Source organism: Pseudophryne corroboree, chromosome 3, assembly GCF_028390025.1.
Source record: "Pseudophryne corroboree isolate aPseCor3 chromosome 3, aPseCor3.hap2, whole genome shotgun sequence".
NCBI lineage: Eukaryota > Metazoa > Chordata > Amphibia > Anura > Myobatrachidae > Pseudophryne > Pseudophryne corroboree.
In genome coordinates, this window is record NC_086446.1 from 766,057,045 (window position 1) to 766,179,838 (window position 122,794).

Consider the following 122,794-nt stretch of genomic DNA (forward strand, 5'->3'; position numbering starts at 1 on the left):
TTACTACTCAGTAGGAGTACATCTCCCAACATGCTCATACGGGATTTCCTGTTTTGCTGGACCTGTGCAATGAACACACCCCTAGTCATGTTTCCATGTGGTTTTAAAAGGGAACAGGTGTTGGGAGAGGGTGTGTCAGGATTTGCAGCTATGTTGCTGGAAGCTGCCAGAAGCTGATTATGTGTATTTGGCAGCACTAGAGAAATGGAAGGCAGCAGGAGCTGGTTATTTTATCAGCAGATATTCTGAAGGTGCTGAAAGAGGGCTTCTGATATATTCCTGTAAACTGCAGATGATAGAGCATAGTTGCTGGAACCCCACCATGTTGGTGAAGCACAGTGGCCTTGTGAATGGGAGCCTGAAGAGTCTGCTGGAGCTGAGATTCTGGTAGGAATGCCTTTGCACACAATGGGTGGAATTCAATTGTTTGAAAAGTTGGTTGGGTGTCTTTTTTCCCCTGTCTATTAGATAGGAAAAAACAGACACCCAACTGACTTTTCAAACAATTGAATACCGCATATTGACTTGTACATGCACAGTAAGTGTTTCCTAGACATTTTGCGCATACGTAGTAGCAAATAATCGCTCAACTGGGCAAACATCGGCGCTGGCATCCACCTTTGCATCAGGCCCCACAGGCTGTTGGTGGCAATTCTGATTTCCTATTGGATCCACTACTTCAAGTGCAGTAAGTTACCATTTTAAGGGGGGAGATGTACTAAGTAGTGATAAAAGTGGAGAAGTGAGCCAGTGGAGAAGTTGCCCATGGCAACCATTCAGCTGCTCTGTATACTTTTATAGTATGCAAATTATAAATGTTAAGTCAATGCTTATTGGTTGACATGGGCAACTTCTCCACTGGCTCACTTATCCACTTTTATCACTGATTGGCAGAGCCGGCTCCAGGCATTTTCGAATTGAGCGGCCGCGCAGGGTGCCACCATTAATGGGCGCTGCACGCTGGCGCCGCCATATTCGAGACTGGAGCCAGCCTGCTAACAGCCTAAACTGCTCTGTGCGCGCTGTGCAGCACTGGCATCTGACGTCAGACGGCGGCGCCGCACAGCGTGCATAGTGTGCACTGAATAGTTTAGTAACCTGTGTACAAGGCAACAAGGAGAACATAGGGGCTGATTCAGACCTGATCGGTGCTGTGCGAAAACAATCAGGTCTAAACTGCGCCAGCACCGAAGTGCGCTGGCGCATGCCGATGGCTGTCGTAGCCCTGCGATCGCCTCTGCCTGATTGATAGGCAGAGGCGGGAGTGGGCGGGCCGGCTGCATTTGGCTGCCGTTTGGCCTGGACCAGTGGGGGGGCGGGCTGCGGCAGCTGCATGACGTCACACGCAGCCGCTGCGACCCGGGCAGCAACGAGTAGCTCCTTGCCAGCGCGCCGGAGCTGCGCTGGCTGGGAGCTACTCTTCAAGTTTCAAGTACAAAAGCATCACCGCTGTGCGATGCTTTTGTATTTGTGCGACGGGGCAGAGACTGACATGCGGGGCGGAACCCTGTGCTGGGCGTCCCCCCGCATGTCTGAGTGCCTGATCGTAGCTGTGCTAAATTTAGCACATCTACGATCAGGTCTGAATTAGCCCCTTAGTGCAGAAGTGCATTGCCAAGCCACGGATTGGAGCTTAAATGTTCTAACCCCTCCCTTATGTGTCAGCCAGCCGGTAGCCGCAGCCTCTCTTCCTAACCCAGCACATGCTGCTATGTGGGTCCAGAGGCGTAGTGTGGAGACATGACACCCGGAGCAGGGTCATGTTACGGCACCCCCACCCACCACCATACATACATACATACACAGACATACATAAACACACACATATACTCACACATACTGTATACAAAGATATATATATATATATACACACACAAACACACACATACATGTATACACATTAGCACACAGACATATATACACACACATTTACACACAAATACAGACATATACACATATACACACACAGCATACCTCCCAACTGTCCCGATTTTCGCGGGACAGTCCCGTTTTTTGGGGTCTGTCCCGCTGTCCCACCCGCGGGCCGTAGTGTCCCGCGGTGGGGGGGAGCAGTTGGGAGGCTCAGTCTCTCGCTGCCCTGCTTAGCAGAGCAGCGGTGAATAGACGCTGTGCGCATGCGCACAGCGTCTATTCATTGTAGACAGAGGGAGAGGGGGCATGCCAGCGGCTCACGGAGCGCTGGGCATGCCCCCTCAGTGACGAAATTGGGGGCGTGACTCGCGATCGCGGGTCTTCCGCGAAACCACGCCCCCTTTTCATAGGCCACGCCCCTTTTTCGGGAGCGACGCCGCGCGTGTGTCCCTCTTTCAAGGCGGCCAAAGTTGGGAGGTATGACACAGTAATTCTCACCAAGAGGGCAGCAGCAGAGCAGCTCCTCGTTCCAGCCTGGAGAGGCGGAGCTTCTATGTGATTGACAGGCTGGACCTCCGTGGGTAGAAGGAAAGGACTGAGGAAATGGAAGGGGTGGCCACCACACTGCCTGCATGTTCCAGATCACTGAATGCAGATCCCCGACAGCCAGGAAAGGTCTTCTGACAAGCCTTCAAACCTCCCCACTTCCCTAACAACACAACACACTGCACTGCACTGGACGGACTCTCTGCACTGTGCAATCAGTGATATGCAACATGCAGGCAGTGTGGCGGCCACCCGTTCCCTCTCTTCTAGTCATCTCCTCCTACCCCTGCCCGAGATCCCGGCTCTCAGTTGTGCAGTGACTGAGCCGGCGCCTTCAGTCCCCAGCGGCGCCTGGAACTCGAGCTCCACTTATTCCACCCTCCCTACGCCCCTGTGTGGGTCACAGAGTGCAGCAGTCTCCTCTGCCTATAGGGGTGGGGGTAGTAGCAGTCGCACTGATCGTTCCCTTTCCCCTGGACCTGTCCCTGGCTGAGGTGCTCACGGCGCCCACTTCCCTTGTTTAGATCGTCAACGCTCTGCAGCGCAAAAATAGGTTGTATCACAAATTTTTAAGAGGGCGTGGCCACACGTCCATGATTAGGACACGCCCCCCACTTTACCGGGGCCCGGGCAATCTCTCTATGGCTGATAATAATGTCTGCTGCCACCCAATCCATCTGTGCGTCCTACAGGGCCCCATACACTTTGACGATAATGCCCGATTTCATCCGATTTTGGGCATTCGGCCCGATATATCGGATGAAATCGGGCATTTTGGAGGTGTTTCTGATCCGATGCGCGTTCCCGTGAGCATCGGATCGGATCCTCCAGATTGAACGTGCTGCACCTAGCGATCATGTCTGACCCCGCAGGCATGGCTGGGATCGCCCAAAATACATCGTATGCAAAAGGACAGCCCCCCGGGAGGCTGCCGGGGTGATCGCCCGCGACATGTCAAACGGACATGTCGCGGTAGTGTATGGGGCCCTTTACATGCTCTGTACTGTGCTTTATATTTGCTCTGCACCTTGCCTGTTATGTCTGACATATTATGCTGCTTCATGTTTTGGTATTTATGTGTTTCTGCTGCTTGGATGTTTTACATTTTGCCATTGCTTGTTTTTTATTTTGCTTACGGCACATTTATGTTTTATGCATTTTGTGGTGCCGCGCAGATAAACAATAAAAATAGTAAGAGCATTATATCTAATCACTGGATAAAAATAATCTGTTGGGTTGTCCTTTAAACCGTTAAACAGAACATACTGAATCATGTAGCTGGAGTCTGTGTACATTGAATCTCCCATCTTCTTTTTATTTTATCATTTAATTGCTGGTATCATTTTCTCATTTCTGCAAATAGCAGCGTTTTTATGCTTTATCTTGTCAAAACCATCAAACAACACTTCCGTAGCGTTTCCAAGTGTCTATATTTTCCCACGTCAGTCCTCCTTTTCATGTTACCCCCAAATCTTTAATACACATACTTACTTACCCCTATAATGTCACACCATATATATAACTGTGTAACCACATTCTGTAAATGTTACTTTGTTATACAGAAAAGAAAGATAAGGTTGGTTTTATGGCGTTACCTTCATTGGGTGTCTCATGGGTTCATTTACATATAACAGGAGCCCGGTGTTAGCGCCAGCTTTCCATATAACCAAAGCCACAGAACAGTCATACAACATAGTAGGTTGTTAGTCTGTGGCGGAACTACTTCTGGAGCAATCCATGAGTAGGGGGGGGAGGGGGGGCGGCAATGTCGGTCATCCTCGCAGAGGTCCATGTCATCCCTTGTGTGTTCATTAGAGCAAATTGGGGACCCCTAGAGCAGATGAACCAGCATCGCCGCGACCCTAAAACTTTGCTATGGGGATCTGTGATTGGGTGTAGAGACCCAGTTATCAATATAACACAAGTGTTCATCTGCTCTATTCCAGGAGATAAATAAAAATGTATTTGCTGAAATGCTAAGTGAGGAGCTAATCATATCATAACTGCTTCTCTTCTAGTCTATTGCCTCACACAATGACCAGGGCACACAGATGTGACCTCACTCGGCCTTCGCAGGGATTCCGCATCCGCTTCATGGTACTTCCACCACCCAGGCTGAGGCTTCCAGTAACTGTATAGTCTTGTCACTGGGATTACCTGCACCACCACGACCCAGGCTGAGGCTTCCAGTAACTGTATAGTCCTGTCACTGGGATGACCTGCACCGCCGCCACTGCCCGGCTGAGGCTTTCAGTAACTGTGTAGTCCTGCCACTGGGATGACCTGCACCACCACCCAGGCTTAGGCTTCCAGTAACTGTATAGTCCTGTCACTGGGATGACCTGCACCGCCACCACCCAGGCTGTGGCTTCCAGTAACTGTATAGTCCTGTCACTGGGATGACCTGCACCACCACCACCCAGGCTGTGGCTTCCAGTAACTGTATAGTCCTGTCACTGGGATGACCTGCACCACCACCACCCGGGCTGAGACTTCCAGTAACGGTATAGTCCTGTCACTGGGATGACCTGCACCACCACCACCACCACCACCCAGGCTGAGGCTTCCAGTAACTGTATAGTCCTGTCACTGGGATGACCTGCACCTCCACCACCCAGGCTGACGCTTCCAGTAAATGTATCGTTCTGTCACTGGGATGACCTGCATCGCCACCACCACCCAGGCTGAGGATTCCTGTAACTTTATCGTCCTGTCACTGGGATGACCTGCACCACCACCACCCAGGCTGAGGCTTCCAGTAACTGTATAGTCCTGTCCAGTGCTTAAAGTGGTCCTGGAGAGGTGGGGGAACTCACCTCCCCCAAGACCCCGTGCGCCGAAGATGCGCGCGGCGCAGAAATGGGTGTGACCTTACAAGAAAGGGGCGTGTCCACACAAAAGTTGCAGTTGGAAAAAAGCGCAGGAGGTGAGTACCCGGGTGGCATGGGTGTTGCCTGGGGTGCACTGTGACTCACAGTGCACCCCAGGCAACCCCCATGCCACCCGGGTACTCACCTCCTGCGCTTTTTTCCAACTGCAACTTTTGTGTGGCCACGCCCCTTCCTTGTAAGGTCACACCCATTTCTGACACATGAAACATTATAAACATTAAAGTATTCACAGTCAATGGCAGGTGCACTCATACCTTTTTCAGAGGCACTGCCCTAATAGACTGAAGCTGCAGGACACGGACCCCATCCCTGATTAGCAGCTACTAGGTGGTCACCTCCGATAAGCAGCAGCTCCTGCTGGAAAACTGTGCCACCATGTAATACATTAGTAATCCCACGACTTGGCTTACCCTGGCAGGAGAGAGGTGGAGGTGGGACCCCATAGGAGATGCGGTGTTAGTAGCGGCTGGGGGAGGAGATGCGGTGTGACTGAGTGACGGCTGGGGGTGAGATGTGATGTGAGAGGACCGGGCAGGGCTGCTATTGGAGAAAGCGAGGCTGCACTTTGATTGTGCGCCATTCACGGCTCCCAGACCGCCAGCTAATGAGAAGCTGACACTTGGCAGCTTCTCATTGGCTGGCGGTCCGCGAGCCATGATTGGCTCACGCCCGATTTTAAAAATGCCGCCCCTTCTTTTGATTGGTGAAGCAGCCGGTCCGCGAGCCAGGATTGGCTGGCGGCCGCTGCCACCTTTACAATGCAGTGGGGACCAGATGCTGTGGCCGGACGGAGGCGGAACTGGTTCCGCCTGCAATTAGAGGTGACGGAACGCAGTTCCGCCCCGTTCCGGCCCACTTTAACCACTGGTCCTGTCACTGGGATGACCTGCACCACCACCGCCCAGACTGAGGCTTCCAGTAACTGTATAGTCCTGTCACTGGGATAACCTGCACCACCACCACCACCTCCCAGGCTGAGGCTTCCAGTATTCCAGTAGTTTTATAGTCCTGTCACTGAGATGACCTGCACCGCCACCACTACCCGGCTGAGGCTTTTAGTAACTGTATAATCCTGTCTCTGGGATGACCTGCACCGCCACCACTACCCAGCTGAGGCTTTCAGTAACTGTATAGTCCTGTCACTGGGATGACCTGCACCACCACCGCCCAGACTGAGACTTCCAGTAACTGTATCGTCCTATCACTGGGATGACCTGTACTACCACCACCCAGGCTGAGGCTTCCAGTAACTGTATAGTCCTGTCACTGGGATTACCTGCACCACCACCACCCAGACTGAGCCTACCAATAACTGTATATTCCTGTCACTGGGATGACCTGCACCACCGCCACCACCCAGGCTGAGGACTCCTGTAACTGTATCGTCTTGTCACTGGGATGACCTGCACCACCACCACCACCCAGGCTGAGACTTCCAGTAACTGTATAGTCCTGTCACTGGGATGACCTGCACCACCACCGCCCAGGCTGAGGCTTTCAATAACTGTATAGTCCTGTCACTGGGATGACCTGCACCACCGCCACCACCCAGGCTGAAGCTTCCAGTAACTGTATAGTCCTGTCACTGGGATGACCTGCACCACCACCGCCACTGCCTGGCTGAGGCTTTCAGTAACTGTATAGTCCTGTCACTGGGATGACCTGCACCGCTGCCACCACCCAGGCTGAGGCTTCCTGTAACTGTATAGTCTTGTCACTGGGATGACCTGCACCGCCGCCACTGCCTGGCTGAGGCTTCCAATAACTGTATAGTCCTGTCACTGGGATGACCTGCACCACCGCCACCACCCAGGCTGAAGCTTCCAGTAACTGTATAGTCCTGTCACTGGGATGACCTGCACCACCACCGCCACTGCCTGGCTGAGGCTTTCAGTAACTGTATAGTCCTGTCACTGGGATGACCTGCACCGCCACTGCCTGGCTGAGGCTTCCAATAACTGTATAGTCCTGTCACTGGGATGACCTGCACCGCCACCACCCAGGCTGAGGCTTCCTGTAACTGTATAGTCCTGTCACTGGGATGACCTGCACCACCACCACCCAGACTGAGACTTGCAATAACTGTATAGTCCTGTCACTGGGATGACCTGCACCGCCGCCACCACCCAGGCTGAGGACTCCTGTAACTGTATCGTCCTGTCACTGGGATGACCTGCACCACCACCACCCAGGCTGAGGCTTCCAGTAACTGTATAGTCCTGTCACTGGGATGACCTGCACCACCACCGCCACTGCCTGGCTGAGGCTTTCAGTAACTGTATAGTCCTGTCACTGGGATGACCTGCACCGCTGCCACCCAGTCTGAGGCTTCCAGTAACTGTATAGTCCTGTCACTGGGATGACCTGCACCACCACCGCCACTGCCTGGCTGAGGCTTTCAGTAACTGTATAGTCCTGTCACTGGGATGACCTGCACCGCTGCCACCCAGTCTGAGGCTTCCAGTAACTGTATAGTCCTGTCACTGGGATGACCTGCACCACCACCCAGGCTGAGACTTCCAGTAACTGTATAGTCCTGTCACTGGGATGACCTGCACCGCTGCCACCCAGTCTGAGGCTTCCTGTATAGTCCTGCCACTGGGATGACCTGCACCACCACTGCCCAGGGTGAGGCTTCTAGTAACTGTATAGTCCTGCCACTGGGATGACCTGCACCACCACTGCCCAGGGTGAGGCTTCTAGTAACTGTATAGTCCTGCCACTGGGATGACCTGCACCGCCGCCACCTCCCAGGCTGAGGCTTCCAGTAACTGTATAGTCCTGCCATTGGGATGACCTGCACCGCCGCCACCACTGCCCAGGCTGAGGCTTCCAGCTCATCTGTTACATCTATGTAACCGGGTATCTTGCTCATTGCTGTCATTTTAGGGGAGAATTATTGTAACAGATTAGCCGTCAGTGTGTACACATTACATGTACCCCAACCAACTCAGTATCCCAAAACACCCCTATAGCATAGCCAGCTGTATGCCTCTTGTGCTTGTCCACCTGTTGTGGAAGTACAAGTATCAACATGTCTGACCATTCCCACCATGAGTAACGCTGGACCATAGTATGAAGGAGGGCTGACCACACAAACTGAATTGTGGGTTGTTTTCCAGCAGGGCAGTGCTGCAGTGGGCCAGGCCACACCACATTGGGGCATTGCAGCTCCTCTTTGGCAATCCAACACCCTGAACGTCAACCTGAGTCCCACTTTCATCTCCCATGTGTCCTACTCTGTGCTAATTACTGCAAACCGTGCCAAAGGGCGTAAACACCCACCGGCCGGTCATGCTTCATGGCGAAACCTTTGTTCTTTTTTTTTCTTTAAACCCCAGTTGTGCGTCAGCCTATCCCAAGCACGTACTAATGTAAATGACCACATAACAACACCATATACAATTTAACATAAAAAACCCTTTCTAATGCACTACATATTTTTTTGCTATTACTAATAAATGAAACTATCACTTTGAGTTTAATGTAACATATCTTAAAGGACCAATAGATAACAATAGTGAATACTGAAACAATGAACATAAAATGCATTAAGAGGCTGATTCTGAGTCACATGCGTTGCATCTTGAAAATAGATGTGTCTCTACTGCACCCAGCGCTGGCCGGGCCGCACCTACACAACCGCATATGAAATAAGCCGTCATCATTATCAGTTCAAGAGATCTGTCTGACATAAGCCAGATCTCTGCATGTGCTCACCTTTGAACAGCGGGCACTTCCGTCTACACGCGCAATACATACCCGCTGCACACTCGTGTATACTGCATGGAAGCGCCCCATTGCCGCCTTGTTGCATAGATTTAGCCAAAAGTGGAGATGTGCCTGTGACTCTGAATAGCCCGTAGATCTTCAGAGTATGTTCGCCTCGCATGTGGCCACATTATGAACCTGGTAAAGTATTACCTCCACCCTCCATTATAGAAGCACGAATGTCCTCACTTTCAGACAATGAGGGTTATTCGGGGATGGGTCGGCTGCGTTTTCGGGGCGGCTGAGCCGCTCCGATCAAGAAAATGGTGGCGGACCGCCTGCATATGTAGTCTTGCTGCGGCTGCAGGGTGTCGTCCACAGTTGCTGCGACCGCAATTAAATTGCAGTCGCAGCCGCTGGGCAGGCCATTCAGCATTGCTGGGCAGCTTTGCCCTGCAAAGGGCGGTCCCCAGCATGTGAAAAAAAGGATTGCAAATTCTGTCTTGTTACCTCACTTGTTAAAAAACTCTCGTATATCAAATTCAGTTTTTTCCTTGTTCATAAAATACTCCCTGTTGGTACACTTACAACAGGTTAGAAAGCCCTGGCTTATTTATGATTTTGGTTGAATGCGAAGGACACCTTTTGAAAACGTCTGTACCTCCGGAATCACAGCTAATTGCCTCTGGAAGAATATGGACAAGGCCGATATCTGAACTTTGATGGTGCCTAACCGTAGCCTGCTTGCAGGAAGAGCAAGAAACGGCCAAGTTGAAATTCCACAGCAGAAAATTTTCTACCCTCACACCAAGAAACATATCTCTTCCAGATGCGGTGATAATGCTTAGACGTGACCACCTTTCGGGCTTGGACCATAGTTGAGACAACCCTTGAGGGAAGTCCTTTTCTGGCTAGAATCTCCCTTTTAACTTCCATGCCGTCAAACATAGCCGCAGTATGTCTGGATAGACGAACAGCCCTTGCTGAAGAAGATCTTTGAGAAGCGTCGAGAGGCCAGGGCTCATCGAGAGACACGGTTAGGAGGTCCGCATACCAGGCCCTGCGAGGCCAATCCGGGACAATCAGAATTGCTTGAACGCATTCCCGTTTGAGTCTTTTTAGAACTCTGGGAATGAGAGGAATTGGAGGGAATAGATAGATGAACTGGTGAGTCCATGGCGCCGTCAGAGTGTCCACCGCTGCAGCCTACGGATCCCTCATGCTGGAACAGTAGCGACGCAGCTTCTTGTTGAGTCGAGAAGCCATCATATCTATCAGCGAACAGCCCCACCGTTGAACCGGCTGTTAACACCTGAGGGTGAAGGCCCCATTCCCCCGAATGTAGATCATGTCTGCTGTGGAAGTATGCTTCCAATTTGTCTACTCCAAGAATGAATATGGCCGACATGACCCTTGCGTTGTTTATCGCCCAGAGGAGTATCCTTGACACCTCTCGCATTTCGGCCCTGCTTTTTGTTCCTCCCTGTCGGTTTATGTACGCCACCGTCGTGGCGTTGTCCGACTGAACCTGTATGGCCTGATGTTAGAGGAGAGAGGAGGCCTGTAGAAGGGCATTGTAAATCGCCCTGAGTTCCAGAATATTTATCGGAAGAGAAGACTCCTGACGCAACCACCTTCCTTGGAACTGAGCCCCTTGGGTCACAGCACCCCAACCGCGGAGGCTCGCATCCTTTGTCAACAGATTCCGAGACTGGATTTCGAACTGTCGACCTTCCACTAGGTGAGATATCTGCAACCACCATAACAGGAAAATCCTCGCTTTCGGCAAAAGTGATATCCTCTGGTGCATGTGTAGGTGTGACCCCGTCCACTTGTCCAGCAGATCCAGTTGGAATGGCCGGCATGAAACCTTCCATACTGAATTGCCTCGTAGGAGACCACCATCTTGCCTAGTAGGCGGATGCAAAGGTGTACCGAGATCTTGCTTGAGCATGGAGCAGACCATAGCTTGAATTGTCAAGGCTTTGTCCATAGGGAGAAAAACTTTCTGAGACACCGTGTCCAGTATCATCCCCAGGAACTGAAGCCTCTGCGACGGTTCCAGGTGTGATTTTTGTAGATTTAGTATCCACCCGTGGTCCGTAAGAAGTTGCGTAGTCGGGTTGATGCTTTGCAACAGTCGCTCTCTGGACACCGCTTTTATGAGGAGATCGTCAAAGTAAGGGACGATGTTCACTCCCAACATGCAGAGTTGTAGCATCATTTCCGCCATAACTTTGTGAACACCCTCGGTGCCGTGGAGAGGCCAAAAGACAAGGCCGTGCGGTGTATTTACTAAAATTCGTATTTTTCTGAATGAGGTTAAAGTTCAAACACGAATGACATTGAATGCGTGAATTTGCAACTGTTTGAATTTTGTACGCCTCATTTACTATGCTGTCGTATTCTGCATTTTCGTTTTTCCCGATGTCGATGTCATTTGTAATTTCGCCCAGTGTTTTACGTGAGTGATATAGTAAAACACTGCCGAACTTAACACAATGAATCCCGGACGGATCTGTGAGATCCGTGCAGGGCTTCATTGTGTACCTTAAAAACAGTGTTTAAAGAGTTAAAAAACAGCTCCTCGGACCCCGAGGCTCTCCTTGCCGCTATGTTGGACTGACCAGTTTAAATGTCTTGGAATTCAGGTTACAAACGACCCCTCTGACTTCATACCCCTGAATCTAGACCCACTTATGCAGCTGATTATACGCAAGTCAAGCGCGTGGTGCAAGCTTCCTCTGACAGTGACTGTCAGGGTTAGTCTCATTAAGATGATAATTCTGCCCAAGTTACTATATATTGTTTTACAATCCCCGGTCTATATTTTCCCGGCATTCTTTAGGAAATTGAATGGTATATTGTCGTCCCTGATCTGGGCCAACAAGCGGCCTAGAATAGGGCTGAACACTCTCACTAGGCTGAAAGCTGATGGAGGTCTAGCCCTTCCCAACTTCCAAATGTACTATTATGCGTCCCAGCTATCACACCTCAGCACCTGGATACAGGGCGGGGATACCGGCACATTACAATGGGCGTTTCTCCAGTGCTACTATCCGGGCCTCTCTCCGGTGCAGGTCTTGTTGAGTGGGAATGTTTCTCGATATTCTCCCCCTCTTGTCTTCCAGGCCATGAAGATATGGCTCGCTTTGAGAGCCCTGCTTGGGTTTGGTGGATTGGACCCGGACACTCCCCTCTGGCACTCTACTTCTCTACCTGAGCTGGGGGCCCTTGAGGGCGGGGTGGTGTGGGCTCCATACTCCATAGTCTCCATATCCCAATTGTACAGCAATGGTACACTGAAGTCGTTCCAGCAGCTGAAAGAGGAATTTGGTTTACCTAATTCTTACTTTTTTAGGTTCCTACAACTCCGGCATGCCCTGCAATCACAATTCTGGTGCTCCTCCACTTCCCCATAAAGACCTTTTTGAGTTCGCTGGGCCGGGTTAAGGTGATATCTTTTACCTACTCGTACCTATTAAAAACACTTCATGCAGACCGTCTGTCGGGTCTCCGTGGACGTTGGGAGGGTGACTTGGGCCCCATTAGCGAGGAGGATTGGGAACTTGCCCTGGAATACCCAAGTGTGGTGACCAAGTCACTCCGATTTCAACAAATACAGCTCTTTATCTTGCATAGATCCTATATGACACCGGCTCGGTTGGCCAGGTTTGGGGCTGGCAGTGCAGCTAGATGCCCTAAATGCGGGGTTGACAGGGGATCTTTTTGGCACCTGGTGTGGGAGTGTCCGTCCATTCAGGTGTTTTGGTCTGGGGTCGGGTCGATTCTGGAGCACACTGGGTTGCCTGGGAGCATGCTGACTCCGAGATTTTGTATACTGGGAATGGGGGGTCCTGCCTCGTGGTCCAGGTGGGAGGGTCTTTATGCTCGTACTATTTGTGCTTTAGCCAAAGTGTGCATTGCACGGACTTGGATGGCCCCACGTTCCCCTTCTATATCGGCATTTAAAGCCCTGGTCAATGATACTCTCCTTAAAGACCGCTATGTGTACATGAAAAATAACGCCATGTCTAAGTATGAGAAAATATGGTCCCCTTGGATTGATTCTGTGTAATCCTGCCCCGCCCTGGCGATGTGAGAAGCACTGTGCCATGGAAGAGGTGTGTGATATGGGTTCGTGTGATACCAGGCTGTGATATTACTTGCTACTATGTACACCTCACATATTTTCTGCTTTAATGTACTACTGCCTCTTGTGGTCTTTTTTCTTTCTTTTTCTTCTATTGTTTTTATTTTTCTATTAGTGTTATAAGAGTTTCTGTAGGCTATGATACGGTCTACTAGGTGGAGCTGCCACTGTTAGATAACTGGGGTGAAAATTAAAAAAGTCTACTATGCAATGTATAACCTGTTTACTGACATTAGTTTTGGTAACCATACGGGTACGAATCTACATGTGATGTAACATACTCTGTAACTGAGATTCACATATACTCTAAAATGGTGTAATGCGTATCCTGTATTACCTGATTTCTCATGTACAATGATTTGTCGGTATTGCTGATCCTTTTTCGAATAAAAATATTCTATTTAAAAAAAAAAGTTAAAAAACAGAAAAAAATTGCGTGGGGTCCCCCCTCCTAAGCATAACCAGCCTGGGGCTCTTTGAGCCGGTCCTGGTTGTAAAAATATGGGGGGGGGAATGACTGGGGATCCCCCATATTTGAACAACCAGCACCGGGCTCTGCGCCTGGTCCTGGTGCCAAAAATACGGGGGACAAAAGACGTAGGGGTCCCCCGTATTTTTAACACCAGCATCGGGCTCCACTAGTCAGAGAGATAATGCCACAACCGGGGGACACTTTTATATAGGTCCCTGCCGCCCTGGCATTAAATCACTAACTAGTCACCCCTGGCCGGGGTACCCTGGAGGAGTGGGGACCCCTTAAATCAAGGGGTCCCCCCCTCCAGCCACACAAGGGCCAGGGGTGAAGCCCGAGGCTGCTCCCCCCCCCCCCCCCCCCCCCATCCAAGGGCGGCGGATGGGCTGATAGCCAAGTGTAAAAATAAGAATATTGTTTTTTGTAGCAGTACTACAAGTCCCAGCAAGCCTCTCCCGCAAGCTGGTACTTGGAGAACCACAAGTACCAGCATGTGGTGGAAAAACGGGCCCGCTGGTACCTGTAGTACTACTACAAAAAAAATACCCAACAAAAAAACAGAACACACACACCGTGACAGTAAAACTTTATTACATACATGCACACCTACATACACACATACTTACCTATGTTCACACGCGGCTCGGTCCACTTCTCCATGTAGACTCCACGGGGTACCTGTGAAAAAAATTATACTCACATAATCCAGTGTAGCTTCTGTCCTCTTTATAATCCACGAACTTGGCAAAAAAACAAACCGGAAACCCGAACCACGCACTGAAAGGGGTCCCATGTTTACACATGGGACCCCTTTCCCCGACTGCCGGGACCCCCCGTGACTCCTGTCAAAGAGGGTCCCTTCAGCCAATCAGGGAGCGCCACGTCGTGGCACTCTCCTGATTGGCTGTGCGCTCCTGAGCTGTCAGTCAGGCTGCGCACTGAAGATACAATGTAGCGCATAGGCGCTCCATTGTATCCAATGGTGGGAAGTTTGCGGTCAGCGGTTGAGGTTACTCGCGGTCAACCGCTGACCGCAAAGTTCCCACCATTGGATACAATGGTGCGCCTATGCGCTACATTGTATCTTCAGTGCGCAGCCTGACTGACAGCTCAGGAGCGCACAGCCAATCAGGAGAGTGCCACGACATGGCGCTCCCTCATTGGCTGAAGGGACCCTCTTTGACAGGAGTCACGGGGGGTCCCGCCAGTCGGGGAAAGGGGTCCCATGTGTAAACATGGGACCGCTTTCAGTGCGTGGTTCGGGTTTTCCGGATTGTTTTTTTGCTAAGTACGTGGATTACAAAGAGGACAGAAGCTACACTGGATTGTATAATTTTTTTCACAGGTACCCCGTGGATTCTACATGGAGAAGTGGACCGAGCCTCGTGTGAACATAGGTAAGTATGTGTGTATGTAGGTGTGCATGTATGTAATAAAATTTTACTGACACGGTGTGTGTGTTCTGTTTTTTGTTGGGTATTTTTTTTGTAGTAGTACTACAGGTGCCAGCGGGCCCGTTTTTCCACTGCATGCTGGTACTTGTGGTTCTCCAAGTACCAGCTTGCGGGGAGGCTTGCTGGGACTTGTAGTACTGCTACAAAAAACAATATTCTTATTTTTACACTTGGCTATCAGCCCCCCATCCGCCCCCCTTGGATGGAGGGGACAGCCTCGGGCTTCACCCCTGGCCCTTGTGTGGCTGGAGGGGGAGGACCCCTTGATTTAAGGGGTCCCCACTCCTCCAGGGTACCCCGGCCAGGGGTGACTAGTTAGTGATTTAATGCCAGGGCCGCAGGGACCTATATAAAAGTGTCCCCTGGCTGTGGCATTATCTCTCTGACTAGTGGAGCCCGATGCTGGTGTTAAAAATACGGGGGACCCCTACGTCTTTTGTCCCCCGTATTTTTGGCACTAGGACCAGGCGCAGAGCCCGGTGCTGGTTGTTCAAATATGGGGGATTCCCAGTCATTTCCCCCCCCATATTTTTAGAACCAGGGCCGGCTTAAAGAGCCCGAGGCTGGTTATGCTTAGGAGGGGGGACCCCACACAATTTTTTTTTCTGATTTTTAACTCTTTCACACCCCTTCCCACTGTTAGGCATGCACGGATCCGTGCATGTTTATCAGAACACGGTAAAAAAAAAAAAGCAGGTCTATTTTAAAACTGCTTTTTTTTTACGATTTGTATTTTTTCACGGCAGTGTTTGGCTATTGCCGGCAGTGTTTGTGAATTAGAATTTTTTGTAAATTACCGAGTTGTATCAAATAACAGGCGTATTTGACCGATGGTGTATTCATTCGTATTTTTTTTTCTTTGACTTCCAAAAAAATACGAATGCCCTCATCACTGCCGAGATTTTAGTTTAGTAAATTCCCGAGATGACACTTTGACGAAAAAACACCAAATCGGTCAAAATCGGGAGCTTAGTAAATATACCCCCTTGTGTCAGAATCCGTTTGGAATTTCCTCTGTAGGAACATATTCACAGGGACTGATGTTCTCGGTACAATAGCAGGTTTATTTATACAGGGTAAAGCAGTGTACAACTGTAAACAATAAGTAAAAACCAGGAATGATTGGGGAACACAAAATGAAAGGGAGAACTGAAATTGCACTTGCAATCCTGGGAGTCTGGGAATTACTTGGCAGTACTGGATACTTGGGAACACACTTGTGATGCTGGGATTGGAAACTCACTTGTGATGCTGGGAACTGAGGGGATACAGAGACGCTGGAAACTGTGGGTACACGGGGATGCCAGGAGACTGAGTACACGGACACACTGAAGACTGTGATTACATGAAACGCTGTAGATTGTGGAAACACTTGAGACGCTGTGGACTGTGAAGGCAATTGTAACACTGTAGACTGTATAGACACTGTAATAGGATTGTTCTGTAGCAGAATTAGCACCGTAGCAGGATGCACTTGAGCAGAGAATGCGGGGTTGCAGGATTGCACTGTAGAAGGTTAGCACCATAGCAGGATGCACTTGAGCAGAGATGCGGCATTGCAGGATTGCACTGTAGAAGGTTAGCACCGTAGCAGGATGCACTTTAGCAGAGATACCGCATTGCAGGATTGCACTGCAGAAGGTTCACACCGTAGCAGGATAACGGGATTGCACTGTAGCAGGATCACAGGATAGCACTGTAGTAGAGTATGCAACATAGCAGGATAACGGGATTGCACTGTAGCAGGATCATAGGATAGCACTGTGGTAGAGTATGCAACGTAGCAGGATCACAGGATAGCACTGTTGTAGAGTATGCAACGTAGCAGGATCACAGGATAGCACTGGAGTAGAGTATGCAACGTAGCAGGATAACGGGATTGCACTGTAGCAGGATCACAGGATAGCACTGTTGTAGAGTATGCAACGTAGCAGGATCACAGGATAGCACTAGAGTAGAGTATGCAACGTAGCAGGATAACGGGATTGCACTGTGGCAGAGTATACAAACGTAGCAGGATAACAGGATTGCACTGTAGCAGGATCACACTGTAACAGAGTAGCTACACAGGATAACTGTTGGAGCCCGGCAGTACTATGGATGATGTTAGCAGTAGAGACCAGCATAATCAGGAACAGGAACTGAGACAACCTTGACACGATGAACTGGCAACTGGGAGCCTGTGTGGCTGGCCTATATAGTGAGTTCAGGTGCTGCTCACAGCTGTGGTAACAGCTAATTACCAAGCTGCAGAGTGCTGAGCACCAGAGCAGAGAGCGCCACCCCAGGCACGGAGGAGAAACTGCATGGATCATTGCACCTTGTAACGCAAACCTGAGATAAGCCTGATGAGGGGGCCATATCGGGATGTGCAGGTAGGCATCCCTGTTATCCAGGGATACCAGAAATTCCCCTTCTTCCAGTCCAGAAACCACCGCTTTTAGGGATTCCATCTTGAACTTGAACACATGCGGGTACAGGATCAGAGATTTGAGGTTCAAGATCGGCCATACCGAACCATCCGGTTTCTGTACCACAAACAGGTTTGAGTAAAATCCCTTGCTTCGTCCCCATGCAGCCTGGGCCAACCGTCACGCGGACGGCTTCGTGGAGGAAGATCTGGGAGTCTGGTCCATTGATCCAGCTGCCGCTGGTCTGCGAGATTTACCTCGATTTCCTCTAGCTGCATTCAAGGCACCCCTGACCCTGCCTCTAAATCTGTCCACATGAAAGGACTGTAGAGAGGGGCCAGGGTAAGGACGTCTAGCAGGAGGAGCTGCAGACGGCAGATAGGTGGACTTACCTGCCGTTGCTTGTGAAATCCACTTGTTTAGTTCCTCACCAAACAAGGCATCCAGCCTGGAGTCTGATGCAGCAGGAAATGGCGCCACTGAGCCGCTGATCCCGCTCTACGGGAAGCCCCACCCCCTTAATGGTGCACAGTCCCTGTGTATAATTATACTGGCTTTTATCTCCATAATGCAGAAAACGGGGTTAAACCCCTTTCTGCGCCAGAGCCAGTGTGGGTCTCTGCAGCGGGCACCGCAGCCCGTGCTAAGTGCCCGCCGCGCCCTTATGCCGCCACTGTAACAGAGGACCCGCTAACTGGGACCCCCTGGTTTGTGTACTCACCGCACCAGCGTCTTCAGCTCTGTTAGGGGTGGCGGCATGCTGTCGGCGTGCGTGCACACCCTGGGGGTGAGCGAAACAACACCTCAGGAGCTTTGCCCTGTCAGCGGGGATCCGGTCCATTAACCCTGTAAGAGGTTGGTGCCGGTGTCCCCCCCTAAGTCCCACGACGCAGCAGACTGCCTGAAAATAACAAACTGAAATAAAGTTTTGAAGAGAACTCTCTGGAGCTCCAGACAATGCACCCGGCTCCTTGGGCACATTTTTCTAAACTGAGTCTGCAGGAGGGTCATAGAGGGGAGGAGCCAGTACACACTGAAGATTTTTAAAGTGCCAAGGCTCCAATGGACCCAATCTATAACCCACGGTACTAATACCATCCCAGTATTCCCTAGGACATTAGAGAAATAATAGTTAAGAGCTGATTGGTTGTCACCATCTGTCTATACTTTATCTCTCTCCAAGGTTTGATACATCTCCCCCTTTGTATTTAGTTGACACTGAGTTGACCCTTCGTAGAGTAGAAAGTACAAATATAAAACCAAATATTTTATTGAAAGAAATCTCTAATTTACATTACACTCTTTTTCCAGCATTATGTACATCTAATATTCAAATGTTATTACAGTCTTCACTGTTCCAGTAACTTCCGGCAATCATCTTTTCATCAGTCCCATTAAGTTCCGTCCTTTTCATCATTTAGTTTTTTTCCCCTTGGCTCCTCCATCCGTCCCTGTCCGTGCAAACATATAAACGCCTCTCAGTGTGGCGATGAAGACGATGAATGCGATGATGAGGCCGAGGATTCCGGAGGACACCACAGTTTCTGACCAGAGGAAAAGAAATGCTGTATTAATGACAGAGGGCCTAATTCAGATCTGATCGCAGCAGCACATTTGTTAGCTAATGGGTAAAACCATGGCGGTCATTCCGAGTTGTTCGCTCGCTAGCTGCTTTTAGCAGCATTGCACACGCTAGGCCGCCGCCCTCTGGGAGTGTATCTTAGCTTAGCAGAATAGCGAATGAAAGATTAGCAGAACTGCTACTAAATATTTTCTTGCCGTTTCTGAGTAGCTCGAGACTTAAGGCCCATACACATTAGACGATGTCGCTCTGTGAGCGACATCGTCTAACGTTTCCCCCTCCCGGGCCGGCCGGCCGGCCGGTCGGCGGCCGCCTGTACGCACTGAGCGATATGACCGCTCATATCGCTCAGTGACGTCACGCCCCCGCCAGCCCTGCATGAAGGTCGTGGACGACAGTCCACATCCTTCATGCATGCCCTACCGACAGCGACGATCGTTGCCGACCCGCGGGGCCGCGCATCGGTCGTCGCTGGCGGCATACACACTTAACGATAAAATGAGCGACGTCGCTCAAGGAGGAGGAAAATGAGCGACGTCGCTCATTTTATCGTTAAGTCTGTATGGACCTTTACTCCTACACTGCGATCAGCTCAGCCTGTTTCGTTCCTGGTTTGACGTCACACACACGCCCTGCGTTCGGCCAGCCACTCCCCCGTTTCCCCAGCCACTCCTGCGTTTTATGCTGGCATGCCTGCGTTTTTCCGCACACTCCCAGAAAACGGCCAGTTTCCGCCCAGAAACACCCACTTCCTGTCAATCACACTCCGATCACTTCAACGATGAAAAATCTTAGTTCGGTCGTGAGTAAATCTACTAAGTTTTGTGCTAAAATACTTTGTGTATGCGCACTGTGTACCATGCGCATGTGCATTTTTGCCTTAATCGCTCCGTTGCGAAAATCGGCAACGAGCGAACAACTCGGAATGACCTCCCATGTGCGCTGCAGGGGGGGCAGATATAACATTTGCAGAGAGAGTTAGATTTGGGTGGCTTATATTGTTTCTGTGCAGGGTAAATACTGGCTGCTTTATTTTTACACTGCAATTTAGATTTCAGTTTGATCACACCCCACCCAAATCTAACTCTCTCTGCACATGTTACATCTGCCCCCCCTGCAGTGCACATGGTTTTGCCCAATTGCTAACTTTTTTTGTTTGCTGGCCACTCTGAATAACCCCCAGAGTGTGCGCCCTCCGTTGTGTACAGGGCATGATCCCGAGGTGCACGCACGGCGATGTTGGATGCAAGCGGCCGATGTTTTCAGTCTGCGCATGCGTCTAAGTTGCATTACGCATGCGTAATGGTCACTGCTTGGAGATGCAGAATTAATTTGCACGCAGAGAGAGGCATTTTCAGTGGGTGCTGCTGGGAGGTAAAAAGGGGTGGCGAACCAGGTGCTGGCATAACGCTGAAAGTGGCTGTGTCTAGAGGCACAGTAGCGCTGACACTGGACGCCATTTTCAGACCGCGAAATTTCACATGCACAGGGCAGGTACAAGTTTCGCTGCTGTGACTGATGGTGCGTCTAAGAACGTGCCGAGACGGAATAGCGCTGCTGCCATTGTGCGTCTCACTAGGCCCAGAATTGTTAGCGGCGTATAAATACACCGTATAAATACACCGTCTCAGCCATGGCTGTATATCTCCTTGCACCTCAGATTCAGACTTATAGGCTTACTGAGTGCTGAACTGCCTTTACCCTCCCCCATAACTCACCCCCCCACCTGCCTGTCATTGAGCTACCCTGTCACCATACAGCGAGCTACCCTGTCACCATACAGCGAGATACCCTGTCACCGTACAGCGAGCTACCCTGTCACCATACAGCGAGCTACCCTGTCACCATACAGCGAGTTACCCTGTCACCATACAGCGAGCTACCCTGTCACCATACAGCGAGCTACCCTGTCACCATACAGCGAGTTACCCTGTCACCATACAGCGATCTGCCCTATCACCGTACAGCGATCTACCCTGTCACCATACAGCGATCTACCCTGTCACCATACAGCTATCTACCCTGTCACCATACAGCTATCTACCCTGTCACCATACAGCAATCTGCCCTATCACCGTACAGCGAGCTGCCCTGTCACCATACATTGAGTTACCCTGTCACCATCCAGCGAGCTACCCTGTCACCATACAGCGAGCTACCCTGTCACCATACAGCGAGCTACCCTGTGACCATACAGCGATCTACCCTGTCACCATACAGCGATCTACCCTGTCACCGTACAGCGAGTTACCCTGTCACCGTACAGCGATCTACCCTGTCACCATACAGCGAGATACCCTGTCACCATACAGCTATCTACCCTGTCACCATACAGCGAGCTACCCTGTCACCATACAGCGATCTACCCTGTCACCATACAGCTATCTACCCTGTCACCATACAGCTATCTACCCTGTCACCATACAGCGAGCTACCCTGTCACCATACAGCAAGATACCCAGTCACCATACAGCAAGCTGCCCTGTCACCATACAGCAAGATACCCTGTCACCATACAGCGATCTGCCCTGTCACCATACAGCGAGTTACCCTGTCACCATACAGCGATCTACCCTGTCACCGTACAGCGATCTACCCTGTCACCATACAGCGATCTACCCTGTCACCGTACAGCGATCTACCCTGTCACCTTACAGCGATCTACCCTGTCACCATACAGCGAGATACCCTGTCACCGTACAGCGAGATACCCTGTCACCATACAGCGAGATACCCTGTCACCATACAGCGAGTTACCCTGTCACCATACAGCGAGATACCCTGTCACCATACAGCGAGCTGCCCTGTCACCATACAGCGAGTTACCCTGTCACCATACAGCAAGTTGCCCTGTCACCATACAGCGATCTACCCTGTCACCATACAGCTATCTACCCTGTCACCATACAGCGATCTGCCCTGTCACCATACAGCTATCTACCCTGTCACCATACAGCTATCTACCCTGTCACCATACAGCGAGATACCCTGTCACCATACAGCGAGATACCCTGTCACCATACAGCGAGATACCCTTTCACCATACAGCGAGTTACCCTGTCACCATACAGCGATCTACCCTGTCACCATACATTGAGTTACCCTGTCACCATACAGCGAGATACCCGGTCACCATACAGCGATCTACCCTGTCACCATACAGCGAGTTACCCTGTCACCATACAGCGAGATACCCTGTCACCATACAGCGATCTACCCTGTCACCATACAGCGATATACCCTGTCACCATACAGCGAGATACCCTGTCACCATACATTGAGTTACCCTGTCACCATACAGCGAGTTACCCTGTCACCATACAGCGAGATACCCTGTCACCATACAGCGAGCTACCCTGTCACCATACAGCGAGATACCCTGTCACCATACAGCGAGCTACCCTGTCAGCATACATTGAGTTACCCTGTCACCATACAGCGAGCTGCCCTGTCACCATACAGCGAGTTACCCTGTCACCATACAGCGAGATACCCTGTCACCATACAGCGAGATACCCTGTCACCATACAGCGAGTTACCCTGTCACCATACAGTGAGATACCCTGTCATCATACAGCGAGCTGCCCTGTCACCATACAGCGAGATACCCTGTCACCTGTCACCATACAGCGAGATACCCTGTCACCATACAGCGAGATACCCTGTCACCATACAGCGAGATACCCTGTCACCATACAGCGAGATACCCTGTCACCATACAGCGAGATACCCTGTCACCATACAGCGAGTTACCCTGTCACCATACAGCGATCTACCCTGTCACCATACAGCGAGTTACCCTGTCACCATACAGCGAGATACCCTGTCACCATACAGCGAGCTGCCCTGTCACCATACAGCGAGTTACCCTGTCACCATACAGCGAGTTGCCCTGTCACCATACAGCGATCTACCCTGTCACCATACAGCTATCTACCCTGTCACCATACAGCGATCTGCCCTGTCACCATACAGCTATCTACCCTGTCACCATACAGCTATCTACCCTGTCACCATACAGCTATCTACCCTGTCACCATACAGCGAGATACCCTGTCACCATACAGCGAGATACCCTTTCACCATACAGCGAGTTACCCTGTCACCATACAGCGATCTACCCTGTCACCATACAGCGAGTTACCCTGTCACCATACAGCGATCTACCCTGTCACCATACAGCGATCTACCCTGTCACCATACAGCGATCTACCCTGTCACCATACAGCCACCATACAGCGAGATACCCTGTCACCATACAGCGAGCTACCCTGTCACCATACAGCGAGTTGCCCTGTCACCATACAGCGATCTACCCTGTCACCATACAGCTATCTACCCTGTCACCATACAGCGATCTGCCCTGTCACCATACAGCTATCTACCCTGTCACCATACAGCTATCTACCCTGTCACCATACAGCTATCTACCCTGTCACCATACAGCTATCTACCCTGTCACCATACAGCGAGATACCCTTTCACCATACAGCGAGTTACCCTGTCACCATACAGCGATCTACCCTGTCACCATACAGCGAGTTACCCTGTCACCATACAGCGAGTTACCCTGTCACCATACAGCGAGTTACCCTGTCACCATACAGCGATCTACCCTGTCACCATACAGCTATCTACCCTGTCACCATACAGCTATCTACCCTGTCACCATACAGCGAGATACCCTGTCACCATACAGCGAGATACCCTGTCACCATACATTGAGTTACCCTGTCACCATACAGCGAGATACCCTGTCACCATACAGCGATCTACCCTGTCACCATACAGCGAGTTACCCTGTCACCATACAGCGAGATACCCTGTCACCATACAGCGAGCTACCCTGTCACCATACAGCGAGCTACCCTGTCACCATACAGCGAGCTACCCTGTCACCATACAGCGAGCTACCCTGTCACCATACAGCGAGCTGCCCTGTCACTATACAGCGAGATACCCTGTCACCATACAGCGAGATACCCTGTCACCATACAGCGAGATACCCTGTCACCATACAGCGAGTTACCCTGTCACCATACAGCGATCTGCCCTGTCACCATACAGCGAGATACCCTGTCACTATACAGCGAGTTACCCTGTCACCATACAGCGAGATACCCTGTCACCATACAGCGAGTTACCCTGTCACCATACAGCGAGTTACCCTGTCACCATACAGCGAGTTACCCTGTCACCATACAGCGAGTTACCCTGTCACCATACAGCGATCTACCCTGTCACCATACAGCGATCTGCCCTGTCACCGTACAGCGATCTGCCCTGTCACCATACAGCGAGTTACCCTGTCACCATACAGCGAGCTGCCCTGTCACCATACAGCGAGCTACCCTGTCACCATACAGCAAGTTACCCTGTCACCATACAGCGAGATACCCTGTCACCATACAGCGAGCTACCCTGTCACCATACAGCGAGATACCCAGTCACCATACAGCGAGATACCCAGTCACCATACAGCGAGCTACCCTGTCACCATACAGCGAGATACCCTGTCACCATACAGCGAGTTACCCTGTCACCATACAGCGATCTGCCCTGTCACCATACAGCGAGTTACCCTGTCACCATACAGCGAGTTACCCTGTCACCATACAGCGAGTTACCCTGTCACCATACAGCGATCTACCCTGTCACCATACAGCGAGATACCCAGTCACCATACAGCGAGATACCCTGTCACCATACAGCGAGTTACCCTGTCACCATACAGCGAGTTACCCTGTCACCATACAGCGAGTTACCCTGTCACCATACAGCAATATACCCTGTCACCATACAGCGATCTACCCTGTCACCATACAGCGAGATACCCAGTCACCATACAGCGAGATACCCAGTCACCATACAGCGAGTTACCCTGTCACCATACAGCGAGTTACCCTGTCACCATACAGCGATATACCCTGTCACCATATAGCGAGATACCCTGTCACCATACAGCGAGTTACCCGGTCACCATACAGCGATCTACCCTGTCACCATACAGCGAGATACCCAGTCACCATACAGCGAGATACCCTGTCACCATACAGCGAGTTACCCTGTCACCATACAGCGAGTTACCCTGTCACCATACAGCGAGTTACCCTGTCACCATACAGCGATATACCCTGTCACCATACAGCGAGCTGCCCTGTCATCCTTATTGTCTGACAAAAATGTTTCCCAAAAGCATGGGGCTCTCATTTCCAGTCCGACCCTTTTGGAAGATAGCGGATGAGTAAATACAGTAGGCCTGCTCCGCAGAGAGACCTGCAGCGAATCCCTCAGGGATGACTGTGGAGGGAGCCGGTCTACTTTATGAACTATACGGGGTTACCTGCTGTGTTTCTGCCTCCTGTGTGTCACCTGGCCAAGTCTGCAATGACATCCTACCCTGCCCCAATAATGTAACACCTACCCTTTACCACTTGCCCTCACCTCTTACCACTTCCAAGCCATCTTTGTTACATTTCCTCACCCAGAACAAACATATCACCCATAATCCCATAGAAAACATTCAAACTGTATCTTAGAACATATATGTGGAAGCTGTCGATCTACCTTGTGGGAGAACGATAAACTGGATCTTGATTGGATCCTCGATTGACATGTGTGACACAGCACAGGTGTACATGTCAGGCGGGGCTCCAGGTAGTGGCATGGGAACCTGAAGAAGGCTGGTCAGGTTGTAGGTCCCATCCTTGTTTCTGCGATGACTGGACGTCACGGGGGATGCGTGGGTAACCGGCAACCCATTCAGCAACCAGGTCACCTCCACATCCAGCGGATAGTACCGATTAGTGCAGCAAGTCAGGGTGGGGGTTGGGTCTGTGCTCAGGAAAACAGTCACCTGAGGAGGCTCTGAGGACAAAAGAGACACCAGTCAGAAAGCTTGAAAGCAAAGCAGCTGATTGCTACTAACTATCTAGACCCACATCAAGATAACTCAGAAAGAGGTATATATATTTATCACAAGCTGGATGGATGTACAAAATTTATCAAGACATGGCCAATAACAGCTAGATGGTCTACCTAATAGTGCCCTTAGCCATCTGGAAATAGAGGGAATAAGTATATATTGGCTGATGTGCCTGGTTTCAACGGGGCAAAGGTTTGCTGGACGGAACATTTTACCTCTTTTCACCCCTAAGGAGTTGAATTTAAAACAATTCCTGCTTAGTGGGTGGCTGCAAATAACTGTCACAGTTTCCAGACAACCCGGCAGGTCACATGTCCCAAGGTCACCCAGCAGGAGCTCACAATTTCCAGAGCACAATGGTGATGCATTGTAAATGGCAGGCAGACATTTTGCCACTTAAGTCCGAAACAAAGCAACCAATTACTACACAAATATATTCTTGCAAATCTACAGAGCAAGGATCTTATTCAGCTTCAGTTGCAGTTTTGCTAATAAAGCAAAACTGCAACTGCTAGCACTCGCATGCTGGGGGAGGCACAGCACAGGGCAAGGCTGCCCGGCATGTAAAGGACCGCCCCGCATTGCATTCGCATTTATAAATGTGAACGCAACGCAGGCTTCGGGAAATACCGGTAGCCCCCTGCATACTCGACCAGGCTGTGTATGCAGGCGCAGTGGCGCAGTCTTTCCCGTAGCAGCAGTCGCATGTGACATTACGAGAATGCCCCGAAAAAGGTCTGGACCTGTCCGCGTTTTTTGTCGCCACACCCCTTCAACGCCGTGTCACCAGGAAGCGAATGCCTCTGCCTGTCAATCAGGCAGAGGTGTCTGCATCACTCCGATGCGATTACATCTTCCGGCCGCGCAATAGTGGATGGAATCTGATTGGTTGCTATGGCCAACATCTCCACTTCTAAAAACCCACACTTTAGTAAATATAACCCTATGAGTCTCTCCTGGGATATGTCTAAATTCTGACTCCCTCACACTTTATAATTTGTACCAGTCCAAACAAAAAAGTTAGCTTTGTGAATTTTGTTTCTTATAGAGGTCCATTTATGGACCTCACAATCTCAATGCACCAATTGACCGTGAGTTTTTTCCGTGTAAATGACTAGATTACCTCTAATCTGTAGCTGGAGAATTTGCTGCAGCTGGTGCGCTCCAGAAGTCACAGCACAGATGTACGTCCCCTCATCATGAGCACGCAGCTGTCTTATGATCAGAGACAGATCTTCCTTCCCTTCGTTTCTCCCTTGTTTCATAGTGATATGGGAATCCTCCTCAGGGTTCAGCCTGTGTCCTGTGCCATCCTTTTGCAGGTGCCACTCCACATTCACTCCTTCCGTGTCCCCCCAGACCTCGCAATTTAATGTCACTTCTTCAGAGACAGAAGCCTTTTGTAAAGGTGGGTAGGATGATATCAGGAGGCCCACTGATGGAAGAAACGTTGGAAGATGGAGACAATAGTGGAGGAGAGTCTAAGAGGTTACTTGTAGGAGGAGAAAGAAGAATGCAAAAAGTAATGGATGGATCATTAAAGACCATAAAAGTGATATGGTGTGAAGAGTGGAAGAGCCAGATTTTATGAGAATAAACAAGACCATAGAAGCAAAGGATGGAAGAGAGTAGAATGGGTGAGTGATATACAATGAATGAAAACCATAGAAGTGTTGGATGGCAGAGAGGTAACTGATATGAGAATGTAGAAGACAACAGAAGTGAACGGTGGAAGAGGTGAGTGATATATGTGGAAGGAAGACCATAGAAGTGAAGGGTGGAAGAGGTGAGTGAAATATGCTGAATGAAGAAGTGAAGGGTGGAAGAGGTGAGTGATATATGATGAATGAAGACCACAGAAGTGAAGGGTGGAAGAGGTAAGTGATATATGATGAATTAAGATCACAAAAGTTCAGGCTGGAAGAGGTGAGTGATATATGATGAATGAAGACCATAGAAGTGAAGGGTGGAAGAAGTGACTGATATATGATGAATGAAGACCATAGAAGTGAAGGGTGGAAGAGGTGAGTGATATATGTGAAATGAAGACCATAGAAGTGAAGGGTGGAAGAGGTGAGTGATATATGTGGAATGAAGACCATAAAAGTGAAGGGTGGAAGAGGTGAGTGATGCTGTATATGTTGAATGAAGACCATAGAAGTGAAGGGAGGAAGAGGTCAGTGATATATGATAAATGAAGACCATAGAAGTGAAGGGTGAAAAAGGTGAGTGAAATATGATGAATGAAGACCATAGAAGTGAAGGGTGGAAGAGGTGAGTGATATATGATGAATGAAGACCATAGAAGTGAAGAGTGGAAGAGGTCAGTGAAATATGATGAATGAAGACCATAGATGTGGGGTGGAAGAGATGAGTGATATTGTATATGCTGAATGAAGAAGTGAAGGGTGGAAGAGGTGAGTGATATATGATGAATGAAGACCATAGAAGAGAAGGGTGGAAGAGGTGAGTGATATATGTGGAATGAAGACCATAGAAGTGAAGGATGGAAGAGGTGAGTGATGCTATATATGTTGAATGAAGACCATGGAAGTGAAGGGTGGAAGAGGTCAGTGATATATGATGAATGAAGACCATAGAAGTGAAGGGTAGAAGAGGTGAGTTAAATATGATGAATGTAGACCATAGAAGTGAAGGGTGGAAGAGGTGAGTGATATGTGATGAATGAAGACCATAGAAGTGAAGAGTGGAAGAGGTGAGTGATATATGCTGAATGAAGAAGTGAATGATGGAAGATGTGAGTGATATATGATGAATGAAGAAGTAAAGGGTGGAAGAGGTGAGTGATATATGCTGAATGAAGACCATAGAAGTGAAGGGTGGAAGAGGTGAGTGATGTATGGTGAATGAAGACCATAGAAGTGAAGGGTGGAAGAGGTGAGTGATATATGATGAATGAAGACCATAGAAATAAAGGGTGGAAGAGGTGACTGATATATGATGAATGAAGAACATGGAAGTAAAGGGTGGAAGAGGTGAGTGATATATGATGAATGAAGACCATAGAAGTGAAGGGTGGAAGAGGTGAGTGATGTATGGTGAATGAAGACCATAGAAGTGAAGGGTGGAAGAGGTGAGTGATATATGATGAATGAAGACCATAGAAATAAAGGGTGGAAGAGGTGACTGATATATGATGAATGAAGAACATGGAAGTAAAGGGTGGAAGGGGTGAGTGATATATTATGAATGAAGACCATAGAAGTGAAGGGTGGAAAAGGTGAGTGATGTATGGTGAATGAAGACCATAGAAGTGAAGGGTGGAAGAGGTGAGTGATATATGATGAATGAAGACCATAGAAGAGAAGGGTGGAAGAGGTCAGTGATATATGAGGAATGAAGATCATAGAAATAAAGGGTGGAAGAGGTGACTGATATATGATGAATGAAGAACATGGAAGTAAAGGGTGGAAGAGGTGACTGATATATGATGAATGAAGACCATAGAAGTGAAGGGTGGAAGAGGTGAGTGATATATGATGAATGAAGACCATAGAAGTGAAGGGTAGAAGAGGTGACTTAAATATGATGAATGAAGACCATAGAAGTGTCAAAGTCAGAAAAATATCATGATGCACACTGCCATATTTGCACCTCATATGTGTCCTCGCTGCGCATGCGTGCGCTCTCCCGTGCGTGCGCATACCCGCTGTTATGTGCCCCCGCAGGCGCACGGTATGCGCATTTATGGTAGAGTTTATGTGCGCCTAGCGTGCGACTCAATCGTTACATATTTTCACCATATAATGTATTTTGTAGATTATGGTCCCTTTGATAGAATCTGAAAGTTTAGTTAATGTAGCATGTTCATGGACAAAGAGATCCCTCTTTGTTTGATACGAAGGGTCAGACAAGGGTTATACAGTGGTGTTTAGTATCCATCGGAAGAGTATTTAATTAGCAATATTCCGGTTTTGGTTTGAAGCGGATTAATCGCTCGTGCGAATAGTTATGGACATAAGAAGTTTATGGACTTTTACTATATTTGCACTTTATTATCCATGCGGCGGGAAACCTAGTTTCCCACCCACCTGAGCAGTTGGAAATAGTCACAGCCCACCTGTATGAATCAACCTATGACCTTTTGTTATAATGCGAAGAGGAATTCCTGTGTCCAATGAACAATAAGAGTATCGGACCATTGTACTGTATTATGTGTAGGGTATAAAAGGACAAGCCGACCTGATCCAGCTCTCTATTCTCTACAACGGTTCTCATTGCTGATAATCGGGAGCTGGATATCCAGAGGCGCATGCGATTGTTTCCCTTGAGCGTAAGTTTTCTCCGCAATCATATTGTCTTTCTTGTTATTGCGAGCCATATCTCTCTCTCTCTCTCTCTCTCTTCTCTTTCTCTCTCGTTTCTCTTATATAGTTATTGTACTGATATTGTATTTCCTGTGTAGTTATCTGGTTAGGTAGTCTATGTTATATTGGTAGTGTATGACTTTTATTGTATTATTCTTTTTGAACGTTCATTCATTTCCTTAAAAGGCGTTAGACCCTTAGACCGGTATTGTGTGTTCATTATATTGCAGTGAGTAATAGGAGCGTCTCTATCGCTCAAACAGCTTTAGTGTAAACCCGCTTACACAGTGTTGCATTCTCATCTTATCACTACGCAAGGATTTACATTATAAGTACATTGCTTATGGTATAGTTATAAAGGTTTAACATTGTGAGCGTCTGCGCCGCTGGTGATCTCCTCGTGGTCCCGAGCGTCCGCTACGCTAATAGCGAACCATTACGTTAGTCGGCAGCCAATAGCGTGCCTGCCTGTGATCTCTTGGCCGTGAGCGAACGTGACGCTTGAGCGTCTCGACTACGGCTAAGCGATTGCTACGCAACATGCGTACCCTTACGGTATTCCATACGTCAATAGCGTACAGTGTTCTTAGACCTCTTAAAGGGTTTTAAGTAAGATAAATATTCTGCTTTAACAATTGGCGGCTCGTCCGTCCTTCACATATCTGCACTAGGTAATTTCAGCAGACATTATCCATCAGCAAAGGGCGGGAGGTCATATTCCACGTAGTGCTGTCTGGATAAGCGTCTGCTTCGCTTAGTAAAGGGTGCTGAAGGAATCCGGAACCGGAGGTAAGAACAACACGCTAGTGTCTTTTAAAACTGTTTATTTCTGTCTTGCGTACGCACGCACGCACGCACGCACGCATATATCTGCATTTCTTTTCATTTGTGTATTTTCATATCACTCTCCTGTTTGCCATTTCACAATTGTTAACGGGCTAAGAAAGATTTGTTGCTATCAGTAGTTAAAAAGTAAAGGTAATACATTTAAGGGGAAATTTGTAAAGCACGCACACTCGGTAGATGATCGAGGATCACCTACATTGATAAACGTGTTAATTGTGTTACGGTGGATACCTGCCTTGCGTACACGTGTCTCTAACAAAAGACTGAGACTCGCGCACGCAACCCAAAGGCCGACGCACGCAGCGTATATTACGCAACGGAGCGTCTGGGTACGCCCACGTAACAAATCACACGATAGTGTTATTTTTAACAGGCGAAAAGGTGGCAACGCGATAAATAGCGCAAGTCAATTTTAGTGTCTGAAATTTAATTTAATAGATCCTTCTCTAAATTTACGACTCATCTGGTCTAAAGGAAAGAAATTTCTGCGCAGAAATAGAAATAGAAACAAAAGTGTACATGTGGTGAGTGAGTGTTTGCATATATAAGTTTATACAATTTTTTTGAGGTTGAACCACAAGAAGTCGAGTTCTCGCAGGGTACATACATGTAAGTGACGTGCATGGTGGCTAGGGAGGCATCCCTTGTTAAACATAAAATCTGAGCATTAGAGTATAGCAGACCAGGAGGTCATACTGTAGCACAGACCAGGAGGTCCAGAACAGACCAGGAGGTCCAGGTACAGCAGACAAGGAAGTCCACTATAAATAGAGAAAAGAGCACAACCCAGGGGGTTGGTGCAGAACCCATATAGGCCATTAAAGCTCATGCTGAAGGAATTCGCAGCCGCAATTTTCGATTCCACTGGTCGCTCCGCACATAAGATTAGTTGCTTATGTGCAGACTGATTGTACCGCACGTAATTGTGTGCATTAGTTAGTAATTTGACCCAGTACCATTTGCGTACGAAAAGGGATCATAAACGCTATTTGTACATTCTAACGTGATTTGTGTAATTTTTTTTATTTTAAGGGAAGTTCGTTGGTCACTCAGGAACTATCCAGCAACCAATAGTTACTGGAAAGAGTAAGTGTTCTGCGGATCACCCTCACATGTTCCAGTAAATAGCGGTTCAGGTCGCAGGGGCCCTGTGTCGAGTACGCCAGCACTAGGGCAGTGTGTAGGTCGTATTGGTCGGCGTGGGCGAGTGAGTGGGGTACTCGGTAAACCGCCACCGTCGGCCTATCTTGAACATCTTGGTTTTTGTTAGGGTTCGCTGAAGCTAAAGCAACACCTGCAAGTTATGGGGGCCAGTTGTTCAGGTAGGGGGCGATCAACCTCGGTTCGGGTTGATTCAGTAAACCGACCAATCGGGTCGGCAAGGTATGTAATGTGTGAAAAATACGGTTCACACACAGAGGTTTTATGTGATGAATGGGAAAATAAGAATTTACTTACCGATAATTCTATTTCTCGTAGTCCGTAGTGGATGCTGGGGACTCCGTAAGGACCATGGGGAATAGCGGCTCCGCAGGAGACTGGGCACATCTAAAGAAAGCTTTAGGATTATCTGGTGTGCACTGGCTCCTCCCCCTATGACCCTCCTCCAAGCCTCAGTTAGGATACTGTGCCCGGACGAGCGTACACAATAAGGAAGGATTTTGAATCCCGGGTAAGACTCATACCAGCCACACCAATCACACCGTACAACTTGTGATCTGAACCCAGTTAACAGCATGATAACAGAGGAGCCTCTAGAAAAGATGGCTCACTACAGCAATAACCCGATTTTTTGGTAACAATAACTATGTACCAGTATTGCAGACAATCCGCACTTGGGATGGGCGCCCAGCATCCACTACGGACTACGAGAAATAGAATTATCGGTAAGTAAATTCTTATTTTCTCTAACGTCCTAAGTGGATGCTGGGGACTCCGTAAGGACCATGGGGATTATACCAAAGCTCCCAAACGGGCGGGAGAGTGCGGATGACTCTGCAGCACCAAATGAGAGAACTCCAGGTCCTCCTCAGCCAGGGTATCAATTTTGTAGAATTTTACAAACGTATTTGCTCCTGACCAAGTAGCTGCTCGGCAAAGTTGTAAAGCCGAGACCCCTCGGGCAGCCGCCCAAGATGAGCCCACCTTCCTTGTGGAGTGGGCATTTACAGATTTTTGGCTGTGGCAGGCCTGCCACAGAATGTGCAAGCTGAATTGTACTACAAATCCAACGAGCAATAGTCTGCTTAGAAGCAGGAGCACCCAGCTTGTTGGGTGCATACAGGATAAACAGCGAGTCAGATTTCCTGACTCCAGCCGTCCTGGAAACATATATCTTCAGGGCCCTGACAACGTCCAGCAACTTGGAGTCCTCCAAGTCCCTAGTAGCCGCAGGCACCACAATAGGTTGGTTCAGGTGAAACGCTGAAACCACCTTAGGGAGAAACTGAGGACGAGTCCTCAATTCCGCCCTGTCCGAATGGAAAATCAGATAAGGGCTTTTACAGGATAAAGCCGCCAATTCTGACACGCGCCTGACCCAGGCCAGGGCCAACAGCATGACCACTTTCCATGTGAGATATTTTAACTCCACAGATTTAAGTGGTTCAAACCAATGTGACTTTTGGAACCCAAAAACTACATTGAGATCCCAAAGTGCCACTGGAGGCACAAAAGGAGGCTGTATATGCAGTACCCCTTTTACAAACGTCTGAACTTCAGGGACTGAAGCTAGTTCTTTTTGGAAGAAAATTGACAGGGCCGAAATTTGAACCTTAATGGACCCCAATTTCAGGCCCATAGACACTCCTGTTTGCAGGAAATGCAGGAATCGACCCAGTTGAATTTCCTCCGTCGGGCCTTACTGGCCTCGCACCACGCAACATATTTTCGCCAAATGCGGTGATAATGTTTTGCGGTTACATCCTTCCTGGCTTTGATCAGGATAGGGATGACTTCATCCGGAATGCCTTTTTTTCCTTCAGGATCCGGCGTTCAACCGCCATGCCGTCAAACGCAGCCGCGGTAAGTCTTGGAACAGACAGGGTCCTTGCTGGAGCAGGTCCCTTCTTAGAGGTAGAGGCCACGGATCCTCCGTGAGCATCTCTTGAAGTTCCGGTTACCAAGTCCTTCTTGGCCAATCCGGAGCCACGAATATAGTGCTTACTCCTCTCCATCTTATCAATCTCAGTACCTTGGGTATGAGAGGCAGAGGAGGGAACACATACACTGACTGGTACACCCACGGTGTTACCAGAGCGTCTACAGCTATTGCCTGAGGGTCCCTTGACCTGGCGCAATACCTGTCGAGTTTTTCCCAACGGTTTATAATCATGTTGAAGACTTCTGGGTGAAGTCCCCACTCTCCCGGGTGGAGGTTGTGCTGAGGAAGTCTGCTTCCCAGTTGTCCACTCCCGGAATGAATACTGCTGACAGTGCTATCACATGATTTTCCGCCCAGCGAAGAATCCTTGCAGCTTCTGCCATTGCCCTCCTGCTTCTTGTGCCACCCTGTCTGTTTACGTGGGTGACTGCCGTGATGTTGTCCGACTGGATCAACACCGGCTGACCTTGAAGCAGAGGTCTTGCTAAGCTTAGAGCATTGTAAATGGCCCTTAGCTTCAGGATATTTATGTGAAGTGATGTCTCCAGGCTTGACCATAAGCCCTGGATATTCCTTCCCTGTGTGACTGCTCCCCAGCCTCGCAGGCTGGCATCCGTGGTCACCAGGACCCAGTCCTGAATGCCGAATCTGCGGCCCTCTAGAAGATGAGCACTCTGCAACCACCACAGGAGGGACACCCTTGTCCTTGGTGACAGGGTTATCCGCTGATGCATCTGAAGATGCGACCCGGACCATTTGTCCAGCAGGTCCCACTGGAAAGTTCTTGCGTGGAATCTGCCGAATGGGATTGCTTCGTAGGAAGCCACCATTTTACCCAGAACCCTTGTGCATTGATGCACTGAGACTTGGCTCGGTTTTAGGAGGTTCCTGACTAGCTCGGATAACTCCCTGGCTTTCTCCTCCGGGAGAAACACCTTTTTCTGGACTGTGTCCAGGATCATCCCTAGGAACAGAAGACAAGTCGTCGGAACCAGCTGCGATTTTGGAATATTGAGAATCCAATCGTGCTGCCGCAACACTACCTGAGATAGTGCTACACCGACCTCCAACTGTTCCCTGGATCTTACCCTTATCAGGGAATCGTCCAAGTAAGGGATAACTAAAATTCCCTTCCTTCGAAGGAATATCATCATTTCGGCCATTACCTTGGTAAAGACCCGGGGTGCCGTGGACCATCCATACGGCAGCGTCTGAACTGATAGTGACAGTTCTGTACCATAAACCTGAGGTACCCTTGGTGAGAAGGGTAAATTTTGACATGAAGGTAAGCATCCTTGATGTCCCGAGACATCATGTAGTCCCCTTCTTCCAGGTTCGCAATCACTGCTCTGAGTGACTCAATCTTGAATTTGAACCTCTGTATGTAAGTGTTCAAAGATTTTAGATTTAGAATCGGTCTCACCGAGCCGTCCGGCTTCGGTACCACAACAGTGTGGAATAGTACCCCGTTCCCTGTTGCAGGAGGGGTACCTTGATTATCACCTGCTGGGAATACAGCTTGTGAATGGCTTCCAAAACGGTCTCCCTGTCAGAAGGAGACATCGGTAAAGCCGACTTTAGGAAACGGCGAGGGGGAGACGTCTCGAATTCTAATTTGTACCCCTGAGATATCACCTGAAGGATCCAGGGGTCTACTTGCGAGTGAGCCCACTGCGCGCTGAAATTCATTGAGACGGGCCCCCCACCGTGCCTGATTCTGCTTGTAAAGCCCTAGCGTCATACTGAGGGCTTGGCAGAGGCGGGAGAGGGTTTCTGTTCCTGGGAACTGGCTGATTTCTGCAGCCTTTTTCCTCTCCCTCTGTCACGGGGCAGAAATGAGGAACCTTTTGCCCGCTTGTCCACGAAAAGACTGCGCCTGATAATACGGCGTCTTCTCATGTTGAGAGGCGACCTGGGGTACAAACGTGGATTTCCCAGCTGTTGCCGTGGCCACCAGGTCTGAAAGACCAACCCCAAATAACTCCTCCCCTTACTAAGGCAATACTTCCAAATGCCGTTTGGAATACGCATCACCTGACCACTGACGTGTCCATAACCCTCTACTGGTAGAAATGGACAATGCACTTAGACTTGATGCCAGTCGGCAAATATTCCGCTGTGCATCACGCATATATAGAAATGCATCTTTTAAATGCTCTATAGGCAAAAATATACTGTCCCTATCTAGGGTATCAATATTTTCAGTCAGGGAATCCGACCACGCCAACCCAGCACTGCACATCCAGGCTGAGGCGATTGCTGGTCGCAGTATAACACCAGTATGTGTGTAAATACATTTTAGGATACCCTCCTGCTTTCTATCAGCAGGATCCTTAAGGGCGGCCATCTCAGGAGAGGGTAGAGCCCTTACAAGCGTGTGAGCGCTTTATCCACCCTAGGGGGTGTTTCCCAACGCACCCTAACCTCTGGCGGGAAAGGATATAATGCCAATAACATTTTAGAAATTATCAGTTGTTATCGGGGGAAAACCGCGCATCATCACACACCTCATTTAATTTCTCAGATTCAGGAAAACTACAGGTAGTTTTTCCTCACCGAACATAATACCCCTTTTTGGTGGTACTCGTATTATCAGAAATGTGTAAAACATTTTTCATTGCCTCAATCATGTAACGTGTGGCCCTACTGGAAGTCACATTTGTCTCTTCACCGTCGACACTGGAGTCAGTATCCGTGTCGGCGTCTATATCTGCCATCTGAGGTAACGGGCGCTTTAGAGCCCCTGACGGCCTATGAGACGTCTGGACAGGCACAAGCTGAGTAGCCGGCTGTCTCATGTCAACCACTGTCTTTTATACAGAGCTGACACTGTCACGTAATTCCTTCCAACAGTTCATCCACTCAGGTGTCGACCCCCTAGGGGGTGACATCACTATTACAGGCAATCTGCTCCGTCTCCACATCATTTTTCTCCTCATACATGTCGACACAAACGTACCGACATACAGCACACACACAGGGAATGCTCTGATAGAGGACAGGACCCCACTAGCCCTTTGGGGAGACAGAGGGAGAGTTTGCCAGCACACACCAGAGCGCTATATATATACAGGGATAACCTTATATAAGTGTTTTTCCCCTTATAGCTGCTGTATCTTTAATACTGCGCGTAATTAGTGCCCCCCCTCTCTTTTTTAACCCTTTCTGTAGTGTAGTGACTGCAGGGGAGAGCCAGGGGAGCTTCCCTCCAACGGAGCTGTGAGGGAAAATGGCGCCAGTGTGCTGAGGAGATAGGCTCCGCCCCTTTTTCGCGGACTTTTCTCCTGCTTTTTTATGGATTCTGGCAGGGGTTAAAATTCATCCATATAGCCCTGGGGGCTATATGTGATGTATTTTCGCCAGCCAAGGTGTTTTTATTGCTGCTCAGGGCGCCCCCCCCCTAGCGCCCTGCACCCTCAGTGACCGAAGTGTGAAGTGTGCTGAGGAGCAATGGCGCACAGCTGCAGTGCTGTGCGCTACCTTGTTGAAGACAGGACGTCTTCTGCCGCCGATTTTCCGGACCTCTTCTGCCTTCTGGCTCTGTAAGGGGGCCGGCGGCGCGGCTCTGGGACCCATCCATGGCTGGGCCTGTGATCGTCCCTCTGGAGCTAATGTCCAGTAGCCTAAGAAGCCCAATCCACTCTGCACGCAGGTGAGTTCGCTTCTTCTCCCCTTAGTCCCTCGATGCAGTGAGCCTGTTGCCAGCAGGTCTCACTGAAAATAAAAAACCTAAACTAAAACTTTCACTAAGAAGCTCAGGAGAGCCCCTAGTGTGCACCCTTCTCGTTCGGGCACAAAGATCTAACTGAGGCTTGGAGGAGGGTCATAGGGGGAGGAGCCAGTGCACACCAGATAATCCTAAAGCTTTCTTTAGATGTGCCCAGTCTCCTGCGGAGCCGCTATTCCCCATGGTCCTTACGGAGTCCCCAGCATCCACTTAGGACGTTAGAGAAAGAATGACTGTACATGACGGGGAGAAATTCCCAAGAGTAGGCAGCTTTAGCCCAGATGTGTTACTAAATCTAAGGAGAAGGATATGTCTCATTAAATCAACAAAGAGACGGATCAAACATTATGATTATTTGCAGTTATGGCAACAGGAGGGTGAAATACAGAGAGGATTGGCTCAGGCGGCGGGATCTAACCCTATCAGGAAACTGATGGCCACGGCACCGCCGCCACCATATATATCAGGAGAGAAATTTGTTGCGGAGAATGACGCATCAGGGTGTAACAAACAAACACTTAGCAACTGTATAAATGTTAAGGATAATGTTAATAAGTTAACTAATGCAAATATTAACCCGTGCAAGTTGTACCCTGTTCTAAACTTTCCCCAGGAGTGTGATCAAGAGGACGAAGCATCAACAATATCGGCGCTCTCTCTAGCAGCCACCATATCAGAGACAACAGTAGGCACGGCCCAACCCTTAAGATTAGTAACAAAGGCCCCTAGCGGAGGGACAGGTGAGGTCGTATCAACGGGTAAGTACGGCACCTTACACTATGCTGAAACCATTTCACCGCAGGCTGTAGAATCTAATCAGAATGATGTTAGTAGACTTAATCCCGTTAGGGTAATCGCAGTTCCCAATGGGAAAACGGACACCACAGGAGTCACTCCTATCAGAAACATTGCCATGTACAGCCCGTTTTCCCGAATGGAATTAAGAACCATAGTGTCTGAATTCCCTGATCCTAGGAAAGATCTAGTTGCTAGTCAGAAATACATCAGAGACCTAGGGAACACTGTAGAGCCCAATAACAAAGACTGGCAGATATTGCTGAGGGCATGTTTACCCTCCAATGTCGACTCAGCTCAATTTTTAGCTGACTGTGGATTAGACCATGATGTACCCCTTTCAGATGTGTACAATCAAAACAATGTAAAAAGAATAAATTTACAGTTAAAAGAGTATTTTCCAGCTGTAGTTAAGTGGAACAAAATTTTCTCCATTAAACAAAAGGAGTCAGAAACAGCTGCAGAATATTTTCACAGGGCATTATTAGATATGGCTAAATACACAGGCATAGAGGACATTAAAACCAACATAAATCATAGAGAAGTAGCAGTATCTGTGCTAATGGATGGTTTAAAAGAAGCATTAAAGACAAGGGTACAGACCACGCAACCATGTTGGCGAGGTCTGTCGGTGGCTACTTTGAGAGAGGCAGCTGTTGATCACGATCGGAATATCACCAGACACAGGGAGTCACAAAGTGATAAGTTAATGGCCGTAAGTATACAGGCCCTGACCACAAGGCAGCCTTTGTATAGATCACCAAACCCTGTGGGTAAGTCAAATGTGGTAACCTGTTATTCCTGTCATAGAGAGGGACACTTTGCACGAGACTGTAAATCGAGAAATACACAAAAGTCTTATCAACCCCCTAGACAACGACACGACACACGACATTGGGATCAGGGTCCGCAGAAACGGAGTTATGAGCCACATGCAGGGGAAACAAAAAGATACCCCCCGAACGGAGACTGGCAAGCCTCTGGTAGTTCCCAGTTAACTCCCTCTCAAGTAGTTGCTGCCAGCGGGATTCAGGGAGGTCACCATACCCAATAGGGGTGTGGCCACACCTGTAATCTGCAGCCAGTAAAATTGATTGCAAGTCTTGGAAGTGAACCCGAAATTGCAATTAATGTAGCTGGTAAATCATTAAACTTTCTTGTAGATACGGGGGCGGCCAAATCAGTGATAAATTCGACAGTGGGCATGAGAACCACTGGTAAGACAATTCCAGCCATGGGAGTAACGGGAGTAGTCCAGCACTACCCTGTTAGCAAACCAGCCGAGGTAACAGTAGGGCCTTTGCACACCAAGCATTCCTTTTTGCTGGCGGCATCGGCACCGACTAATCTCCTGGGAAGAGATTTATTGTGTAAAATGGGGTGCGTCATTTATTGTACTCCTGAGGGTGTATTCTTAGACATACCTGAGAATCACGCTCAGGAAGTACGAGACATGTTAGACTCCCCATCAAAATTAATGTCCCACACTGTTATGTTAAATAGGAATCCATCTCAGGTAGAAGAAATGACATCCCAAATACCAGAGTCACTGTGGACTAAAGATGGACAAGACACTGGATTAATGGCAAACGTAGCTCCAGTAGTTGTGCAAGTAAAAGATGGTAGGATAGCTCCAAAAATCCCACAATACCCTCTGAAGCCAGAGGTGGAGTTAGGAGTTTACCCAGTAATAGAGCGCTTGCTACAACAGGGCATTTTGGTAAGAACATCCAGCACTGCCAATAGTCCCATCTTCCCTGTGAAAAAGAGTGGGGGGAGGGGTTACAGGCTGGTGCAGGATCTAAGGGGGATTAACAAAATAGTTGAGAGTCAGTTCCCCGTAGTGCCAAATCCAGCTGTCATCCTTATGCAGATCCCTCCCACTGCGAAATTTTTCACTGTTATTGACCTCTGCTCCGCTTTCTTTTCGGTACCCCTGCATCCTGACAGCCAATATTTGTTTGCATTTACATACAGAGGAGTCCAATACACATGGACTCGATTACCACAAGGTTTCATAGATAGTCCAAGTATATTTTCCCAGGCTTTGCATGATTGTTTACAGTCTTTCCAACCAGAGAGTGGATCAGTATTGATACAGTATGTGGATGATTTACTACTGTGTTCAGATTCATTGGAAGCGTCCCTGAAGGATACGAAACAGCTCCTGTTTCATCTTTCAGACACAGGACACAAGGTTTCCAAAGACAAGTTGCAATTATGCCAAACTAAAGTAAAATATTTGGGACACTGTCTAACACAAGGACTGAGACACCTGACCGCTGATAGAATTCAAACAATTAGAGACATGACTCTGCCACAAACCCAGCAACAGATCAGAACGTTTTTAGGAATGTGTGGGTATTGCCGTAACTGGATCCCAGGATTTTCCATTCTAGCGTTACCTTTGCAGGAGATGGTCTCCTCAAACAAACCTGATCGGATTTCGCATACAGATGAGTCTGAGATGGCATTTGAGAGACTTAAACAGTGCCTAACGCAGGCGCCAGCATTAGGTATGCCAGACTATGGGAAACCCTTTGAGCTGTACGGAACAGAAAGTGCTGGTTGCGCGGCAGGCGTCCTAACCCAAAAACACGGTGATGCCAGCAGGCCGGTAGCATACTACAGCGCTCAGCTAGATACGGTAGCGCGATCCCTCCCCACATGTTTGCGAAGCGTTGCTGCGATAGCATTGCTAGTAACGAAAAGCGAAGATGTAGTGCTAGGTCACAACCTCACAATTCATACACCACATGCAGTGTCAGCCTTGCTAAATTCTGCCCAAACCAGACACGTCTCATCAGCGCGGTTTACAAGATGGGAATTGGCACTAATGGCCCCCGTAAACATCACCATAAGGAGATGCAGTGCATTAAATCCTGCAACATATCTCCCAGGTGTGCCTGGACAGGCACAAAGGGTGGAGGATGAGAGTGGTGGGGAAGGAGGATTTAATACAAAGGATGACACACATGATTGTATGGAATATTTGACCCAAAATTTCACGGCAAGGCCTGACATCAGTGACAACCCACTAGAAGATGTAGACTTTACTTTCTACACTGACGGTAGTTGTCACAGACAGTCAGACTCGGGAGACTTGTGTACTGGATACGCAGTCGTAGATGACCAAGGCACCATAGAAGCAGAACCGCTAGGCCCACCTCACTCAGCCCAGGTTGCTGAACTGGTCGCCCTAACCAGAGCATGTGAATTGGCTAAGGACAAGTCAGCCAATATCTACACCGATTCTAGATACGCCTTCGGGGTAGTCCGTGATTTCGGAGCCCTATGGCGCCTCAGAAATTTCATGACGGCAGCTGGTACACCGATAGCGCATGCAGCCCACATCAAAAGGCTTCTAACAGCGATACAGGAACCCGACAGAGTGGCTGTTATCAAGTGTAAAGCACACACATATAGCCAGGACCCAGTATCACTTGGTAACAGCCGAGCAGATGAAGCTGCTAAGTTAGCAGCCGGTACCCCCAGACAGACAGACACCACACAATTGATGGTATTCAATACCATCAACACACAGAAGTTGTGTGAGATGCAAAATTTGTGTTCCACACAGGAAAAGGCAGTCTGGAAGGCAAAAGGATATGGCCAGGAGTCCTCAGGACTCTGGACAGATGGACAGGGTAAACCAGTGGCCCCCAGAGCATATCTTCCATGTTTAGCTGAGGCAGCACACGGGCTGACTCATCTGGGCAAGGAGGGAATGTGTAAGTTGGTAAGAGCATATTGGTGCGCCCCAGGATTTTCATCTCATGCAGGTAAAAGAGCAATGTCATGCCTTACCTGTTTGAGAAAGAATATCGGAAAGGCAATACCAACAGAACCATCTCATATCCCACCTACAGGCGGCCCTTTCCAGGTAATACAGATTGACTTTATACAATTACCCCCTTGTCGAAATTTGAAATATGTACTTGTTTGTATAGATGTATTCTCAAATTGGGTCGAAGCATTTCCTGCGGCCACAAATACCGCTATGTTCACTGCTAAGAAAATTGTGCAGGAATTTGTATGTAGATATGGTATCCCTAGAATAATCGAAAGTGATAGGGGTACCCATTTTACAGGTGATGTCTTTCAAGGAATGTGTAAGTTGATGGGTATTGATAGCAAGCTGCACACTCCATACCGTCCACAGGCGAGTGCGAAGGTGGAAAGAGTGAACAGCACTATTAAAAATAAACTGAGCAAAGTTATGGCAGAAACAGGATTGACATGGCCAGAAGCTTTACCCATTGTACTATACAGCATCAGAACCACTCCCAGGTCCCCTCTTAATCTGTCTCCCTTTGAAATCTTGTTTGGTCGACAACCGCATGTTATGATTAACCCTCAGGATGATTTGAAGTGTAACAATGAAGTGACTGTAAAATACTTGATTAACATGAGTAAACAGTTAAGGAATCAAAATGATAATCTGAAGTTAGTGATTCCTGATTTACCAGATAGTAATTGTCATGACATTGAACCTGGGGATTATGTAATGATACGGAATTTTCTACGCTCAGGTTGCCTTATTGACAGATGGGAAGGACCATACCAAGTCTTATTGACTAGCACTACAGCATTGAAGGTTGCCGAGAGAGAGACTTGGGTTCATTCGTCCCATTGTAAGAAGGTTGCTGATCCAGAGAGGTCCCGTGATAAGGAACAGACGGTAGAGGAAGTTGTATCACTGGAGTGTCTGTTCCAGGAGGACTGAGGCGGCACCCGAGCATTGAAAATCACAAGATCGAAAGCAGTTGTCGATTCCCTGTTCCCTTTTATTGTTTTTCTCCACTTCCCATCCCCTCTCCCTCAACTATTTTTCCCCCCCCTTCTCATTCTTCTCCGTTTCCTCCTATAAGATGGACTTGCCCCAAGAGACTGTGATCCGAATTTTCCTGTTGACCATGATGTTGACCAGAGCAGTCTGTTCCGGCGAGAGTACCATGGAGGTCAAGAGAGGTTCTGGAATGGGTTCTGATGACAAAGGTGGAGGCGTAGTTTTCCAAGAACAACTTAACCAACAAGTAAAGGCGAGTATCAGAAAACGATCCGATAGCATTGACAATAGAAGGAATTGTGAAGGATTGTTAGCTGAAGAAAACTGTATCTGTAGGCTCTGTGACAATGTAGTTGAGGATGGGTGCATCAAGAAATGCCAATCCAGTTTTAATATCCACATGGACCGGCATCCATTGAGTGACTATCACTCCTTAGTGGGTAGTGTGTTAAATCAAACAGATTGTTGGGTATGCTCTCAAGTACCTCAAGGTCATAGCAAATCAGGACTAGTACCATTTCCTTTAACGGTAGGGGAGGTACTTGAGCTAAAGGGTGGGAGACCGGTGGACAGGAGGTTTAATATCTCCAGTCCTCCTAGTTTGAAGCTCCACCAATATCATGTGGATAAGTCCCTAATATGTTTTAACATTTCCAATCCCCGAAAGCCGGGAAATTGGGAAGTGTCATGGAGTAACCAAACCATGACCTTTTCATATAGAGCAGATAGAATGCCTACAGATACAGAGCTTATACGCCACATAGCCAGTAGAGAAAAATCTTTCCGATATAGGTATACCCTAGGAAGTAGGATTACGAGAGTTGGAGAGGTATCACCAGGATACTGTGCACATATCGTACAAACTGATACGTGTACTAGACAGATGGGAGAATTAGGGTTAGGAGATTTCACATGGAAGATGTGTAATATGGTTATGTCCTACTCCGTCCCATATGTTCTCCCCGATGATGCATATTTCATATGCGGGAGGAAGGCGTATAAGTGGCTTGCCCCAAACTCTGAAGGATTGTGTTATATTGGAAAAGTACTGCCTGAGGTAATGACTGTATCACATGCCAAAATGAAAGATATACACCGTGGTGCCCAAGCTCCTTATACTCACACTCATTACGAGCACGTAGTTAAAAGGAAACTGACAGAAAGGACAGAGCATTCGGCCTCTGACATGATCCATGAATCCACCGGGATTCAGGTTCTGCTTGCGCTAGATTTCACCCGCACCGCTAGAGGCGTGCTGAACTATAGATATATATCTGCGCTCGCAAATTTGTTAGACAGTATCACAGAAATGTATGATGACACTTTTAGGTATACTGGAAGAGAGCTTCAAGCTTATAAAACAACTGGTTCAGCATAGAATGGTTCTCAATTATCTCACGGCAGTGACAGGTGGATATTGTGTCACACTGGCAACGCAGTACGGCGTGAAATGCTGCACATATATTACGAATAGTACCGAGGATCCGGTCGAGGTCATAGACCAAAAGATGGATGACATTCTCCAATTAAAGTGGGAATTTCGCAGGAGACACAATCTCACCCTTGCTGCTGTGGGTAATGAGCTGACTGGTTGGGTGTCATGGTTGAACCCGCGAAATTGGTTCTCTGGTTTAGGAGAATGGGCTCAAGGAGTCATAATGGATGTTGGGAAGTTTCTCCTATGTATCTTAGGTGTTGTCATATCGATTGGCTTGATATTTAGATGCGGTCAGGCTTTAACGAAGTGTAAACGAAGTACTAGGGTGATGAGTTTAAGGAGTGAGGACATTATAATTCCAATGGATTTGATTTATGACCCAACGGTAGAGACAATGATGTGATGAAAATGCGATTATACGGTCCGTTTCTTTCACCTGTTTCTCCGTTTTCTCCAAGGTAAAAAGACCCACTTGGACGAGGAATTTGATGATCCTGTATACAGACAACAGATGGATTAAAGAAGAAGTTTTGACAACCTTATACACAGATATTTGATGAACTATGCCATAGACCCCCAGTTTCCCTAGAAATTTTAAATTCACGCTAGCCCAACACTTTTGTAAGTCTATGGACATTGACAAAGCTTTTTGCCCGCACTTTTTGGCAAAAGCCCAAAGAAGACTGCATTCAACAGACACCAGACAAGACTTCAACCGACAAATGTTCATTAACCTGACATAGAATACCACTGCATTTACCATAATTGTTTCTTATCTTCATCTCTACAACCTTTAGGTAAAGCACACACATAGGCGATAGGGAATACCGGCACAGATATCAGCATTCACATATTCCCCCATTCATGTATCATCAACTAAAATGTGCTCCCCCATTTTGTTGCAACCAAAAGCCGAAGAGAGCTCGGTAAAGTTTGACAGCCCATCCACAGACCCGTACCACGGGATAAGAAGGAATTCAAATGTATACTTCGCAATACCTCGAAGCTTGATTTAAAACACGTACGGCACGATGATACATGACCCCCCAAACATGGATTCATACACACATGCTTCTGCTATCTCACTAGGTCATACCCTTTTCCTACCTTCTCCTCTCCTCCCCTACCCAACCATAGAAATATTTACACATGACATATATTTTTCTCGTTTTGAAATGTTTTAGAAAGTGGCAGTTATTGGTGACTGCCAAAGGGTGGACTGTCAAAGTCAGAAAAATATCATGATGCACACTGCCATATTTGCACCTCATATGTGTCCTCGCTGCGCATGCGTGCGCTCTCCCGTGCGTGCGCATACCCGCTGTTATGTGCACCCGCAGGCGCACGGTATGCGCATTTACGGTAGAGTTTATGTGCGCCTAGCGTGCGACTCAATCGTTACATATTTTCACCATATAATGTATTTTGTAGATTATGGTCCCTTTGATAGAATCTGAAAGTTTAGTTAATGTAGCATGTTCATGGACAAAGAGATCCCTCTTTGTTTGATACGAAGGGTCAGACAAGGGTTATACAGTGGTGTTTAGTATCCATCGGAAGAGTATTTAATTAGCAATATTCCGGTGTTGGTTTGAAGCGGATTAATCGCTCGTGCGAATAGTTATGGACATAAGAAGTTTATGGACTTTTACTATATTTGCACTTTATTATCCATGCGGCGGGAAACCTAGTTTCCCACCCACCTGAGCAGTTGGAAATAGTCACAGCCCACCTGTATGAATCAACCTATGACCTTTGGTTATAATGCGAAGAGGAATTCCTGTGTCCAATGAACAATAAGAGTATAGGACCATTGTACTGTATTATGTGTAGGGTATAAAAGGACAAGCCGACCTGATCCAGCTCTCTATTCTCTTCAACGGTTCTCATTGCTGATAATCGGGAGCTGGATATCCAGAGGCGCATGCGATTGTTTCCCTTGAGCGTAAGTTTTCTCCGCAATCATATTGTCTTTCTTGTTATTGCGAGCCATATCTCTCTCTCTCTCTCTTCTCTTTCTCTCTCGTTTCTCTTATATAGTTATTGTACTGATATTGTATTTCCTGTGTAGTTATCTGGTTAGGTAGTCTATGTTATATTGGTAGTGTATGACTTGTATTGTATTATTCTTTTTGAACGTTCATTCATTTCCTTAAAAGGCGTTAGACCCTTAGACCGGTATTGTGTGTTCATTATATTGCAGTGAGTAATAGGAGCGTCTCTATCGCTCAAACAGCTTTAGTGTAAACCCGCTTACACAGTGTTGCATTCTCATCTTATCACTACGCAAGGATTTACAGTATAAGTACATTGGTATAGTTATAAAGGTTTAACATTGTGAGCGTCTGCGCCGCTGGTGATCTCCTCGTGGTCCCGAGCGTCCGCTACGCTAATAGCGAACCATTACGTTAGTCGGCAGCCAATAGCGTGCCTGCCTGTGATCTCTTGGCCGTGAGCGAACGTGACGCTTGAGCGTCTCGACTACGGCTAAGCAATTGCTACGCAACATGCGTACCCTTACGGTATTCCATACGTCAATAGCGTACAGTGTTCTTAGACCTCTTAAAGGGTTTTAAGTAAGATAAATATTCTGCTTTAACAGAAGTGAAGGATGGAAGAGGTGAGTGATATATGATGAATGAAGACCACAGAAGTGAAGGGTAGAAGAGGTGAGTTAGATATGATGAATGAAGACCATAGAAGTGAAGGGTTGAAGAGGTGACTGATATATGATGAATGAAGATCACAGAAGTAAAGGGTAGAATAGGTGAGTGATATATGATGAATGAAGACCACAGAAGTGAAGAGTGGAAGAGGTGAGTGATATATGCTGAATGAAGAAGTGAAGGGTGGAAGAGGTGAGTGATATATTATGAATGAAGACCATAGAAGTGAAGGGCGGAAGAGGTAAGTGATATATGATGAATGAAGACCACAGAAGTGAAGAGTGGAAGAGGTGAGTGATATATGCTGAATGAAGAAGTGAAGGGTGGAAGAGGTGAGTGATATATGAGGAATGAAGATCATAGAAATAAAGGGTGGAAGAGGTGACTGATATATAACGAATGAAGACCATAGAAGAGAAGGGTGAAAGAGGTGAGTGATATATGATGAATGAAGACCATAGAAGTGAAGGGTGGAAGAAGTGACTGATATATGATGAATGAAGACCATAAAAGTGAAGGGTGGAAGAGATGAGTGATATATGATGAATGAAGACCATAGAAGTGAAGGGTGGAAGAGGTGAGTGATATATGATGAATGAAGACCATAGATGTGAAGGGTGGAAGAGGTGAGTGATATTGTATATGATGAATTAAGAAGTGAAGGGTGGAAGAGGTGAGTGATATATAATGAATGAAGACCATAGAAGTGAAGGGTGGAAGAGGTGAGTGATATATGATGAATGAAGACCATAGAAGTGAAGGGTGGAAGAGGTGAGTGATATATGATGAATGAAGACCATAGAAGAGAAGGGTGGAAGAGGTCAGTTATATATGAGGAATGAAGACCATAGAAAATAAGATTTTACTTACCGGTAAATCTATTTCTCGTAGTCCGTAGTGGATGCTGGGGACTCCGTAAGGACCATGGGGAATAGACGGGCTCCGCAGGAGACAGGGCACTTTAAGAAAGAATTTGGATACTGGTGTGCTCTGGCTCCTCCCTCTATGTCCCTCCTCCAGACCTCAGTTAGAGAAACTGTGCCCGGAAGAGCTCACAGTACAAGGAAAGGATTTTGGAATCCAGGGCAAGACTCATACCAGTCACACCAATCACACCGTATAACTTGTGATAAACTTACCCAGTTAACAGTATGAACAACAACGGAGCATCAGATCAACCCTGATGCAACCACAACATAACCCTTATTTAAGCAATAACTATATACAAGTATTGCAGAAGAAGTCCGCACTTGGGACGGGCGCCCAGCATCCACTACGGACTACGAGAAATAGATTTACCGGTAAGTAAAATCTTATTTTCTCTAACGTCCTAGTGGATGCTGGGGACTCCGTAAGGACCATGGGGATTATACCAAAGCTCCCAAACGGGCGGGAGAGTGCGGATGACTCTGCAGCACCGAATGAGCAAACACAAGGTCCTCCTCAGCCAGGGTATCAAACTTGTAAAACTTTGCAAAAGTGTTTGAACCTGACCAAGTAGCTGTCCGGCAAAGCTGTAATGCCGAGACCCCTCGGGCAGCCGCCCAAGAAGAGCCCACCTTCCTTGTGGAGTGGGCTTTTACTGATTTTGGAAGCGGCAATCCAGCCGCAGAATGAGCCTGCTGAATCGTGTTACAGATCCAGCGGGCAATAGTTTGCTTTGAAGCAGGAGCACCCAGCTTGTTGGATGCATACAGGATAAACAGCGACTCAGTTTTCCTGACTCTAGCCGTTCTGGCTACATAAACCTTCAAAGCCCTGACCACATCCAGCAACTCGGAATCCTCCAAGTCACGAGTAGCCACAGGCACCACAATAGGTTGGTTCATATGAAAAGATGACACCACTTTTGGCAGAAATTGTGGACGGGTCCGCAATTCTGCCCTGTCCATATGGAAAACCAGATAGGGGCTTTTAAGTGACAAAGCCGCTAATTCTGACACACGCCTAGCTGAAGCCAAGGCTAATAGCATGACCACCTTCCACGTGAGAAATTTTAACTCCACGGTTTTGAGTGGCTCAAACCAGTGTGACTTCAGGAAACTCAACACCACGTTAAGATCCCAAGGTGCCACTGGCGGCACAAAAGGGGGCTGAATATGCAGTACTCCCTTTACAAACGTTTGAACTTCAGGAAGAGAAGCCAGTTCTTTTTGAAAGAAAATGGATAGGGCCGAAATCTGGACCTATTTCAGGCCCAAAGTCACTCCCGACTGTAGGAAGTGAAGGAAACGGCCCAGCTGGAATTCCTCCGTAGGGGCATTCCTGGCCTCACACCAAGCAACATATTTTCGCCATATACGGTGATAATGTTTAGCCGTCACGTCCTTCCTAGCCTTTATCAGCGTAGGAATAACCTCATCCGGAATGCCTTTTTCTGCTAGGATCCGGCGTTCAACCGCCATGCCGTCAAACGCAGCCGCGGTAAGTCTTCGAACAGACAGGGCCCCTGTTGCAACAAGTCCTGTCTTAGAGGCAGAGGCCATGGGTCCTCTGTGAGCATTTCTTGCAGATCTGGATACCAAGTCCTTCTTGGCCAATCCGGAACAATGAGTATTGTTCTCACTCCTCATTTTCTTATGATTCTCAGCACCTTTGGTATGAGAGGAAGAGGAGGAAATACATAAACCGACTGGAACACCCACGGTGTCACTAGTGCGTCTACAGCTATCGCCTGAGGGTCTCTTGACCTGGCGCAATATCTCTGTAGCTTTATGTTGAGGCGGGATGCCATCATGTCTACCTGTGGCAGTTCCCACCGCCTTGCGATCTCCGTGAAGACTTCTTGATGAAGCCCCCACTCTCCCGGGTGGAGGTCGTGCCTGCTGAGGAAGTCTGCTTCCCAGTTGTCCACTCCCGGAATGAACACTGCTGACAGTGCTCTTACGCGATTCTCCGCCCAGCGAAGAATTCTGGTGGCTTCCGCCATCGCCACCCTGCTCCTTGTGCCGCCTTGGCGGTTTACATGAGCCACTGCGGTGATGTTGTCTGACTGAATCAGCACCGATTGGTCGCGAAGCAGGGTCTCCGCTTGACTCAGGGCGTTGTATATGGCCCTTAGTTCCAGGATATTGATGTGAAGGCAAGTCTCCTGTGTGACTGCCCCCCACCCTCAGAGGCTTGCATCCGTGGTCACCAGGACCCAGTCCTGAATGCCGAATCTGCGGCCCTCTAGAAGGTGAGCACTCTGCAGCCACCACAGGAGAGACACCCTGGCCCTGGGGGATAGGGTGATCAGCCGATGCATCTGTAGATGTGATCCGGACCACTTGTCCAACAGATCCCATTGAAAGGTCCTCGCATGGAACCTGCCGAAGGGAATGGCCTCGTATGATGCCACCATCTTTCCCAGGACTCGCGTGCAGTGATGCACCGACACCTGTTTTGGTTTCAATAGGTCTCTGACCAGTGTCATGAGCTCCTGCGCCTTCTCCATCGGGAGATAGACCCTCTTCTGGTCTGTGTCCAGAATCATGCCCAGGAAGGGCAGACGAGTCGTAAGAATCAACTGCGACTTTGGAATATTTAGAATCCAGCCGTGCTGTTGTAACACTTCCCGAGAGCGTGCTACGCTGATCAGCAACTGCTCTCTGGACCTCACCTTTATGAGGAGATCGTCCAAGTATGGGATAATTGTGACCCCTTGCTTTCGCAGGAGCACCATCATTTCCGCCATTACCTTGGTAAATATTCTCGGTGCCGTGGAGAGACCAAACGGCAACGTCTGGAATTGGTAATGACAATCCTGTACCACAAATCTGAGGTACGCCTGATGAGGTGGATAAATGGGGACATGAAGGTATGCATCCTTTATGTCCAGAGACACCATAAAATCCCCCCCTTCCAGGCTTGCGATGACCGCTCTGAGCGATTCCATCTTGAACTTGAACCTTTTCAGGTATATGTTCAGGAATTTTAAATTCAATATGGGTCTGATCGAACCGTCCGGTTTCGGTACCACAAACATGGTCGAATAAGAACCCTTTCCTTGTTGAAGGAGGGGAACCTTGACCACCACCTGCTGAAGACACAATTTGTGAATTGCAGCTAACACTATCTCCCTCTCTAAGGGGGAAGCTGGCAGGGCCGATCTGAGGTATCGGTGAGGGGGCATCTCTTCGAATTCCAGCTTGTATCCCTGAGGCACAATCTCTATTGCCCAGGGATCCACCTGGGAGTGAACCCACTGGTGGCTGAAATTTCGTAGACGCGCCCCCACTGGGTCTAGCTCCGCCTGTGGAGCCCCAGCGTCATGCGGTGGATTTAGTAGAAGCCGGGGAGGACTTCTGTTCCTGGGAACTAGCTGTGTTGTGCAGCTTCTTTCCTCTGCCCCTGCCTCTGGCAAGAAAGGACGCACCTCGGACTTTCTTGCCGTTTTGTGATCGAAAGGACTGCATTTGGTAATACGGTGCTTTCTTAGGTTGTGAGGGAACATATGGCAAAAAATTTGACTTTCCAGCAGTAGCTGTGGAGACCAGGTCCGAGAGACCTTCCCCAAACAACTCCTCACCCTTGTAAGGTAAAACCTCCATGTGCCTTTTTGAGTCGGCATCGCCTGTCCATTGCCGAGTCCACAGGACCCTTCTGGCAGAAATCGACATTGCATTTATTCTAGAGCCCAGAAGGCTAATGTCTCTTTGAGCATCTCTCATATATAGGACTGCGTCTTTTATATGCCCCAGGGTCATTAATATAGTATCCTTGTCCAAGGTATCAAGTTCCTCAGATAAGGTATCCGTCCATGCTGCTACAGCACTACACACCCAGGCTGACGCAATTGCCGGCCTTAGTAAGGTATATAAATGGACTTCAGGGTACCCTCTTGCTTTCTATCCGCAGCATCTTTTAGGGTGGCCGTATCCTGTGACGGCAGGGCTACCCTTTTGAATAAGCGTGTGAGAGCTTTGTCCACCCTAGGGGAGGATTCCCAGCGTAACCTGTCCGTTGGCGGGAAAGGATACGCCATAAGCATCCGTTTGGAAATCTGCAGTTTTTTATCTGGAGATTCCCAAGCCTTTTCACATAACTCATTTAGCTCATGTGAAGGGGGAAAGGTCACCACCTGTCTTTTTTCCCCATACATATGAACCCTCTTGTCAGGGACTGGGGTTTCCTCTGTGATGTGCAACACATCCTTTATTGCTATAATCATATAACGGATGGCTTTAGCCAATTTAGGCTGTAACTTTGCATCATCGCCATCGACACTGGAGTCAGAATCTGTGTCGATATCTGTGTCAACAATTTGGGATAGTGGTCGCTTCTGAGACCCTGACGGCCTCTGCGACATAGGATCAGGCATGGGCTGAGACCCCGACTGTCCTAAGGTTTCAGCTTTATCCAACCTTTTATGCAAAGAATTAACATTATCATTTAAAACCTTCCACATATCCATCCAATCAGGTGTCGGCGCCGTCGGCGGCGACCCCACATTCATTTGCTCCCGCTCTGCTTCCACATAGCCTTCCTCGTCAAACATGTCGACACAAGCGTACCGACACACCACACACATACAGGGGATGCTCTTTTTGAAGACAGTTCCCCCACAAGGCCTTTTGGAGAGACAGAGAGAGAGTATGCCAGCACACACCCCAGCGCTATATGTCCCAGGAATCACACAGTAACTTAGTGTTAACCCAGTAGCTGCTGTATATAATGTTTTTGCGCCTAATTTATGTGCCCCCCTCTCTTTTTACCCTCTTCTACCGTGTTTCTGCAGGGGAGAGCCTGGGGAGCTTCCTCTCAGCGGAGCTGTGGATAGAAAATGGCGCTGGTGAGTGCTGAGGAAGAAGCCCCACCCCCTCAGCGGCGGGCTTCTGTCCCGCGTTTCTGTGTAAAATTATGGCGGGGGCTCATGCATATATACAGTGCCCAACTGTATATATGCCCACTTTTGCCAAGAGGTCCTAATTGCTGCCCTACAGTGACCGGAGTATGTGGGTTTAATGTGGGAGCAATGGCGCACGGCTGCAGTGCTGTGCGCTACCTCAGTTTGAAGACTGGAGTCTTCTGCCGCCGATTTTGAAGTCTTCTTGCTTCTTTCACCGGCTTCTGTCTTCCGGCTCTGCGAGGGGGACGGCGGCGCGGCTCCGGGATCGGACGACAAAGGGTGAGATCCTGTGTACGATCCCTCTGGAGCTAATGGTGTCCAGTAGCCTAAGAAGCAGGACCTATCTTCAGTGAGTAGGGCTGCTTCTCTCCCCTCAGTCCCACGCTGCAGAGAGTCTGTTGCCAGCAGATCTCTCTGAAAATAAAAAAACCTAACAAAATACTTTCTTATAGCAAGCTCAGGAGAGCTCACTAAGTAGCACCCAGCTCGTCCGGGCACAGATTCAAACTGAGGTCTGGAGGAGGGACATAGAGGGAGGAGCCAGAGCACACCAGTATCCAAATTCTTTCTTAAATTGCCCTGTCTCCTGCGGAGCCCGTCTATTCCCCATGGTCCTTACGGAGTCCCCAGCATCCACTAGGACGTTAGAGAAATAAAGGGTGGAAGAGGTGACTGATATATGATGAATGAAGACCATAGAAGTAAAGAGTAGAAGAGGTGACTGATATATGATGAATGAAGACCATTGAAGTGAAGGGTGGAAGAGGTGAGTGATATATGATGAATGAAGACCATAGAAGTGAATGGTAGAAGAGGTGAGTTAAATATGATGAATGAAGACCATAGAAGTGAAGGGTGGAAGAGGTGCATGATATATGATGAATGAAGACCATAGAAGTGAAGGGTGGAAGAGGTGACTGATATATGATGAATGAAGACCATAGAAGTGTAGGGTGGAAGAGATGAGTGATATATGATGAATGAAGACCATAGAAGTGAAGGGTGGAAGAGGTGAGTCATATATGATGAATGAAGATCACAGAAGTTAAAGGTGGAAGAGGTGAGTGATATATGATGAATGAAGACCATAGATGTGAAGGGTGGAAGAGGTGAGTGATATATGCTGAATGAAGAAGTGAATGATGGAAGATGTGAGTGATATATGATGAATGAAGACCATAGAAGTGAAGAGTGGAAGAGTTGAGTGATATATGCTGAATGAGGAAGTGAAGGGTGGAAGAGGTGAGTGATATATGCTGAATGAAGACCATAGAAGTGAAGGGTGGAAGAGGTGAGTGATATATGATGAATGAAGACCATAGAAGTGAATAGTGGAAGAGGTGAGTGATATATGCTGAATGAAGAAGTGAAGGGTGGAAGAGGTGAGTGATATATGCTGAATGAGGAAGTGAAGGGTGGAAGAGGTGAGTGATATATGCTGAATGAAGACCATAGAAGTGAAGGGTGGAAGAGGTGAGTGATATATGATGAATGAAGACCATAGAAGTGAAGAGAGGAAGAGGTGAGTGATATATGCTGAATGAGGAAGTGAAGGGTGGAAGAGGTGAGTGATATATGATGAATGAAGACCATAGAAGTGAAGGGTGGAACAGGTGAGTGATATATGATGAATGAAGACCATAGAAGTGAATAGTGGAAGAGGTGAGTGATATATGCTGAATGAAGAAGTGAAGGGTGGAAGAGGTGAGTGATATATGCTGAATGAAGAAGTGAAGGGTGGAAGAGGTGAGTGATATATGATGAATGAAGACCATAGAAGTGAAGGCAGGGTGGAAGAGGTGATTGATATATGACGTATGAAGACCAAAGAAGAAAAGGATGAAGGAGAGTGGATGAAGTGATATATTATTGAAAGCTGTAGAAGTATTGTGTGGTTGAGAGAGCAGGAGGTGAGTCTACAATAAATATAACAGCATAGCAGTAACTATAAAATAACACAAACCTTTTATTGGTACCCAGCTGAGTAAAGGGCAGTGATAGTTTTTATTGTTTGCTGTGGGGTTTTTTCCCATCACATCTCCCTTTTATTACACATGCAGTAGACTTGAGTAGAAAGTATTGGGTATGTTTAGTATAAAACTATGGTCAGCCTTGATGTATATAGTTCATCACTAGAAAACAGCAGCGCTCATTGGACCTGATTCAGAGCAAACATCGCATCCCCAGAATTGAATAGCAAAACCATCGCCATCGGATCAGAAACACCGGTGTTTGCCAACCAGTGGTTTCTGATGGCCCACATTGCTATACAGTCACTATGGGGAGGTGCATAGTGAGGAGGTGTGGCCTAATAATGCCTGTCCATTTATTTATTTATTAACAGTTTCTTATATGGCGCAGCATATTCCGTTGCGCTTTACAATTAGCACAACAGTAATAGAACAAACTGGGCAAAAACAGACAGACATAGAGGTAGGAGGGCCCTGCTCGCAAGCTTACAATGACAGAACTAAAAGCAGAGGGGAGGCTTTACAGCGTATGCGCAAGCTCCCACACATGCTGAGAGGAGCAGTGAATAGATACGCATTGCCGGGGGCCCTGGCCTATCTCTGTAGGCCCACAGAGAGCAGTAGCGAAATCAATTTCTTCAGGCACCTCTAACAGTGCTCGCTAATGGCTGCCCCCAGTGATGATGTCAGAGCCTCACCTGTCATTGGTACAATACTGTTGTCACTCAGAGGCTCCTCTGATACGTCATTGGCTGCTGTTGCTCTTGCCACTATGGCAATGCTGATCTCTGGCAGACGGATGTGAGCGGCATAGAACTGGGAAAAGAGTGGGGAGATCTCACAGATGGCTTCCTCTCCTTCACATTCCACATGCAGCAAGCGTTCCACAAATGGAAGAGGAGCCAGGTTCACTGGGGGGGACAAAGGAGAGAACAACATATTTTTGTGCCTTTTATATACATTGCAGATGAATGGAGAGGCTGAGGCCAGCACCAGTAAGACATGTTCATCTTTGCTGTGATGTGGCATGCTGCATCGTGTCCCGGGCTGCCCAGCATGCAGCATCGCAGCAAGATGAACGTGGCTACATCTGTAACTGCGTGGTCCCTGCACATGTGCAAAGAAATTTATTTATTTATTTATTAGCAGTTTCTTATATAGCGCAGCATATTCCGTTGCGCTTTACAATTAGAACAACAGTTATAGAACAAAACTGGGCAAAGACAGACATAGCGGTAGGAAGGCCCTGCTCGCAAGCTTACAATCTATAGGGAAATAGGCATTGTTACACAAGGATAGATGCTACCTGTCACATAATGGTTCCCCAGATTGCTAGGTTCTTAATGGGTTGTATATGATATGATCACCCAGCAATGTTGGAAGACAAAATGTGATGTTATGTATACTGTACAGAGGGGATGTAACTTGATAGGGAAGCATTGAAGGTTATGTGTGTGGGTCTGAAATTTGGTAGGCTTGTCTGAAGAGATGAGTTTTCAGGGAACGTTTAAAGGTTTGGAGACTAGTGGAGAGTCTTATTGTGCATGGGAGGGCATTCCACAGAGTGGGTGAAGCCCAGATAAAGTCCTGCAATTTTGAGTGGGAAAAGGTAATACATGTGGATGAGAGACGCAGATCTTGTGCAGAGCGGAGAGGTCTGGTAGGGAGATATTGTGAGATGAGTGAGGAGATATATGATGGTGCAGTTTGGTTAATAGCCTTGTATGTAAGTAAAAGTATTTTGGCCCTCATTCCGAGTTGATCGCTCGCAAGGCGAATGTAGCAGAGTTACACACGCTAAGCCGCCGCCTACTGGGAGTGAATCTTAGCTTCTTAAATGTGCGACCGATGTATGCGCAATATTGCGATTACAAACGAGTTAGCAGTTTTTGAGTAGCTTCAGACTTACTCTGCCTGTGCGATCAGTTCAGTGCTTTTCGGTCCTGGCTGACGTCATAAACACACCCAGCGTTCGCCCAGGCACACCCACCGTTTCCCCGGCCACTCCTGCGTTTTCTCCGGAAACGGTAGCGTTTCCAGCCACACGCCCCTAAAACGCCGTGCATCCGCCCAGTAACACCCATTTCCTGTCAATCACAATGCGAACGTCGGAGCGATGAAAAAGCCGTGAGTAAACTTACTTTCTTCATAGTAAAGTTACTTGGCGCAGTCGCAGTGCGAACATTGCGCATGCGCACTAAGAGAATTCTCACTGCGATGCGATGAAAATCTCCGAGCGAACAACTCGGAATGAGGGCCTTTATATTTAACACGGTAGAATACCGGTAACCAATGGAGGGACTGACAGAGCGGATCAGCAGATGAAGTACATCTGGCGAGGAAGATTAGCCTGGCAGCTGCATTTAAAATGGATTGAAGTGGTGAGAGCCTTTGTTTGGGAAGACCAGTAAGAAGACTATTACAATAATCAATGCGGGAGATGATGAGTGCATGGATTAGAGTTTTTGCAGTGTCTTGTGTAAGATAAGGGCGTATTTTGGATATGTTTTTAAGGTGCATGTTTTTAAGGTGAAATTAAAAAATAAGCGGATTATTCATTAGACAACCTCGGCCCTGGTTTAGGGCCCAGTGGTCACCGAGGGGCTCAGATTTCCCTAACTTCTTTAAAAAAACATTTGGTCAGAAACAGAGTTGGGAAAGTGGGCCCACACCAGTGTTGATTAGGGCCCCAGCTCTATGAAGATTTGTGGCTTAGAATCTGAATAAGCATGTAACCGTTCTTGTCATCTACATAGAGCATAGGCAGCCATTTTGTAAATGAAAGTGATAATCATGAGAATGCAGTGTATCAGTGACATTACTGTTTCAGGACCTGATTCAGATTTGTAAGCAGAGCAAAAAAGCACACAGCTGGGCAAAACCATCCTGCACTACAGGTGGGGCAGATGTAACATGTGCAGAGAGATTTAGATTTGGGCGGGTTATATATTTTCTGTGCAGGATGAACACTGGCAGCTTTTGCATGTAGCCCACATGTTAGATAGCTTTATTTTCACACTGTAATATAGATTTCAGTTTGGACACACCCCACACAAATCTATCTCTCTCTGCACATGTTACATCTGCCCCACCTGCAGTGCAATGTGGTTTTGCCCAGTTGTGTGCTGTTTTTTGCTTTACTTGAAAACCTGAATGAGGCCCTCAGTTCACTAGGAAACAGATAATATAACTTATGAGCACATGCCTCCCAACCATCCCGATTTTGGGAGGGCAGTCTTGCTTTTCAGGCACTGTCCTGCCATCCCACCTGCAGTGGGGGAGGGAGCCTGGGAACCAACTCCGTCGCCGCTGCTTTACATAGAGAGAGGCTGGGGCGGGAAGCTGGGCACGCCCCCTTGATGAAGAGCAATTGGACACGTCACATGATGTCCCGAGTCCCTCTTCCTCCTAAATCTAGGGAAGTATGTGCTCATAGTTATAATTTTGTGATATATTTAATAATGAGTGATAGTCTTGTTATCACTTGTTAAAGCTTAAATGGTGCTCCAACCAATCAGCTCCTAACTGTCATTTGTTTGAAAATGACAGGAGCTGATTGGTTGGAGCACCATTTAAGCTTAGTAGCCAGTGATCACAAGAATACCACTAGTTTTTAAGGAGCTGAGTTTTATCATACGCAACGAGTTTTAAAACTTGTTGCATGTGATAAAATTTGCTTCAGACAATCAGCTCCCAACTGTCAATTCTCAAACACATGGCTGGAGCACCATTTACTGTATCATACACAACCAGTTTTGAAACTTGTTGATAAAACAGCCCCTAAAGTATTCCCCTCGGTACTACCCACACCCTGGCCGCAACCACTGTAGGTGACATGTACACTTTTAACAGAGGAACTGACCTGTGGCCTCAAAAATCGTCATTTCTGGGTCCTCGGGAAGCTGATAATCTGGTAAAGGATCCGTCTGCTGCTCTGCGGTCACCGTCATGTTGCGCAGGATCAGCGTCACTTTTTGTCGTATAAAACCAAGGCCTCCGTGACCTGACTGCAACAGCACATATTCACAGGGGAGGACAACGTCCATGGAACGCTGCGTGGGGGAAACCGCTGCAGCCTGGGCCATGGAACCTGCAATAGAAAGACTCATTACTCTGAGGATTGCCCCCTCATAATACCACTCAGCAACCTTTTTGTTTGTGAAATTAATTCCTTTCATTTTGTTGCCCAAAATAACCTTCTGCCTGAGACAGCGGCCTGGCAGCCCTGTTGTCTCTTACTTCCTGTGTCCTTACTCCGTCCCTCCCCTGCCAACCATGTTACTGCATGAAATCAGGGCCCTGCACGCTGGCACAGACACTTTCCTGGCCTGCAGTGACCTCACAATCTGTTCTACCCTATTAAATATTTTTTGCTACAACATATATATATATATATATATATATATATATATGCCTAACAGTGTTTAAAAATAAAAATGTTATCACAACATGAACATGATGCCCCAATTCCCAAATCACGCCCGTTTTGCTGAAGCTAGGCCCAACCTCATACGCTCAAGTGATAATCCGACGGATTTAGGAACGCAGATGCCCAGAAAAAAAGGCGATGGAATCTGTCCCAAGCAATCACATGCTGCCTTTCATTTTTTAATCAGCAATAGAAAATATTACAGATTCTGAGGGGTAAATTTACTAAGATGGGAGTTTTATTTAAGATGGGATGTATCTAATAGCAACCAATCAGATTGCAGGTATTATCTTCTAGAAGGTGCTAGATAAATGAGAAGTAGAATCTGATTGGTTGCTATGGGCAACATCCTATCTTAAACAGAACTCCGATCTTAGTAAATTTACCCCTGAGTATTTACTATAGGCAGTGTTGGACTGGGGCATGAAGGGCCCACCGGGGGGATGTAGTGGTAGGGGGCCATATTTAGGGGTGTGGTCAGTCTCCAGAGCGGGTGTGGCCAGCTGCCACAGAGGTTTGGCTAAGCATTAGAGAGTGCATGGTCTAGGCCCCCTTATTTTATACTTTGTTCTTTACATAGTTGAATGTGCTGACAACAAAATCACACAAAAATTATCAATCTAAATCAAATTTATTAACCCATGGAGGTCTGGATTTGGAGTCACCCTCAAAATTAAAGTGGAAAAACACTTTGGTCACTTACTTGGTCATATGTTTAGCACTAGGTATATTGATACGTACGTAATTGAGTTCCTCCTACCATGCTGCTACAATATCCACTGGAGTAATATAGGATTAATTTATTTTACCAATACCCATTATGGGTATACATTTTTAAATATACTCCTGTAGTAGATTGCGTTTATCAGGACTGATTCCAAGCTGTGATACCTTAATAGTTCTTAATGTTTTACACTATGTATTGTGTTTTATGTCTTAGCCTTTTTCTGGTTAAACTGTTTAATTATTCACGTTTTTTTCTGTTTAATTAGTAGAGTTTATCTCAATGTCCAGCACGATGCACTTTACAAATTAGTGTTATTGTTTTCAACCTGTCTCCATGGTTACTTGTTCTCCAGCCCCAGTGCGCTAGCCGCACGGACCGGAGCCGCGTCACTTCCGGTGGACGTAGTGACGTCAGGACCGGGACCCGGGCAGCGCGGCTGGAGGCGGCGGTGAGTACCTCTTAATGTATTTTGTATTTAAACACTGTTTTGAGCACTGAGTGGTTATCCTGACGAAGGGGCTGCGTCCCCGAAACGTTGATCTAATAAAGACACGGCTTTTCTTCACATTCTTTACAAGACTCCCAGTGCCGCACTTATTTCCATTTCTACGTATGGGACCTAGGTCCTAGGAAGTGAGGGCACGGGAGCACTTTGCCGTCACGCTGGGGAGCGAGAGGAGTGCCGGGTCTGGCACATTATATATATATATATATATATATATATATATATATATATATTGTACATATTGCTAGTGCATGCATGATAATGTACCAGATTAATAACAGTAATGCAATGTAGAAAATACACCATATCCTGTGCAGTATACCAGGCAGTGGGGCCCACTGGGGGTCTCCCCAGTGCCCCTGTGGGCCAGTCCAACCCTAACTATAGGCATACCTCCCAACTGTCCCGATTTTCGCGGGACAGTCCCGTTTTTTGGGGACTGTCCCGCTGTCCCACCCGCGGGCCACAGTGTCCCGCGGTGGGGGGGTCAGTTGGGAGGCTCTGTCAATCGCTGCTCTGCTTAGCAGAGCAGCGGTGAATAGACGCTGTGCGCATGCGCACAGCGTCTATTCAGTGGAGTCAGAGGGAGAGGGAGCATGCCAGCGGCTCACAGAGCGCTGGGCATGCCCCCTCAGTGACGAAAACGGGGGCGTGGCTCGCGATCGCGGGTCCTCCCGTGAAGTCATGCCCCCTTTTATAGACCACGACCCTTTTTGGGAGCGCACGCGGCTTCGCCGCGCGAGTGTCCCGCTCCACAAGATAAGAAAGTTGGGAGGTATGCTATAGGTGCCAAATACCCCACACATCCCTGGTGTCTTGTACCATCTCCCCCATCGTCCTAGGTGCATCCCTTCCACCTGCCATGCCCCCCCCACCACCACCACCAATACCCCACCCCACAATGATGTCTCTCACTGTTCAGCGTCAGGATGAGTCCCAGAAGCAAATATTCATTCTTCATATTAATCCTCAGTGTAGGTCGTTCAGTACATGTATACAGTACAAAGGATTACTATCACACGTATATATACAAAATGACTACCACACATACAGTATATATGCAGAATTACTGCCACACGTATATATACAGAATTATAAATACAGAATTACTACCATACGTATATACAGAATTACTACCACACGTATATACAGAATTACCACAAGCAGTACTCACAACACTAGCAACAGATAATACAACCCAACAAAGTACAACCTACCGTATTTATACACTGTGTCACATACTGCAAAATACAGTACAAGAAGACACTACAAAGCAACAAAGTAAAATACTATACTAAATAAACCACACACACGGTACACACTGCATGTAATTATTACTATACAACAGCAAAGATCACAAACAACAGGCAAAGGACAGCACCACACTGCACTGCTCACACATATATACAAGACGAGGGTACTACTAACTACATCTCTCGACTCACAGTACACAAGTGTGCAGGAAAACTGACACCGTCCGGTCCACACATCACACCGTCACACACAGACACACAAACACACAAAACTGCAGGCTGTAAAATGGCAAATTCAGTTCTCACAACCTTCACTTTCACTTTGACACAAGTCACATGATGCTGCATAAGAACCATCTCTGAGACACAAATTAGGGAGGGTTTAACCACGTCGTCTCTGGAGCAATGCCATGGCACAAAGGGGTGGCCCATGTATATCTGCAGGAATTGGTGCAGTACTTTTAGGAGGGCTGTGCAGAAATTGGCTCTAAAGCCATCAGTCAGGTCTGCAGTGCAAGATACAGCACTCTGCAGTAAAGGTGTTTTAGATGTTCTGCAGTATCCATCCACCATCGATGGGTTGTCAGCATAACACAGACCCCATACTTCTCCACCAACAATGGCCAAGAATTCAGCAATTTTTTTATTTTCTCTAACGTCCTAGAGGATGCTGGGGACTCCGTAAGGACCATGGGGAATAGACGGGCTCCGCAGGAGATAGGGCACTTTAAGAAAGACTTTGGATTCTGGGTGTGCACTGGATCCTCCCTCTATGCCTCTCCTCCAGACCTCCGTTTTACACTGTGCCCAGAGGAGAATGGGTGCACTGCAGGGAGCTCTCCTGAGCTTCCTGCTTAGAAAGCATTTTTGTTAGGATTTTTTCTCTTTTTACAGGGAGCACTGTTGGCAACAGGCTCCCTGCATCGAGGGACTGGGGAGAGAGGAGCAGACCTACTTAAATGATAGGCTCTGCTTCCTCGGCTACTGGACACCATTAGCTCCAGAGGGGGTGAACACAGGTTCGTCCTGGGCGTTCACTCCCAGAGCCGCGCCGCCGTTCTTCTCACAGAGCCAGAAGAAATGAAGACAGAAGACGTCTCAGGCGGCAGAAGCCTTCGATGCTTCACAGAGGTAACGCACAGCACTGCAGCTATGCGTCATTGCTCCCATACACCTCACACACTCCGGTCACTGTAAGGGTGCAGGGCGCAGGGGGGGCGCCCTGGGCAGCAATAACAACCTCTTATTTGGCAAAAGAGAGCATATATACAGCTGGACACTGTATATATGCATGAGCCCCCGCCAATTTTACACTTTTAGCGGGACTGAAGCCCGCCGCCGAGGGGGCGGGGCTTCTCCCTCAGCACTCACCAGCGCCATGTTTTTTCTCCACAGCACCGCTGAGAGGAAGCTCCCCAGACTCTCCCCTGCTTATACCACGGTAGAAGAGAGGGTTTTAAAGAAGAGGGGGCACATAATTCGGCGCAGATAATAATAACAGCGCTACGGGGTAAACATTAAATTGCTGTGTTTTTCCTGGGTCATATTGCGCTGGGGTGTGTGCTGGCATACTCTCTCTCTGTCTCTCCAAAGGGCCTTGTGGGGGAACTGTCTTCAGAAGAGCATTCCCTGAGTGTGGGGTGTGTCGGTACGTGTGTGTCGACATGTATGGGGTAAAAGGCTCTCCTAAGGAGGAGATGGAGCAAATGTGTGTGTGTGTGGTGTCGACGTCGACAACGCTGACGCCTGATTGGATATGTGAAATTAAGGGCTAAGATGAATTATTACACAAAAGATTAGAGTACAGACAGTGAATCTACACAGGTCTGTCCCTATGTTACAGAGACCTTCAGAGTCTCACAATGCTCACTATCCAAAATAATAGACACTGATATCGACACGGAGTCTGACTCCAGTGTCGACTACGATAATGCAAAGTACAGCCAAAATGGCAGGAAAGTATTCAATATATGATTATTGTGATAAAAGATGTTTTGCATATCACTGATGACTCATCTTTCCCTGACACGAGGGTACACATGTTTAAGGGGAAGAAAGCCGAGGTAAATTTCCCTCCTCTCATGAAGAAAAAGAGCGGGAATCTCCAGACAAGAAGCTGCAGCTTCCCAAAAAGAATTCTCAGGGAATATCCTTTCCCTAATGGGGCCAGGATAAGATGGGAATCTTCCCCTAGGGTGTACAAGGCATTGACACGTTTACCCAAAAAGGTAGCGCTGACTTAACAGCTATCCTCAGGGATCCTGCAGATAGCATGCAGTAAAAGTACTTTGAAGTCCATTTACACACATGCTGGTACACTACTCAGACCGGCGATTGTGTCGGCATGGGTTTATAGCGCTGTAGCAGCATAGACAGATACCTTATCAGCGGAGATTGAAACCCTAGATAAGGATACCATGTTATTGTCCCTAGTATATGTATATATATATATATATATATATATATATTTGTATGTAAAAGATGTTGTCTTATATATATATATATATATATAGAGAGAGAGAGAGAGAGAGAAGGTCGCACTCACGTGTAGATGCTGAAGCAGCAGCTGGGGTGTCATCCACAAATCCCCTCCAAGGAATCCACTTATAGAAACAAGCAATGGAGCACTCATCAGTCTTTTCTTAATTGAGTATCAACAGGAGTTTATTACCCAGACAGCACAACATGACTGTTCACTGCAGTCCAATGTGATTTCACAAAAGCTCAAACGTTTTCGGTCATATCCAGACCATCATCAGGAGACACAAATATCACTAGAGAGCTGTCCCATCATAGTCGAAGTACCAGCAGCCTATCTGACCCTGCCTCACCGGCTCCTTATCTACCCACCATTCAATCAACGGAGCCAAAATTACGTCATAGTATGGGCGGAGTCAGACCATTTTGTTTAAACCACTATAAGAAAAAAAACAACCATCATAACATTATATGCATCCCGCACCAGTATCCCCAACATTGCACATACCATAATCAGTGTTTTGTGCCCCCATATAGGGTACAGCCGCCGCTATCCGCCTCCATGTCCTATTAACGTGCGCCGGCGGAGACCACGTCCCATAGCGGTTTCCAAGCAACCGCAATAGGGAACATCCCACGTTCACCAGCAACCAATCAGCGTCACGATGTGCGCAGGCGGAAGTGACGTATCGGGACGGTTGCCAGGCAACCACCCGAACACTTCCCAGCAAGCGTCATGTGCGGGCGGAGGTGACGTCTCCAAGCGGTTGCCAAGCAATCACCCGAACACTTCCCAGCAAGTGTCATGTGCGGGCGGAGGTAACGTCTCCAAGCGGTTGCCAAGCAACCGCAATTGGAGACCCCCAACGCCCACCGGCGCCTAATCAGTGTCACAATGTCTACAAATGAATAATGACGTGTCGGGACGGTTGCCAAGCAACCAACCGATCACTTATTCACAATAAAGTAGTACCTATTCTTTTATACTAATTCAAAGGATTAATAGTCATATAAAGGGCACAAATGTTAGTGTTTAAGCTAGAGGCCGATCACACAACAGAGGTAATTCCGTTATATGCAGAGGGTCAGAACAGCGGGATATGGTCCTGGCAAACCTCATGTGTAAGCCAGGTTTTAAATAGTGAATAACACCATATAGTTAATCAAATTGTAACCTGTAGGTAGTAGGAGCCGGTGAGGTACGGAAGACAGTACATCATATGACAAATAACAAAGACAAAACACACATACACAGAAAAAATCACCTCCATAAAAACACTTAAGTACTATAACAAAGCGCATTGGTCCCAAAGGACTAAATGTCCTTTATCTAAGAAAAATACCCAAAGGGTTATTCTCATTAAGCCCATTGGGGGCTAAAGTTCCCAGTTTGAAAATCCATCTTGCTTCTAATTTCCTCAGAATAAGAGCACGGTCCCCACCTCTCTCAGGGGGCGGGATGTACTAATGTACATCGCCGCCCATCGCCGCCCTGCGCCACGATGCTGATCGCATATGTACTAACATATGCGATCAGCATTGCGGAGGACAGCTCTTCCGATAAGAGCTGTCCTCCGCGATGCGCAGCGGCAGCCTGACTTCCGGGATTCGGCCCCAGAAGTCAGTCTGCGCATGCGCAGGGTGACGGGGGCGGCCGCAGGGCATGCTGGGAGGGATCCGATCGGATCCCTCACACAGCGCCGCGGAGAGAAGCCCATAGGCTTCTATGGACGTACGCCAGCTAAAGCTGGCGTACCCCGCCGCGGCGCTGTCCTGCCGTCCGGGGGTTAGTACATTAGGAAAATGCGGTAAACAGGGAGTTTACCGCATTTTCCGCTTAGTACATCCCGCCCAGGATCCGGTAACCAATCTATGATACGGCATCTGAGTGCTGATACCTGGTGTCCTGCTTTAAGGAAATGTTGTGCGACTGGTTTATCTGACATCCCAGATGTGATCGCTTGATGAATCGAACTCCTGTGATTTGCCATACGTTCTCTAAATGTACAAGTCGTCATCCCAACGTATGCCAGGCCACATGGGCATAACAGCATATAGACCACGTAACTCAGCCTACAGTGAAGCTTGTATCGGATGTTAATCAGTCTGCCAGTATGGGGGTGTGGAAAAGAGGTACCCGGCAGCAACGAGCGGCACGTCACACAACCCACGCATCTGAAGCATCCTGGTTTCTTAGTGTTTAGCCACGTGACGCTTTGCTTGGTCACAAGACGTCGGGCTGGTTGCATAAGAATCTGCTTCAAATTTCTACCACGTCTGTAGGCCATCATAGGTGGATTATCAAGAGTGCCTTGAAATTTCGGATCTGACTTAAGTAGCGGCCAATGCTTTTTGATGGTTTTAGAGATAACAGGAGACATGTCATCATACTGTGTCACAAATATCATCCGATTCTGTATGCGATCACGTTTCTGGTGAAGTCTCAGCCTGGCTTTAGTGACACAGCTCTCAACAACACTTTTTGTGTATCCCCTCTCGAGGAAACGCTCTTTCATTTGTGCAATTTGAGCTTCCGCAGTATCAGGATTTGTGTTATTACGAAAAACCCTCATAAACTGGGAAATAGGGAGACTTGCCTTGAGGGTAGGTGGATGCTTACTGGTCGCATGCAGAAAGGTATTCCTGTCCGTCTCCTTTCTGTATAGTGTGGAACCCAATTTCGTTCCATCCCGGAATACAGTCACGTCCAGAAAATTGATAGAATCACATTCACAAGCCCCAGTAAAGCGGACCGTAGATTCCAAGGTATTAAGTTCATTCAGCATGCGACCAGTAAGCATCCACCTACCCTCAAGGCAAGTCTCCCTATTTCCCAGTTTATGAGGGTTTTTCGTAATAACACAAATCCTGATACTGCGGAAGCTCAAATTGCACAAATGAAAGAGCGTTTCCTCGAGAGGGGATACACAAAAAGTGTTGTTGAGAGCTGTGTCACTAAAGCCAGGCTGAGACTTCACCAGAAACGTGATCGCATACAGAATCGGATGATATTTGTGACACAGTATGATGACATGTCTCCTGTTATCTCTAAAACCATCAAAAAGCATTGGCCGCTACTTAAGTCAGATCCGAAATTTCAAGGCACTCTTGATAATCCACCTATGATGGCCTACAGACGTGGTAGAAATTTGAAGCAGATTCTTATGCAACCAGCCCGACGTCTTGTGACCAAGGAAAGCGTCACGTGGCTAAACACTAAGAAACCAGGATGCTTCAGATGTGTGGGTTGTGTGACGTGCCGCTCGTTGCTGCCGGGTACCTCTTTTCCACACCCCCATACTGGCAGACTGATTAACATCCGATACAAGCTTCACTGTAGGCTGAGTTACGTGGTCTATATGCTGTTATGCCCATGTGGCCTGGCATACGTTGGGATGACGACTTGTACATTTAGAGAACGTATGGCAAATCACAGGAGTTCGATTCATCAAGCGATCACATCTGGGATGTCAGATAAACCAGTCGCACAACATTTCCTTAAAGCAGGACACCAGGTATCAGCACTCAGATGCCGTATCATAGATTGGGTACCGGATCCTGAGAGAGGTGGGGACCGTGCTCTTATTCTGAGGAAATTAGAAGCAAGATGGATTTTCAAACTGGGAACTTTAGCCCCCAATGGGCTTAATGAGAATAACCCTTTGGGTATTTTTCTTAGATAAAGGACATTTAGTCCTTTGGGACCAATGCGCTTTGTTATAGTACTTAAGTGTTTTTATGGAGGTGATTTTTTCTGTGTATGTGTGTTTTGTCTTTGTTATTTGTCATATGATGTACTGTCTTCCGTACTTCACCGGCTCCTACTACCTACAGGTTACAATTTGATTAACTATATGGTGTTATTCACTATTTAAAACCTGGCTTGCACATGAGGTTTGCCAGGACCATATCCCGCTGTTCTGACCCTCTGCATATAACGGAATTACCTCTGTTGTGTGATCGGCCTCTAGCTTAAACACTAACAGTTGTGCCCTTTATATGACTATTAATCCTTTAAATTAGTATAAAAGAATAGGTACTACTTTATTGTGAATAAGTGATCGGTTGGTTGCTTGGCAACCGTCCCGACACGTCATTATTCATTCGTAGACATTGTGACACTGATTGGGCGTTGGGGGTCTCCAATTGCGGTTGCTTGGCAACCGCTTGGAGACGTTACCTCCGCCCGCACATGACACTTGCTGGGAAGTGTTCGGGTGGTTGCTTGGCAACCGCTTGGAGACGTCGCCTCCGCCCGCACATGACGCTTGCTGGGAAGTGTTCGGGTGGTTGCCTGGCAACCATCCCGATACGTCACTTCCGCCTGCGCACATCGTGACGCTGATTGGTTGCTGGTGAACGTGGGATGTTCCCTATTGCGGTTGCTTGGCAACCGCTATGGGACGTGGTCTCCGCCGGCGCACGTTAATAGGACATGGAGGCGGATAGCGGCGGCTGTACCCTCTATGGGGGCACAAAACACTAATTATGGTATGTGCAATGTTGGGGATACTGGTGCGGGATGCATATAATGTTATGATGGTTGTTTTTTTCTTATAGTGGTTTAAACAAAATGAGCTGACTCCGCCCATACTATGACGTCATTTTGGCGCCGTTGATTGAATGGTGATTAGATAAGGAGCCGGTGAGGCAGGGTCAGATAGGCTGCTGGTACTTCGACTATGATGGGACAGCTCTCTAGTGATATTTGTGTCTCCTGATGATAGTCTGGATATGACCGAAAACGTTTGAGCTTTTGTGAAATCACATTGGACTGCAGTGAACAGTCATGTTGTGCTGTCTGGGTAATAAACTCCTGTTGATACTCAATTAAGAAAAGACTGGTGAGTGCTCCATTGCTTGTTTATATATATATATATATATATATATATATATATATATATACATATATACATATATATATATATATATATATATATATATATATATAAGACATGCCCAAAGAGACGTTAGTCTACTGGGTTCTAGAGTCAACGCTATGTCGATTTCTGCTAGACGTGTCCTGTGGAACATGCAATGGACAGGTGATGCCGACTAAAAGAGGCATATGGAGTTGTTGTCTTACAAGGGTAAGGAATTGTTTGGAGAGGGCCTCTTGGATCTCATCTCCACGGCTACGGCAGGTAAATCAAATTTTTTGCCATATATTCCCTCACAATCTAAGAAAGCGCCTCATTATCGAATGCAGTCCTTTCGTTCCAATAAAAGCAAGAGAGCACGTGGATCGTCCTTTCTTGCCAGAGGTAAGGGCAGAGGGAAAAAGCTGTACAACACAGCTAGTTCCCAGGAACAGAAGTCCTCCCCGGCCTCTGCTAAATCCACCGCATGACGCTGGGGCTCCCCTGAGGGAGTCAGCTCCTGTGGGGACACGTCTTCGACTGTTCAGCCACGTCTGGGTCCACTCACAGGTGGATCCATGGGCAATAGAAATTGTTTCCCAGGGTTACAAGCTGGAATTCGAAGAAGTGCCTCCTCGCCGGTTTTTCAAATCGGCCCTACCGAAACAACCCCTGGAAAGGGAGATAGTGTTACATGCGATTCACAAATTGTGTATGCAACAAGTGGTGGTAGAGGTTCCCCTGCTTCAAAGAGGGCAGGGGTACTACTCAACTCTGTTTGTGGTTCCGAAACCGGACGGTTCGGTCAGACCCATTTTAAATTTAAAATCCCTGAACCTTTACTTAAAACGGTTAAAGTTCAAGATGGAATCACTCAGGGCGGTCATCACCAGCCTAGAAGGGGGAGATATCTCTAGACATAAAGGATGCATACCTGCATGTCCCCATATATCCTCCTCATCAGGCGTACCTGAGATTGGCGGTACAGGATTGTCATTACCAATGTCAGACGTTGCCGTTTGGGCTTTCCACGGCCCTGAGAATTTTCACCAAGGTAATGGCGGAAATTATGGTGCTCCTGCGCTAGCAGGGTGTCACAATTATCCCATACTTGGACGATCTCCTCATAAAAGCGAGATCACGGGTGAAGTTGCTGAGCAGTGTATCACTTTCGCTGAATGTGTTACAGCGCCACGGCTGGATTCTCGATATTCCAAAGTCGCAGCTGAATCCTACAACTCGTCTGCCCTTCTTGGGCATGATACTGGACACAGACCAGAAAAGGGTTTTTCTTCCGAAGGAAAAAGCGCAGGAACTCATGACTCTTGTCATGAACTTGTTGAAACCAAAACAAGTGTCAGTACATCATTGCACTTAAGTTCTGGGAAAGATGGTGTAAACATACGAAGCCATTCCATACGGCAGATTCCATGCAAGGGCCTTCTAATGGGACCTATTGGCCAAATGGTCCGGGTCGTATCTGCAATTGCATCAGCGGATCACCCTTTCCCCCAGGGCCAGAGTATCTCTCCTGTGGTTGCTAAACAGTGCTCACCTTCTAGAGGGCTGCAGGTTCGGCAGTCAGGACTAGATCCTGGTGACCACGGACGCGAGCCTCCGAGGTTGGGGAGCGGTCACACAGGGAAGAAATTTCCAAGGACTTTGGTCAAGTCAAGAGACTTGTCTTCACATCAACATCCTGGAACTAAGGGCCATATACAACGCCCTACGTCAAGCGGAGATATTACTTCGCAATCGACCAGTTCTGATACAGTCAGACAACATCACCGCAGTAGCTCATGTAAACCGCCAAGGCGGCACAAGGAGCAGAGTGGCAATGGCGGAGGCCACCAGAGTTCTTCGCTGGGCGGAGAATCATGTAAGCGATCTGTCAGCAGTGTTCATTCTGGGAGTGGACAACTGGGAAGCAGACTTCCTCAGCAGACACGATCTGCATCCGGGAGAGTGGAGACTTCGTCCAGAAGTCTTCGCGCAGATTGCATGTCGGTGGGGGCTACCCCAAATAGACATGATGGCATCCCGTCTCAACAAAAAGCTACAAAGGTATTGCGCCAGGTCAAGAGACCCTCAGGCGGTAGCTGTGGACGCCCTAGTGACACCGTGGGTGTTCCAGTCGGTATGTGTGTTTCCTCCTCTTCCTCTCATACCCCAAGGTGTTGAGGATAATAAGAAAATGAGGAGTGAGAACAATTCTCATTGTTCCAGATTGGCCACGAAGGACCTGGTATCCGGATCTGCAAGAAATGCTCACAGAAGATCCGTGGCCTCTTCCTCTAAGGCAGGACTTGTACAACAAGGTCCCTGTCTGTTCCAAGACTTACCGCGGCTGCGTTTGATGGCATGGCGGTTGAACGCCGGATCCTAGCGGAAAAAGGTATTCCGGTTGAGGTCATTCCCATGCTAATAAAGGCTAGGAAGGACGTGACATCTAAACATTATCACCGAATATGGAGAAAATATGTTTCTTGGTGTGAGGCCAGGAATGCTCCTACGGAAGAATTCCACCTGGGCCATTTTCTTCACTTCCTACAAGCTGGAGTGAATTTGTGCCTAAAATTAGGCTCCATTAAAAGTTCAGATTTCGGCCTTATCCATTTTCTTTCAAAAAGAATTGGCCTCATTACCTGAAGTTGAACCACTTAAGACAGTGGAGTGGAAATATCTCACCTGGAAGGTGGTCATGTTGTTAGCCTTGGCTTCGGCTAGGCGAGTTTCGGAATTGGCGGCTTTATCACATAAAAGCCCCTATCTGGTTTTCCATATGGATAGAGCGGAATTGCGGACCCGTCCTCAATTCCTGCCTAAGGGGGTCTCATCCTTTCATATGAGCCAACCTATTGTCGTGCCTGTGGCTACACGTGACTTGGAGGATTCCGAGTCCCTTGATGTGGTCAGGGCTTTGAAAATTTACGTGGCCAGAACGGCTAGGATCAGAAAAACAGAAGCACTGTTTGTCCTGTATGCAGCCAACAAAGTTGGCGGCCCTGCTTCAAAGCAGACTATTGCTCGCTGGATCTGTAACACGATTCAGCAGGCGCATTCTACGGCTGGATTGCCGTTACCAAAATCGGTTAAGGCCCATTCCACTAGGAAGGTGGGCTCTTTTTGGGCGGCTGCCTGAGGGGTCTCGGCACTACAACTATGCCGAGCTGCTACTTGGTCGGGGTCAAACACCTTTGCAAAGTTCTATAAGTTTGATACCCTGGCTGAGGAGGACCTCCTGTTTGCTCAATCGGTGCTGCAGAGTCATCCGCACTCTCCCGCCCATTTGGGAGCTTTGGTATAATCCCCATGGTCCTTACGGAGTCCCCAGCATCCTCTAGGACGTTAGAGAAAAAAAGATTTTACTTACCGGTAAATCTATTTCTCGTAGTCCGTAGAGGATGCTGGGCGCCCGTCCCAAGTGCGGACTTCTTCTGCAAGACTTGTATATAGTAGTGATGAGCGAGGTTAGTTATTGCTTACATAAGGGTTATGTTATAGTTTCATCGGTTTGAACCGAGACTATGTTGTTGTTCGTGCTGTTAACTGGGTAGTTTATCACAGGTTATACGGTATGATTGGTGTGACTGGTATGAATCTTGCCCTTGGATTAACTAAAATCCTTTCCTCGTATTGTCCGTCTCCTCTGGGCACAGATTCCCTAACTGAGGTCTGGAGGAGGGGCATAGAGGGAGAAGCCAGTGCACACCCAGAATCCAAAGTCTTTCTTAAAGTGCCCTATCTCCTGCGGAGCCCGTCTATTCCCCATGGTCCTTACGGAGTCCCCAGCATCCTCTATGGACTACGAGAAATAGATTTACCGGTAAGTAAAATCTTTTTTTTTTTTTCATGGCATAGGGGTGTAATCAATAGTTGTCGGAAGCTGTCGTCTTGACGGAAAGACGGCAGCTTCCGACAGATTTCGGTCGGAAGGGGTTCCGACCTATTCAAAATGTGCAGTTTTTTTCTGACAAGTCGGGAATCCCGACTTGTTGGAAAACACGTGGATCGGCGGAATAGTCGCCGATCCGCGTGCTTCTGTCAGAAATGGGGCCAAAGCCGACAGGTTTTGGCCCCCTTTCTGACAAACTTAATCTGACAAACTCAATTGAGGTGAGGAGAGAGGTGCCTTGACGGCCGTTTCCCGGCCAGGCACCTCTCTCCCTGCAGCGCCTCCCACGCAGTCGCAGACATGTCCCCCGCCGGCCGCTGCTCCCGCCGCCGGCCGTCGCTCTCTGCTCCCCCCGCCTGCCGCCGATCTCAGCTCCCCCCACCGGCCGCCGCTCTCTCCTCCCCCCGCCGGCCGCAGACATGTCCCCTGCCGCCAGCTCCCCCCGCCGGCCGCCGCTCTCTGCTCCCGCCACCACTCTCTGCTCCCGCCACCGTCCGCAGCTCTCTACTCTCCCCGCCGGCCGCCGCTCTCAGCTCCCCCCGCCGGCCGCCGATCTCAGCTCCCCCCACCGGTCGCCACTCTCTGCTCCCTCCCCCCGCTGCTGTCAGTGCACCAGGCCAAATCTGACATTCGTATTTGGCCGTTTATTGAATAGCCCTTGTCGGATCCATTACAACAAATGCATGTCGGAATGGATCCGACACTTATTGAATACACCCCATAGGGGGCAACCCCCTGACACACCATTTAGTCACCCACCTCTTCCCTGAGAGCTGTGCACACTGCAGATGTGGGCGGAGATGAGCGACTGTTTTCCACTGCGCATGAACACAAATGCTTATAAACTCCTCTAGCGCATGTGATACACAATGTATATGCACAAAGGTGCAGTAGCTGTTAAAGCCCGCAGTTACAGAAATGTATTGGAAATTGGCTGGGCGTTCCCAGGCCGTCACCAAGAAGTGTCTAAACAGATCGCACAGAACCTGTAAGCAGGGCAATGGAGAGAACCTGGCTGGGCCCAGGTACTTTCCAGGGGGCGTGGCCTAATCACAGGAGGCGTGGTCATGCACCCTCAGGGGGAAAAAATAGGAATAATTGTATTTTAAGCGTCTCCCTGGCCACACTGCAGCATGTGCTGGGATGAGGAGAAAAGCTGCAGCTGCTACTGCCAGGTAAGGAAGGGGGGACCTGGGCCCGGGTAATTAGTACCCCCCCCCCTCCTCTCGGCACCACTGCCTGTAAGGCATGTCACAAACACTTTTGGATATCACAGCTCTGCAAAACTAGGCATTGCTGTACGCCCTGACTCCAACTTGCTCCTCCCTTCAGTGGGTGCAGATTTCTGTTATAATTGGCACCATCTTGCTCCGCATGCCAGTGGTTTTTTAGCAAAAGACTTGGCGCAACCAGCTCACCGTCTTTCAAAATTGAAGTCCTGTGTATGCAATGCATCGGCTTTATTATAAGAATAATAAACTATAGTTACAGCTATAAATTGTATTAAGAAGAACAGCCTTCTTATTCCAGCAGAGCTCACTCGTCCTCGCCATCCCAGTCATGTTATTAGATACTGTACAGTACTACTGAGTATGTGCATTGCCCACAACGTCCAGGCCAGAGAGGCTGCTGACAACATTGCTATAGCTTTGGAAACCACCATTGATGTTTATAGGAAAAGAAAAGTGAAACCGCACAGAACTGGGGACTTCCAAACCTGAGGTTACTTCCTATTACCAAGGATGAGTGTGAGCTTAGATGTGAGCACATGGTGGGCCAGGCATGCCCCCCCAGTGGTATAAATAGAGGCTTGGAGGCACTTTGCAAACTTTCAAGGTGGGCCTCCTAGTAGATTTCTAGAAACCCTTAGGTCAACCCCAAGCCATACAGGGAACCTGCAGCATACCGCTCAACTGTCCCGATTTTCGCGGGATAGTCCTGTTTTTCTGGGACTGTCCCACCTGCGGGCAGCAGTGTCCCGCGGTGAGGGTGTGTGTGATGGGGAGGGGTGGGCAGTTGGGAGGCTCCTGCACTCGCTGCCCTGCTTAGCAGAGCAGCGGTGAAGCTCAAGAGTGAGCTTCGGCTGCCGCTCTAAGGAGGAGACAGAACTGGTTCCGTCTCCAAATGGAACTGATGGAACGCAGTACCGCCTCGTTCTGGATCACTTTATATAACAAACTGTAGTCCGGCACTCCACCTACGGGTCATTAACTGCCTCGTGACTTCTATCATAAGGTAGTGCGCATCCAAACAATAAGCAGCGTCACTGGAGGGCTTGTGAAAACAATAAATTCCTGTATTGAAGTGTCACTTGAATCCAATGTTTCGGGGCGCATTGTCACACCTTGACAAAGGGGCTATGTGCCTCGAAATGTTGGATTTCACGTGACACCTCAATAAAGGAATTTACTGTTTTCACAAACCCACGAGTGACGTTGATTATTGTTTGGATGCACATCTCCCCCCAACACCCGTTATGCATTTTATAGTTTATACCTATGACCCCCCCACTCCCCTTATACACTTTATGCCTATTACCCCAAGCATTCACATACCCCTAATATACTTTATGCCTATCACCCCCACACCCCATATATACATATACGCCTATCACCAATCCCTCACACCCATAATATACTTTATACCTCACTGCCCTTATATACATAGGCATATACTGTACTTTAGTATAGTATATATTTATCAACCCATCCTCCCTCCACTTATATAACCAGAGATCACCATGCCATGCATTCTTAACCTTTTTTGCTGATTGTGGCTGTTCCTCTAGGATGAGAGGTTCCACGTCAGGCAGAAGCTCTCCTCTCTGCATGCTGAGCCCTAGTCTTTCTGGAGCAGGAAGTGGAGCTAGCCGGAGTCAAGCACATGAAACGGGAGCACGGGACAGCATGGGCCGGTGTGCTGATAGAATTTCATGGCAGCGGGCTGGCAGCTCAGCAGTTTGGCTTGTTGCAGTGGGCTGGGGGCAGCGACCACATCTCCTTGCCTACGGCTTTGAGAGAGGCTGCGGAGCCCTGTTAGCAGGGCTGCAGCCGCTGATGGCATGTGAAGGAAGGAGGACGAGGAGGCTGGAGCCATTCCCTTGCTGCCGTTGCATGGTCCAAATGCTGTAAAGAGTACCAGCCCATGGCAGATGTCCTCCTGGCCCCCACCCAGCCCACCACTGTGACGGACTGGGCCAGGCGGGCTAATGGGGGAGCCAGATGCTCCCGGCGGCAACTGACTCCGTTGCCTCCGGGAGTTCCGCCCCTGTTTCACCCCCAAATGGTCAACAGGATCAAAAGGTCACCAGGATCAAAAGGTCGACAGGTTCAAATGGTCGATATGACAATGGTCTACACACATATGGTCGACACAAGTTTTTTTAAAAATATTTAAAAAAATTTCAACTTTTTCATTATTTATCATCCATGTGGACTACAATTGGGAATAGTAACCAGAGGCACCTTGCCCAAAGCGCGGCAAGCGAAGCGATTCTGCGAGGGTACAATTTTCTACTAATTTGGCTCAGATATGGTGAAACATACAAAATGACACGAAAATAAACCTTTTGTACCTGTCAACCTTTTCTACAGTCTACCTATTGACCCTGTTGACCTTTAGACCCTGTCGACATTTTGCATGTTGACCTTCTGGGGTCAACCTATTGACTTTCTTTTTTACTGTAGATCCCGCGGTGTGGTGGGCATGTGGAGAGTAATATGAGGATGTGGGGGTTAATGGAGAGTGATGATTACATTGACAATGATGGCGATTGAGCGGTTAAGGTTTAACGGGGAATGGAGGTTTAATAAAGGGTGGTGATGAATGGGTTTCTCTCACTTTCATCTCTGTCCCCCCCCCCCCTCGCTCTGTCTCTATTTCTCATCTCTGTCCCCCTCCTCCTACCTCTCTCTATATCGTCTGTCTCTTCTGCCCACCACTCTCTCCTTCTCATCTCCATCCCCCATTGCACCACCTCTATCTCTCATCTCTGTACCCCTCCTCCCATCTTTCTGTATCATCTTTGTCTCCTCCTTTCATCTCTCTCTGTCCGCTTCCTCCAGTATTGCTCTGTCTCTCATCTCTAACCCCCTCCTCCCATCTCTCTCTCTAATCTATCTATCTATCTATCTATCTATCTATCTATCTATCTATCTATCTATCTATCTATCTATCTATCTATCTTCTGTCTCCTCCCATCTCTCTCTCATCTCTATCCCCCTCCTCCAATATAGCTCACTGTCTCATCTATATCCCTCTCATCCCATATCTCTCTCATCTCTAACCCCCTCCTCCCATCTCTCTCTCTCTCTCTCTCTCTCTCTCTCTCTCTCTATCTATCTTCTGTCTCCTCCCATCTCTCTCTCATCTCTATCCCCCTCCTCCAATATAGCTCACTGTCTCATCTATATCCCTCTCATCCCATATCTCTCTCATCTCTAACCCCCTCCTCCCATCTCTCTCTCTCTCTCTCTCTCTATCTATCTATCTTCTGTCTCCTCCCATCTCTCTCTCATCTCTATCCCCCTCCTCCAATATAGCTCACTGTCTCATCTATATCCCTCTCATCCCATATGTCTCTCATCTCTAACCCCCTCCTCCCATCTCTCTCTCTCTCTCTCTCTCTCTCTCTCTCTCTCTCTCTCTATCTATCTTCTGTCTCCTCCCATCTCTCTCTCATCTCTATCCCCCTCCTCCAATATAGCTCACTGTCTCATCTATATCCCTCTCATCCCATATCTCTCTCATCTCTAACCCCCTCCTCCCATCTCTCTCTCTCTCTCTCTCTCTCTCTCTCTCTCTCTCTAATCTATCTATCTTCTGTCTCCTCCCATCTCTCTCTCATCTCTATCCCCCTCCTCCAATATAGCTCACTGTCTCATCTCTATCCCTCTCCTCCCATCTCTATCCCCCTCCATTCATATTTCTCTCATCTCTATCCCCCTCCTCCAATATAGCTCACTCTCTCATCTCTATCCCTCTCCTCCCATCTCTCTCTCATCTCTATCCCCCTCCATTCATATTTCTCTCTTTCATCTCTATCCCCCTTCTCCCATATTTCTTCCTCGCATCTCTATCCCCTTCCACCTATGTCTGATCCTTCCTCCCATCTCTCTATTCTGTCTCCCTCCTCCCATCTCTCTATCATCTCTGTCCCTCTCCTCCCATATCTCCCTCTCTATGATCCCTATCCCGCTCCTCCTGACTCTCTGCTCTCATCTCTATCCCCCTCCTTCAGTCTCTCTCAACCGGACAATCAGTAGTATCGTATGACAGAATAGAACATGTTGGTTAAATGGACCAAAATGTTAAAATCTAAGGTGCATACACATGGTGAGATCCCTGCTATGTTCGACTTTGACTATGAGATTTCCCTTGAACTCCCCCAGAGCCCAGATAGCACAGATAGGACAGATTTTGACTAAGTGCCAATTTTGACTATACTTTGTACTAGATAGTACACTAGATAGTCAAGATTGACTTGCCTGCACAGTCTATCTAGCCTTACGATACAGACCCCACGGGAGCGTGCATCGGGATTGAATCTGTATCGCAAGCTGCCTAGCACCATGAGATATGCACTAACTTTTCTTAAGATTTTGACTATATAGTCAAAATCTTACAGATTTATCTCACCGTGTGTACACACCTTAAAAGGAAACATCAGACACGATGATTTGCAGATTATGTTATATTGTGCTTCTTTCTATCAGATCTACTTGTGAGATCTTGGGTAACGTCAGGTAGAACTGGCAGCTGATAATAATAATTATAATAATAATCTGTTATGCACACCAGTGCCTGCAGGAATGTACTGGTGTCTGAACGGATAGGTATGTAAAACAAATGGACTCACAGACAGACTGGGGAATATGACATAACGTACACAGAAGGTGATAGGGTAACAAAATACACACAAAGTGAACAGAGAAGCCCAGAGGCTAAGGAACTGGGTATCTCCCTTGTATTAGAAATGCTCAGATGGGAAAAGCAAGATGTTGTGTTTTAATACGTAGAGAACCCGAAATGCTGTTGCTAAGGGCAACAGCAAAACCCTAAAGGGTTACCAACGGGTGTGGCAGTAAACTCCTTGGTCAGAGATGGAATGATAGACACAAGGAGAGTCTCCACAATCCTAATTCTCACTTGCAGTGCACAGGTTCAGCTTACTGCCACTAAACTGACCCCTGACACCTAGCACAGTGAGACAGGAATAGACAGGCAAGTCTTAGAATACAGCCGCAAACTTGCTAAGTTCACAGAGTAGTAACAGAATCCCAGCAAGCTAAACGACTGACTCCAGTCTTACTGCTAGGTCTGGATTGGCAGAGTGTAATACCAAATCCCCAGGCCTATTTGCAGTAAGCAACAAACAAATACAAAGCTACACAGTACTGGCTAACTTTCAGGAACTGACTAACCAACAAAGATTCAGCAGCATCTGCTTAAACTGAGAAGAGGCCTTATAAAGCAGGTGCTGTCCACGCCCCACTCAGACCTCACAGACTGTGAGCACAAAAACCAGCACCGGATCCCCTGCCGTGCACAGAGCCTATAACCACTGCACAGCAAAAGACCCGAACCGGAGTATCAGCTGCGCTCAGGTTACTCCGCTAGCACTTGTCTCCCGGTTGCCATGACGACGTGGCAGCACAGGGCAGGAGACCCTAACAGTACCCCCCCTCTGACGAGGGGTCAAAGAACCCCTACCACCGGGTTTATCAGGGAACTGCGAGAAGAAAGAGCGTATCAGTCTGGGGGCATGAAGATCACAACTGCGCACCCACGACCGCTCCTCCGGGCCATACCCCTTCCAGTGCACCAAAAATGACAGCCGACCCCGAACCACCTTGGAGTCAAGAATCCTTTCAACAACAAACTCCCTCTGGCCACGTATCAGAAGAGGGGAAGGTCTTCCACTGGAAGAAGGATTGCTAATCGCCCGTTTTAAAAGGGAACAATGAAATGTTTTATTGATACCCAAAGAACGGGGCAGATCTAACTGAAATGCCACCGGATTGATAACCCTGGTGATCTTATAAGGGCCGATGAACCGGGGGCCTAACTTATGAGATGGCTGTCTCAACTTCAAATTCTTGGTAGACAACCAGACGAAGTCTCCTAATTTGAAGCTGCAGGGTCTTTTCCGCTTATCAAAAACCCTTTTGGTCACTAATGACACAGACACAAGGGCTTTCTTCACTTTCCGCCAAATACCTCTAAGGACCGAAACCACAGAGGAACCACCAGGCGTGGAGTCCAGGGGGTCAAAAGAATTGGCCTTAGGATGATGCCCATACACACAAAGGAAGGGAGAGATCCCTGTAGCAGAGTGAGCCGCGTTGTTATAGGCAAACTCCGCCATGGACAGATGAGCAACCCAGTCAGTCTGACACTTGGAGACATAACACCTGAGGAACTGCTCCAAGGACTGGTTCACCCTTTCAGTCTGCCCATTAGACTGCGGATGGTAGCCTGACGACAAGCTGACAGAAATCTGGAGATCGGAACAAAATGCCCTCCAGAATTTGGCCACAAACTGGGATCCGCGGTCAGAGACCACATCAAGTGGCAACCCGTGGAGACGCACAACATGCAGCATAAATAATTCAGACAGGCGTCTGGCCGATGGCAGCCCAACCAGTGGAACGAAGTGCGCCATCTTCGAAAACCTGTCAACGACAACCCAGATGGCTGTCATCCCCGAGGATTTGGGCAAGTCCACCACAAAATCCATTGAAATGTGGGTCCATGGCTTAGATGGGATAGAGAGTGGATGTAATGGGCCAACAGGAACCCCTCTAGGAGTCTTATTTCGGGCACAGATGTCACATGCCCGAACCCACTGATCCACATCCTTAGCCACCGAGGGCCACCACACCGCCCTAGAAAGCAACTCCCGAGTTCTGGCAATACCCGGGTGACCTGCCGACTTCTTGGCATGGAATTCCAGGAACACTCGCTGTCTTAACCTAGGAGGCACAAACAAAAGACCTACCGGAAGGTCTGGAGGAGCCTGCTCCTGTGCTCTAAGGACTAATGATAAGAGGTCCTGGGTAATGCCCACTTTAATACATGATGGGGAAACAATGGGCAACGGCTCCTCGGTGGTCTCCTGGATTGGAGCAAAACTCCGCGAGAGCGCATCAGCCTTGATGTTTTTTGACCCAGGGCGATATGTTATCAAAAAATTAAAGCGAGCAAAAAACAAAGCCCATCGTGCCTGCCTGGCATTGAGACGCTTCGCTGACTCTAAATATGCCAGATTCTTATGGTCAGTGAGAATTGAGACCACAAACTTAGCCCCCTCAAGCCAGTGTCTCCACTCCTCGAGTGCATACTTAATAGCCAACAATTCCCGGTTACCCACGTCATAATTCATCTCGGCAGGCGAAAATTTACGGGAAAAGTAAGCACAGGGATGAAGGCGATTATCAGACACTCCCATCTGAGAAAGCACTGCCCCAATACCCATCTCAGAGGCATCCACCTCCACCACAAAAGGACGCTCTGGATCTGGGTGTCGCAGCACCTTGGCCGAAACAAATGCCCTTTTGAGACGGGCAAAAGCCGCTTTAGCCTCACAAGACCAGTGAGCAACATCCGCCCCTTTCTTAGTGAGTGCCACCAAGGGCGCCACTATAGACGAAAATCCAGCGATAAATCGTCTATAAAAATTTGCAAAGCCCAGGAAACGCTGACGCGCCTTCAAACTAGTGGGCTGCACCCAATCCAGGACTGCCTGTACCTTGGAACCCTCCATTTGGAAACCTTCTGGGGAGATAATATATCCTAGAAATGCGATTTGCTGAACTTCAAATTCGCACTTCTCCAGCTTCGCCCCAAGCCGGTGGTCTCTGAGTTTCTGGAGGACTAAGCGTACATGCTTCCGATGTTCCTCCAGGGAATGGGAGAAGATTAGGATGTCATCTAAGTATACAACTAAGAATCTATCCAAATATTCCCTAAGCACATCATTCATGAAATCCTGGAAGACTGCCGGGGCATTACAGAGCCCAAAAGGCATCACCAAATATTCATAATGCCCTGAGTGGGTATTAAAGGCAGTCTTCCATTCATCCCCCTCTCTTATTCGGATTAGATTGTACGCACCGTGTAGGTCAATCTTAGAAAAAATGGTGGCAGTACGAAGCTGGTCAAACAAGACCGAAATGAGGCAGTGGGTATGAGTTTTTAATCGTGATACGGTTCAATTCCCTGAAGTCGATGCAGGGTCGCAATGAACCGTCCTTTTTACCCACGAAGAAGAACCCCGACCCAACTGGAGACTGTGAAGGTCTGATAAATCCCTTAGCCAAGTTCTCCTGAATGTACTCTGCCATAGCCTGAGTCTCAGGACGTGACAGGGAGTACAACCTGCTCTTGGGAAGCTTAGCATTTGGCAACAAATCAATGGCACAGTCATAGGGGCGATGGGGAGGTAGTACCTCTGCAATTTTTTTGGAGAACACGTCCGCAAAATCTGCATAACACCCTGGCAATCCTGGCAAACTTAGCTGCGAGAGCCTGACTGGAAGACTCAAGCAACTCCTGAAACAATCAGTACCCCAACTAAGAATCTCCCCAGAGACCCAGTCAAATTGAGGATTATGGGCCCTTAACCAGGGTAACCCCAACACCAATGGGGCAAAAGTGCAGACAGTCACATAAAAGGACAATTTTTCAGAGTGTGTGGCTCCAATAAACAAAGAAATCTGGCTAGTGCAAGAGGTAATTTTACCTTGGGATAATGGTTCCCCGTTTAACCCACAAATCTCAATTTCCGATGCCAAGGGTACTAAGGGAACAGAGTGTTTCAGGGCGAATTGGCGGTCCATAAAAACCCCGTCGGCCCCACTGTCCACAAAGGCCTCAGTCTTGACAGTTTGACCGAGGATCTTCAAGGTCACCGGAATGATAAAGTCTTTTTGGGAAATTCTGACTTCTGGCCTGACAGGATATTTCCCATCACCCTCAGGCCCTGAAGTTTTCCGGCTTTTCTGGGCATGATACTACCACATGACCTTTATTCCCACAGTACAAACACAACCCCTGCTGTCTCCTCCGCGTCTTCTCACGCGAGGAGAGGCGGGTAGCCCCAATCTGCATAGGCTCCTCGGAAAATTCCTCAGAGTCTGAGGTTCCCTTGGGAAGGAAGGAAATCTCAGTCTCCCTTTCAAGCCTACGCTCTCTCAGCCGTCTATCCACCCGGATGGATAACTGCATGAGCTGATCCAAGCTATCAGGCAAGGGATATTGTACCAGTTGGTCCTTTATCTGGTTAGAAAGACCTCTTCGGTACTGGTGTCTCAGGGCTGGGTCATTCCACTGGGTATCATGGGCCAACCTCCGAAACTCCGTACAGTAAACCTCAACTGGCCTTCGCCCTTGCTTAAGGATCGAAATCTGAGCCTCGGCTGAGGCCGTCTTGTCAGGGTCATCATATAACATGCCCAGTGCCGTAAAAAAAGCATCAACACTTTTAAGCGACGGACAGTCAGGCTGCAACCCATATGCCCAGACCTGTGGGTCTCCTTGTAGCAAGGAAATCACTATGCCCACCCGCTGAATCTCCGACCCAGAAGACTGAGTCCTAAGCCGGAAGTATAGCTTGCAGCTCTCCTTGAAACAAAAGAACTGCGAGCGATCTCCAGAAAAACGATCCGGGAGATTTACTTTCGGCTCCTTAACCCCTGCAGGTGCTGCTGCTGCGGGAGCTCCGCCAGCAGCCTGGGAGGTGTGCATTTTAATGGACAAATCATTAAATTGTCGAGTCAGGACCTGCACCTGATCGACCACCTGTTGCAACGTATTTTGAGGGGTATGCTCCATATTCCCACAAAATTTCAACAGGAGTATTAGGCTGCTGAATATGTTATGCACACCAGTGCCTGCAGGAATGTACTGGTGTCTGAACGGATAGGTATGCAAAACAAATGGACTCACAGACAGACTGGGGAATATGACATAACGTACACAGAAGGTGATAGGGTAACAAAATACACACAAAGTGAACAGAGAAGCCCAGAGGCTAAGGAACTGGGTATCTCCCTTGTATTAGAAATGCTCAGATGGGAAAAGCAAGATGTTGTGTTTTAATACGTAGAGAACCCGAAATGCTGTTGCTAAGGGCAACAGCAAAACCCTAAAGGGTTACCAACGGGTGTGGCAGTAAACTCCTTGGTCAGAGATGGAATGATAGACACAAGGAGAGTCTCCACAATCTTAATTCTCACTTGCAGTGCACAGGTTCAGCTTACTGCCACTAAACTGACCCCTGACACCTAGCACAGTGAGACAGGAATAGACAGGCAAGTCTTAGAATACAGCCGCAAACTTGCTAAGTTCACAGAGTAGTAACAGAACCCCAGCAAGCTAAACGACTGACTCCAGTCTTACTGCTAGGTCTGGATTGGCAGAGTGTAATACCAAATCCCCAGGCCTATTTGCAGTAAGCAACAAACAAATACAAAGCTACACAGTACTGGCTAACTTTCAGGAACTGACTAACCAACAAAGATTCAGCAGCATCTGCTTAAACTGAGAAGAGGCCTTATAAAGCAGATGCTGTCCACGCCCCACTCAGACCTCACAGACTGTGAGCACAAAAACCAGCACCGGATCCCCTGCCGTGCACAGAGCCTATAACCACTGCACAGCAAAAGACCCGAACCGGAGTATCAGCTGCGCTCAGGTTACTCCGCTAGCACTTGTCTCCCGGTTGCCATGACGACGTGGCAGCACAGGGCAGGAGACCCTAACATAATCACAGTGTGCATACTCATCTCCCTCCCACACATACCCCTCCCCCCCCCACACACACTCAAACACACATACACACACTAATACTCACAATAATGGTACTCTGCAGGCTGCCACCAACTTTATTGTTGTGTCTATGTACCTTGTAGCTCTGCAAAACAGTTATTATCGCTTTCTTTCCATCACTATAGTTACAATTAAATCATTTGTTGAAGCACAATGCAGAAGAATAATAAAATAAACATTTGCAGTTTATCATAATTATACAATATGAATGTAAGAGAAAATTAGTGAGGCATTTCCTTTATATTCAGCCATGATTTAGCTCTCTATTTTCCTTGCCATGCCTGTGAGTGGAGCTGGTGGTATTCCTACCTATGGGTGTGGAGGTGGTGGTATTCCTACCTATGGGTGTGGAGTTGTTGGCACAGGAAACCTTTATCCAAGTAACTGTTCATCAGCTGGAAGGACAACTCCTTTTGAGAACCCAAATAGGACTGTCCCTCTTCCATACTCTAGTGACCATAGGCCGCACGTAGCTGACTATAGTTTCATTCCTTCATTGCACCCAAAAGGTGTATACTGTATGTACTCTGGCTCTTGATTTTCAGTGTAACAGTACTCTACGTCAAGGTGTGCTACCGGTGTCGCTGCCAACGGGGGTAGTATGGGTGTTATCCAATGGCACCCCGCCACACATTTCTACTTTGTGGGGTGCCTGGAGTGGACAAGGAAAGCCTGATGCAAGATAAGGTGTAGCCGGGCAGATCCTTAAGACTGGCCCAGCAGCCACCACCCTGCTCCTCTGCTGCTCCCTGCACAGCTGCCCTGCTACAAAACCGCTATGAATATGAGTTACCATTCACACATATGTCTCCTTGTTCTGCATTGCTTCGTATTGTTCGGCATTGTTTTGCATTATCCTGCATTGTTTCACATTGCTCTGCATTGTTTTGCTTTGTCTCGCATTGTTCTGCATTGTCTCGCATCATTCGGTGGCATCCAGTTATGCCGGTAGGTAAGCGGGCCTCCCGCAGTCATGCCCCCATTAAAGGAAGGCTGTGAGTAGGGCACTCTGTTTCAGGTTGTTGTTTGTGGTGATTTCCAGGTGCTGAGATCGGGACCCCCCCCCTTCCCACTTACAGGGGGACAAGCATACATCTGGTGAGGATCATTTGTGTTAAGTCTGTCTTTTGTGTTGTAAGTGACCCCCCCCACACTTCTTCCCCTTTGGGCGTTTCCGTCCGGGTTGCATCCACCATGCCCTGCACGCAGGTGTAACCAGTCTGAGGCTATAAGTGCCAATGATGACCATCCTCTGACTCTAGAAGTCACCCAGATTGGTTTTCCCCTGTTGACCCACCAGAGACTTAGCGCATCCGCCTTTCTCCTTCCAGGGTCGTCTCCCCCATTGCGGCGCACGGCCTGAAGTTCCAGGACTGCCGTTGGCCAGCAGGTGAGCCTGGTTCCAGGACCGTCGTCAGCTGGATGGTAAGAGCCAGTGGAGGGTGAGGTGAGTAACCAATCACACCTGCATGGCAGATGGCAAGCAATCCCGCCCTTCCCGCACCTCTTACACTGACAAGGGGTGATCTGTCCATATACATCCAGGCCACGGGCTCTGCCCCAGTGTTAAAAGTTAAAACCCAGTATACTGTGTGTACATCCAGGGGCTGGTGTGGCCGACTCCTGTCAGTATCAGTCCAGGAATGCCCTGCTACAAAACCTAAAAGCTAAAAAGTCTAAAATATAATTATAAAAAATATTTAGATATTTTTTGTTTGCGCTGTACCCCAGTGTACTATCCAATTTTTCTCTGACGTCCTAAGTGGATGCTGGGACTCCGTAAGGACCATGGGGAATAGCGGCTCCGCAGGAGACTGGGCACAACTATAAAGAAAGCTTTAGGTCTAACTGGTGTGCACTGGCTCCTCCCACTATGACCCTCTTCCAGACCTCAGTTAGATTCTTGTGCCCGGCTGAGCTGGATGCACACTAGGGGCTCTCCTGAGCTCCTAGAAAGAAAGTATATTTAGGTTTTTTATTTTACAGTGAGATCTGCTGGCAACATACTCACTGCAGCGAGGGACTAAGGGGAGAAGAAGCGAACCTACCTAACAGGTGGTAGTTTGGGCTTCTTAGGCTACTGGACACCATTAGCTCCAGGGGGATCGACCGCAGGACCCGACCTTGGTGTTCGTTCCCGGAGCCGCGCCGCCGTCCCCCTTACAGAGCCAGAAGCATGAAGAGGTCCGGAAAATCGGCGGCAGAAGATTTCGGTCTTCACCAAGGTAGCGCACAGCACTGCAGCTGTGCGCCATTGCTCCTCATGTACACCTCACACTCCGGTCACTGATGGGTGCAGGGCGCTGGGGGGGGGGGCGCCCTGAGGGCAATATATGACACCTTGGCTGGCAAATCTACATCATATATAGTCCTAGAGGCTATATAGATGTAAAAATACCCCTGCCAGTATTCCAGAAAAAGCGGGAGAAGTCCGCCGGAAAAGGGGCGGGGCCATCTCCCTCAGCACACTGGCGCCATTTTTCCCTCACAGCTCCGCTGGAAGGAAGCTCCCTGGCTCTCCCCTGCAGTCTGAAACCTACAGAAGGGTAAAAAAGAGAGGGGGGGCACTAAATTTAGGCGCAGGATAATATATATATATATATATATATATATAGATATATAAAAAGCAGCTATAAGGGAAAACACTCATTTATAGTGGGATCCCTGTGTTATATAGCGCTCTGGTGTGTGCTGGCATACTCTCTCTCTGTCTCCCCAAAGGGCTTTGTGGGGTCCTGTCCTCTGTCAGAGCATTCCCTGTGTGTTTGCGGTGTGTCGGTACGGCTGTGTCGACATGTTTGATGAGGAGGCTTATGTGGAGGCGGAGCAGATGCCTGTAAATGTGATGTCACCCCCTGCGGGGTCGACACCTGAATGGATGGTGCTGTGGAAGGAATTACGCGACAGTGTCGACTCCTTGCATAACAGGTTTGACGACATACCTAATGTGGGACAGCCGGCTTCTCAGCCTGTGCCTGCCCAGGCGTCTCAAAAGCCGTCAGGGGCTCTAAAACGCCCGCTACCTCAGATGGCAGACACAGATGTCGACACGGATACTGACTCCAGTGTCGACGACGATGAGACTAATGTAACTTCCAGTAGGGCCACACGTTACATGATTGAGGCAATGAAAAATGTGTCGCACATTTCTGATGTTACCCCCGGTACCACAAAAAAGGGTATTATGTTTGGAGAGAAAAAACTACCAGTAGCTTTTCCTCCATCTGAGGAGTTAAATGAAGTGTGTGAAGAAGCGTGGGCTTCCCCTGATAAGAAGCTGGTAATTTCTAAGAGGTTACTAATGGCGTACCCTTTCCCGCCAGAGGATAGGTCACGTTGGGAAACATCCCCTAGAGTGGATAAAGCGCTCACACGCTTGTCAAAGAAGGTGGCACTACCGTCTCCGGATACGGCCGCCCTGAAGGAATCTGCTGATAGAAAGCAGGAGGCTATCCTGAAATCTATATATACACACACAGGTGTTATACTGAGACCAGCTATTGCTTCAGCATGGATGTGCAGTGCTGCAGCTGCATGGTCAGATTCCCTGTCAGAAAATATAGATACCCTAGACAGGGACACTATATTGCTAACCGTAGAGCATATAAAAGACGCACTTTTATACATGAGGGATGCACAGAGGGATATTTGCCGGCTGGCATCCAAAATTAGTGCAATGTCCATTTCTGCCAGGAGAGGGTTATGGACTCGGCAGTGGACAGGAGATGCAGATTCCAAAAGACACATGGAAGTTCTGCCTTATAAGGGTGAGGAGTTGTTCGGGGATGGTCTCTCGGACCTCGTTTCCACAGCAACAGCTGGGAAGTCTACATTTTTACCCCATGTTCCCTCACAGCCAAAGAAAGCACCGTATTATCAGGTACAGTCCTTTCGGCCCAATAGGGGCAAGCGGGTTAATGGCGCGTCTTTTCTGCCCAGAGGCAGAGGTAGGGGAAAAAAGCTGCAGCATACAGCCAGTTCCCAGGAGCAAAAGTCCTCCCCCGCTTCCTCTAAGTCCACAGCATGACGCTGGGGCTCCACAGGCGGAGCCAGGTACGGTGGGGGCCCGTCTCAAATATTTCAGCAATCAGTGGGCTCGCTCACGGGTGGATCCCTGGATTTTTCAGATAGTATCTCAGGGGTACAAGCTGGAATTCGAGACGTCTCCCCCCCGCCGTTTCCTCAAATCTGCCTTGCCAACCACTCCCTCAGGCAGGGAGGCAGTGTTACAGGCAATTCACAAGCTGTATTCACAACAGGTGATAGTAAAGGTACCCCTACTTCAACAAGGACGGGGTTACTATTCCACAATGTTTGTGGTACCGAAACCGGACAGTTCGGTGAGACCCATTTTAAATTTGAAATCCTTGAACACATATATAAAAAAATTCAAGTTCAAGATGGAATCGCTCAGGGCGGTTATTGCAAGCCTGGACGAGGGGGATTACATGGTATCACTGGACATCAAGGATGCTTACCTGCATGTCCCCATTTACCATCCTCACCAGGAGTACCTCAGATTTGTGGTACAGGATTGTCATTACCAATTCCAGACGTTGCCGTTCGGTCTATCCACGGCTCCGAGGGTCTTTACAAAGGTAATGGCCGAAATGATGATACTCCTTCGAAAGAAGGGAGTTTTAATTATCCCGTACTTGGACGATCTCCTGATAAAGGCGAGGTCCAGAGAGCAGTTGTTGGTCGGGGTAGCACTATCTCGGGAGGTGCTACAACAGCACGGCTGGATTCTAAACATTCCAAAGTCACAGCTGGTCCCTACGACACGTCTACTGTTCCTGGGGATGGTTCTGGACACAGAACAGAAAAAAGTGTTTCTCCCGGAGGAGAAGGCCAAGGAGCTGTCATCTCTAGTCAGAGGCCTCCTAAAACCAAAACAGGTGTCGGTGCATCACTGCACGCGGATCCTGGGAAAGATGGTAGCTTCCTACGAAGCGATTCCATTCGGCAGGTTTCATGCAAGAACCTTTCAGTGGGACCTGTTGGACAAGTGGTCCGGATCGAATCTTCAGATGCATCGGCTGATAACACTGTCTCCAAGGACAAGGGTGTCTCTGCTGTGGTGGCTGCAGAGTGCTCATCTTCAAGAGGGCTGCAGATTCGGCATACAGGACTGGGTCCTGGTGACCACGGATGCCAGCCTTCGAGGCTGGGGGGCAGTCACACAGGGAAGAAACTTCCAAGGACTATGGTCAAGTCAGGAGACTTCCCTGTACATAAATATTCTGGAACTAAGGGCCATTTACAATGCCCTAAGTTAGGCAAAACCCCTGCTTCAAAACCAGCCGGTACTGATCCAGTCAGACAACATCACGGCGGTCGCCCATGTAAACCGACAGGGCGGCACGAGAAGCAGGACGGCAATGGCAGAAGCCACAAGGATTCTCCGATGGGCGGAAAATCACGTGTTAGCACTGTCAGCAGTGTTCATTCCGGGAGTGGACAACTGGGAAGCAGACTTCCTCAGCAGGCACGACCTCCACCCGGGAGAGTGGGGACTTCATCCAGAAGTCTTTCAAATGATTGTAAACCGTTGGGAAAGGCCACAGGTGGACATGATGGCGTCCCGCCTAAACAAAAAGCTAGAAAAGTATTGCGCCAGGTCAAGAGACCCGCAGGCGATAGCTGTGGACGCTCTAGTGACACCGTGGGTGTACCGGTCGGTTTATGTGTTCCCTCCTCTTCCTCTCATACCAAAGGTACTGAGGATAATACGGAGAAGAGGAGTAAGAACTATACTCATTGTTCCGGATTGGCCAAGAAGAGCTTGGTACCCGGAACTTCAAGAAATGATCTCAGAGGACCCATGGCCTCTACCGCTCAGACAAGACCTGCTGCAGCAGGGGCCCTGTCTGTTCCAAGACTTACCGCGGCTGCGTTTGACGGCATGGCGGTTGAACACCGGATCCTGGAGGAAAAGGGCATTCCGGAGGAAGTCATTCCTACGCTGATTAAAGCTAGGAAAGAAGTAACCGCAAACCATTATCACCGCATATGGCGAAAATATGTTGCGTGGTGTGAGGCCAGGAAGGCCCCAACGGAGGAATTTCAGCTGGGCCGTTTCCTGCACTTCCTACAGTCAGGGGTGACTATGGGCCTTAAATTGGGTTCCATTAAGGTCCAGATTTCGGCTCTATCGATTTTCTTCCAGAGAGAACTGGCTTCACTACCTGAAGTTCAGACTTTTGTTAAGGGAGTGCTGCATATTCAGCCCCCTTTTGTGCCTCCAGTGGCACCTTGGGATCTCAACGTGGTGTTGGATTTCCTAAAGTCACATTGGTTTGAGCCACTGAAAACCGTGGATTTGAAATATCTCACATGGAAAGTGGTCATGTTGTTGGCCTTGGCTTCGGCCAGGCGTGTATCAGAATTGGCGGCTTTGTCATGTAAAAGCCCTTATCTGATTTTCCATATGGATAGGGCAGAATTGATAACTCGTCCCCAGTTCTCCCTAAAGTGGTATCAGCCCAGTTTCCAACCTATTGTGGTGCCTGCGGCTACAAAAGACTTGGAGGCTTCCAAGTTGTTGGACGTAGTCAGGGCCCTGAAAATATATGTTTCCAGGACAGCTGGAGTCAGAAAGACTGACTCGCTATTTATCCTGTATGCGCCCAACAAGTTGGGTGCACCTGCTTCAAAGCAGACTATTGCTCGCTGGATCTGTAGTACGATTCAGCTTGCACATTCTGCGGCTGGACTGCCGCATCCTAAATCAGTGAAAGCCCATTCCACGAGGAAGGTGGGCTCTTCTTGGGCGGCTGCCCGAGGGGTCTCGGCTCTTCAACTTTGCCGAGCAGCTACTTGGTCGGGGTGACACCCTGGCTGAGGAGGACCTAGAGTTTGCCCATTCGGTGTTGCAGAGTCATCCGCACTCTCCCGCCCGTTTGGGAGCTTTGGTATAATCCCCATGGTCCTTTACGGAGTCCCAGCATCCACTTAGGACGTCAGAGAAAATAAGAATTTACTCACCGGTAATTCTATTTCTCGTAGTCCGTAGTGGATGCTGGGCGCCCATCCCAAGTGCGGATTGTCTGCAATACTTGTATATAGTTATTGCTTAACTAAAGGGTTATTGTTGAGCCATCTGTTGAGAGGCTCAGTTGTTATCATACTGTTAACTGGGTATTGTATCACGAGTTATACGGTGTGATTGGTGTGGCTGCTATGAGTCTTACCCGGGATTCAAAATCCTTCCTTATTGTGTCAGCTCTTCCGGGCACAGTATCCTAACTGAAGTCTGGAGGAGGGTCATAGTGGGAGGAGCCAGTGCACACCAGTTAGACCTAAAGCTTTCTTTATAGTTGTGCCCAGTCTCCTGCGGAGCCGCTATTCCCCATGGTTCTTACAGAGTCCCAGCATCCACTACGGACTACGAGAAATAGAATTACCGGTGAGTAAATTCTTATTTTACTTTATTTTCATAAGTACTGTGATACTGCCGGTCAGACCGCAGAATATTATTATTTCGTACTCATACACGTATTGTGCAACACTGTGGGTGAAGGTGGTACCACAGTAATATATTTTCGTAATCATACACATATTTATTGCGCGACACTGTTGGTGCAAATTAACTGTAGTATTTGATTACTATTTCTGACTCATACACGTATTGTGACACTGTAGGTGGTAAATTTTTTGTACAAATTGTGGTGTGTGCTGTACCCCACTTCGTTCGTGTTTGTGGATAGATATGGAGGACGAACAATTAAGAGGAGAGCAGGAAGCACATACTAGTGCTGCAGGTGCTGCCACCAGTCATAACGATACAAGTCCGTCAAAGTCATCTACTAGGGCTGATGCCCTAGGGCATAGATGGCTTAAGTCAGGGCATGTAAAATCAAAGAAGCAATATAATTTTACAGTGGTAAAGAAAAAAAACATCAAAAGGAAAGTTAGCTGCAGAGAAACAAAAAAATGGCAATATGCCATTCACCACACAGTGGCAAGGAAAGACTCAGGACTTAGCCCTTATTTATAAGTGGTGGTTCTGCAACTGTCAGTGAGGCTTCTTCTTCTGCCTCTCATGAAGATGCAATAACTTTTCACTCAGAGTCTAGAAGAAGTGTCAAAAAATTAGAACAACTAAAGCAGTAGAACAAACTGTGTGTTTAGAACTAGAGATGTGCACCGGAAATTTTTCGGGTTTTGTGTTTTGGTTTTGGGTTCGGTTCCGCAGCCGTGTTTTGGGTTCGAACGCGTTTTGGCAAAACCTCACCGAATTTTTTTTGTCGGATTCGGGTGTGTTTTGGATTCGGGTGTTTTTTTCAAAAAACCCTAAAAAACAGCTTAAATCATAGAATTTGGGGGTCATTTTGATCCCAAAGTATTATTAACCTCAATAACCATAATTTCCACTCATTTTCAGTCTATTCTGAACACCTCACAATATTATTTTTAGTCCTAAAATTTGTACCGAGGTCGCTGGATGACTAAGCTCAGCGACCCAAGTGGCCGACACAAACACCTGGCCCATCTAGGAGTGGCACTGCAGTGTCACGCAGGATGGCCCTTCCAAAAAACACTCCCCATACAGCACATGACGCAAAGAAAAAAAGAGGCGCAATGAGGTAGCTGTGTGACTAAGCTCAGCGACCCAAGTGGCCGACACAAACACCTGGCCCATCTAGGAGTGGCACTGCAGTGTCAGGCAGGATGGCCCTTCCAAAAAATACTCCCCAAACAGCACATGACGCAAAGAAAAAAAGAGGCGCAATGAGGTAGCTGTGTGAGTAAGCTCAGCGACCCTAGTGGCCGACACAAACACCTGGCCCATCTAGGAGTGGCACTGCAGTGTCACGCAGGATGGCCCTTCAAAAAAACACTCCCCAAACAGCACATGACGCAAAGAAAAAAAGAGGCGCAATGAGGTAGCTGTGTGAGTAAGCTAAGCGACCCTAGTGGCCGACACAAACACCTGGCCCATCTAGGAGTGGCACTGCAGTGTCACGCAGGATGGCCCTTCAAAAAAACACTCCCCAAACAGCACATGACGCAAAGAAAAAAAGAGGCGCAATGAGGTAGCTGTGTGACTAAGCTCAGCGACCCAAGTGGCCGACACAAACACCTGGCCCATCTAGGAGTGGCACTGCAGTGTCAGGCAGGATGGCCCTTCCAAAAAATACTCCCCAAACAGCACATGACGCAAAGAAAAAAAGAGGCGTAATGAGGTAGCTGTGTGAGTAAGCTAAGCGACCCTAGTGGCCGACACAAACACCTGGCCCATCTAGGAGTGGCACTGCAGTGTCACGCAGGCTGGCCCTTCCAAAAAACACTCCCCAAACAGCACATGACGCAAAGAAAAATGAAAGAAAAAAGAGGTGCAAGATGGAATTGTCCTTGGGCCCTCCCACCCACCCTTATGTTGTATAAACAGGACATGCACACTTTAACCAACCCATCATTTCAGTGACAGGGTCTGCCACACGACTGTGACTGAAATGACGGGTTGGTTTGGACCCCCACCAAAAAAGAAGCAATTAATCTCTCCTTGCACAAACTGGCTCTACAGAGGCAAGATGTCCACCTCATCATCATCCTCCGATTCATCACCGTGTACATCCCCCTCCTCACAGATTATCAATTCGTCCCCACTGGAATCCACCATCACAGCTCCCTGTGTACTTTGTGGAGGCAATTGCTGCTGGTGAATGTCTCCATGGAGGAATTGATTATAATTCATTTTAATGAACATCATCTTCTCCACATTTTCTGGAAGTAACCTCGTACGCCGATTGCTGACAAGGTGAGCGGCGGCACTAAACACTCTTTCGGAGTACACACTTGTGGGAGGGCAACTTAGGTAGAATAAAGCCAGTTTGTGCAAGGGCCTCCAAATTGCCTCTTTTTCCTGCCAGTATACGTACGGACTGTCTGACGTGCCTACTTGGATGCGGTCACTCATATAATCCTCCACCATTCTTTCAATGGGGAGAGAATCATATGCAGTGACAGTAGACGACATGTCCGTAATCGTTGGCAGGTCCTTCAGTCCGGACCAGATGTCAGCATCAGCAGTCGCTCCAGACTGCCCTGCATCACCGCCAGCGGGTGGGCTCGGAATTCTGAGCCTTTTCCTCGCACCCCCAGTTGCGGGAGAATGTGAAGGAGGAGATGTTGACAGGTCGCGTTCCGCTTGACTTGACAATTTTCTCACCAGCAGTTCTTTGAACCCCTGCAGACTTGTGTCTGCCGGAAAGAGAGATCCAAGGTAGGTTTTAAATCTAGGATCGAGCACGGTGGCCAAAATGTAGTGCTCTGATTTCAACAGATTGACCACCCGTGAATCCTTGTTAAGCGAATTAAGGGCTCCATCCACAAGTCCCACATGCCTAGCGGAATCGCTCTGTGTTAGCTCCTCCTTCAATGTCTCCAGCTTCTTCTGCAAAAGCCTGATGAGGGGAATGACCTGACTCAGGCTGGCAGTGTCTGAACTGACTTCACGTGTGGCAAGTTCAAAAGGTTGCAGAACCTTGCACAACGTTGAAATCATTCTCCACTGCGCTTGAGACAGGTGCATTCCACCTCCTATATCGTGCTCAGTTGTATAGGCTTGAATGGCCTTTTGCTGCTCCTCCAACCTCTGAGCATATAGAGGGTTGAATTCCACCTCGTTACCACTTCTTGCTTCAGATGATGGCAGGGCAGGTTCAGGCGTTTTTGGTGTTGCTCCAGTCTTCTGTACGTGGTGCCTGTACGCCGAAAGTGTCCCGCAATTCTTCTGGCCACCGACAGCATCTCTTGCACGCCCCTCTCGTTTTTTAAATAATTCTGCACCACCAAATTCAAGGTATGTGCAAAACATGGGACGTGCTGGAATTTGCCCAGATTTAATGCACACACAATATTGCTGGCGTTGTCCAATGCCACAAATCCACAGGAGAGTCCAATTGGGGTAAGCCATTCTGCGATGATCTTCCTCAGTTGCGGTAAGAGGTTTTTAGCTGTGTGCGTATTCTGGAAAGCGGTGATACAAAGCGTAGCCTGCCTAGGAAAGAGTTGGCGTTTGCGAGATGCTGCTACTGGTGCCGCCGCTGCTGTTCTTGCGGCGGGAGTCCATACATCTACCCAGTGGGCTGTCACAGTCATATAGTCCTGAGTCTGCCCTGCTCCACTTGTCCACATGTCCGTGGTTAAGTGGACATTGGGTACAACTGAATTTTTTAGGACACTGGTGAGTCTTTTTCTGAGGTCTGTGTACATTTTCGGTATCGCCTGCCTAGAGAAATGGAACCTAGATGGTATTTGGTACCGGGGACACAGTACCTCAAACAAGTCTATAGTTGGCTCTGCAGTAATGATGGATACCGGAACCACGTTTCTCACCGCCCAGGATGCCAAGGCCTCAGTTATCCGCTTTGCAGCAGGATGACTGCTGTGATATTTCATCTTCCTCGCAAAGGACTGTTGGACAGTCAATTGCTTGGTGGAAGTAGTAAAAGTGGTCTTACGACTTCCCCTCTGGGATGACCATCAACTCCCAGCAGCAACAACAGCAGCGCCAGCAGCAGTAGGCGTTACACGCAAGGATGCATCGGAGGAATCCCAGGCAGGAGAGGACTCGTCAGAATTGCCAGTGACATGGCCTGCAGGACTATTGGCATTCCTGGGGAAGGAGGAAATTGACACTGAGGGAGTTGGTGGGGTGGTTTGCGTGAGCTTGGTTACAAGAGGAAGGGATTTACTGGTCAGTGGACTGCTTCCGCTGTCGCCCAAAGTTTTTGAACTTGTCACTGACTTATGATGAATGCGCTGCAGGTGACGTATAAGGGAGGATGTTCCGAGGTGGTTAACGTCCTTACCCCTACTTATTACAGCTTGACAAAGGCAACCCACGGCTTGACAAATGTTGTCCGCATTTCTGTTGAAATACTTCCACACCGAAGAGCTGATTTTTTTGGTATTTTCACCAGGCATGTCAATGGCCATATTCCTCCCACGGACAACAGGTGTCTCCCCGGGTGCCTGACTTAAACAAACCACCTCACCATCAGAATCCTCCTGGTCAATTTCCTCCCCAGCAACACCCATATTCTCCTCATCCTGGTGTACTTCAACAGTGACATCTTCAATCTGACTATCAGGAACTGGACTGCGGGTGCTCCTTCCAGCACTTGCGGGGGGCGTGCAAATGGTGGAAGGCGCATGCTCTTCACGTCCAGTGTTGGGAAGGTCAGGCATCGCAACTGACACAATTGGACTCTCCTTGTGGATTTGTGATTTCGAAGAACGCACAGTTCTTTGCTGTGCTTTTGCCAGCTTAAGTCTTTTCATTTTTCCAGCGAGAGGCTGAGTGCTTCCATCCTCATGTGAAGCTGAACCACTAGCCATGAGCATAGGCCAGGGCCTCAGCCGTTCCTTGCCACTCCGTGTGGTAAATGGCATATTGGCAAGTTTACGCTTCTCCTCCGACGATTTTATTTTAGATTTTTGAGTCCTTTTTTTACTGATATTTGGTGTTTTGGATTTTACATGCTCTGTACTATGACATTGGGCATCGGCCTTGGCAGACGATGTTGATGGCATTTCATCATCTCGGCCATGACTAGTGGCAGCAGCTTCAGCATGAGGTGGAAGTCGATCTTGATCTTTCCCTATTTTTGGAACCTCAAAATTTTTGTTCTCCATATTTTAATAGGCACAACTAAAAGGCACCTCAGGTAAACAATGGAGATGGATGGATACTAGTATACTTATGGATGACGAGTGACTGCCGACACAGAGGTAGCTACAGCCGTGGACTACCGTACTGCGTCTGCTAGTATAGACTGGATGATAATGATATAAAAAATATATATATATCACTACTGCAGGACAGGTATATATTATATAATGACGGACCTGCTGGACACTGTCAGCAGCAGACTCCTAAACTACTAGTATGAAGAAGATAGAAAAAAAAAACCCACCACAAGTAGGTATACAATTATGGACGAGCACTGCCGACACAGAGGTAGCTACAGCCGTGGACTACCGTACTGCGTCTGCTAGTATAGACTGGATGATAATGATATAAAAAAAAAATATATATATATATCACTACTGCAGGACAGGTATATATTATATAATGACGGACCTGCTGGACACTGTCAGCAGCAGACTCCTAAACTACTAGTATGAAGAAGATAGAAAAAAAAAAACCCACCACAGGTAGGTATACAATTATGGACGAGCACTGCCGACACAGAGGTAGCTACAGCCGTGGACTACCGTACTGCGTCTGCTAGTATAGACTGGATGATAATGATATAAAAAATATATATATATCACTACTGCAGGACAGGTATATATTATATAATGACGGACCTGCTGGACACTGTCAGCAGCAGACTCCTAAACTACTAGTATGAAGAAGATAGAAAAAAAAACCCACCACAGGTAGGTATACAATTATGGACGAGCACTGCCGACACAGAGGTAGCTACAGCCGTGGACTACCGTACTGCGTCTGCTAGTATAGACTGGATGATAATGATATAAAAAATATATATATATCACTACTGCAGGACAGGTATATATTATATAATGACGGACTTGCTTGACACTGTCAGCAGCAGACTCCTAAACTACTAGTATGAAGAAGATAGAAAAAAAAAACCCCACCACAGGTAGGTATACAATTATGGACGAGCACTGCCGACACAGAGGTAGCTACAGCCGTGGACTACCGTACTGCGTCTGCTAGTATAGACTGGATGATAATGATATAAAATATATATATATATATATATATCACTACTGCAGGACAGGTATATATTATATAATGACGGACCTGCTGGACACTGTCAGCAGCAGACTCCTAAACTACTAGTATGAAGAAGATAGAAAAAAAAACCCACCACAGGTAGGTATACAATTATGGACGAGCACTGCCGACACAGAGGTAGCTACAGCCGTGGACTACCGTACTGCGTCTGCTAGTATAGACTGGATGATAATGATATAAAAAATATATATATATCACTACTGCAGGACAGGTATATATTATATAATGACGGACCTGCTGGACACTGTCAGCAGCAGACTCCTAAACTACTAGTATGAAGAAGATAGCAAAAAAAAAAACCACAGGTAGGTATACAATTATGGACGAGCACTGCCGACACAGAGGTAGCTACAGCCGTGGACTACCGTACTGCGTCTGCTAGTATAGACTGTATGATAATGATATAAAAAATATATATATATATCACTACTGCAGGACAGGTATATATTATATAATGACGGACCTGCTGGACACTGTCAGCAGCAGACTCCTAAACTACTAGTATGAAGAAGATAGAAAAAAAAAACCACCACAGGTAGGTATACAATTATGGACGAGCACTGCCGACACAGAGGTAGCTACAGCCGTGGACTACCGTACTGCGTCTGCTAGTATAGACTGGATGATAATGATATAAAAAATATATATATATCACTACTGCAGGTATATATTATAATATAATGAATGACGGACCTGCTGGACACTGTCTGTCAGCAGAATGCGTTTATAGAATTAAAAAAAAAACACCACACGAGTGTTTAACTTTTTCAGGCAGACAATATACTGGTGGTCACTGGTCAGTCACACTGGCAGCAAAAGTGTGCACTGTTATGTACTCCTGCTATAACTGCTCCCCAGTCTCCCCCACAATTAAGCTGTGTGAGCAGTGAGCACTCAGCACAGTCAGATATACATAGATGATATTATGATGCAGCACACTGAGGCTGAGCACAGATATGGTATGTGACTGTGTATCGTTTTTTTTCAGGCAGAGAACGGATTTTAAATAATAAATAAAACTGGTGGTCACTGGTCACTAGTATAACTATCAGCAAAACTCTGCACTCTCTGAGTACTCCTAATGCTCCCCAAAATTACTAAAATTTAATTACTAGTAAATCAAGTGTCTCACTCTCTATCTAAACGGAGAGGACGCCAGCCACGTCCTCTCCCTATCAATCTCAATGCACGTGTGAAAATGGCGGCGACGCGCGGCTCCTTATATAGAATCCGAGTCTCGCGATAGAATCCGAGCCTCGCGAGAATCCGACAGCGGGATGATGACGTTCGGGCGCGCTCGGGTTAGCCGAGCAAGGCGGGAAGATCCGAGTCTGCCTCGGACCCGTGTAAAAAGGCTGAAGTTCGGGGGGGTTCGGATTCCAAGGAACCGAACCCGCTCATCTCTATTTAGAACCACGACACATTCCAGAAGAATGATTAGAGGTGTACACATTAGCGATGTGTGAGTCTGACATTTCTCACACTATCCTCACAGAGAAGCCTCTTTCAGCTCCTTCCACCATTTTCGCACATGTGGGGAACAGTACACATAAAGATGGTGATGAGGGCATAATAAAAATTGAGGATTCATGTGTGGAAGTGGAACAGGATTATGGGGATATGTGTATACTACTACTATCTGATACTGAAGATGTTGATGATGCGTGCGCATGTCAGTCAGTCACCAGTGGCTGCAGTTCATGCCCGTGATAAAAAAGAAAGCGATTGTGATGCCTGGGCATAAGACCAAACAAGCCACCTCTTGAGTGTGGAATTATTTCTGCACAAATCCTGACAATGATTGTTAAGGCATCTGCTCCATTTGTCCAAAGTTAGTAGAAGAAGGGACGTTGACCAACTAGGCAACTTCATGAAATTTATTTTACAAGATTATAATGTAATTAACACCCTCATCATCAACCTCCTCATTAGTGATTGGCGGTAGTCCTTCCAAAAAATTTTTTCTGGGGGCCCAAACAAAACAAGCACTTCAGCCACAAAAGTGTCAGTCCCTGTAACTGAAGTGCTTGGTTTGTTACACTGTGCATGTCCTTTTTAATGTCCAACAAGGGGAGGGAGGATTTCTGCACTGCTGTGTGGCAAGGTTTCATATATAAAGTTATAAACTGCAGTAAGTTTGTGCCGCTGCTCTGTTCGTTAGTAACCAGCCAGCTCGCTGCAACCTTTGACCTAAAACAGATGAAAACAATATTGTGAGCTGCGAGGTGGTCAAAATTGACTGGAAATGAGTGGAAATGAATGTCATTGAGGTTAATAATACTATAGAAATTCTGTGATTTTAGCTGTTTTTATGATTTTTTCTAAAAAAAAAATACAGATCCAAAACCAAACCCACAAGGGCGGTTGGGGCAAACAAATACAGATCCAAAACATGAAGGAGATACAGATCCAAAACCCAAGATTTGGCCCGGCGCACAATAAGAAATGAATGGTTCAGACAGGTTATATTGTGGTGTTTTCCCCTACTTTTGTAGAAATTAAGGGGCCCATTTATTAAAAAGTGATAAAATTTGTTGTGAATGATAAATGGTGTACCAGCCAATCAGCTCACAACTGTCATTTTTTAAACACATGACAGGAGCTGAACATGACAGTTTGGAGCTGATTGACTGGAGCACCATTCATCATACGCAACAAGTTTTATCATTCACAACACGTTTTATCACTTGTTGATAAATGAGCCCCCACATGTAAGCACCATTCATTATAAAGGTAATGCAGGAGATATCAAGGATATCTCCTGCTTACCCTTCAGTCCCAATCTGGCCCGCTGTCCCCATACACATGAGCTGTGCTTTTACCAGTACAATCTATGGGCATAATTCAGAGCTACTCGTCGCTGTGAGAGTCGCAGCGACTGCGTGTGATGTCACATAGCTGCCGCGGCCCGCTCCCCCCAACGGTCCGGGCACGCCTGCATTGACTGGACCGCGCCCCCTAAATGGCGGCCAAACACCACCGGCCCGCCCCCTCCTGCCAAGCGACTGCCTATGCCTGTCAATCAGGCAGAGGCAATTGCAGGGCTGAGACAGCCGTTGGTTGTCTGGCATGCTCCGCCTCCAGCGCACGCGGAGTTCAGACCTGATCGGCTGCTCTGTGAAAATGCACAGCACCGATCAGGTCTGAATTAGGCCCTATGTTACTAACACTCGACACATGCGTTTTGGGTTCCAACATTTTAAATGCAGTATTCATTTTAGGAGGAAAAGCTGAAAACCCGCGCTTCAGGATTTTTCTACATTTTCAAATATGATTTCTTGAAAGCTTATTCAATTTGAATGACTCCTTCAAATTGAATGAGCTTTCAAGAAATCATATTTAAAAATTAAAAATATGGGGTTAGAGCGCCTCCTACACCAAAATGAGCAGACTACCGCAAAGTGACCTAACATGGCCAGGGATGTTGAAACATCGGGAAAAGTTCTGAATTATTTGAATTAACCAATAGTATTGCAGCTACCTGTTTGATGGTCACCATCTCGCACCATCCAACCTCGGCGCAGCCATATTAAGTCCACTGCAAGTAAGCCACCGAAGCCTATACAACTGCATACAAAGAGGCGGTCACAGGCTCAGACACACCTTCAAAATGGTCGCGACGTGTCTGAGTTTGACTCGCCAGCCACCATTACCTCCCACAAAGCTCACTACCTGTCACTCACTTGGGGAAGAAATCCAGACTGCGTCCGCAGTCGCCATTCAATTGCTGCCCATGCACAATGCGACTGTAATGGAAGCGCAGTTTAAAAAACATCGCCGCAAGCGTCGGCGTTGCTTCCACCTCGAAAGCAGGTCCTTTGCTATATCAAGTACAGAATTGGAATCTGAAATAACTAGCCACAGACAACCAGCAGGTGGCACCAAATTCCAATCTATACCAAAAAAAAGTTTCCACAGGCACAGACACTGCCCCAGTCTTGTTCTGTCCTGTACGCAGGGTGTGTACGGGAAACGTGCACCTTTACAGGAAACGTGCAGCAGATGTGCTGTCTTTCTATAACCCATTCATCTGATTATATTTAATGCATTATCCGATTCCTAACGGTTTGTTATCTCAGTTTCCGCCAAATTTTGCAGAAAACTGCCCCCAATCCCTGACTGCCTTATAAAGGCACTTTACATTATTATTAGGCCGGGCAGGAGGGAATTTAAGAATCGGAAGACTTGCCTGCTTTTCTGGGGGGCCAGGAAGGTCACCTGGTTTTCAGGAGCCTCCCAGCCATTCCGGGAGAGTAGGCAAGTATGGCATAAAGAGGCTCCTATTTGATTTCTAGAAACCCTTAGGTCAACCCTGAGCTATACAGGGAACCTGCAGCATAACTCTCAACTGTCCCGATTTTCACGGGACAGTCCTGTTTTTTTGTGTCCAGCGATGAGGGAAGGGTGTGTGTGTGGAAGGGGGGGGGCAGTTGGGAGGCTCCTGCACTCGCTGCCCTGCTTAGCAGAGCAGCGGTGAAGCTCAAGAGTGAGCTCCAGGTGCCGCTGTAGGGAGGAGGCAGAACTGGTTCCGACTCCAAATGGAACTGACGGAACGCAGTTCCGCCCCGTTCCGGCTCACTTTATATAACGAACTGCAGTCCGGCAATCGGATCATTAACTGCCTCGGTGACTTCTATCATAAGGTAATGCGCATCCAAACAATAAACAGGGTCACCGGAGGGCTTGTGAAAACAATAAATTCCTGTATTGAAGTGTCACTTGAATCCAATGTTTCGGGGCGCAATGTTACACCTTGACAAAGGGGCTATGTGCCTCGAAATGTTGGATTTCACGTGACACCTCAGTACAGGAATTTACTGTTTTCACAAGCCCACAAGTGACGCTGTTTATTGTTTGGATGCACATCTCCCCCCAACACCCGTTATGCATTTTATACCTATGACCCCCCCACTCCCTTTATACACTTTATGCCTATTACCCCAAGCATTCACATACCCCTAATATACTTTATGCCTATCACCCCCACACCCCATATATACATATACGCCTATCACCGATCCCCCACACCCATAATATACTTTATACCTCACTGCCCTTATATACATAATGCCTATCACCTATTCTAAAGTATATGTCTATATCAACCCATCCTCCCTCGACTTATATAACCAGAGATCACCATGCCATGCATTCTTAACCTTTTTTGCTGATTGTGGCTGTTCCTCTAGGATGAGAGGTTCCACGTCAGGTAGAAGCTCTCCTCTCTGCATGTTGAGCCCTAGTCTTTCTGGAGCAGGAAGTGGAGCTAGCTGGGGTCAAGCACATGAAAGGGAGCACGGGACAGCATGGGCCGGTGTGCTGCTAGAATTTCTTGGCAGCGGGCCGGCAGCTCAGCAGTTTGGCTTGTTGCAGTGGGCTGGGGGCAGCGACCACATCTCCTTGCCTACGGCTTTGAGAGAGGCTGCGGAGCCCTGTTAGCAGGGCTGCAGCCGCTGATGGCATGTGAAGGAAGGAGGACGAGGAGGCTGGAGCCATTCCCTTGCTGCCGTTGCACGGTCCCAAATGCTGTAAAGAGTACCAGCCCAGGGCAGATGTCCTCCTGGCCCCCGCCCAGCCCACCACTGCGACGGACTGGGCGGGCTAATTGGGGAGCCAGGTGTTCCCATCAGGGCTGCAGCCCGGCGGCAACTGACTTTGTTGCTTCCGGGAGTTCCACCCCTGTATCAACCCCAAATGGTCAACAAGCAAAAGGTCAACAGGATCAAAAGGTTGACAGGTTCAAATGGTCGATATGACAATGGTCTACACACATATGGTCGACGCAAGTTTTGAAAAACATTTTTTTATTTTTTTAAACTTTTTAATTATTTATTATCCACGTGGACTACAATTGGGAATAGTAACCAGAGGCACCTTGCCAGAAGCACGGCAAGCGAAGCGATTCTGCGAGGGTACATTTTTCTACTAATTTGGCTCAGATATGGTGAAACATACAAAATGACACAAAAATAAACCTTTTGTACCTGTCAACCTTTTCTACAGTCTACCTATTGACCCTGTTGACCTTTAGACCCTGTCGACATTTTGCATGTTGACCCTCTGGGGTCAACCTATTGACTTTCTTTTTTACTGTAGATCCCGCGGTGTGGTGGGCATGTGGAGAGTAATATGAGGATGTGGGGGTTAATGGAGAGTGATGATTACATTGACAATGATGGCGATTGAGCGGTTAAGGTTTAACGGGGAATGGAGGTTTAATAAAGGGTGGTGATGAATGGGTTTCTCTCACTTTCATCTCTGTCCCCCCTTCCCTCGCTCTGTCTCTATTTCTCATCTCTGTCCCCCACCTCCCACCTCTCTCTATATCGTCTGTCTCTTCTGCCCACCACTCTCTCCTTCTCATCTCCATCCCCCATTGCACCACCTCTATCTCTCATCTCTGTACCCCTCCTCCCATCTTTCTGTATCATCTTTGTCTCCTCCTTTCATCTCTCTCTCTGTCCGCTTCCTCCAGTATTGCTCTCTGTCTCTCATCTCTAACCCCCTCCTCCCATCTCTCTCTCTCTTTCTCTATCTATCTATCTATCTATCTATCTATCTATCTATCTATCTATCTATCTATCTATCTTGTCTCCTCCCATCTCTCTCTCATCTCTATCCCCCTCCTCCAATGTAGCTCACTGTCTCATCTCTATCCCTCTCCTCCCATCTCTCTCTCTCATCTCTATCCCCCTCCATTCATATTTCTCTCTTTCATCTCTATCCCCCTTCTCCCATATTTCTTCCTCGCATCTCTATCCCCTTCCACCTATGTCTGATCCTTCCTCCCATCTCTCTATTCTGTCTCCCTCCTCCCATCTCTCTATCATCTCTGTCCCTCTCCTCCCATATCTCCCTCTCTATGATCCCTATCCCGCTCCTCCTGACTCTCTGCTCTCATCTCTATCCCCCTCCTTCAGTCTCTCTCAACCGGACAATCAGTAGTATCGTATGACAGAAAAGAACATGTTGGTTAAATGGACCAAAATGTTAAAATCTAAAAGGAAACATCAGACACGATGATTTGCAGATTATGTTATATTGTGCTTCTTTCTATCAGATCTACTTGTGAGATCTTGGGTAACGTCAGGTAGAACTGGCAGCTGATAATAATAATTATAATAATCACAGTGTGCATACTCATCTCCCTCCCACACATACCCCTCCCCCCCCCCACACACACTCAAACACACATACACACACTAATACTCACAACAATGGTACTCTGCAGGCTGCCACCAACTTTATTGTTGTATGTCTGTGTATACCTTGTAGCTCTGCAAAACAGTTATTATCGCTTTCTTTCCATCGCTATAGTTACAATGAAATCATTTGTTGAAGCACAATGCAGAAGAATAATGAATAAACCATATTTGCAGTTTATCATAATTAGACAATATGAATGTAAGAGAAAATTAGTGAGACATTTCCTTTATATTCAGCCATGATTAGATTTAGCTCTATGAAATGACCTATTTCCTTGCCATGTCTGTGAGTGGAGCTGGTGGTATTCCTACCTATGGGTGTGGAGGTGGTGGTATTCCTACCTATGGGTGTGGAGTTGTTGGCACAGGAAACCTTTATCCAAGTAACTGTTCATCAGCTGGAAGGACAACTCCTTTTGAGAACCCAAATAGGACTGTCCCTCTTCCATACTCTAGTGACCATAGGCCGCACGTAGCTGACTATAGTTTCATTCCTTCATTGCACCCAAAAGGTGTATACTGTATGTACTCTGGCTCATGATTTTCAGTGTAACAGTACTCCACGTCAAGGTGTGCTACCGGTGTCGCTGCCAACGGGGTTACTATGGGTGCTATCCAATGGCACCCCGCCACACAGTTCTTCTTTGTGGGGTGCCTGGAGTGGACAAGGAAAGCCTGATGCAAGATAAGGTGTAGCCGGGCAGATCCTTAGGACTGGCCCAGCAGCCACCACCCTGCTCCTCTGCTGCTCCCTGCACAGCTGCCCTGCTACAAAACCGCTATGAATATGAGTTACCATTCACACATATGTCTCCTTGTTCTGCATTGCTTGGTATTGTTCGGCATTGTTTTGCATTATCCTGCATTGTTTCACATTGCTCTGCATTGTTCTGCTTTGTCTTGCATTGTTCTGCATTGTCTCGCATCGTTCGGTAGCGTCCAGCTATGCCGGTAGGTAAGCGGGCCTCCCGCAGTCATGCCCCCATTAAAGGAAGGCTGTGAGTAGGGCACTCTGTTTCAGGTTGTTGTTTGTGGTGATTTCCAGGTGCTGAGATCGGGACCACCCCCCCTTCCCACTTACAAGGGGACAAGCATACATCTGGTGAGGATAATTTGTGCTAAGTCTGTCTTTTGTGTTGTAAGTGACCCCCCCCCCCCCCCCCCACACACACACACACCCTTTGGGCGTTTCCGTCCGGGTTGCATCCATCATGCCCTGCACGCAGGTGTAACCGGTCTGAGGCTATGTGTCAACTATGAAGCGGACAAGCATACATCCGGTGAGGATAATTTGTGTTGAGTCTGTATTTTGTGTTGTAAGTGACCCCCCCCCCCCCATACACACACACACTTCTTCCCCATTGGGTGTTTTCGTCCGGGTTGCATCCACCGACAGGTGTAACCAGTCTGAGGCTATAAGTGCCAATGATGACCATCCTCTGACCCCAGAAGTCACCCAACTTGGTTTTCCCCTGTTGACCTACCAGAAACTTAGCGCATCCGCCTTTCTCCTTCCAGGGTCGTCTCCCCCAGGGTGGCGCACAGCCTGAAGTTCCAGGACTGCTGTTGGCCAGCAGGTGAGCGTGGTTCCGGGATCAAATGATCTGCAGATATATCTATGGACGGATCGGGCAGTGTGTTGAGCATACACACTGCCCAATCCGTCGGGTACCGACGTCATGAACTGGGCGGGTGTGTACACACGCCCGCCCAGTTCAGCTGTCAATCACCGCCAGCCACCGCAGCATGTGTACGGGCGGTCGGCCGACCGCCCGTACACACACAGCAACGCGCCAATATATCGGTAGATATATTGGCTGTCGGCTGTGCTGCGGGGCCGACGCAATACATCTGTGAACAACGGAGTTCACAGACGTATCGGCCGTACACACTGGCCGACGGACCCGCGATATATTGGCCATTCAAGAGAACGGCCGATATATTAGCCAGTGTGTACGGGCCTTTACACTGACAAGAGGTGATCTGTCCAGTTACATCCAAGGGCTCTGCCTCAGTGTTAAAAGTTAAAACCCAGTATACTGTGTGTACATCCAGGGGCTGGTGTGGCCGACTCCTGTCAGTATCAGTCCAGGAATGCCCTGCTACAAAACATAAAAGCTAAAAAGTCTAAAATATAATTATAAAAAATATTTATATATTTTTTTGTTTGTGCTGTACCCCAGTTTACTATACAAGTTTTATTTTATTTTCATAAGTAATGTGACACTGCCGGTCAGACCGCAGAATATTATTATTTCGCACTCATATGCGTATTGTGCAACACTGTTGGGGAAATTAAACCGCAGTGTTTGATTACTATTTCTGACTCATACACGTATTGTGTAACACTGTGGGTGAAGGTGGTACCACAGTAATATATTTTCGTAATCATACACATATTTATTGTGTGACACTGTTGGTGCAATTAAACTGCAGTATTTGATTACTATTTCTGACTCATACACGTATTGTGACACTGTAGGTGGTACATTTTTTGTACAAATTGTGGTGTGTGCTGTACCCCACTTCGTTCGTGTTTGTGGATAGATATGGAGGATGAACAATTAAGAGGAGAGCAGGAAGCACATACTAGTGCTGCAGGTGCTGCCACCAGTCATGACGATACAAGTCCGTCAAAGGGCATAGATACTGTAGCTTAAGTCAGCGTATGTAAAATCAAACAAGCATTATAATTTTACAGTGGTAAAGAAAAAAAACATAAAAAAGGAAAGTTAGCTGCAGAGAGACAAAAAATTGGCAATATGCCATTCACCATACAAAGTGGCAAGGAAAGACTCAGGACTTAGCCCTTATTTATAAGTGGTGGTTCTGCAACTGTCAGTGAGGCTTCTTCTTCTGCCTCTCATGAAGATGCAATAACTTTTCACTCAGAGTCTAGAAGAAGTGTCAAAAAATTAAAACAACTAAAGCAGTAGAACAAACTGTGTGTTTAGAACCATGACACATTCCTGAAGTATGTTTAGGGGTGTACACATTAGCGATGTGTGAGTCTGACATTTCTCACATTGTCCTCACAGAGAAGCCTCTTTCAGCTCCTTCCACCATTTCCGCACATGTGGGGAACAGTACATATAAAGATGGTGATGAGAGCATAATAGAAATTGAGGATTCATGTGTGGAAGTGGAACAGGATTATGGGGATATGTGTATACTACTACTATCTGATACTGAGGATGTTGATGATGTGTGCTCATGTCAGTCAGTCACCAGCGGCTGCAGTTCATGCCCGTGATAAAAAAAAAGAAAGCCATTGTGATGCCTCGGCATAAGACCAAACAAGCCACCTCTTGAGTGTGGAATTATTTCTGCACAAATCCTGACAATGATTGTGTTATGAGTTGAGTACCTGGAACTCAGGGGAGTATGCGACCACTGGGAAGTTCCAGTACTCACCGGTAAAGCTGCAGCTAGGTTAGAGGTTGGCAGCAACTCTTGCTCTACCCCTGACTCCATTAGCCCTCTTAATGGTCGGATGGTGCCTGCGGTGCTAAAGTTCTTGTGCCCACGGCAGCCATGTTTGAATGGGCGAATTAGGTCTGCCCAAACTCCGATGCACCCCGGTCTTAGTAAGTGACAAGGCACCTCCCGAGACTGCGAGTGAGTAAGGGGAACCCTAACTAACCCTGCAACACCAATGCATGAGTGATAATGAGACCAACAATGGTTTTAGATGTTATAAGCAAATAGACAGTGAGAGCAACAATGCTCAGGGATGTTAAAGATAAAAATATAAACAAAGAACTGTTAGTGTGGATACTCCACAAAAACCTGAACACCAGCTGGCACGATCTGGTCAAGAATCGATCAGGCAAAGTCTCCAGGTCACAGCACAACACAGGCAGGATCTCAAACGAGCTGACAGGGACCAGGAACAGGTTTGCAGGAAGCTAACCAGGAACATACAGGTACAAAACCCTACTTCTATCACCAGCACTGGATGCAGGGCCAGCTGAGTAATAAAGGAAGCACGCCCCAATCAGGATAGCTGGAAGCCAGGCACAAGGTAATGGCCTAATTACTGGCAGGTGAGACTGAACACATAGGAAACAGGCTGCAATTATACAGACTCGCCACAGGCGGCCAACAACAGTACTCTAAACAAGTACATGAGAAATCCTGGCACGCAAACAAAAATATAACATAAAATACATGAGCAAAATGCAAACAGGAATGAGCCACTTCCGTGGCTCATAACAGATTGTTAAGGCATCTGCTCCATTTGTGAGGCCAAAGTTAATAGAAGTTGGGACATTAGCTGTCTAGGCGAATTCATTAAATTTATTTTACAAGATTATAATATAATTAACACCCTCATGATCAACCTCCTCATTAGTGATTGATGGTAGTCCTTCCAAAAAATTGTTTTTTGGGGGCCCAAACAAAGCAAGCACTTCAGCCACAAATTTGTCAGTCCCTGTCTCTGAAGTGCTTGGTTTGTTACACTGTGCATGTCCTTTTTAATATCCAACATATGGATGGGAGGGAGTGCCCAAGGACAATTGCATCTTGCACCAGTTTTTATTTCTGCACTGCTGTGTGGCAAGGTTTCATATGTGTGCTATAAACTGCCGAAAGTTTGTGCCGCTGCTCTGTTGGTTAGTAACCAGCCAGCTTGCTGCAGCCTTTGGCCTAAACGGATGAAAACAATATTGTGCGGTGGTCAAAATTTACTGGAAATTAATGTCATTGAGGTTAATAATACTATAGGAACAAAAAAGAGGCCAAGATTCTGTGATTTTAGCTGTTTTTATGATTTTTTTTCTAAAAAAAAAGGTCCAAAACCCACAAGGGCGGTTGGTGCAAAACCAATACAGATCCAAAACACGAAGGTGGTTAAGTCAGGTTATATTGTGGTGTTTTCTCCTACTTTTGTAGAAATTAAGGGGCCCATTTATCAACAAGTGATAAAATTTCTTATGAATGATAAATGATGCTCCAGCCAATCAGCTCCAAACTGTAATTTTTCAAACACATGACAGGAGCTGAACACATGACAGTTGGGAGCTGATTGGCTGGAGCACCATTTATCATACGCAACAAATTTTATGATTCACAACAAGTTTTATCACTTGTTGATAAATGAGCCTCCATGTGTCAACACCATTCATTATAAAGGTAACGCAGGAGATATCAAGGATATTTCCTGCTTACCTTTCAGTCCCAATCTGGCCCGCTGTCTCCATACACATGAGCTGTGCTTACCAGTACAATCTATGTTACTTAAGGGCCCCATACATTACAGCGACATGTCGGAACCTCAAGTTGCATAGGATTTCCCTTGAACCGCCCGGCAGCCTCCCATGCGGCAGGTTCGCATAGGATACATTGTATGCGGTCCTTTTGCATACAATGTATCTGATGCGATCCCAGCCATGCCTGCGGGAACCGACATATCACGAGTGCAGCACTAACGATCTAGGGGCTCCGATTCGATGCTCACGGGACTGCGCATCGGATCTGATCAGATGTAAAACACATCCGATTTGCCACTTTCCATCCGATTTATCGACTCGAAAGGTCGAAATTGGATGAAGTCGGGCATTATTGTTCTAGTGTATGGGGCCCATTGCACACGAGAAATGGGTTTGGGTTCTTACATTTTAAATGCAGTATTCACTTTAGGAGGAAAAGCCGAGAACCTGCCCTTCAGGAATTTTTTGACATTTTCAAATATGATTTATTGAAAGCTCATTCAATTTGAACGACTCGTTCAAATTGAATGAGCTTTCAAGAAATCATGGCCTAGATTTATCAAGCCTCAGAGAGTGATAAATTGCACGGTGATAAAGTACCAACCAATCGTCTCCTAACTGTCATTTTTCAAGTGCAGTCTGTAATATGGCAGTTGGGAGCTGATTGGCTGGTGCTTTATCACCGTGCAATTTATCACACTCCAAGGCTTGATAAATCTGGGCCCATATTTGAAAATTTTAAGAACGGGTTTAGAGCGCCTCCTACACCAAAATGAGCGGACGAACCGCAAAGTGAACTAACATGGTCAGAGATGCTAAACATCGGAAGTTCTGAATTATTTGAATTTACCAATCGTATTGCAGCTAGCTGTTTGATGATCACACCATCGGGCCTCGGAACAACCATATAAAGTCCACTGCAAGTAAGCCGCCGGAGCCTATACAACTGCATACAAAGACACGGTCACAGGCTTAGACGTCTTCAAAACGATCGCGACACGTCTGAGTTTGACTCGCCAGCCCCTGTCACCTCCCACAAAGCTCACTGGCTGTCACTCACACTGGAAATAAATACAGACTGCATTCGCCATCGCTAATCAATTGCTGCCCATGCACAATGCGACTGTAATGGAAGCGCAGTTTAAAAAAACATCACCGAAATCGTCTGCGTTGCGTCCACCTCTAAAGCAGGTTCTTTATTATCAAGTACAGAATTGGAATCTGAAATAACTAGGCAACAGACAACCAGCAGGTGGCACCAAATTCCAATCTATAACAAAAAGAGTTTCCACAAGCAGAGACGCTGCCCCAGTCTATTTCTGTCCTGTACGCAGGGTGTGTATGGGAAACGTGCACCTTTACAGGAAACGTGCAGCAGATATGCTGTCTTTCTATAACCCTTTCAGCTTATTATACTTAATGCATTATCCGATTCCTAGCGGTTTGTTATCTCAGTTTCCGCCAAACTTTGCAGAAAACCGCCCCCAATCCCTGACTGTCTATAAAGGCACTTTACATTATTATTGTTCTTTATTTGGCGGCATAAGGGTTCCGCAGCGCCTTACAAAGTACGTAAACATATTAGTTGCTGGGGCCAAGCTCTGACAAGCTTCATATTCCAGAGCTTGGTAAATCTGAAAGCCTAGCAACCACCATAGAAGTGGGATCTGCTCCTGCAGTAGGAAATGGAGGGACTGCGGCCTGATATCGGAAATATCTGCTGCGGTCTCTCAATGCTGCATTCTGGGTATCATAGGCGTTTCTATAATGGGTGCAGTGTGTGTGGTGCACACGGGCCCCTGGGTCCAGGGGGGTCCACACCGTATACATAGAATATACTTACCCCTCCGGAGTCCCGCAACGGCGGCCCTGCTGTGCGGGCACAGATCACTCGGAAAATGGCTGCCGCGGCTTGTTTCCGGTGGAGGTGTCCCCGGAAACAAGGCGCAGGCGCCATGTTCCCGGAGACCTACAGTAGTCTCTGGCATTATGTCAGAATCTACTGCTGTCGGAGAGGAGGGGGCCAGCAACGGATGGTGCACGCGGGTCCCCTCCTCTCTTAAAACGCCCCTGCTGGGGATCCTTAATATTTGCACATAGCCTGCAAATATTATTTGACGAATAGGTATTTTAAGGTTTGGTGCAGAAGAGGAGAACAGAAGGAAGAGGAGGGCCCTGCTCGCGAGAGCTGACAGTCTAGGGGACAGTGCGGCCATACAGAGGTGACGGAGAGGCAGTGAGGGAGGAGCAAAGAAGGGCAAGTTAGGGGTTGAGAGCTGGAAGGATTGGCGTATCTATAATGGGTGCAGAGTGTGCAAGACACACGGGCCCCCAGGTTCAGGGGGGCCCACACTGCTCCCATTTGTTTAACACTTGCCTCTCTGGAGTCCCCCGTCGGAGCCATCCCAGTAGCAGATCTTGCCACGGGCAAGCAGGACTTTTGCCCGGGGCGCCACCTTCCGGAGGGCGCCGGCGCCATCCGGAGGGCATCGCACCATGGCAAGATCCGCCACTGCTGTGCCCTCCGCTGCCCACTGTGTCCCCCGGCTGTGTCCCCCTGTGAAGGGAACTAGATGCTACGCGTCTAGTTTCCCTTCGTGGAGAGGACCTTTGCTGTGCAGTGCGCGATGACGTCATCACGCATCGCTCAGCATTTCAGCTGCGCTACTACTGTACAGGCGGCGTAACTGACCACGCCCTCTGTATGAAGCCACGCCCCATGTCCTGCCTGCGGCGCAAAAAGGGCTCGAACCGGCCCTGAGCCATCCCTTCTCAGCAACGTAATAGAATTTGAACACTAGGGGGAACAAACTCTACTGCGCCTGCTGAAAACTCCAGAAAGATGGCACGGCGGCCATTTTTCCGGAGTTTCACGCATGCACATTAGCAAAATCTTCGGGACAGTGGCCGCCACGCCGTGTATCTGGAGGTTAGCACGTGCACAATAGAGTCTGTTCTCAGACTCTGTTGCCGCTGCGGAGAAGGATGGGACCGCCGGGGGACTCCGGAGAGTAAGTATTAAAACACCTGTGCATCAGTCAGAGAGGAGGGGGCCCCTAAAGCAGAAGGCTGCACACGGGCTCCTCCTCTCTCAAAACGCCCCTGGCCGGAAGGCTTTAATAAAGTGGTGGGCATGGGAAGAAGGGCCACACTCTGCTACCCCGGGGCTGACCGCCGCAGCACACTGGGCCCCCTGCACCTTCTGGCCCCCTGGGGTGAAGGGTGGGGCAGGCAAGCAGCCCTTGTTTGTTACTAGTCAGGTCTGATTTATTACGTGTGTTCTGTCACAGGACCCGTCGGATTCTTAATCTGATTCATTATAGTACAGTAGTACATTTGGAAGGTTTCTGCAAAAATAATAATAATAATAATAATAATAATAATAATAAAGCTTCTGTTTATTAAGAAAATATTTATTTCTGTTATTGCCACTTCAGGATGGTATAACTGCAGAGTATGGGTTATCCATCGATGGTACCATTGATGGATAACTTCGATGGTGTAAAACCATCTGTAAGGGAACCATCAATGGTTTTACCCACCCTTGCATTAGCGTTAAAAGAGCCGTGTGCCAATTCAAGCCCAGGGGCGGGGCTTCACATGTATCAGGGGGGCGGAGCTAAACTCAGTGTCCTGACACTTGGAGAAAAAAAAACCTGTAGCTCTACACCATCGATGGTGGGGAACCATCTGGTTCTCCCCCATCGATAGTAAACGTATTCAACATTGGTCATAGACCATCGATGATTTCAAATCATTGATGGTTGATGGCCATCCCTACTGTAAATGCTCCCTGAGAGAGTCTCAGCAGACTGACAACCCCTCATCCATGCTTATCTCCCAGCACTATTACTCTTCTTTATCAGGAACTTAAGGCTCTTGACATCTTAATGTTTATACCCCGGACAGAGGCGATCACTCGTACATGTAACCCTGATTATTTATTGATCAATGTATTACAGCCAGGTTATAAACAATGTATAAAGTGCATTCAGCTTCTCCGTATAGCAGGGACCCTGCCTATTCTGTCACTCCCGGTCCCCACAATTTCTGACGGCAGGCCTGGGAGGGATAGACAGACACAGTTATATGTGGCCCATTTATCATGGATCACATATTGAACGCGATCTGGGCGAGATCTCACCACCCAGGATCACACTGCAATGTGCAATCTTATCCCCGCAAGGACAGGGACTCCGAAAGGAACCCTTCCCTGCGATGTGCTCTGCGGGTGGGCAGGGGTCCTGCGTTGAGGCATTTCCAGCAGAGGGTACCCGGGGAACCCTGACGAAACTTCTTCCTGCGATGTGAAGCCCATAGGCTGCAATGGTCTACCGCAGACAGGAGTTTACTGTAGCGGCGGGGGTCAATATCGGGAATGCCTTGCATTCCCTATATTAATACATTGGGTACCGATACCTGCTGCGAGCTCTCCTTTATACATTCGGAGGATACATAGTATCCTAGTCCTGAGGCCGCTCCTCCGTCCCCCTGCCTCATGCCTTGACCATCTTTGCTTTGCTTACACCCTGCCATCAGGCTACCGCCCGCCTGCTTGCACCTCATGGCATCTGTCTGTCGCCCTTCTTACTAGATTGTTAGCTCCTCAGAGCAGGGCCCTCTTCCCTCTTGTTGTCTAAGCCCTCTTCTCTACACATTTCACTCACAGCTCTCCTACTGGGATCAGTACTAAATCCCGCTGGACGGGATCCCGGCGGTCGAAATACCGACGCCGGAATCCCGACCACACAATCCTGACAGGGATGGCAAGCGGAACGCAGCACCTTGCGGGCTCGCTGCGGGCGCGGTGCCTCGCTATGCTCGGAACACTAATTTATTCTCCCTCGACGGGTGTCGTGGACACCCACGGAGGGAGAATATGTCGGGATTGTGGCGGTCAAGATTCCGGCATCTGTATTTCGACCGCCGGGAATCCAGCCGGCGGGATCTTGACCGCATCCCCTCAGCGACCATCTTTATCCACTTTTTTTCCTGCTGGTAAAGGCTCATCTCTATCTATGGCCGCCAGCCCCAAGTAGTACAATGATCACTCACTCACTACTTACATCTTAGCTGTATTATGTATGAGAATTGTGGTGCTCTATGTTACCGGTACTCTATTTCTGTTATTTATTTACTGTAATGTTAAGTTTTGTCTCCCTGTACTGGCCTTTGTACGGCGCTGCAAAACACTTGTAATGTAATAATAATAATAATAATAATATTTGCAGCTGGCTCCATAGCCACAAATACTGTTTGGTAAATGTGCTCCTTAATCTGGACGGATTTAGGGGGTAATTCAGATCTGATTGCTGCTGTGCGTTTTCGCGCAGCGGGCGATCAGATATGAACTGCGCATGTGCATGAGCCGCAATGCACCGGCGCGTTACACAACAGCGAGATGGGGCGAAAAATCAGAACGCACGGGCGTTTGCAAGGTGATTGACAGGAAGTGGCCGTTTGTGGGTGGCAACTGACTGTTTTACAGGAGTGTCCGGAAAAACGCAGGCGTGATCAGGCGTTTTCAGGGAGGGTGTCTGACGTCAGCTCCGGCCCCGATCAGCAGGAAACAATTGCAGCGGCTGAGTAACTCCTGGGCTGCGCAGAGACTGCATAAACTGATGTTTGTGAGGCTCTGCTACAAAAGCGAATGCACACTTACACACAGCAAATACCCTCTCCTGTAGGTGGCGACTATCTGATCGCAGGGTAGCAAATAACGCAGCCCAGCGATCAGATCTGAATTACTCCCTAAGGCCGGAGTGCTGAGAAATGGAGGACACACTGTAGGGATCGGCATCCTGGGGACTCATTCTATAACTGACAGCCTAAATTGCCTGTCTAGGCATTTTTGTAACTTGACTCTAATAAATGGAGACATCCGGTGTTATCATGTAGCCTGGGGGCCCCGCTAAATCCACACCCCGCCCACATGCAATCATTCAGAATACACAAAGCTGGAGCCTCGTTCAGTACTTTGCACAATGCCTGTCTGTTCTCCCATCATGTATGTTCATGTTCAGTAATCTGTTATCTATGACCTGCACAGTGCTTTCACTTCTCAAGGTCTTACCGCCAATGTGCACGTTTCACTGCCTTTATTACATAGTGCTGTCATATTGTGCAGTACGTACTGTATATTTATATGAATGGCCCTTTGGGAATGTCCGGCCTGGTTATTTTAGGAGCAAATGAAATAAAAAATAAAAAAGAGCAAAGCAAGGAGCAGTTTGCACCTTGTCAAAACCATGCTGCACCAGGGATGTCCGTCAACCATTGATGATTCATAATAATCGATGGGTTATGGACGATGTTGAAAGCTTTTGCCATCGATGAGGGAGAACCAGATGGTTTCCCTCCATTGATGGCATAGCATAACCGAATGTTTTTTTTAATTAGAGATGGCTACTGACTCTCTGTCTCAACACAGTGACTGGAATCATCAGGAAGTGTGAATGATTCGAGTCACTCACTGTTTAATGAGTCGAGACAGCAGCAGCAGCAGCAACCTCTCTCAGCCAGAGGGAGGAAACTCTGTGTCCTGTGTCCTTCAGTCAGTGTGTTCTGCTGTCTTTAGCTGTGATTGGCCAGAGGCTATACCAGGTGACACCCAGTGGGAGGGGGGAGGGAGCAGTCACGACTCACCAGTCAGTGAGTGCTCTGCTGCTGTGCCTGATCCATGTCGTGAATCATGATTCATCCTGAGTCTGCCAGTGAGTTGAGACAGTTGTACACTGTGTAGACTCAGTGACTCAGTGGATGGAGCTGATTCATGCAGCAGGAGGTGGAGCCCCTGTGGTACAGGGCTCTCGGCTCAGTGCTCACTGATCCTGCTCAGTGTGATTGTGGGAAGCAAACTCCCTGGAGGCTAGATAGTGGATAATATAATAAATCCAAGCCCACCTAAAATCATCCAATTAGCAAAGTATGCAAGATAAAAAAAAAACACGTTTTTATTTGGTTTAGTTACAGAATGAATGATGTGTTTCATGGCTGTTAAGCTTTCTCTCCTCAGCCAAAAGTAATGTCATATTCTATAACTAGTATGCAATAAGTGGTTATTAATAATATATCAACATAACAGTAAATCTATGTTAATATATTATTATCAGGGCATAAGCAGCTGCCTCCCCCAGATACACTGTACAATCACTGCAGCTGAATAACTCCATGAGTCCAGCACTGATCCTCCAGCACTGGCAACTCACTGATTCATGTGCAGTCTCTGCAACACATTCCACTGCAGATGAGTCATGACTCATGTGCCGAGACACTTCACTGAACTGAGTCATGTGTCTCAACTCAGCTCAGTGAATCACTTTGCCCATGACTAGTTTTAATTAACACGGTGCCCGGGACATTGAGCATAGCTCCGCCCCCCAACTCTCACAAAGCCCCGCCCCAGGTTCTGATTGGCCTATGGGCCAGTCAGTCAAAGAACAGAGATGACCATCGGTTGGTGAAACCATCGATGGTCATCCTTTGCATAGTTGGTAACCATCGATGGCCACTTGCCATATCGCCTTCAATGGTAACCACACCGATGGCCATCCCTATGTTGCACTGCAGGTGGGGCAGATTTACAATATGCAGAGAGATTTAGAGTTGGGAGGGGGCGTGTCCTAACTGAACTCTAAATTTCAGTGTAAAGTTAAAGCTGCCCAGTATTTGTTTGGTACATACAAATGCAGGCCGTATTTGCCCTGCATGCAGAGCAACATCGGATTCCTCTGCGTGACCAGCAGTCGTCTGCGTAGAGGTCATGTGATTATGGAAACGTGGCCACACCTATATGGAAGTGCCTTTTGGCTCTGACATCTAGGCTGCCCAATTTGAAACACCCCGCCCCCACCTCCCTTCCAAAATTCCCCTCTGTTGCCGCCAATACTGGCAAATGGTGCGCACAGGACTCATTCCTGCTGATTTGTTATGCAGAAATGTAGGTATTTTTGTACTTGTTTAAAAATAAATAAAATCAAATACTATGGGCGGTATTTACCAAAAAACCAAATGTGCCCAAAACTCAGAAAACTGCCGTTGTCGGAGGTCTGATCACACTCTAAATATGTTCTAAGCTCCGGAATGCGAGCTTTGATCTGCAATTGGTGTCACTGAGTGCGCGTGAAGCAGGGTGTATGTTTTGGACTCAAATTGTGCTCATTTGCTCTCTGCTCTTAAAAAAAAATTCTGAACGTTCCAGGGGTATGTAGATACTGTTGTGTTTTGCGCTTACGACTACTTGCACTTAGGAGGTCATTTCGAGTTGATCGCTAGCTGAATTTGTTCGCAGCGCAACGATCAGGCAAAAAAATGCCAGTTCTGCGCATGCGTATGTGGCGCAATGCGCCCGTGCGTCGTACGAGCACAACGAAAGATGTAGTTTTGCACAAGGTCTAGCGAAGGCGCAATGCACCCGTGCGTCGTACGAGCACAACGAAAGATGTAGTTTTGCACAAGGTCTAGCGAAGCATTTCAGTCGCACTGGCTGCCGCAGAGTGATTGACATGAAGTGGGCGTTTCTGGATGTTAACTGACAGTTTTCAGGGAGTGTGTGCGGAAAAACGCAGGCGTGCCTGGAAAAATGCAGGCGTGGCTGGGAGAACGCACGGCGTGTTTGTGATATCAAACCAGGAACTGAACAGTCTGAAGTGATCGCAAGCGCTAAGTAGGTTTTGAGCTACTCTGAAACTGCCCAAAAAAACTTTGTAGCCGCTCTGCGATTCTTTCGTTCGCACTTCTGCTAAGCTAACATACACTCCCAGTGGGCGGCGGCATAGCGTTTGCACGGCTGCTAAAACTAGCTAGCGAGCGAACAACTCGGAATGAGGGCCCTAGTTAGACAGAAAGTATGACAATAAATAATAAAAATTCTTTACATAGCCGATTTCCCCCAGTAGAGATCACAGCACCTTGGGGGTAATTCCAAGTTGATCGCAGCAGGATTTTTGATAGCAATTGGATAAAACCATGTGCACTGCAGGGGAGGCAGATATAACATGTGCAGAAAGAGTTAGATTTGGGTGGGTTATTTTATTTCTGTGCAGGGTAAATACTGGCTGCTTTATTTTTACACTGCAAATTAGATTGCAGATTGAACACACCACACCCAAATCTAACTCTCTCTGCACATGTTATATCTGCCTCCTGCAGTGCACATGGTTTTGCCCAATTGCTATCAAAAATCCTGCTGCGATCAACTTGGAATCACCCCCCTTACATCATTACAGAAGGTGAGGCAGCCATCTTGGGTGCGCTGGTTGCTATTCTAAGTAATCAGTCAGCTGCCCCATTGGTGGGTACACACTAGACGATATGGTGGGTACACACTAGACCAGCATATCGGGCACATTGTCTATTGTGTACCCGCTATGACGCTGACGATGCGTGCTCCTGCTTGTCAGCCACATCCTCCGTCAGAGCCCTGCATGCAGGACCGATAGAAAACATCACTAGTGAGGGCCCCCGCCGTTGCTGCCGGTATCGGCAAGTGTGTATGCACTTGCCAATGCAAACTACCCCGACGGGTCCCGTCGCTGCCGATGTCGCTGGGCACACACATCGTCTAGTGCGTACCCAGCATAAGGGGTTGATGAAGCAAGCAGTGAAAATAGTGGAGCAGTGGAGAGGTTGCCCACGGCAACCAATCAGCTTTGAAGTAGCATTGATCAGGTACACTCTATAAAATGATAGGTAGTTGCTGTGTTGATATGGGCAACCTCTATACACACTCACACACACACACACACACACACACACACACACACACACACACACACACACACACACACATATCTCGTGTGTGTCTCTGTCCCTATGGCACAATATGTTCTGTTGATGATGTCAATTGTCAGTTTCTTCTGATTGGCTGAGTGTGTCTTGATCCCTCCCACTATAATTATTAGCATATTTGCAGCAGTAAAGAAGATTAACAGATTTATGTGCAGGCGGTTAATGTTTATTTCACCTTAATTGGAGCTTTTATTTTGCAGTTGTGACTTATTTAATTGTATGTTAGATGGTCAATGCAATAATAATACATTGCACTTCATTAAGCCACAACCCCTGGCGTAATCCAAGCGCATGTACAACTGGGGCGTGGATCATTAGATCGACAGTGTCTAGGTCGACAATGTTTAGGTCGACCACTATAGGTCGACAGGGTTGGAAGGTCGACAGGGTTTCTAGGTCGACAGGTGAAAAGGTCGACATGAGTTTTTTTTGTGTTTTTTTTAATGTCGGTTTCTGCGTACAGTGACCGGGAAGAATAATTAGTGCACCGTGTCCACTCGCCATGCTTCGGGCATCCAATTGTAGTCCACATGGATCGTTAAGTATGAAAAAGTTCAAAAAAAAGAAAAAAAAAAAGTGAAAACTCATGTCGACCTTTTGATCTGTCGACCTAGCACATGTCGACCTAGAACCCCTGTCGACCTAGTGACTGTCGACCTATAGTGGTCGACCTAAACATTGTCGAAAGACAGTGTCGATCTTCAGACCAGATCCCGTACAACTGTCTTATCCTAGCATCAAGTTGGTGCATATTCTGCTGTTCTCTCTGGTATTCCTCCCGCTCTACAAGCTGCACAAAGTGCGATTTCTGCAAGTGAATTTTACGCCTCCAGTATTACAGTACGCAGTTGGTGCGTCAGTATCTGAGGCGAGCCGTGCCGAAGACACATTTTACATCACCATACTTGTCCCCACCTTGCAGAAGAATAGCCGTGTCTCACCAAAGTACAGATGGCCACTTTTTTCAACTTTTTCATACTTTACCATCCACTTGGACCACGATTGGGAATAGCAACCTACTGCTGTCGGGCGCAGAGGTAGAGGAGCGAGGCACCGTGCCCGAAGCGAGTGCGAGCAAAGCTGTACACTAATTGGGGGTCCACGTGCTGAGATGGCAAAAACGACACCCACGAAAAAAATTCAAAAATGTGTCGACCTTTCCACATGTCGACCGTTTTCCATGTTGACCTTTTCATGTGTCGAGCCTTTGTACCGGTTGAAATTTTACTGTGTCGACATTTTATAGGTCGACCTAATGATAATGGCGACCTTTTGTATATGTCGACCTTTTTACTGTCGACCAAATGGCGGAAACTTAAT

General features: G+C 47.8%; 1 protein-coding gene across 2 annotated transcripts; it reads right to left on the reverse strand.

Annotated features, from left to right (window-relative positions):
- Window positions 1-18,764: 18,764 nt before the first annotated feature.
- Window positions 18,765-62,753, reverse strand: TAPBPL (TAP binding protein like). Of its 2 annotated transcripts, none has more exons than XM_063962422.1 (6): window positions 62,616-62,753; window positions 59,372-59,599; window positions 56,208-56,420; window positions 27,141-27,452; window positions 25,660-25,959; window positions 18,765-19,054 (listed from the first exon to the last, which is right to left on the reverse strand). In XM_063962422.1, exons 2-6 carry the CDS (start codon window positions 59,592-59,594, stop codon window positions 18,924-18,926), a joined length of 1,179 nt encoding a protein of 392 aa, XP_063818492.1. In that variant the 5' UTR covers window positions 59,595-59,599; window positions 62,616-62,753; the 3' UTR covers window positions 18,765-18,923. The 2 variants fall into 2 exon arrangements, with proteins under 2 accessions (XP_063818492.1, XP_063818491.1); XM_063962421.1 differs by having other exon boundaries at window positions 62,086-62,752.
- Between the last annotated feature and the right edge of the window lie 60,041 nt (window positions 62,754-122,794).

Coding starts and splice junctions, on each gene's coding strand:
- TAPBPL (XM_063962421.1), bottom strand. CDS start 62,131: ATGAAGAATGAATATTTGCTTCTGGGACTCATCCTGACGCTGAACA. Junction 25,960..27,140: donor TCTCCAGCTACAGATTAGAG/GTAATCTAGTCA, acceptor TTTTGTCCTCAG/AGCCTCCTCAGGTGACTGTT. Junction 19,055..25,659: donor GTTTATCGTTCTCCCACAAG/GTAGATCGACAG, acceptor TCCTCTGGTCAG/AAACTGTGGTGTCCTCCGGA.